Source organism: Callithrix jacchus, chromosome 19 (genome assembly GCF_049354715.1).
Source record: "Callithrix jacchus isolate 240 chromosome 19, calJac240_pri, whole genome shotgun sequence".
Taxonomy (NCBI): domain Eukaryota; kingdom Metazoa; phylum Chordata; class Mammalia; order Primates; family Cebidae; genus Callithrix; species Callithrix jacchus.
This window is the reverse complement of record NC_133520.1, coordinates 19,955,061-20,081,484: the sequence shown is the minus strand read 5'-3', so window position 1 is coordinate 20,081,484 and position 126,424 is coordinate 19,955,061. Positions and strand designations below refer to the sequence as shown.

The 126,424-nt window shown below is 41.4% G+C and overlaps 1 protein-coding gene, 1 long non-coding RNA gene and 1 pseudogene across 12 annotated transcripts; 1 reads left to right on the top strand and 2 right to left on the bottom strand.

Moving 5' to 3' along the window:
* Positions 1-23,534: 23,534 nt before the first annotated feature.
* Positions 23,535-23,676, bottom strand: LOC118149641 (U1 spliceosomal RNA; annotated as a pseudogene).
* A 5,083-nt stretch (positions 23,677-28,759) lies between these two features.
* Positions 28,760-33,692, bottom strand: LOC118149453 (uncharacterized). The gene is made up of 2 exons (XR_004736887.3): positions 31,927-33,692; positions 28,760-28,940 (listed from the first exon to the last, which is right to left on the bottom strand). It is a non-coding gene; the product is annotated as an uncharacterized LOC118149453 (long non-coding RNA).
* A 38,834-nt stretch (positions 33,693-72,526) lies between these two features.
* Positions 72,527-125,897, top strand: COG2 (component of oligomeric golgi complex 2). 11 transcript variants are annotated; one of them, XM_054248245.2, is made up of 19 exons: positions 72,527-72,698; positions 89,667-89,828; positions 90,944-91,009; positions 93,281-93,361; positions 94,959-95,062; positions 100,238-100,346; positions 100,921-101,100; positions 103,071-103,195; positions 105,802-105,924; positions 106,875-107,001; positions 111,121-111,260; positions 115,774-115,835; positions 117,273-117,424; positions 119,125-119,322; positions 120,257-120,329; positions 120,619-120,758; positions 121,682-121,821; positions 123,304-123,484; positions 125,238-125,897. In XM_054248245.2, the coding sequence occupies exons 1-19, from the start codon at positions 72,627-72,629 to the stop codon at positions 125,337-125,339; spliced, it is 2,337 nt and encodes a 778-aa protein (XP_054104220.1). In that variant the 5' UTR covers positions 72,527-72,626; the 3' UTR covers positions 125,340-125,897. The 11 variants fall into 11 exon arrangements, with proteins under 11 accessions (XP_054104220.1, XP_054104219.1, XP_078212789.1 ...); XM_054248244.2 differs by having other exon boundaries at positions 120,616-120,758; XM_078356663.1 differs by lacking the exon at positions 93,281-93,361.
* The last annotated feature ends 527 nt before the right edge of the window (positions 125,898-126,424 follow it).

The following is a 126,424-nucleotide window of genomic DNA, read 5'->3' as shown; positions in this document are numbered from 1 at the left end:
AAAAAAAGAGAAAGGAAAAGAAAATACAAAGTAAAGTAATAGTAATATGATAAAATCAGTTTATATAACAGTTTTGAGGCAATGAATCTAGGCTTAAAGGCAACCAGTTGAGTAATCAAATGACTACGGTTAATTAGATGAGACCTGTTGTAATGATGTGGCCTGTTTTATTATTTTGTGTACTTGAGTCTCAGTGTTCTCAGAGAATGTATTCAGGTACAGCATGTAATATTAGCAATAGCACAGACATTTTCTTGTTTAACCAATAGATACTGTAGAGTATTTCTATCATCTAGTATCTCATGCCGGGTTTGAATTAAAGCAGAATGAGCAATAGATTTATTGGGGATATTGTTAAAGTTACTCACTGGGTGGACTAAAATATTTTTTAGGTCAGATTCTGCCAAGTTACCCCCAGTAGTATCTGTGAAACTTTAATTACATGATTATCCTGCCAAGTGAAAGAGGTAGGTATAAATGAGAAAATAACTAAGAGGAGCTGCAGTCCCTTTATGGTGAGGGCTCTTGTTTTGTCATTTTGGGAAAAGCTGTCCACAGCATGAAGCCAGAACGCTATGTCCTGGATTGCAGCTGGAAAGTCTTTGGTTACGGGATCAGGTGGTCTGGTGAACTTTCGGTGTAGCCCATCCTTCAGACATGCAACTTGTCCCTTAAAATTTAATTTCACTTTATAAGGCTGCAGAAACAGAGAGGTTTCCATTTTTAGTAAATCCATGGGAAAAAAGTGAATTAGAAGAAATCTGAAGCATTCCGGATTTAGCCCGGTCTCTAGGTAGGGAATAAAAACTTGAAAATAATGCGCAGGACTAACAGGTGTATTATATACATTTTTGGAAACTTAATTTCTTTCTTTATAGTTTTTTTCCCCATTTTTGCCAAAGATAATCAGAGTGAGACAAATTTGTTTGTAAAATAAGTTTAGTTTCATTGATTTTTGTCTGATCATTTACATAAGTGCAACAAGGATAGTGATTGGTGCATAGAAATCTCAGATTTTAAAACCTCTTGAGGCTAGGAAGCCAATCCAAGGCAGACTTCAGATTTCACCTTAGTACTTATAAACAACTTAACAATGACCTCCCAGTCCAAACCGTGGTAATATAACTATAACTAATCTTTATAGTTGTAGCCTGTTATAAATACAGCATATCCTTGTTGAATTTATGCAAACAATTATGTTGTCATAACAAATACAAATACTCACGAATAGCTTCCAAATTTTGGAGCTACCAAGTAGGGGAAAAAAGTAAATACTCACCCTTTTGTTTATAAAAGTAGACTTGACCAAATTACTGCAAACTATAGAACAACTTAAGAGAAAAAGTTTCCTTAAGTTTGGAAAACAAAACACTTAAGCAGAAAACCAACAATGTTTCAAATAAAAGTTCCAGGAACATTTTATTTATTACTTATTTGATTTTATATAATTAGTTTTTGTTCTCTTTGATCTTGGTGAGTAGTTTTATGAACTATCAGTTTTATTAGAGTTCAGAAATATTTAGTCCATTGATATAAAAGTTATCAGGAACCTGATAACTAACCTCATTAGTTAGAGTCTTTTCCATGAAAAGCAATTTTGGACCATAGCTAATTATAAATGCTTTTAGAGAAAAATCAAAACAATAACTGTGGATGACAAAATCTTAGGTTAGTCATGGTAAAAATCTAATGTGAGGTCCCAATTGCCAAGGAAACTAGTTATGTCTATTGCATTCAGGATAACCAGAATCATGGCTGACAGTATCACATCAGGACCATCACCCATTTGTAAATTTCATGTAATCTTTGGAATACTCGCGTCAGCTTTTCATGTCCATCCTGCAGCCACTATTCTGAATGTTTTGCTCCCAGAAGATTTTCAGAAATGAACAGGGAGAAAAAAATGTAAAAAAAAGACAAATGATTTACAGACATGCAGAACCAAATCAAAATGAAATAAAAATAAGAGTTTTCACAAAACTTTTAAGCCAGGCACACAGATCAAAGGAATGTTAAACCAGGCCAGCAGACAAAAAAAATAAGTAAATTTACAAGAAAAGACATGACTCACAGACAGAATGTAAATTTTATAGAAACCAAAGTGCTCAAACTAGAAAGACACTCATATTTATATCAGAAAGGGCTTGCCAGAAAAGACTTCTATAGTCCCAAGAGAAATGCAAGATTTTAAAATTTAAGGTAGCTTTATAACCAAAACAGATATCAAATAAAGTCAAGAGAGCTCACCAAAAAGAGGAATCCAGGAATCTCAGAGAATCTGAGGAATCTGAGTCCAGGGCAGAAAAGGTGAGTCATGGAGGTAGAGAGCTCAAAAGGGCTCAGCACAGGCAGTTCACTCTATTTCAGGGGTTGCCAAGCTGTCCAAGGTGAACCAGCTTCAGTCTCACTTCTGACACCAAATTGTGTCAAAACCTAAATAACAGACACACAGAGAGTGACTCTGAAAAATAAAATATATTTGTTTGGGAGTAAGTATTACAATGGAAATATGACAGACATATTTCGGGAGATAAAAGAAGACAAGGGTTTTGAAAGAAAAAACTGCAGAGGATTATATAATTTACTTTGAAATAATTATTTTAGGCCATAAGGATCAATAACAAGGGTGATGCCAGTTCAAGGTTGGATAGGCAGTGCTAGGAAGATGTCCTTCAAGAAACACTTTTTATGTGTAAAGCTGTGGTGGCCTTTGTGCAAGGTTGTGGTTTTTGTAGAGTCTTTTGTGATAGTTATTACTATCAGGTATCTGTGTGAGAACCTGCTCTTCCTGGACTTCCCTGACTCTATTCCTGAGGGTTTTGATACAAGTGATTCCATTTTGATTCCGACAACTTTCACGATATGATTTTATTTATATGAAACATCCAGAGTAAGCACCCCTCTATATAGAAAAAGTAGACTTAGGCTGCCAGGAGCTGGGGAGAGGACCAAATGGGGAGTGAGTTGGATTGGGTATGGGATTTCTCTTGGGGATGAAGGAAATGTTTTGAGATTAGATAGTGACGATGGTTGTACAGCTTTGTAAATATACTAAACACCACTAAATTGGTTACTTTAAAATGATTGATTTTGTGATATATAAATTTTATCTCAGTGAAAAATAGATTCTATGCTACTTGGATTCACTGAATTATTCATCAAGCATTTATTAAACAACTATTATGTATCTAGAATAGTTTTGCCAAGATCAAGCACCTAGCAGGCACTCTAAAATATTTGTTGATTCATTGATTGGGTGGCCATGCTTAGCCCTGGGGATATAAAGAGATGATTGAGATGCAATTTATTAAGAAACCAAACCAACAAAATGGAGTATAAATCATAATATTCCATTTACATCAAATTCTATAAAATGAAAACAACTATAGTGACACAAAGCAGATCAGCAGTTGTCTTGGGATAGAACAGTCAGGGAGGGGTATGAGGGAGAGATTACAAAGAGGCACAGGAAACTTTTAAGAATATAGATATGTTCATTTATCTTGACTCTGATGGCTCCATGGGGATATGTGTGTGTATGTGTTTATGTCAAAATTTATCAAAATGTTCATTTAAAATACAGTTATTCCTCAATACCATGAAGGTTAGTACTAAGACCTCCTGTGGATACTAAAATCTGCAGATGCTTAAGTCTCCGTTATAAAATAGCTACAGTATTTGCATAGAATGTGCATGTACCTATGCACATATACCTGTGCACATATACCTATGCACATCCTTTGGTATACTTTAAATCATCTCTAGATTACTTCTAATAGTGAATGCAATGTTAACACAATATAAATAGTTGTTATATGTATTATTTTAAAATTTGTATTGTTATTTATTTAAAAATAGTTTTGATCCCTGGTTGGTTGAATCCAGGGATGCAAAGCCCAGAGGGCCAACCATACGTGCAGTTCATTGTATGTCAATTACACCTCCATAAAGCTGTAAAAAAAAAGATGTGACTTCTCCAGGAGTTTATAATATGAGATTAGTTTTTGTTCAAAACTAATAATATGGTATTAGTTTTTGAGTGACAGCTGTGCACTGTCCCCCTGCAACTCCCAAATCCCTACCAGACGGTTAATTGCCTCTACTCCAATATCCTAACTGCCGCCATCTCCCCTTGTGTTAATTTGCAAGGACTGCCATAACAAGGTACCACAAACTGGGTGGCTTAAAGAACAGAAATGTATTTTCTCACAGTTCTGGGTCTAGAAGTCCAAGATCAAGGTGTCTGCAGGCTTGGTTTCTCCTGAGGCCTTTCTCCTCGGCTTGCAGGTGGCCGTCTTCTCCCGTGTCCTCACATGGTCCTCCCTCTGACTGCATCTGTGTCTTCATCTCTTCTTGTAAGGACACCAGCTCTATCGGGTTAGGACCCACTCATACAACCTCATTTTTTTTTTTTTTTTGAGTCGGAGTTTCACTCTTGTTACCCAGGCTGGAGTGCAATGGCGCAATCTCGGCTCGCTGCAACCTCCGCCTCCTGGGTTCAGGCAATTCTCCTGCCTCAGCCTCCTGAGTAGCTGGGATTACAGGCACGCGCTACCATGCCCAGCTAATTTTTTGTATAGGCGGGTGGATCACGAGGTCAAGAGATCGAGACCATCCTGGTCAGCATGGTGAAACCCCGTCTCTACAACCTCATTTTAACTTAACTACCTCTTTAAAGACCCTGTGTCCAAATAGTCACAAGCTGAGGTCGGGGGATTAGGGTTTCAACATGTGAATTTTGGAAGACCTTCTCACACTCTAATCTTCCCATCCTTGCAACTCTTTCACAAGCCTTCTTTCTATAAAGCCTGTCCTTTGGCTTCATCAAGCTTTGATTCCCTCTTTACACACTGTGTTTCAGGGTGGGCAAGTGCTTCAGCCACTCCTCTTGGGTAAGTGGGCTCTCCAGGCCTGTTGTCCCTCTGCCTTGCCTGTCACCTCCATCACTCAACTCCAGGCAGCACTATTCCCTACAGTCCCTGTGAATTCAGCTGGGGAAAATAGAATCACTTCTTAAGTTACAGCTTAACAAACCTTTCATGTATGAATCTCATGCACAATGGCGAGACTTCCCCAAACACCACCATGCTGTCCCAGCCTCTGCTGCTCACCTGTCCACCTCCATTCAGTGGCTGACCTCTTTTATGGAGGACAAAGGTCATCAGGGCTGGAAACCCCCAGATTTCCACTCTCCTACAGTCTACAATGGGTCAGAAGACACTGTTAGTTCATCATTTTCTTCCTCATGTTCTGATAGTCCTGAACATCTACTAAGTGTCAACCCAGGATAGAGTCTTCGCCAAGGTAGCCTTTTCAGTTCTATCAATTACCTTGCAAGAGAAATGTGGCTACCTCCATTTCACAGATTAGAAAAGAAGCGAGGGCCAGTCACAGAATGTGTCCAAGGTTTTGTGGTTAATAACAAGTGGAGACAGGAGGAGGACACTGACATTTCTTCCACCATTCATTCATTCATTCATTCATTCATTCACATTCATTGTGGAATGGCTTCTTTGAATAAACCAGGCATTTTGAAGAGGCTGGTGGCCAAAAGTGAATAAAACACAGTCCCCACCTCAATCAGGTCTAGCTAGGGACAGACACACATCAAATAATCGTACTGCTGTGTGGACAGGGCTTCTGATGAGAAATTGAATCCTGTGGTAGGGACTCACAGTGCAATAAAGCACTGAACCGGTGCCAGTTTTAACTATTCGTCTCTGTGGACTTGGAGGGTAATGACCATCTATTTTTCTTTTTTTTAGTCATTAAAATTGAATGTGGTGTTAGGCATTCAATCAATGCTTATTGAATATTTGTGGGGGCAAGTGAATAACCTTGAGCTTACCTCTCTGCCTTACTGTCTTACACTCATTTTCATTCTCCCAGTATGTGAGGGAGAAATGAAGGATTACTCATTTTCTAAATAAGGTTTGTACAGGTGTCTCAAGATGTAACACGACATTGACTTCCCAATAAAGAAAATACAAAAATAAAAACTTAAAAGTGTTTAAAATTTTACAAAGAAAGCCTCCAGCTTTGCTTCAGAGTTGACAGAGGAAGACTGAAACAGATCCACTGTAAAGTCAGTCTCCTGTTACCATGGGTGGGTGCTCACATACAGGTTAATTCCTGTGACTGCACCCGAACAACGAACATGCCTGTGATGTCACTTCTAATAGGTCCTCTGTATCTTTCCAGCTTTGCAGACCGTGACAAAGAGGGATAAAACTCTTATTTCAGAACTATTGCTTCAGCTGGGTGTGGTGGCAAGAAACTACAATCCCAGCTGCTTGAGAGGCTGAGGTTGGAGGATCACTTGAGCCCTGAAGTTCAAGACCAGCTTGGGCAGAATAGAAAGACCTTGTATCTCAAAACAAACAAACAAAAACAGGAAAAAAAACCTGGCTACTTCATGCAACAATATGGCTGAAACTTGAAGTATGTTAAGCAAAAGAGGCTAGACACAGGATTACCTAGAGTATTATGATTCCCTTTCTATGAAGTTCAAAAATAGAGAAAACTTGTCTATGGTGATAGAAGTTAGGAAAGTGCACAGAAGCATTGACTGGAAGGGACATGAGGAAGCTTTCTGAGAAGATGGGAATGTTCCACATCTTGATCTGGGTGAGGGTACAGAGATGTTCTACGTAGGAGTAAAATCCATCCAGTTGTACATTTTATAGCATATAAATTATGCAAATAATAATAGTATGTATTATATATTGTATATAATGATGCAAATCATAGTCATAATATGCAGGACTAGGAACTGGACATTGTGAGACACTTAAACACACATGTGCTATATTCTTGGGTCAAATATACCAGAAACTTTGCATACTATGGCTCCCTGGCATATTTGCCACCTATATGAGTGTATTAAAGACTCTGAAACCTTATTTCAGAAATAAGGAAGTCTGTTAGACACACTATATCCCAAAGGCTTTTGAGCCTGAATTCTCTTTTCAGTGTACCTACCATGCTGCAGCGCATGAGTTGGAGAAGTGCTGGCATAGGGAAATCTTCACTTCGCAGTTGGAGAGATCCCCACAGCCTTTCGTCCTTTACAACTTAAAGCCCTGATTAGGAACATGCCTTTGAGGAGACTTGCATCCTCCTCACACAACAAGTAACTAACTCTGGAACGTAACACATGCTGGGACTGTGGATATACACATCCTTGCAGGTGGTGCACAAAGTCTCTAAAACAGAACTCTGCAAGAAGGAGGTCGCCATAAATACCAAGAGTGATTTTTCATGACGTGCTCTGGAATTGTGAACTCTTCTGGAGTCTGTGAGGGGCACCCGGAGTGAAGCCCTTTCTTTGTTCTACTAATGTTGAATGAGGAACGTCTTATTTTAGGATTGGTCTACTGATCAGGGTGTTACTCAGGGCCTCCTAGGCTCCCAGTTTCTAGAAAGAGCGTGATGTGACATTCAAAGTCTTTAACAACTGATATTTACGTCCCAAATAGAGGGAAGCTGACCAGCTCACCATACCAGTGTGCAGAACGTCACCTCTGCATAGTGCTAACCTGCAGCCCTAGTTAGAGGCTGAAAATGTGAAGCAATTTTAGATACCAAAAAGTCCTAATGCAGAGACTCCTACAACAGAAGCTGTTTGTGTGATTGACATTGTATCTCTAGAAGACTTTACCTGAAAGAGAAGATTTTTTAAAAATGGCAAACTCATAGTCACTTTTATTTGTAACTGAAAATTATCTCACTGCCAAGTGGAGTCTGACAATAATAACATGCATGACGGGAAAGTTTGGTGAAATGGGGAGTGGGGAAGAAGATATGGTGAAAATTGCTTTTTATTTTGTTTAACACCCATTTTGTTTTCTTAAAATATATTTAAAACATTCACAGGGAAATAATTGTCCTCTTTGCTCAGTTGCCTTTAAGAAGTTGCAAGTGAAAGCAGGTTAATAAAATGCTGAGGCCCATGATTAATAAATAAAACTTTCTCAATGCTAAAATAAGCATTATTTGGTGCTGGTGGTGGTGAGAGGGGGTTGGAGGGTATGCTGCGAGTGGAGGGGAGACAGTGAGCAGCCTAGTTTCACAGCAACTGCAAAGGTGGGGGATAAAATATCTTGCACACACCATCTGCAAGCTGTGTACAGCAAGTGCTGGAATGAACCCTGGGAGCAACCCACAGATTTCCGTATGCCTTGCGGCAGAGCCAGCCCAGTCTTGTAGTGACTACAGAGTGGGGGATAACATATCTAATCATGGCTGATTTGATTCCTCCTTCTCCTCCCCAATGCAGCCCAATTCCGCTGAGGCGACGGGCACAGAGGGAGACAGGATCTGGCGAGAGTTAACATGGAAGCTGGGGTTGGCCTTTCAGAAGCAGTGGGGAACCAGGATTCAAGGGTAAGGCAAAACAGAATTTTGCAAAGGATGACAATTATCAAAAGCACATTATCTCTTTCTGTGATAGTTGTTCCTCTCAAATATCTTGCACTGGCCATAGTCAGCATTCATGTTTGTGCAGTACAGGGTTAGCGCAGCAGGTTTGGGTTGTCCCAACCCTGCAGATTCCAAAGAAACTGGCCCTTGACTGCAGCCTGGGAGACAAGCTCCAAGGCCTGGAATATCCTGCCTGGGAACAGTGTCTTCGTATACCCAAGGCCTTGGCCCCTGCCGGATAGTATATGTTAACAATCCAATTTTTGGTGGGGCCCTCAGGCTATGCTCTACCAGTGTGACTTCCGGAAGGACTGGAGATTGAATAACTGAGATCAGTCACATGAGTGTTCCATGCCTACGTGGCCAATTGTCAATAAAAACCCTTAACACAAGGCTTGAGGGAGCTTCCCTGATTGGCGACGCTTCATGTATGTTGTGCTACATCATTGCTGAGAGAAGTAAGTGCTGTCATGCAGCTCCAGTGGGAGAGGACACCTGGAAGCTTCTGCCTGGTCTCTCCAGGACTTCTGTCCCATGCCTTTTCCCTTTGCTGATTTGAATATGCATTCTTCCACTGTAATAAACTGTAACCATGAGCATAACCAGAGTTTCGTGAGCCCTTCCGGTGAATCTTTGGGAGACTTTCTATCTGAGGGTGGTCTTTCTATGTAACCTAATGATGGTCTTGGGGCCTTCTGGCCACAATGCTGTTCTAGCCCCAAACTATACTGTCTCCTCCAGAAAGCCTTCAGCGATAAATGCATTGCCATACCTCCTCTTTCGTCAAATTCTATGTCTGCGTGCTGTTCTCTGACTTCTGAGAGCTCAATGATGAGCTTCTCCCAGGACAGGGTCAGCCTTCACTAAGCCACCAGAGTGGTTATGGCCACTTTTGGCCCCTATAGCCAAGAGGTGCTAAGACAAAACACATTTTTTTGTGATCTTACACCAAAACATAATATTGTGAAACCGGAGCACCCATGTCCCCAACATTTCCTCCCAGATTTGGGGGCAGATGGCTTCTACTTTGATTTTTTTTACTTATACTGAAGCTCTGCACACCCCCACCCAAGAAATGGCATGTAGTCCTAAGCAATGGCTGATGACTAAAGCCCAGACTGTGCTTTGACTTCTTCGCTCCCATCTTTCTCTAAAGCTGGGCCCTCTGTTCCATGATGGTGAGTCATATACATCCTGATCCCCGACCCCCAATTCAGGCTCTGACCTTGCCTGCTTCCTCAACTCTAGGTAACTGACATGGTTAAGACCAGTCTAGAGTCCTGCCTCTGAAACATATTGTTCCAGGGAAGGAACAGACCAAACCTCAGACAAGGTCTTTTCCAGCTCAGTGTTATTCCTACCTTGGCCTCTACCTGCCAAAGGGCAAGGTACATCGTCCTGTGTTTCTAGAGGAAGCAGGGAGTTGCTGGACCATGCTAGGAAGCAGACAAATGTCATATCTGCTCTGACACCATGCTGAACACTTTCTCAGTTATATCCAGCTGCCTCTGTATCTTCCCAAACTGCTCGCTCAAATCTCACTCATTTTTCAGGTCTCTGTTCATGTGTTATTTCTTTGGGGACACCTTTCCTATGTCATAGTCTAGGCAGGGGCCTTTGGACTACGGTTTGTAAAAACGTGGTCTTTTTTTTGGGCTGGGTTTGTGATTACTGGATCAATGTCTGTCCCCCTGGAGCCTGCAGCTTCAATGTGCACTGCATCTGTCTTTGCTCACCGCTGTATCCCACACCTAGCACAGTGCCAGGTCGGGTGCTCAAACATATTTCTTGAACTGAGTACGAAAGGTACAAAACACACCAGGACCATTTTGTATTTTGTAAAATCATTACAATGTCCCCTTCCATACACATATGCTCAATCTTCACCATCTTTTGCCCTTGTAATTTGGTCATCTGTTCACAACCTTAAAAAGAATTAGAGAAGCGATTTGTTGCCAAGGTAACCCTCATAATTGGAAAGAAAGGCAGCTCAGAGGGACACAGACGTGAAGGCCTGGGTGGATCAGTCACGCTCCTTCCGTCTGCCTCTTCCCGACAGTGAAAGGGAACAAAGGACTAATGGCGCAAAGCAGCATGAACATCCGCAACAGAGAGCAATCTTCTCTTTGCAAAAATGGACGAAGAAAATTCTGACATGTGCTACAACACAGATGAGCCTTGAAGACGTTACGCTAAGTGAAATACACCAGACACAAAAAGGCAAATATATACCACTTATTTGAGGGACCTAGAGGAGTCAAATGCATAGAGACGGCAAATAGAATGGTTGTTGCCCAGGGCTGGGCAAGGTGGGGACTGGAGAGGGAGTGTTTAATGGGTACAGTTCCAGTTTGGGAAGATGAAAAAGATCAGGAGATGAACAGTGCTGAGAGTCACACAACCACGCGAATGCCACCTAACTTAATGCCACTGAACTACATATGTATTGAAAACTGGCTAAAATGGAAAATTTTATGCTATATTGTTATGGTTTGGCTGTGCCCCCACTCAAATCTCATTCTGAATTGTAGTTCCCATAATCCCCACATGTTGTGGGAGGGCAGCTCTCCCATGCTGTTCTCATGATAGTGAGTTCTTATGATGTCTGATGGTTTTGTAAAGGGTTTTTCCCCCCTTACCCTGCATTTCTCTCCCTTGCCACCCTATGAGTAGGTGTCTTCTGTCATGATTGTAAGATTCCTGAGGCCTCCCCTGGTGTACAGAGCTGTGAGTCAATTAAACCTCTTTATAAATTTCCCAGTCTCAGGTATTTCTTCATAGCACTGTGAGAAAAGACTAATACATATGTATAATTAATACCATAAAACAAAATTTTCAAAAGCAGATGGAGAGATCATTCCAGCTAATCAGGAATTCAAAGGAAACAAATTGATGTTTTCCCTTTTAAACACCAAAATTGAAGAATATTAAACTTTATAAAGACACAATACGTCACATGGAAAATGGAGTACATGGAAAACAGAGCATCAGAGAAATAGTTAGGGAGTCTTCTTGTGACAAGGGGGAGGACACCTTGACCTGATTTAGCCACAGCTGGAGACTGAATATATTTCTATTTATTTTATCTTGTGTCATGGAAGTGTGAGGAAAAATTCTCTTCTTCTTTGGGAGCTTACATGTCAGTTTCATGCATGTCAACAGGTCTTATAGTGGAAAAACATCATCAGCAATTTGGAGAGTGACTTTCCAGATGGCAAGAGTAGGAGGCTGAATCTCCGCTAGGGTGTTGAGTACATGCAATGAACCAGCAGGCCTCTGGCTCTCCATTAATCCTCAAACACTCTGGAAGTGCATCCAAAGCCTGTCTCAAGAAGTAAAGAAACTGAGGTTAGGAGAGAAAAACAGAAACTGTCTGGGGAGGCTACATGGCTTCTAAGAGGCAGAGAGGAAACAGAAACACGTCCAATGTCAAGGAGGGTGGCTCCATCAGAAACGGAGGTGGTACACCCTAGTATACCTTTCCTCTTAGGCAGCAGAAGCCTGGTGTTACAGCTGTTACTACCACCATGTCGACACTACTTCCTCCTGCTGGAACAGAGACCAGCTGTAGGCACTCACTCTGTATAGGACGCTGGTCATTCCCCTGGTGGGTAATGTAGGATCTGTGTGACTTTGGAGATTTCCTGCGAGAGGGATTCAAATGCCAAGATGTCAATCAGAATATCCCAAGAAAACAAGAGCTCACTGGGAGAAGCTGGGAGAAAATCTCCTTAAACAAACATTTTTATGTGAAATGAAAGGTCTTGAGCTCAGATCAATGCCTCTCACCCTGCTACACCCGCTGTGCTCTGTCAAGCAATGCAGATTGTTAAGGTGTTTGAAGTGAGCTGATATTTGGAAAGGAAAATAAACATGGAAAATTGGAGAAGAGGATTTCCTCTTTCACACATAACCTACTTTAGATTGCCTCTGTGCCTGATGACGCCCATTCCAACAAGTGACACCCAATAATCTCTCATACTTAGAGCCAGATTGGCCATTGCTTCTGTAAGTTGCTCTAATACCTCAAAGAGCCACAATTTCTGATTAGAGGGCTTGTGGTATCAAAGCTCTGAAAGCTGTACATTTTCCACTATTACCGTCCAGAAACGTCTAAGCTAATGATGTTTTCACCCAAGCAGGAAAAAGGTGCTATTAACCCATGTGACCAGACCTGGGGGGAGAGGTTGTCAGAAGAAGTCAGGCAGACAACCCTATGCAGCAGAATGAAACTAGACCCCCTATCTATTACCATGCACAGAAATCAAATCAAAAGGGCATAAAGACTTTAAGACAAACTATAAAATTACTAAAAGAAAAGACTGGAGAAATATTCCAGGGCATTGTTCTGGGTAAAGATTTTTTTGTGTGTAAAACCTCAAAGGCACAGACAAGTAAAACAAAAATAGACAAATGGGATTACATCAAGCTAAAAAGCTTCTGCGCAGCAAAAGAAACGATCAACAAAGTGAAGAGACAACCCACAGGAGGGGAGAACATATTTGCAAACTATTCATATGACAAGAGATCAAAAATCAGAATATATAAGGAACTCAAACAACTTAATAGCAGTGTGTATGTGGGGTGTGTGTGTGTGTGTGTGTGTGTGTGTGCATGTGTGTGATTTTAAAATGGGCTAAAGATCTGAAGGGACATGTCTCAAAATGCCCAACAAATATATGAAAAATGCCTACCAAAACTGATCATCAGAGAAATGTAAATTAAAACCACAATGAGATATCTTCTTACTCCAGTTAAAATGGTCCTATCCAAGAGACAGGCAATGACAGATGCTGGTGAGGATGCAGAGAAAGGGGAACCCTCCTGTGCTGTTGGTGGGAATGTAAATTAGCACAGCCACTACAGAGAATGGTAAGGACGTTCCACAAAAAACTAAAAATAAAACTATCATTTTGTTCCCACACCAAGCTGAGGGTCGGGCTGCCATTTCTCATGGCCCGATAATGAGATGCAGATGAACTGGGGAGGAAGAGAGTTTTTATTTCTGTAACCAGTTACAGGGAGAAGGCCTGGAAATTATCGACAGACCAACTCAAAATTACAGAGTTTCCCAGAGCTTATACATCTTCTAAGCTATATGGCTATGTGTAAGTGTGCATTCATCCAAAGACATAAGTGATTAACTTATTTTCATCTGTAACAAAGGTCTGAGTCTTGCAGACTGTCCTCTGGAGCCTCAGTACATTTACTTAATCTAAATGGGTCCAGGTGCTGGGTGATTACTCTTTTCTTGTCTCCTGCTAAATCATGGAGGTTTGGGGAGTTCCTTCGGATCCCCAATAAACCTGTTTGTGGAGGCCTGAGAGTTTCTTCAGACCCCCAGTAAAACTTGTGTAATCATGCTGCAAGGTTCAGGAAAGACCTAGTCAAGACACTTGGTAGGCTTTTGTGACATTCCAGCCTTTGTATAAAGGCACTGGCTTTTTTTAGCTTTTAATATTTAACTTAACCACCCAGTCAGTACTGAAACAATTGTCATGAAGGCCTGCGTTCGTGAAACCTGGCCTGCCGCAATATAATCCAGCAATTCCACTACTGGATATGCAGCCAAAAGAAAGGAAATCAGAATATCAAAGAGACAGCTGCATTCTCACATTTACTGCAGCAGTGTTCACAATAGCCAAAATGTGAAATCGACCTAGGTGCCCATCAAGGGGCAAATGGATAAAGAATATGTGGTACATATACCCAGTGGAATACTCTTCAGTCATAAAATAATGAAATCCTGTCATTTGCAGCCACATGGATAGAACTGGAGGCCAACACATTAAATGAAGCCAAGCACAGAAACACAAACACTGCATGCTCTCACTTGTATGTGGGAGCTAAAAACGTGGATGTCCTAAAGATAGAGAGGACTTTGGTGGTTTCAAGAGGCCTGAAAGGGGAGGTAGGGTGATGAAGAGAAGTTGATTAACAGGCATAAAGATACAGCTAGAGAGAAAGAATAAGGTCTAGTGTCTGACAGATCAGTAGGGTGACTATAGTTAACGCTAATCTATGGTACGATTCAAAATACCTAGAAGAGAATAATTCAAGTGTTCCTAGCATAAAGAAAAGAAATGTTTAAGGTGATGGATATCTCAATTTGCCCAATTTAATCTTTACTAAACTTTATATGAATGTATAAAATTATGATATGTACCCTGAAAAGATGTGCATCTATTATGTATCAATTTTAAGTAGGTAACTTTCTGTAATGCAAAGCCGGCCTGCCCACCAGAGGCTGAAGAGGTGTGGTGGTGGCAGCTGCTGCAGCTCCTGCTGCCAGTGGCAGGAGCGAGCACAGAAAGAAGCTGGGAGAGGGGCCAGAGACCCACAGAGACATGCGGGTATGCTGCGTCAGCCTGTGTGGGTGCTCCAGTGGAGTGAGTCACCAGTGAAGGACTGAGATGAATCAGGAGCTAGGGGCCAAGTCTAGGGGACAAGGCACCAACATGTGGAGGCACAAGGGTCTGCAGGGCCTGGCAGCATGGCTGTGGTGAGGTGGGGTGATGTGGGCTCATGCACACCTGGAAAGGTCTTGTGTTCTAATAAAATCACAAAAGTAATCAATGTTCAGTCTCAAAAATTCAAACAAAGAAGAGGCATGAGAGCGAAACTAAAGATTTCCGCCCTTCCCTGCAAGCAGTTTCTCCTTCTCCCAGGGATAAACCATGAGCTATCTGCTGTCTACGCGTTTTTTTCTAGGAAATCTGTACACCTCATTCCCCCTAGTCAGATGTCACATGAAATATTACATTCCTTTTTTCCTGTGTCTTTTATTTTGATAGTGATAAAAATATATAACTTAAAATGTACTGTTTTTACCTTAAGCACATTGCTTAGTAGTGTTAAGTATAGATGCTCCTTGACTTACCATGGAGTTACTTCCTGATAAACCCACGGTAAGTTGAAAATATCATAAGTTAAAGATGCATTTAATATACCTCCACCAGTCATGTTGACTCACATCTGTAATCCCAGCACTTTGGGAGGCCGAGGAGGAAGGATCTCTTGAGCCCAGGAGTTCCAGACCAGCCTGGGCAACATAGCAAGACTCATATCTCTACAAAAAATTTAAAAATTAGCCAGGCATAGTGGCATGCACCTGTAGTCGTAGCTACTTGGAAGGCTAATGCAGGCGGATTGCTTGAGCCCAGGAGTTTGAGCCTGCAGTGAACTGTTATTGCACCACTGCACTCCAGCCTAGGGAACAGAGAAACCTACCTTGTTTCCATACACACACACACACACACACACACACACACACACACACACACACGTTAGATGTGTATCTATATATAGGTAGATAACACACACACATCTACACGCCCCTAATATACTGAACATCATAGCTTAGCCTCGCCTACCTTAAATGTGCTCAGAACACTTATATTAGCCTGTAGTTGGGCAAAATCATATCCAAAAAATGCTGGCAGCACCATACACCTCAGAGTACCAGTTATTTACCCTTGTGATTGAGTACCTGATGGGAGCTGTGGCTTGCTGTCGCTCTGTGGCATCATGAGAGAGTATAGCACTACACATGCTCACCCAGGATAAGATCAAATTCAAAATCTGAAGTAGGGTTTCTACTGAATATCACTTTTGCACCATCATGAAGTTGAAAAATCATAAGTCAGACCACTGTCAATTGGAGACTGTTCATTCACATTGTCTTGCCATCATCACTACCATCCCTCTCCATAACTGTTTCATCTTCCCAAAGTGAAACATTGTTAAACAGCAACTGCCCATTTCCCTGCCTCTGCCAGTTTCTGGAAAGAAACCACCAATATACTTTGTCTCTACGAATTTGTCTATTCCTCTATTTCACATAAATAGAATTATATGATATTTGTCCTTTAGTGACTGACTTATTTCACTCAACATATGTCCTTAAGGTTCATCCATGTTGTAGCATGTTTCAGAATTTCCTTCCTTTTTTCTTTTTTTTGAGATGGAGTTTTGCTCTGTCACCAGGCTGGAATGCAGCGGCACCATCTCGGCTCATAGCAACCTCTTCCTCCCAGGTTCCAGCAATTCTCCTGCCTCAGCCTCCTGAGTAGCTGGGATTACAGGTGCCTGCCACCAGGTCTGGCTAATTTTTGTATTTTTAGTAGAGATGGAGTTTCACCATGTTGGCCAGGCTGGTCTCAAACTTCTGACCTCAGGTGATCTGCCTGCCTCAGCCTCCCAAAGTGCTGGATTACAGGTGTCAGCCTCTGTGCCCGGCCAAGTCTTCTTCATTAATGAAAATTATAAAGAGAATGCCTCATGATGTTTTTACAAGGCTGAAATGAGATAATGTATATTAAAACTTTAGCATAACACTCAGCACATGGTGTTAAACCTGGAATGAATGACAACTGATTTTATTCAAAATATTGGCACAAACATATTTGTAGATAAATTTTTGTGCACATTATGATGTTTTTGTTCAGCTAGGACTACAGGCATATGCCACCATGCCCAGCTAATTTTGGTATTTTTAGTAGAGATGGGGTTCCACCATGTTGGCCAGGATGATCTCCATGTCTTGACCTCGTGATTCGCCCATCTCGGCCTCCCAAAGTGGTGGGATTATAGGCATGAGCCACTGCGCCCAGCCTTCCCTTCCTTTTAAGATAGAGTAACATTCCATTGTATGGTTTATTTTGGAAATGTGGGTTGCTTCTACCTTTTGGCTATTGCGAATAATGCTGCTCTGGGAACATGAGTATACAGACACCTGTCTGAGTCCCTGCTTTCAGTTCTTTTGGGCGTAGACTCAGTGGAACTGCTGGATCATATGGTAATTCTATCTTTAATTTTTTGAGCAACTGCCATACTGTTTTTCACAGCGGCTGCACAATTTTACATTCCCACAAAAAATGCACAAGGATTTCAATTTCTCTTCATGTCCTCATCAATATTCATGTTTTTTATAATAACCATTCTAATGACTGTGATGTGACATTTCATTGTGGTTTTAATTTGCATTTCTCTAATGATTAGTGAAGCCAGGCATCTTTTCATGTGACTTTTTGCTGTTTTCATATCTTCTTTGGAGATGTTATGTCTATTCAAGTCCTTTGCCCATTTCTTAATTGGGTTAGTTTTTTTGTTGTTGAGTTGTAGGAGTTCTTTATACATCCTAGCTATCAACCCCTTATCAGATATACGATTTGCGAATATTTTTTTCCCAATCCATGGGTTGCCTTTTCACTCTGTTGATTTTGTCTTGTGAGTTTTGTCTTGTGATGCAGAAAAGTCTTAAGTTTTGATGAAGTCTAACTTATCTGTATTTTCTTTTGTTACCTCCACTGTAACATACTCAAGAAAGCCTTGCCAAAGCCAGTGCCATGAAGTTTTTCCCATATGTTCTCTTCTAAGAGTTTAATAGTTTCTTGTCTTTTTTTTTTTTTTGAGATGGAGTTTCCCTGTTGTTACCCAGACTGGAGTGCAATGGCACGATCTCGGCTTGCCACAACCTCCGCCTCCTGGGTTCAAGCAATTCTCATGCCTCAGCCTCCCGAGTAGCTGGGACTATAGACGCACACCACCATGCCCAGCTAATTTTTGTATTTTTAGTAGAGACGGGGTTTCACCATGTTGCTCAGGATGATCTCGATCTCTTGACCTCGTGATCCACCCACCTCGGCCTCCCAAAGTTCTGGGATTATAGGCGTGAGCCACCGTGCCCGGCCACTCTTGTCTTACACTTCAATCTTTAATCCATCAAATTTATTTTTATATATGGTATAAAGTAAGGATCCAACTTCATTCTCTTGTATGTGGATATCCACTTTTCCTAGCACCGCCATTGAAAAGACTATCCTTTCCCCATTGCATGGTCTTAGCCCAGGATACTTTTAAAAAAGTCTAATTACATCTGAATCCAAGCCCCCATTCCCTTCTCTGGGGCTTCCCCAATCCCAGAGTGGCACAAAGATCCCTGAATATATACCAGCCACGGAGGTCATCCGTGTGTGCGCCCACAAGGTCCCTTCAGGTCAGGTGGCTTTGCTGATGCTGTGCCAAGTTTGAGGCAGGGGCATTGGCATCTTTGACAAGCGCAGGTACCTTGTTCTCTTGGGGCACATCAGATTTCACCCTCACCAAGGTTTGTCACTTCCTCAAGCAACGTGAAGTTTCCCTCTTGGTCTAAGCCTCTGCCTCCTGCTCTGTTTTAGTCATAATAAAATCTCTGGCTATCTCTTGCTACTCGTTCCCATAGGGCATTCTCCCTCTTCTCTGACTCTGAAGGCACACCCTAGTGTAATCTCTTCAGTGACTTGGAATTTTACAAGACACAGGAAGACCTACTGACTTCTAACAGCTTCTGTTTTCTGCCCTGTAAAACTCATGAAAGCAAGAAACTACTAAAGACCTTGAGGTGGGGGGTAAACAGAGAACAACGCACAAAATAATATAAACCACATGCACAAATATAACAGAATTACAAAGTAACCCCACCACACACAATATTCTCTAGCTTGCTTCTTTAACTAAAGAATATATCAGATAAAGCTTTTCTTCTCAGTTAAAATTACACCAATGTTATCTTTTTTAAAAAAAAAAAAGAATATAGCAGATATATTTCTTTGCCAGCATATTTGAATCGACATCTTTTTCAAACAACTAGGCAGCATTGTATTCCATAATTTATTTAGCTATCTCTCCTGATGGAGATTTTAATTTTTTCCATTAAAAAAGATGCTTCCCTCATACATGTGTTTTTTGTGCACATAAGCATATATTTCTGCAGGAGAGAAACTCAGAAGTGGAGTTACTGCATTATTGGGTTGTTGGCCGTATGCTCTTCATATTTAACAAAATATTGCCAACTCCTTAAAAATGCTGAACCAATTTCTACTTCCAGAATATCTGAGCAAATCAATTTTCACACATCCTTACCAATCCTGGTCATTTTCAGTCATTTTCTTTTTATTTACCCATCTTGTGGGTGAAAAATAACACTGTATTAATGTTTTCTTCAGCATTTTCCTAATTACTGGAGAGGTTGAGCATCTTCTGAAGTTTGTCAACAGCATCTACTTCATCTTTATGATTATCTTCTACTTTTAAAAGATCTTTTTCTCATTGATTCTAAAGAGAATGCAATTTTCTATTTTACAGAAGTTAAACTGTTGTCTTATATAAGTTACAATGTTAGATTACAGTCTGTAACTTATGTGTCAACTTTATTTATGGTTGAGATTCAGACTCAATTAGCAAAAGATGGAACCACAGCAGCAATAAATTTTCCAGAGCTCCCCCAGGTAAGTAACCAGCCAGGGTTGAGAATCACTAGCGCAGAAATGTAAAGAATAAAATACACAGGGACCAAGAACCAGGAAATGCTTTCTGATTTACAGAGCAGTCTTAAGTCATTGAGATATAAACAGAAGACCATTGTTATATAAGCCCTATGATTGCCCTAGTTTTCTTGTGCTTTCAGTTTCATGAAGGCCACACATTTTTTTTTTTTTTTTTTTTTTTTGACATGGAGTTTCGTTCTTGTTACCCAGGCTGGAGTGCAATGGCGCGATCTCGGCTCACTGCAACCTCTGCCTCCTGGGTTCAGGCAATTCTCCTGCCTCAGCCTCCTGAGTAGCTGGGACTACAGGCACGTGCCAGCATGCCAAGCTAATTTTTTGTATTTTTAGTAGAGATGGGGTTTCACCATGTTGACTAGGATTGTCTCGATCTCTTGACCTCGTGATCTACCCGCTTTGACCTCCCAAAGTGCTGGGATTACAGGCTTAAGCCACCGCACCTGGCAGGAAGGCCATACATTTCTTTCCAACCCAACCTGCCCCCATGGCTTCCCGTTGCCTTTACAGTTAAATCCAAACTTCTGATATGGCTCCTAAGGTCCTGCGTGATTCGGCCCTGCGGATTCAACTTCATTTTAAGTCCCTCCAACCCTTGCTCACTTGCATCCCTCACATCCTTCTGCTCTTTGACTGCACCAAGGCCTTTGAAGCTCAGGGGCTTTGGTCTTGCTGCTCCCTTCTGCCTTCCACCTCCACCGCTGCCTTTTGCACAATGAGCTCCCCATTCGCCCTCCTTCACAGCCCTTCAGAGATGTCTATGAAGATGCCCTCACACCCACCACTCACTCTCCACCTCTGCACCCATTATTAACATTTCCTTCAGAACACCTACTATGATTTGTCATCATGTAATGTATTTCCTTATGTTGCTTTTGGAAACAAGCATTCTCACTAATATGTCAACCCTGTGTTGTGGCCCATTGTGTTCACCATGACATTCGGATATCCCACTACCTGCAGGAGGTTTGATCGCTCTCTGTTAAATGGGCAAATCACAGCCTGGTCCCATTGTGGTTTCTTCCAACTCTGTTTCCTTCCCCCCACATAGAATACTGGGTAAGGGGACAAGGAAGATGCACCCCTAAGGTGTAACATGAACGGGTGCTGTTCTTCTCTGTGGTCTTCTGGGTCACTGAGTTATTGGCCAAGCTCCATGATCAGTGGGTGCCCAGGGACTCTGCCACTACTTAGAGTGTCTGGACCCCCATCTGTGATGCAGGGCTGCTAATTGCCAATCCCAGGAGAGGACTCTGACTCATGGAGAAAAGCAAAGATCATCATCCTGCCAACTAAGAGACTCAGGAGTCCATACACACTTGCCCACCACATCTCAGGTTACTGCCGAGGATCACGACACACCAATCACCAATGTGTCTGAGTCCACTGAGGCAGAACACACACACATGAGGTATGTGAAGAAGCCTCACCCATTTTGAGCCAGGTTCCCAAAGCTCCAGAAAGCTGCTCAGGGTAGATGGAATTTTGACTGCACAGGTGCCGCTTTGTGCCACAGCTGATGGGCCCCAGCAGGCATCCTGCCCTGTGTTATATCTCTCAGGGACTATGCGACTCAGGTGGCAAAGCATCGAGGGACATCCTGCTTTAAGGGAGAGAGGAACAAAGCCTGCGGTAGTGCCTCTCCAACTCAATACGCTACACTCCTTGGGAGGGATAGGAAAAAGTCTGAACTGTCCTGCTCCCTGTCTCAGGATATGTCATTCCCAGCACATCGTACAGCTATCCCTGTGGACTACAGGCAAGAAAAGGGAGAGAACTGGGTTGGTCCAAGGCCACTCAGAGAACTGTCCTGCACTGCCCACAGCTCTCAGCTAGGCCAGTACTCTTTCTGACTATTGCTCTTGATCTCTGCTCTGCAGCAGCAGGACTTCTCTGTCTCAGGCCCTTCTTCCAGCTCAAGATGTTTTTGAACTGAACTGGAGTCCACTTGCCCAGCACAACAAAGCCAAACACTGATATTGGGAGAGCAGTGAGAGAATATGAGGCATTTATTGCTGGGTGCCAAGCAAGGAGAATCAGGCAGCTCATGCTTAAGACCCAAACTTCGGCTGGGCGCGGTGGCTCACACCTATAATCCCAACACTTTGGGAGGCTGAGGCGGGTGGATCACGAGGTCAAGAGATTGAGACCATCCTGGTCAACAAGGTGAAACCCCATCTCATAAAAATACAAAAATTAGCTGGGCATGGTGGTGCGCGCCTGTAGTCCCAGCTACTCGGGAGGTTGAGGCATGAGAATTGCTTGAACCCAGGAGGCGGAGGTTGCAGCGAGCCAAGATCATGCCATTGCACTCCAGTCTGGGTAACAAAAGCGAAACTCCGTCTCAAAAAAAAAAAAAAAAAAAAAAGACCCAAACTCCCAGCTGGCTTACAGGTAAGAGTTTTTTAAAGGGGAGGAGGCTGAGGTGGCAGGCAATGTCATAAATCTATATATAGGTGTTACAGATTGGTATGACCTAAAAAGGTGGGACATCTCAAAGGAGGGTGGTGCTTACAGGTCATAGGTGGACTGAAAGACTTTTCTGATTTGTGATTAGTTCAGATTGTAGATGAATGTGGAAAGGAAAACAATGAGGCTATCAGAGGATAACATGGAAAGCAATTTCAAAACCCTGATTTGGCAAAGATTTCTTAGAACATCGTAAACATGAACCATAAAGGAAAAGACTGACAAACCATATCGCATTAAATTAGAACTTCTGTTCATCAAAAAAAGATGATGAAGAGAACGGAAAATATACAGAGAAGGAGAAAATATTTGTGACGCAACTTATAAAAAGATTGTATCCAGAATATATATATATATACACACATATATATATATATACACACACACACACACAAATATATATACTTAAAGTTCTGATATACCAAAAAGAGAAGCTCAAACACCCTAAAATAAAAACGAATAAAAGGCCTAAATAGGAACTTTACAATAGAAGACTTCCAAATAGTTAGCAGGCCTATCAAAATGTGCATAGTAATCAGAAAAATGCAAATTAAAATAGCAGTGAATTCCTACAGCAAACCCACCAAAATGGCTCAAATTAAGAAGACTGACACTACCAAGTGAAAAAGTGGAGGGCCGGGCGCGGTGGCTCAAGCCTGTAATCCCAGTACTTTTAGGAGGCCGAGGCGGGTGGATCACGAGGTCAAGAGATCGAGACCATCCTGGTCAACATGGTGAAACCCCGTCTCTACTAAAAATACAAAAAATTAGCTGGGCACGGTGGTGCTTGCCTGTAATCCCAGCTACTCAGGAGGCTGAGGCAAGAGAATTGCTTGAACCCAGGAGGCGGAGGTTGCGGTGAGCCGAGATCGCGCCATTGCACTCCAGCCTGGGTAACAAGGGCGAAACTCCGTCTCAAAAAAAAAAAAAAAAAAGATTTTCTCACCACTTTCTTAAGTCTAGACAATCAAAAAAATCAGTAAATCCAGCCCTTTTTATTAATAGCATTTGCAATTTCTATGATGTCAATATTCCTACTGTGGCCAATTTTAAGCTATCATGGTGACACGATTGTAAACAAGGTCAGGAAGAAACACACAATAGCACGTCATCATGTAATATTCCACGCAATTACAATAGGTAAAAACGTCCTCAAAAGCAGAGGTCATAGTAAAATGTAGTTCAAACAGAAAATAATCTGAGTATTTACCTGTGTTTTTTATTGTGATTTAATTATATATTTATAATTTAATTTTTCTAATAAGCATGTTTAACAAATAAATTTCTTTTTTTTTTTTAATTTTACTTTTTTTTTTTTAACACCAGGGGAAAGCGTGAATGCAGTCCCCCACTACCACAAACATTGGGGAAATCGCAGGGGTCAGCACATCCGGAATGCAATAGATAACCTCGCTCTGGGAAAACTACCTTTGTGATCATGGTATCTCCTCTGCCAGGTAATAGATAAATTTCAAAATTTCTGAAAACATAACAATCAACTCTTGTGAGCTGGTACAAAACATACTCCTGAACACATTGGACAAAACTTAAAAAATAACATTGAGTGAAATTAGCTAGATGTAGAAAAATACTGTATGAGTTCATTTATATAAAATCCTAACAGAAGTGAAGCTTAACTCTTATGTTACACATCAGGATAGTGGCCCAGCTAAGCCCCATCTAAATCAGCTGACCGCCAGGCACACAGGTGAGCGAGCCCAGGGTAGCAAAACCAATGGGCTGAGCCCAGCCTCGATCACTGACTGTCTTGCTAATTCACACATCTATGACAGTAAGTGATTGCTCTTTTAAGCCATTGAATTTTGGGCTGGTTTGTCATATGGCATTTTTCTGGCAATAGCTAGCTAACAGAGAAATTGTATGAAGGTTGGGGAGAAACGTGAGGAAAGGGTGGCCAGAAGGGGATGCACAGGAGACTCCTACGTGCTGCTAATGTTCTACTTTCTGACCTGTGTCTGTTACATGCACGTATTCCTCTTGTGATAATTCACTGAGCTATACTTAGGATTTGTACTCTTTTTTTTACTTGTGCTTTGCCTCAATAAAAAGATTTATTTAAAAAATACAATTGGCTGATTAATTCATGAAGAAGTGCTCAATTTCTCTAGTCATCAAAGATATTAAAACTGAAATATTTAAATACCATTTTCCACCTAACTGGTTGGCAGAGATTTTTAACTTTGTTACTCAGTGCTGAGAGATTGCAGGAAAATGAGCATTTTAGCAGATTGGTAGTGTGATAACACATTGGAGGGGTGATTACATATTAGTACAAACTTTTTGGAGTGTTATTTGGCAAATTCATAAAATACTTAGCAAAATATCTTTTGACTTGCAGTTGTACAGCTGGAAGTTCATACTAAGGAAATGATTATAATTATTTGCATAGATTTAGTTATTACTATGTTCATCACAACATGGCTTTTGATAGTGAAAATACAAAATATGAAATGTTATAAAATTGGGTTTGGTACATAAATAAGATATATTCCCATAAACACATCATTTTTATATGATGAAAAAAATGTGTAGTAAATTTCACAAAAAGCTGTTCGTGATCTGTTACTTAATGAAAAAGAAAGCAGTTCATTAAACAATGTGCTGTACACAATGGTATACCTTGGGCTTTGTAAAAATAGCTACATATTGTATAGGTATTAGAGATAGATGTCTGGGTATTATAGATAGATGGATGGTAGCCATGTAAGTAGGCAGGTAGGCGTGCAGGTAAGTAGGTAGGTGTGTGGATAAGTAGGTCAGTGGGCAGGTGAGTAGGAAGGTGAAAAACTATGAAAGTCTGGCAGGAGACACACCAAAGCATGAATCGTCTTTGTAACCGAATAGTGGAACCATCACTGATTTTCATTTTCTACTCCTATCTGTATTTCCTAATGTCTTCTCCCATATGTGTGCACTTCGTTTAATTAAAAGTTACAGAAACAAGCACCATCACCAACAAAAAAGACTCTAAACAGTTTTATATCAGGCCAAATTTTGCTGCCAAATGATTCATTAAAAAAAAAAAACCTTTTAGAGCTTTCTGGATATTGTAACTTCAGCTAATGGATAGTGAGCTATAAAATATTTGCATTGGAACTTAACTACTGATTTCCTCTAACAGATCAGGTGGCCTGTAGCATATGCCCACAAGGGCGTTGTTTTTATCATTTTTTCTTCAATCATTACTGCTATGCTCCACCAAGATTTCTGCTGACAGGTTTGTGGATATCCAGACATATTATAGACCCCAACCTTGCTGCCTAACTGTCTGCTTCTTCTGTATAGAACAAGCTTCTTCATCCCTGTGTTCCATTTTAAGCAATATCTTCTAAATCTATTTCCCATTCTAGCTTATAACTCAGATTCACTTTATTTACTCTGCATATTCTACACAATGGAGTATAAATGTCCAAGGTCATGTCTTATGCCTAGCTCCCTTCCTGACTGCATGCTCATATGAACACTGGATACCCCTACCCGTCTCCTTACCAGAACTGCTGTCTTCAATAATAATTGCGTTCATCTAGGTTTCTCCTTTCTTGCTCATATTTGCTTTAAATCTTTCTTAATCAGATTCACGATTTTAGGGAAATAACAATACAACTGTTATCAAAAGGGATATCAAATATTTATATCACATCATGGGGTTTGTTTTGTTTTGTTTTGTTTCAGAAAGAGTCTCACTATGTTGCCCAGGTTGGACTCAAACCCCTGGGCTCAAAGGATCCACCCATATCAGCCTCCCAAGCAGCTGGGACTTCAGGTGTGAGCCACTGTCTCCAGCTACTACCACTTGTTTTTTAAAGAAAAGAGCTTCCTCAGTACTCTCATATGGATTATAATTATTAATAAACTCATAAATTCAGACAATTTGGTTTTCAAATATCTGATTAAATAAAGGGAGTATACTGTTACAATTCCTGAATGTTAGAACTGGTACCAGAAAAGAAAGTGATAGTTTAATTGTCCACATCAAGGCACTGAGAGTGCCAGGATGAAAAAGGAGGTTCATGGATGAATGCTCATTCATTCTCCTTCAGACCGTAGCAAGGTTGCTGCAATTACCTTCCCTGGGCACAATTCTGCATAATGGTGTTTTCCATTACACAGTCAGTCTCCTGAATCATTTAAATATTGCAAAAAGTATACAATTTACCTATATAATAATGTTATTTATAGTATGCCTTTCATCCATGGATATGCAAGAGCTTTAAAACCTGCATTTAATACAGACTTACACATGCTTCCAATCTGACCCATGCAAGCAGGCTAATATTGCTGAGGTCATTGCATCTATAGATAAAAATGTGAGAGTATCTTCATACATTAATATATTCCATGTCTTCATATTCTTAATGTATGCCAGCCTGTCCTAAACTCTTTCCCAAGATCACACACCTTATTCTTTAAATAAATTTTAACCCACTTTTGATCTATTTGACATTCAAACCTTTGGAAGCAATGTCAGTATATGGCATTTCAAATTATTTTATGTGAGGACTTTTTTGTGAGCTGAAGACATGTGGATTAGGGAAAAAATACAAAAAGATTTAGGTGCGTTCTTAACATTTCTATGATTAAAAAGTCAGCCCTGAGATGGGAGGACCACTTGAACCCAGGAGTTTAAGGCTTCAGTAAGCTATGATTGCATCACTGCACTCTGCACTGGGCCATAAGCAAGACCCCATTTCTAAAAACAAAATAAAAATTTAAAAAGTCAGTCTTGTGTTAATGGGTATTTTTTTTTAGTTTTAACTTGGAAACCTCTTTAAGAAATTGACAACTCTGCCGGGCACGGTGGCTCATGCCTATAATCCCAGCACTTTGGGAGGCCGAGGCGGGTGGATCACGAGGTCAAGAGATCAAGACCATCCTGGTCAACATGGTAAAACGCCGTCTCTACTAAAAATACAAAAATTAGCTGGGCATGGTGGCACATGCCTGTAGTCACAGCTGCTCAGGAGGCTGAGGCAGGAAAATTGCTTGAACCCAGGAGGCGGAGGTTGCAGTGAGCCGAGATCACGCCATTGCACTCCAGCCTGGGTAACAAGAGCAAAACTCCGTCTCAAAAAAAAAAAGAAAGAAATTGACAACTTTTAGGCATGCTTGGTAGGCGTCATAAGTTTCAGTTGCAGCATCATAATCTTCAAAAGATCTGTCTGTGCTTTGAAGAAATAATAGTTACTCCATGTTACAGTTTAGAGGAAGATAGGTGGAGGTCATGGGTCGGGTGGACAGAGCCTAAGGGTTACCAACTGGTCAGGGGCTGCCCAGGTTTTAAAGTTTAAATTTTACGTGGACAACGTGTCATATACTAGAATGTAGAAAGCAGAGAATGGGAAGGTAACTGTACAAATAAACAGCTTAGCTACTAAAAGTGAACATTAAGTAAATTAAAACAAGTCGTTTTAAAGGTAATATCTATGGGTCAAATGAGAATTTAGGACAGTGCGGGAGAATCCCCACCATGATCATCATGATCCTTTCTCCATCTTTTAGTCTATCCTGGTGGAGCTTCAGTTTTATTGTGCTCTCCAGCAATAGTTCCAGAAATTTGCAGGAAGTCATCATAGAAATGGGATGGAATCTCTCCAAACTTCCCCAGTGTGACTTTGATTTTATCCTGTAGCCAATTTTATACATTCCTTTCTTTCCTCATTCCATCTACTCATCATAAGCTGCCCCTGATCTGCACTCCAGTTATCATCATGGGTGGCTAAACTTTATTGCATAATCGGTCCTGGCCATAAAACTAGAAGCACAGCCACACCTTCGGGATCAGAGCAATGCCAAAGTGAGCATTCTTGTGCAAATACCCTGTTGAACATGTGCAAGTGTGTGTAGAATGGGTTTCTTCAGCTCTACTTTCAACCAAGGGGTGATGATAAGTACTACCAAGAGGGTTACAATGGAGGACAGAAGATCTTGGTCCAAGATCCTGCTCTACTGCAGCAGCACTGAGCTGGCAGAGAGCAGCAGGCAAACACCTCCATCACGTTCTTATTAGGAGATGATGGAGAGGCACACGCCAGGAAGTGCGGCAAACCAAGGGAAAGCGAGCAGCTTCCCACACAGCAGCAACAAAATCACACTGCAGATGGTTGGATAGGCAGGCCTGCGTTAAAGATCCAGTTAACATTGAGCAGAGGCTGCCTTCCACCTGCAAATCAGAGAAAGGAAAGGAAACGAGCTTTGTTCTTACTGGCCTCATTGACCAGTGGCTCTCCCTTTTTTATCTCCAGAACTCATTTGTTGTCCAGACATCCTCCATCTGCCTCTAATTGAAGCCAAAGGTAGAAGCTTGGAAGACTGGCAGCTTAGGGACATAAGCAGCAGGGCTCTTGCCTGGATATGGTGCCAGAGACTTGCTGCCTGCTCTTTCCTTCTACCATCCTGCCCCCCTCCCTAAGGGCTCTACAACAGTAGGCTCTTGACAGGCTAAAGACGCCTTAGAACCATCCAACTCCATCCTAAACTGTAAGTGTATTAGTCAGGGTTCTCCAGAGAAACACCACCAGTAGAAGATATATAAAAAGAGATTTTTGTAACATACTGGATCATGCAATTATAGAGACCGAGAAGTTCCATGAGCTGCTGTCTGCAAGCTGGAGACCTAGGAAAGCCAGTCATGCCGTTTGAAGGCCTAAAATCCAGAGAACTGGTGACATAGATTCCATTTCAGTTCTAAAAGCCTGAGAACCAGGAGAGCTGAGGGCAGGAGAAAGTATATGTTCCAGCTCAAGCAGTCGGGCAGAATTAATTCAACCTGCTTCAATCTTTTTGTTCTATTGAGACTTTCAATGGTTTAGATGATGCCATCTGCTTTTCTCAGTTCATCAACTCAAATGCCAACCTCTTCCAGAAATAACGTTTAGACAGCTATCTGGGCATCCTATGGCTCAGTCAAATTGATGGATAAAATGAACCATCACAGTTGGTAGAACAAATAAAACTCCCAAGAGGGAGACAGGGGCAATCTTTAAGGACAGTGCTTCTCTGGAGCAAACTCTGTAGTAAGTTTGTTCAGTACAGGGAGGTTCTTGACTTGGTTGCACCAAAAAGCAGACCTTGAGTCAAGGATTCACAGGCTAGTGATATGTTACGGAAGTGCTGATGAATGAGTGGGGCAGCCAGAAAGGGGAGAGAAGTCAAGGGAGAGTGTACTTTTAGGCAAAAATCCCAGCTTTAGCTTGATGGTGCAGAGGAGAGGATTCACATGCAAGTGACATGTTACGGAAGTGCTGATGAATGAGTAGGGCAGCCAGAAAGGGAAGAGAAGTCAAGGGAGAGTGTACTTTTAGGCAAAATCCCAGCTTTAGCTTGATGGTGCAGAGGAGCTTTGAAATGCACATGCACCTCCAAGTATGTCCCAACTCAAAGGAAAGAGCTGGCTTTCATAACTTGTCCTACCTGTCAGCTGCTAAGGCCCACCCGAAAGGAGCCTAAATTCCCAGGCAATGCTGGCTGTTGGCTGGTGTGGGCAAAGTGGCTCAGGACTGTAGTCCCAAGAGAGCCACAGGTGTGGCCATCAGGAAAAAAAGCACACAGAAGTCAAAGGATGGCCACAGACACAGCCAGAATCCAAGGGAATCTAAGCAGGAGGTGGGAGGGAGCACCACCTTCAAGAAGCATATGATGTACACCAGGAACAAAAGAATCTATTCCACACACATATTTGCACATGTTCAAAAGGGTACATGCCCAAGAATGTTCATTTCAGCACTGTTTTTAAATAGGAAAAAAAATTGGAAATCACCTAAATATTCACTAATGGTGGGCCGAATAAATCAATTGCAACATACCCAGATTATATTATTCAATGAATACAAAAAAATAGGAGATTTGTATGCTCTTCAAGCTACATTATTAAATGAAAAAAAACCTCAAATTGCAGATTAATGATCTTACCATGCAAAATATTTTTTAAAATTTAAAAGTAGATGTGTAAATAAAATTTACACATATCCATGCACAAAAATGTCCAGAAAAAGTTCTAGAAAAGTATATTGCCGAAGTGAGGAAACAGTAGGGTTGCTGTGTCAAAGGGGTCTCGTAACATTTTATTCAATAGGTTTGATTATTGGAATATTTCCCAGTGGCTCATGCCTGTAATCTTGGCACTTTGGGAGGCTGAGGCAGGTGGATCAAAGCTCAGGAGTTCAAGACCAGCCTGGCCAAGATAGTGAAACCTCATATCTACTAAAAATACAAGAAAATTAGCTGGGTGTCTATTAGTGGTGGGTGCCTATAATCCCAGCTACTCGGGAGGCTGAGAATTGCTTGAACCCATGAAGCAGAGTTTGCAGTGAGCTGAGATTGCGCCGCTGCACTCCAGCCTGGGGACAGAGCGAGACTCTATCTGAATTTTTTTTTTTAAAAGAATATTTTCCAGTAACTGTGTGTTTATGTATTATTCATGTAGTTACAAACAAAATTGCCTTTGTAAATGCAGGTCTGACATTTCAAAATGTGGAGCTGTAACTGATCTGTGAACCACAGGAAAAAAATCAAAATTTCTCCTTTCTGTCTTTACCTTTTTGTTGCACAATGCCCTTGACAAAAAGTGGAGGTAATTTCCAAAGATACCCTGACCCCCAGGCATCAAGATGGGCCAAAGGACATAATAATTTTCTGTGTTCAGTTGACATTTTGTTATGCAACTAAATGGACTCATCTTTCAATTCTTTAAGTTTTAAAGGCCTTCCATAAACCTGTTTTAGCAGAAAACATCAAGCTTTGCAAGATGCATATTATATGACCCTCAAGGACGGAGCCTAGGACGCTGTTTCACATTTGGGGTCTTCTTGCCGCCTCTGGTCCACGTTTTCCTCTTGATGGAGGCTGACTCAGTGTTGGCTGGGAGGCTCCCAAAGACTCTTCAGGCACATCAGTACTTTGGTTCCTTAGAATGCTGGAATACTTACATAAATAAAGAGTTTACTTCTCAAATATATGTAAATCTTAGGTACTTTGATTTGGATGTAGCTTGACTTAGTTTAATGTATTCACCGGTTTTTAGGTCTTAAGATTTATATTGAGAAGACAGTGGCAAAGCACAGAGCATATAATAATTTTGAAACTGGCGACAAGGAAGGGTAATGAAGTGAAATAATAGAACCAAGTAAGAGAAACCACAAGATCAAAAAGAAGGGACGAACAGTAGGTAAGTAATTCTGAAGAAACTGAGAGAGGGCTCTCCCAGAGAGGAAGTTACTGTATTCTTTTTATTCCTTTCTACTGCCTCCTTTGCTGAAATGCTCCCACCTCCCAACTTAATAAAGAAATCCACAACCCTGTCTCATTCATAAGTAGCTATGACCCATCTCTCTCCTTTCATTCTCAATCAGCAGTTGTGGCGGGGCGCGGTGGCTCAAGCCTGTAATCCCAGCACTTTGGGAGGCCGAGGCAGGTGGATCACGAGGTCAAGAGATTGAGACCATCCTGGTCAACATGGTGAAACGCTGTCTCTACTAAAAATATAAAACATTAGCTGGGCATGGTGGCACGTGCCTGTAATCCCAGCTACTCTGGAGGCTGAGGCAGAAGAATTGCCTGAACCCAGGAGGCGGAGGTTGCGGTGAGCCGAGATTGTGCCATTGCACTCCAGCCCAGGTAACAAGAGCGAAACTCCAACTCAAAATTAAAAAAAAAAAAAAAAAAAAAAGCAGTTGTGAATGTTTCCCACGATCATCACCTTCACAGCTATTCAGCTCCTCCACTTGGCTCCACCCCACCTCACTTGCTAAGGTCATCAGTATCTTTACAGTTTCAGAATCAGATGGACATTTTTAAATCTCTTCTCACTTGAGAGGCAGTCTGGTGTCATGAAATGAACCTCAGCTTGCTTCTCTTTCGAGATTTGACTTGAATGTCACCTGTTTCAGCAAAGCACATGCTGACATGTCTTAGAAGAGTTGGGTACAGTTTTCTCTTTGTCTTTTTAGTACCTACACATACATTCCGTTTAGAACTTCTCTCATTGTCTTATCATGACTGACTTCTTGAGGGCAGAGACTGCACCCACGTTAATCCTGTCCCAGTGTCTGGCCAATATAAAGTATTCAGTAATAACTATTGAGTGAATGCATTAATGAGTGACTGAATGAATTAGTAAATGAATATTCATATGTAAGTCTGGAAAACAGAGACACAAAAGGTAATAATTCTTCAGAGAGCTAAGAAAGACATACCCATAATTTGAATTGAGAGCAAATAAAGGAGAATACAGAAAAAAAAGGACTTAAGAACCCCAAGTTTGGGTCTAAACACATAATGCTAGGAAATGAAATACAGAAAAACAATCCATCTGGATAACAATTAATGAGGTCAAACTTTTGAGCTAGGTTCAATAACAAAAAATTTTCCTTTAGCTTGTCTTCTTGTACAAGGTGCACGACTCCAGGTAACATCAGCTTGTAGTAAAATAGTTTAACTGCACTGAGCTGACACAGTCTGTGGCAATGACTACCAGACAGTAGGACAGGCAAAGGTCTTGGTTCCAGTGACTCAATATGTAAAGGAAAAATTCTGCCAGATTCCTTGAGTGCCAGGCAAGAGGCTGTTAGGCAATAACGCTGGGGAACCAATGTTTTAGGGCCAGTTTCAACAGAAACAACAAAATAAGTATTTGAAGGTGTCAGAACATATTTAAACTTGTATTTCAGACAGAAATATGTCTTGGCTATAAGGCCTTAGCAAGAGGCCCACATCTTCCTCTGGTTCTCACACACTTCCCCTAAGGACAGCGATGAAGAAGTCATTCTTGGAACAACGTCGACCATCCAGTGCCAATTAGGTCAGTGTCTTGGCAAGAGAGTAGACCCAGCTTGGGTCTGTGTCTGGCTTTGGTGTTGATGTGCCTATCACAGGTCTGCTCAAGTGAAAGCACCTAAGAACTCCACTGACTGTTTCTGGCTAGGCCTGTCCCAAAATTGGCAGAGAGCGCCAAAGCCTGAGGAAATGGTGCTGGTACGATATTAGCATTATGTTATATCAAGATTAGATATCAATGACCAGGTATGTGGCCTTTTTCCCCACTTTGCACCAGCAGATAAAGCCATGAAGAAACAGGGAAAAAGATTTATCGCCTCTTGGCCAGTTACAGTGGCTCACACCTGTAATCTTAGCTCCTGTAATCTTAGCCGAAGTGGGAGACTTGCTTGAGGCCAGGAGCTCGAGATAAGCTTGGGCAACATAGTGAGACTCTGTCTCTTAAAAAAAAAAAGGGTTTGACATCTCTTGCTCCTACGAAGAGTCTCACTGGAGACAGCCAAGTCCTATTGCTCCCATTCTAAATCTGCTCAGCCCCATGACTGTCTTACACAAGTTCTGGGCAGGCAGTACGGACCTGGACTTCAGACAGCCTGGGCACTTTGTGTGAGTTAATGATCTAACGCAACCAAACCTTAGTGTCCTCATCTGTGAAATGGAGACAGTATCAGGAAATACCTCACAGGGCCATTTAGGAGATCAGTCACAATAACAGATGTAAAGGGCTTAGTACTCTGCCTCTGCCTTAGAGTTAGTTATTAGTTTCGGTTGTGAGGACCACAAGATCGTCTGTCCAATCCATGCTTCCAATGGATTGGGAGAGGGGGTTTGTTTATGAGCAGTGTGATTCACTATACACCCATCTAAGCAACATTGACTCATGCATTTTGCAATTTTCCAACAGTTTTTCATCTACTATATTCGAGATGGAAACTGCCCCAGCCTCACACAGGCTGTCCATGCCCCTTGCTATGTTAAACTCCCATACATAAGCTCACTCACCCTCAGCTGCATTCCCCGTTATTCTTGAGCCTAATGTAGGGGCTGAAATAAAAAGGCTGGCTTAGCCACTATACCAGTTAGGGTCAATCAGAGAGGCAGAAGCACTAGGATATGTGTACACACATGTGTGTGTATTTATGTGTGTAAATATGGATCTGTTACATAGATTGCACATTGTACAATTGTGGGATGGGTTATGCAGTCTCTATAAAGCCTAAAAAACATTGCTATTATAAAACAATAGCTTTATGAGGCCATTAAAAATATATTTACCCTGCTGGGAGCGGTGGCTCACGCCTATAATCCCAGCACTTTGGGAGGCCGAGGCGGGTGGATCATGAGGTCAAGAGATCGAGACCATCCTGGTCAACATGGTGAAACGCCGTCTCTACTAAAAATACAAAAATTAGCTGGGCATGGTGGTGCACACCTGTAATCCCAGCTACTCGGGAGGCTGAGGCAGGAGAATTGCTTGAACCCAGGAGACGGAGGTTGTGATGAGCCGAGATCGCGCCATTGCACTCCAGTCTGGGTAACAAGAGCAATACTCCGTCTCAAAATAAATAAATAAATAAAAATATATTTACCCAATATTTTTACTTTCTTTCTTCTTTATTTCTTGCATCTCTAAATTCCTGTATAGTATCATCTTCCTCTTAAAGAACATCCCTTAGAATGCCCCTTAATTCTCTAAAGTGGAGAACAATTTTTGTGGTCTAAAAATATCTTAATTTAGCCTTCACCTTTTGAAAATAGGAAAAACAAGCTCCTTTCCTCTAAACTCATACCCAACACTTCCGTAACCAGGTATGTGGGGTTTATTTTCCCACACCAACCAGTTCTCCAGTTCTCTGGATATCAACTGAGTGTCCTATAATTCAATTGAATTCTGACACTATCTACCAGGAATTAGTGTCAGACCCCATAAGTTAAAAGTCCTACAAGACTACCTCCACTTCAGATGCCAATCAAAAGTCCAGGTGGTTGCCATCCATTCATCTGTGCTCTTGATCAACTGGCTATAAATTGGAGGTTCCCAAGACCCCCTCCTTACAGTCAATTATTTGCTAAATTGGCTCACAGAACTTAAAAAATATCTATGCTTGCCAGTTAATTTAATTAATTCATTTATTTATTTTCCAGATGGAGTCTCACTCTGTCACCAGGCTGGAGCACAGTGGCGCGATCTTGGCTCACTGCAGCCTCTGCCTCCCAGGTTCAAGTAATTCTCCTGCCTCAGCCTCTCAAGTAGTTGAGACTATGGGTGAGCGCCATCACACCCAGCTAATTTTCATATTTTTTTAGCAGAGACAGGGTTTCACTATGTTGGCTAGGATGGTCTCGATCTCTTGACCTCATGATCCACCCATCTTTGCCTCCCAAAGGAGGTATGAGCATGAGCCACTGCACTTGGCCTGTTTACCAGTTCATTATAAGGAATACAGATGAACAGCCAGATGACGAACTATATAGGGCAGGATCTGAAAGAGTTGGGGTGTGCCACCCTACTGACATATGGATGTAGTCATCAATCCAGAAGCTCTGTAATCCCTCTAGTTCAGGGATTTTTATGTAGACTTCATTACATAAGAATGATTGCTTATACACTCAAGCTCCAGGTCCTCTTCCCATCCCAAAGGATGAGGTGGGGGGTAGGACTGACAATTTCAAGCTCCTAATCATGGCTTGGTCTTCTGGTGACCAGCCCCCAACCAGGAGCCCACCAAGAGTCACCTCACTAGAACGAAAGATGCTTTTATCACGCAAGAAATTCCAAGGGATTAGGAATTCTGGGTCAGAAATTGGGGCCAAAGACCAAGTATCAGAGCAAATGTTCTAGCACCCCTATAACCGAGGAAATTACAAGAGATTTAGGAGCTCTCTTCCAAAAAACAGGGGAAAAGACTAAAATATATATTTATTATGAATCACAATATCATATTTTTAAAACACATTTTAGCCGGAGGGATGTGTGTGTGTGCAGTTTTCTCTTAGTACACACGAAAACACAACTGTGCTGTCATCCCACTTCTACTGTTGCTGTTGAGACCTACTGAACGTATTGTCGCTCCTTTGAAGGTACGCTCTCTTTTCTCTCTGATTCCTTTTAAGATCTCTTTGTGATTGTTATTCTGCAGTTCCATTATGTTAAGTACTTTTCAGACTTCCTGTATATGGATTTTTATCTTTTGAAAGTTTCTAAATATTTTTAGCCATTATCTTATCAAATATTATGTTTGTCTTACTCTTTCTTTTTTTTTTTTAAAGACAGGGTTTTACCATGTTGGTCAGGCTAGTCTTGAACTCCCGACCTCAGGTGATCCGCCTGCCTTGGCCTCCAAAGTGCTTGGATTACAGGCTCCAGCCATATTATTTCTTTTCTTTGCTTCTGAAACGTTTGTTACACCCATGCTAAACTTTATTATTCTACATTTCTTGCTTCATAACTTTGCTTTCATATGTTCCATGGCTTTCCCTTTCTACGAGATATTTTGTGTAAATCAAGAGCTATACTCCTATTCACCAATTATCTCTTTAGTCATGTCTAATATGAGTGGTGTTGAAGCAGGAGCGGCCACAAGAAACAGACCTCTCAGACACCGAACTAGGAAGGAAGAGGTGATTTATTAGGCCGGGAGCAAGGCGACATAGTTGTCTAATAACCAAGCTCGTCTAACAAAGAGAAGCTCTGCCTTTTTTTTTTTTTTTTTTTTTTGAGACAGAGTTTTGCTCTTGTTAGCCAGGCTGGAGTGCAATGGTGCGATCTCAGCTCACCGCAACCTCCGCCTCCCGGGTTCAGGCAATTCTCCTGCCTCAGCCTCCCGAGTAGCTGGAACTACAGGCAGGAGCCACCATGCCCAGCTAATTTTTTTGTATATTTAGTAGAGATGGGGTTTCACCTTGTTGACCAGGATGGTCTCGATCTCTTGACCTCGTGATCCACCCGCCTCGGCCTCCCAAAGTACTAGAATTATAGGTGTGAGCCACCGCCCCAGCCAACTCTGCCTTTATATAGACTTACAGCTCTAGATATTACATGTGAAAGGGTGTTGGGTTTACAACCTTAGAAATTACATGTGAAAGGGTCTTGGTCCATGGAGTAGGCATGGGGTGGGGGTTTGATCTTGCTTAAGTAAAAACAATGCCTTCTGGAAAGATTCCCTCATACTATGCCTGCTATCTATAGAAAGGCAATTAAGGAGGCGCTGGCTCAGCCAGCCTTTTCTTCTATTGAAATGCAGCGTGGAAGTCAAAGGGGAGGTGATCCTAGATGCTTGGGTCTCTTTCCTCAGTGTCAAACTCATTGATACAGATTTTTATTTCAATTATTACATTTGTTTCTAGACAGTCTACTTCATTCTCTTTCCAATCTCCTTATACATTAAAGTTTGTCTATTTTTTTAACATGAAAAGATGTTTAATTCTGTGTCTGATAATTCCAGTATCTAAGGTCTTTGCAGGTGAGTTTCCAGTGCTTGTTGTTTCTGCTTATTCACTTTATGGTAACTTATGTCCTTAAATGATTATTATATTTTTCTGTGAGCTACTTGTTTTCCTTGGAAATTTATTTGAGGAAATTCTTTGATGTCTGGAATTAAGGCAGATTCTTTCCTAAAGGTTTTATACTTACTTTTGCTAGATGCTTGAGAAACCGCTTGTCCAGTGTCCCTTGCAGCTAAATGTTCACCGAGTGTGTTGTTACTGTTGTTTCAACTAGATAGTTTGAATCTGTGCTACAAGTGAGACACAAACGACCCTGTTTTACAGGACCCAGCCGATAAGACAAGTTACAAAAAAAGAAGCTGGCCAAAACTCACCAAAACCAAAGTGGTGACAAAAGTGACCTCACAGCTCATGATACACTAGTGGTAATGTATTAGCATGCTAAGACACTCCCACCAATACCATGACAGTTTACAAATGCCAAGGCAATTCCCAGAAATTACCTGATGTGTTCTAAAAGGAAAAGAACCCTCAATTCTGGAAAATCCTCACCCGCCACGGAAAACTCATGAATAATCCACCCCAGCTTTATCAAGTCATCAACAAATAACCATAAAAATAGCCAACCAGCAGCCTATGAGGGTTGCTCTGCCTTGATACAGCCATGCTTTTATTCCTTTGCTTTCTTAATAAACTTGCTTTCACTTCACTTTGTCGGCTTGCTCTTGAATTCCTTCCTGTCTGGAGTAAAGGACTCATGGCTTCCTGGGCTGAGCCCCACTTTTGGCATTTGCCCTACCCCACAAAAGTGTTTAAGGTGTGGTCTATGGTTACATCTTTGCAGAGGTGGGTTTTCCCACCTCTGTTCTGCACCAGGGAGCTGAGCAATTTTCCTTGCTATTGTTTTAATTGTCAGGTCTCCATACGCAAGCCTGGAACCTGAAAGTCTGAAGTCCTGCTTGCCTTGGCCTATGTCTCCCACTCCCCCACCTGCATTCGCCATTGTCCCTAATCGCCCTGGTGGCAGAGCTTCCCAGGACAAGCCCCTCACCCAGCCCTGCCATCTTAACTGTTCTTATGATAATGTAAATACCTCTCACCCAACCCTGCCATCTTAACTGTTCTTATGACAATGTAAATACCTCTCACCCAACCCTGCCATTGTAACTGAATTTGTGGTCCTGTATACTCCCTTGCCCCTACCCCCCACCACTGTAACTGAACTTACTCTGCAACACCCCCGCCCCGCAAAAAACTACCCAAACCTATAAAACCAGCTCCTATCCTACTGCCTGTTGCTAATGCCCTTTTCGGCCTTAGCCCACCTGCACCCAGTTGAATAAACAGCCATGTGGCTCACACAAAGCCTGTTAGGAAGGTCTCTTCGTTCAAAGCGCACGTTTTTCAACATTAGCTAGATAGTTTGAATCTGTGCTGCAAGTGAGACAGGAATTCAGCAAGACTTGTTTTACAGGACCCTGCCTGGAAGGCTGGAGACCACTAGGTGGGCTCAATGCCTTATTGCAATGCTACAGTGTGGTAATGGGGAGAGGTAGCTATTTCTGGAATGAAAGCCAAACTCTGTACGATATTTAAAGAGGTTTATTCTGAGCCAAATATGAGTGACCTTGGCCTATAGCACAGCCTTAAAAAGTCCTGAGAACACATGCTCAAGGAGGTTGGGTTATAGCTTGGTTTCATACATTTTAGGTAGACGGAAGTTATAGGCAAAGACATAAATTAATACACGTAAGGTAAATATTGGTTTGACCCAGAAAGGTGGGACATGTCAAAGGGGGAACTCACGGGTCATAGGTGGATTCAACGATTCTCTGATTGGCAATTGGTTGAAAGAGCTAAGCTCTGCCTAAAGGATTGAAGTCAGCGGAAAGAAATGCTTGAGTTAAGATAGGAGGGTGATACAGGCCAAGGTTCTTGTTATGTAGATGAAGCCTCCAGGTAGCAGGCTTCAGAGAGAATAGATGGTAAATGTCACCTTTTGGATCTTAAAATGTGTCAGATCCTCAGTTAAATCTCTCTTTGATCAGGAAAAGACCTAGAAAGGGAAGGAGACTCTCTACAAAATGCAGATTTCCCTCACAAGAGAAAGCTTTGCAGGACCATTTCAAAATATGTCAAAGAAAAATGCTTTGGGGCAAAATACTTTCATTTTCTTTCTTTCTTTCTTTTTTCTTTATATAAAGACAGGGTTTCACCATGTTGGTCAGGCTGGTCTTGAATTCCCGACCTCAGGTGATACGCCCACCTTGGCCTCCAAAGTGCTTGGATTACAGGCGTGAGCCACCACGCCTGGCCTACTTTCATTTTCTTTAGGGCCTGTTGTCATGTGATGCTATACCAGAGTCACGTTGGAATTTGGTATCTTATTGCCACAAAAAGTCTGTTTTGTCTGTCTTTTGATCTCTATTTTAATGCTAATTCTGGTCAGTTGTGCCTAAACTCCAAAGGGAAGGGTATAAGCATCTGATCTCTCTTCCCATCATAGCCTGAAATAGTTTTTCATGTTTCTTTGGGATTCCCTTGTTCAAGAGTTGGGGGTTCATTCAGTCAGCTGAGGGGCTTAGAAATTTTTTTTGGTTTACAATATGTTTCCAGGCCAAGCCTACACTAAGGGTGGGGTTCTTCGGGGTACCATCTTTGAGGGACAGTCTCCCAGCATGTCCCATTTTGGCTGGGACATGCTTCGCCTCCTGTCTCTGGTGCTCCTGGAAGCAATGAAAGCTGAAGCTCAGAGTCACCCAGCTTGGCAAACGTGTGCAGGCTGAAAGCTGACTCTGCTTGCCCCTCAGTTCCCACTTGCCCTTAGATTTTACCCTGTGTATTTCTTGGTTTCTTGCCAGTTCATCAGTGCTTTTAAGAATCCTTAAGAGATTCTACCCATAAAAAAAAAAAAATCTGATTTTCAAACTTTTGAGTTATTTTCAGCAGAAAGGATGATTTGTGTAATTAGACTGCCATATTGCCAAAAGAGATCCCTGCAGAGCTTGTTTTTGTGAAACATAAAGAGAAGAAAATGATGTCTAATAAAATGCCCAGGTTGGTAAACAGTGCTCTGCTATTAATCTTGTGAACAGGTATTTCAATCATTTTATGTGAGTCAAGCTCAAAGTGACTTTTCCTTTCTTCTCAAGTAGCATGAAGTATTACAAGTCAACCTTGTGACTTTCTAAAAAAGAGATAAAAAGACATGTGAAGAAGGAAATGGATCACAGAAATAAAAGAAGGCTTCTTTCCCTTTGATTGGAATTATAACATTTCCAAGTGAAGGTGTGGAAGTCTATACTAGTGTTAGTACAGGAACAAGTATAGGAGTAAAAACAAATAATCATGAATAAATAACATGAATCCTTTGACACTCTTAATTGGCCTTATTTAAAAAAATAGGTAGTTTATCTGCTAACTTTTCCCTAAGTACAGACACAAAAAGGAAACTAAACAGGTCTTTTCTCTTTCACCCAGATATAACAATGATTTTTGTCTAGTGAAAGTGGTAGGCACCAGAACAAAGTTCTCTTAACATACCAAAAACTAAGCCAAAATGCCCGAGTGGGCATCTCCTTGCCAAACAACCATATGCTAAGTCACTCCCCCGTGGGTGGATGGCTCCCTTCAGAGACAGGTAGAGACTGAGCTTCTTTCCTTTGAGGAGAACAGGAGGTAAACAGGAGGTGCTGCCAATCTGGCCTAGGAGGCTGGAGACCACTAGGTGGGCTCAATGCCTTATTTGCAAAATTATAAATTGAATTTGATGACCGTGAGGGTTTCTCAGCTTATTAGATGAATCAACAATAGGAAGCTTTTGTTTCTTTTGTTCTTGCAGGTCCCAGGCTGGAATCTAAGCATCAGCTGTTCTGAAGCTCCTTGCACACACTGGGGAAAGCTGCCCTGTCTGTCCTTCCTCTGCAAGGTCTCTGCACACACCTTAGCCTCTCCCACAGTCCAGCACCCCTTTGGCCCTGTCCTCAGTGAGACAGAAGGGAAGGAAAAGTCATTTGGGAAAAATTCAGACTGCAGAAGTGGCTTGCCCGAAAAGTCACCACAACAGTCAAAAATAAAATAACCTGGGAAAAAAACTCAGGCTGCACCTGCAAACAGGGTCCAGCACAAAAGCTCTTTCTTCTTTGTACAATTAGCAAGCTCCCAGGAAAAAGTTTCCTCCCCTTTACAGGCATATACATGGTGGGAACTTGCACAGGGAGGTAGGGGCTTACCTAAAACAAACTCATAGTTACACAAACAAGAGAAGTAGCGCTTTGTGCTTGCCTAGAGACATACCCACAGCTGCGTAAGAGACGAGAGTTGCACAGACAGTTTTACTGATAAGAAAAGTTACTCAAACAGTTACAGGGAAGACAGCGGTTTTTTATAAAAAGCTTCTGAATTCAGCTATAACCCACCAACCACTCGGACTCACCTCTCTGCTGCAGAGTTTTCTTCTTTTGCTTATTAAACTTTGGCTCCAACTCTTTTGTACGTGTAGGACAAAGAAACTTGGGGAAACTGCTACATTAAGGCTGCTACATTAAGGTACGTTGGTGAGACTGCAGCATCAGCATGGTGGCACAGTATTAGCTCAGAGAGACTCCAGCCTCAAGGATATTTCTATAGAAGAAATTTTATGCGAGAGTGAGTGGCTATGGGAAGACGGTTTTCTAAATGAAGTCGGGTTTGGGAATGGATATGTTAGGCTCACCTTTGACCCTGAGTGAGGCAAGTGGCCAGAGGGATGAGAAAGAATGGATTCTCTAGGTCCAAACTATTAATAATATCCTCACATTGGAAACTGGCCATGGCTTTCACAGCTTCTCCCACTCAAATCTGTGTTACATGCCATGGACAATCTAAGCTTCCAAGCACTGTTATTACCACCTAACTCTCCTGCCCCAAATCAGTAGTGCCTGCCTTCTGCTTGTACAATAAAGTCAAAATATCTTAGCTTGGCTAACAGGATCCTCTGGGAGTGAGCACTAATAAATCTTCCCAAAGTCCTGGTGTTCTAGAAATTCCTGAATCCACACTTACCTTGAGCTTCCTATTTTGTACACGTATTTCCGCTTAATTCTTTCCATAAAATATAGTGGGGCTTTGTTCTGGAGCTGGCTTCTATTCAAGTAGGAAGAAGAGGAAATGTTTCAGGACAAAGGCAGACAGCTGTCTCTGCTATTAAGGCCCCTTTGATTTGGCTCAGTGCATTCCAATCTTGCTTCTGTAAACCATCCTCATTTGAAACCGTGTTATCCACCACCTGAGTCCCACTGTGATTGCCTGTTTCTAATCTCCCCACCTGATTCTGGGGCATTTCAAGGTCTAAGGGGCAGCAGGAGGATGCCTTTTTTCCACTTGAAAGTTTTTAGTTTATGAATCCACATGGTGCCTATGGATAACATCACTGCAGCATCTTTACTGCTTTGGCTTTTTGCCAGCACCAACACTGGCCTTTGCCATCCCCCTGAGTTCCTTCATTCTATTCTTGCATTTTTCTCACTGCTTTCTTGAGGTCTTTTTCTTCTCGTGGAAGCAGGCCATGTCTTGCAAGTCTATGTTTGGGCTCCTGATTCTTTGCATAATCCAAAAAATCATAAATCACCCCAAAGCCAGCTATCTTGCCACCAGCAAAATAAGTTCTGAATCCAAATACAAAGATGACATCCAGTGTGGTCTTGTATATTTTGACTGATTTTTCCAGAATTTTTGTCTTAGGTACTGTTGCCTTCCCGGTGTTAGGATATCCATGGCCACTTGTTTCCTTTGAAGTAGCTGGTTGGTCAGGAGTTTCCTGGTACAGATAATGTGTCATTCATGCTGGCAGGTGATCTGCAGGCAGCCAGGGAGGAAAACTCAGGAGGATGCTTTAAATCACATGAGTCTATCTGTTTATAAGCCCCAGATTGACACTCACCTAGTATGTATATGTATACATTATAAGTGGTATTCATTAATGCTATCTATTGTTGTACCAGCCCGAGCGTAGAAAGTCAACTCCAAGACAAAAATATGCCAAACTGCAGGGTCTTTATTGCCAAAGGCCATGGAGGACTCGCGTCTCTCCAACCCGTGGCCCCGAAAGGAGGGTGTCAAGACCTTTTATACCGGTAAAACCACCTCGGGAGTGAGGGTGAGGGGCAGGGGTGGGGGTGAGGGGCTTCAGACATTCTGAGGGCTAGTGGATTTTGTGAATCACTTCCTGGGCGGAGACGAGGGTGAGGGGCTCCGGACATTCCAGTGGATTCCTGGGCGAAGAGGAGGGTGAGGGGCTCCGGACACTCCGAGGGCCAGGGGACTTGACGTTCTGATTGTTACTTAAGTGGTTCACAAAAGTCAAGATTAGCATTTGCTTACACATTGTCTGGGTAGGGTGGAAGTTACAGTCCTTAATTATTTATTACAAGTCGCAGGGGCCAAAATGGCATGGGTTTGGACTGCTTGCCTGTCACATTTGAGTCACAGAGAGCAGTTTCAATAGAAAGCCGAGGTATGGTTGAGGTATGCAGTTTTATGGGGCTTTTCCCATGACACACTATGGCTATGTAATAAATTATCCCCAAACTAGCAGCTCAAAACAAGAAATATTTAAGTACTTATTATTTCACACAGGTTCTGAGAGTCCAACATCTGCAGGCAGCTTGGTCAGGTGGTTCTCTCAGGGCCTCTTATGAGGTTGCTATCACACTCTCAGCTTGGGCTGAAGTCACCCGAAGGCCGGACAATCCACTTCCAAGTTCACTTGTGTGATTACTGTCAGGTCTCCATTCTTTGCAGGGCCTCAGTTCCTCACCACAGGGGCCTCACTCTACAGGCTGCCAGGGTGTCCTCAAAAGCCAATGAGGAGACAGAGAGAATGAAGTGTCTTTTGACCTTGATCTTGGAAGTGGTACATCCTCACTTCTGCCATATCCTATTGGCCACACAAGGAAGAGGGATCATTGTGGTCATTTCTGGAGGCTGGCTGCCGCACTCAACCATGTTTTTACGCTTCCCCATATACATTCTAACATCTTTGAAGTTGGGCTGCATCTTATAATCAATGGTGTGTCATAGTTTAATTGGCAAAATTTCCAGTTAGTGGTGTAGAAAGTAATCATGTGTCTTATAATTGTGATATCTTATTCAGGGAAATATCCCATAGGCATGATATTGATGTGGCTTCCTGACTCCTGGCTGCCTGTCTCTACCACATTGCTCATGGCCCTGTCAACAGTCTAGTTGCTGTCCCACCATACAATACTCAGCTCCTTTTCTATGCCCTTTCCCACACCAGTCCTTCTGAGGTGTCTTCTTCATGATTTAAATGACCACATCAGGGCCTAAATCCTCCAGAAGCTTTCCCTGACCTCCCTAAAGCATCACAGTCTCACTATCCTCTGTAGTCCCATAGCAGTTGTTAATGAGTCCATCTATTTGGTACTTAATTTTGTACCTTGTAGTAATTGTTGAGATTTCATGTGTTCCTACTTCACACATACATATTGTATATATGCCCAGAGTGCATAATAAATGTTGCTGTACACATTTGGAGTCTTGTTTTATTTTTAAAGCAGAATTTTGGGACTCTAACAACAAACCTCTCTGGTCCTTGGGTGAAATTTTATAACTAATCTGATAGACAAAATGATACTCATCAGAAATGTACAACTATTCAAAAATGTCTAAGTCAAAGATGCAGAGGCTGAGCTAGACAACATCAGTTTCCAACAGTTCATCTACTTAGTCACTGTTTTGTTCTCTGTAACATCTAAGATCTGAGATTTCTTTGAACATGACTTTTGTGTACTCCATTGCACCATGGGGCGGGGAAAGAGGTGTCTGGTCTACTTTTGCTCACAAAAATAGAAATTTTGTCTGGGAACAGGGTTAGGAACAAAAGATCAGGACTTAACAAAACTCTAGTAAGTAGTTTAACTTATTGTTTTATAATATTTTTCAGGACTCATTTAAACAAGTTAATTGATTTCATCTACAGAAGGCAATTTAAAAGTTAAGGGAGACTCAGCAGAATACAGATTACGAAAGTAGAAAAAAGTTAAGGGAGGGTAAAATGTATGAACTTCAAATAAAACTAACTAGAAATCCAGCAGAGAGTATTGCTAAATTTGGGATTTTTTTCAGTTCCGTGGATCACTTATCATCTGCCTTCTCAGAAAACAAGCAGTTCAGGATTGTTGCTGGAAATGTATTGGTAAGGCCCAGCCCAGCTCTGCTCTGTCACTGTCTCAGAAGCACTTCTTTTTTTAATTTTTTTATTTTGGTGCTGTGACTCGGATTCGATCAGAAGCACTTCTATCACCAGATATATATAAGAAAAATGAATCATCACTTCTACCTCATATCATATCCAAAAATTATCTAGAAATTGGAATATATGCTTACACACAAAAGCTAAAATTAAACCTCTAAAAAAAGCATAGGGCAAAAATATTTATATATTTTGGATAGGCAAAGTGGGTTAGACAAGGTAGACGGTTTGCTGGGCACCACTTTTCAATTCAGAGAGGCAGGAAGTAAGTTGTTCCCTTTTGGTCTTGGGTCTAAGCTGTGCTAACCCTCCTAGCCCTAAATACCTGACACATTTAACCAAATTTGGTTGGTATCTATTTTCAGTATAGGTTAGAGCCCAGAAAAGGGGATGATCCATTGGCACCTCCCCTGACATCTAAGAGTGAATGGATCTAATGTTCTTTAGCTCTTCCAGACTTGGGAATAACTATCTCATAGATGACATTACAAGGGTGGACGAGATAGTGTCTGTAAAACACTCTGAGATCTCTAGAAGATATGATGTCTAAAATTCACAAGGGATCACTACAGGTAACTACTCTTCACAAGAATATGTTCTGACTTGTTTCTGAGAGCCTGTCTTTCGTATGTCTCAGGATGTCTGTTGCCTTACTCTGTTTTGTGCGGCTGTAACGGAATACCACAGAATGGGTAATTTATAATAAACAGAAATGTATTTCTCACAGTTCTAGAAACTGGGAAGTCCAAGATCAAGGTGCTGGTATCTGGCGAGGGTCTTCTTGCTACATCACGCCATGGTAGAAGGCAGAAGAACAAAGAGAGGGAGAGAGAGAAAGAGGCACACATTCATCCTTTTCAGGGTCAAATTCATCCTTTTCTAACAAGACTACTCCCATAATGCTGTGCTCTGAACATGCCCCTCAAAGTTCATGTGTGGGAAACTTAATTCCCAGTGCAACAGTGTTGAGAGTTGGGGTCTTTTAGAGGTTATTAAGTCATGAGGGCTCTGTACTCATGAGTGGATTAATGCTATTATTGAAGGAACAAATTAGTTATTGTGGGAGTAGGTTTCTGATAAAAGGCTGAGTTTGGCCCCCTTCCTTCTTTCTCTCACCCATGTGGTGACTTCTATCACATGCAGGAAGGCACTCACCAGATAATGGCACCCTGTTATTGGACTTACCAGCCTCTAGAAATGTGAGAAATAAATTTCTTTATAAATTACCACCTGTGGTAGTCTTTTATAGCAGCACAAAACAAGCTAAAATGTGTGATAATGAACCCACTCTTATAATAATGACATTAATCCATAAGGGCAAAGGTCTCATGGCCTAGTCACCTCTCATTAGACCCCAATACTGTTGCACTATGGATTAGGTTTCCAATATATGCTTTTTGGTGGGACATATTTAAACCATAGCATCTGTGTTTAAACTGGTGGGTGACTCGAGGAGCCAGCAGGTGAACACAATATACCCTGCCTATTCTATGCCCTCTGCCTTCCTCCCTGTTGTCTAGCTCCCCTTGAGCATCATGACAGGCAAATTTGCTCAAATAAGGCAAGTGAAGAACTCCTCTGTTAACTTGGTCCCGGAGTGTCTAATTCCTGAAACATTGAATAGTGACATGTCTTTGACTTAACAATATCACAGCCTCCATTCCTTGTACGCCATGGGAGGCACTAATCATATTCATTCGGGATCTAGTTGCAGAGTACATATCAAAGGAAGAGAATGGAAGTGAGGGAAAACAATTATGTTTCACAAATGAACTAAAACAATTATGTAGGCCCCCACTGAGTAGACAGCTTTGAGCTCTGCTTCAAACGGGTTTTGAAATAACCAACTGAGAAACTGTATTGCAATTGAGCTGGACAGCTATTTCAGAGAACTCTTTCACAGGATGAGTCAACCAACATCTCTGATCAGAGAAGTCTAAATGGTGCTCTGTTATTAAATCTCCTGTGAGTCTACAATGAGAAATTTTCTGTAATTTTTAGAAGTTCAATAATAGCCACATAAAGTCATTAAAATCCTGCCTCTGGTCATCTTCTGATAGTTATATTTGTTATGATTTTTGACTGCTCAGCATCTCCGGCCACTCTTCCTGTGTTGAGGAATCTCCCCTATTTTACCTCGCCTCCCCAAAGTAGGAACCAGAAATGCTCTTTCTCATACTAACTTGGCAACTTTTGGAAACCCACCTCTTCATCCTGGGCAAGACTTTCTATCATGTGGCTGAAAGGAAACATTATGAGATTTATATTTATTCCATGACCCATGTGTCATTTTGTAGGTCACCAAACATAGAGCAAGTGAGTGAATGGTCCATTTATTTGCAAGCTGGGGCTGATGCTTCTTACCTCTAAAACCCAAGACCTGTCATCGCTATCAAAGATTGGTACAGTTCAGCTTGGACCTGTGTCCTAGGCCAATCAAACACATCCACATGAGGCTTTGATGGCAAAGAAAAAACAGGTACCATGCAGACTTGTTTTTAAGAAGGATGGAGGCAGAGTATTGGAGCCTCACAGCAAGCATGACCACGGTTCTCTCCAGGCCCACCATTGAGGTGTCCCTGCAGTGTCTCTCTGGAAAGCCTTGTGGTGTAGCATGTCTAGCTCTGTTGGGGGCATAGCTCTAAAACCTGACTTTGACCCTCCTGTGCTCTTACATAAAGTTCTTTCCTGCTAGTTAGAATACTTAGTGATACACCATGCTTTTTAGAAGCTAAATAAGAGGAGAAAAACATGTGAGGGTTTTAGAAAGCTGTATAAGGTTGTACCAGTTGGCAGGGCACGGTGGCTCATGACTGTAATCCCAGCACCTTGGGAGGCCAAGGCAGGTGGATCACCTGAGGTCAGGAGTTCGAGATCAGTCTGGCCAACATGGTGAAACTCCGTCTCTACTAAAAATACAAAAAATTAGCCAGGCGTGGTGGCACATGCATGTAGTCCCAGCAACTTGGGAGGCTGAGGCAGGAGAATCGCTTGAACCCGGGAGATGGAGGTTGCAGTGAGCTGAGATTGCACCATTGCACTCCAGCCTAGAAGACAGAGAAAGACTCTGTCTCAAAAAAAAGAAAAAAGGTTGTACCAGTTGATGGTGGCAATGGCAGTACTCAGCTTTTAGAGATAAGAAGCAGTGGCCCAAGCTTGCAAATAATTAGACCACTCATTAGCTTGCTGAATGTTCATCAACCTACAAAGTAATACACAGGTCTCAGAATAAGTGTCATGGATGTTTCTTTTTAGACGCATGATAGGATGTATTGCCCAGGATGAAGAGGTGGATTCCTAAAAGTTGCCAAGACCACTCTTAGCACGGAACTCACTGAAATAATCCCTGTGCCCTGTACTCTGACATTGGACAATGGTCTTTTGGAAGGGCAGACAGACACTCAATTGGTGATCAGCCCCTGAAGACTGCAGAAGCCTTCAATTGAGTGTAAATACAACCTAGGATAGACAGTGCATGGAAGTGACAGACCTGTACTATGATTTAAGCCCTTCAGCTAACTGGGTCGCAGAATATAACCTCCTTCCATCTGCAAGGAGCCTAATATAGGGTGAAATGATTGTATAGGATTCCCCAGACAAATCCCTTACTATAATATAATTCTATAAATATTAGACTTTGAACAAACACATAGAGTGAGTCACCTTCAATTTGTCAAAACAGTTTCTAATATTTGGCCAAATATTACTAACTCCAGTTTGTGGGCATGTATTGATTTTTCTAAGTAGACATATGTTTGGCACCCTAATAGGCTTCCCTAAAATTAATTTTGAGATTCTGTGCCAGGTAGGCTCTCTTGGGTCAAAGAAAGTTTACCAATCTCAGGAGATCAGAGCCCAATGTAGAAAGACCTAGGGAAGCTGAGAAGAAGGTCTTCATGTTGGCTGCCACCCAGGCAGGCACTCAGACAGCTGGAGAGTTGTCTCTAGCCATGGGTTCTCTTGGAGTCATCCTCAGCAGCAGGCACCTGCCTGGCTCTCACGCTCAGTCATTGCTGTGATTCAGCTCCATTGTCCCTTCTTCCTCCACTCATGCCACTGTGAATTGCCTTACCTCCTGTCTTCAGAATTCCCTCTAGTTCATGGCTTCTGCTTACTTATAAGCACTTCTGCTTAGTCCCTTTTATTTGTGTCTTTCAGTTTCTGCTCCCACTCCTGACTGCTAATATCGAGAATAGCAGTTATCTTCAAATTCCTCATAAGAAGCTCCAATGACTTCATTTAGCCTCTCTGCACAGCAGACTCTATTAGGCAGAGCTCTCCAGCTGTCCTCCAGAATGCATACTCAAGCCCGGATAATATGGTAGACGTAGTGGTGTGCCTTGCTTCACCCAGCCAGTTCCCCTTTTGTGTTCTGTATTACTCCACAACTCACAAATGGATGCTTGTGCTGTACTTGTCACCTCCTTCTCATATATTAGGGCACAGAAAAAGAAATAGACAACTAGCTCGTGAACATTCTGAATCTGCAAGTAAAAGTTGTGCAGAGATTATCTTGGCAGATTGTATTTTCCAAAGATAATTGGACCAATATATCCCATCCTGCATTTTCTCCATAGAGTGGGAAGTTGACAATGTGGGTCCATGGTTTCTTGTTGAATCTAACAGTGGAAGGGAAGCCACCTATCTTCCAAGGCTGAGTCATAACAAGTGGTAAGCTTTCTACCTCTTTTCTTGGGGACTTTGCTCTTGGAATCCAGCCATGATGCTTGTGGAGGTGTTTCAGCTCAGCCCTCGCCAATGTCCTGGCTAAAAACCAGCACAAACCACCAGACGCACGAGTGAATGAGCATTCAGATGATGACTCCAGCCCTCAGCCTCCAAGCTGCCCCAGCTAAGGGTTAGTGGAGCAGAGACAAACTGTCTCCCACCAAGTTGAGCACAAATTTGCAGATTTATAAGAAAAACAAAAACAAAACAAAACCAACTCCATCTTAATCACGTAGGTTTGGGGTACTTTGTTACCCAGCACTAGATAACTAAAAGGATGTCTTACCATCTCTCCGGTGATTTTATCCCATCCACAGATCCCCCTCTTCCCTGTATCCTCACCATCATCGTCTCCACTGGCTCCTTAACCTCAGCCTTTAAATGTACTTTAGCAACTTCCAGCCTAAAGGAAGAAAAAATCTCTTTATCAAGTCAGATCCCTTCTTTCACTCTTACCCACTAGCTCTGTTCTTTCACATTCAAATTTACCATAATAATTACCTAGTCAATGCAGCTACGTTCAAACTCCTCTGATCTGCTCTACCACAAACAAGCATTTTCTCTCTGGCCAGTGAACTTCTACTTGCAAAACCAGCGGACAACAGTCAGTATCGTCCTCCTTGTCTAACACCACAAACCTCACTGTGGATGTCATCTGTTCGTTTGCTCCACTGCTACCAAAATGCCTTCCACTCTCTATGACGTACTGATGTACAACTCTTATGTACTAATGACTTGAGGCTGAAAACAGCTGGGAGGAAACACAGAAACGTAAACCAAAGAAAATGACTGAGGCAAGTCTCAATCAATTTAGAGGTTTATTTTGCCAAGGATGTGCCTAGGAAAAAGAAACAGAAATCACAGGAACATCTGTGATTCATGCTTTTTCCAAACAGGGTTTGAGGACTTCAATATTTCAAGGGAAAAGAGTGGGCAGCAGAAGCAAGAAAAAGAATAAAAGAGAGGCCAGGCGACGTGGCTCACACCTGTAATCCCAGCACTTTGGGAGGTCGAGGCGGGCGGATCACGAGGTCAAGAGATCGAGACCATCCTGGTCAACATGGTGAAACCTCGTCTCTACTAAAAATACAAAAAATATTAGCTGGGCACGGTGGCGCGTGCCTGTAATCCCAGCTATTCAGGAGGCTGAGGCAGGAGAATTGTCTGAACCCAGGAGGCGGAGGTTGCAGTGAGCCGAGATCGTGCCATTGCACTCCAGCCTGGGTAACAAGAGTGGAACTCCGTCTCAAAAAAAAAAAAGAATAAAAGAGAAGAAAGGTCACAAAAGGTGACAAGGGGTTTCTTTCGAGGCTCTACACATCCCTATCTTTCCTGTATCCCCACCATCATCCTCTCCACTGGCTCCTTAACCTCAACCTTTAAATGTACTTTAGCATCTTCCAGCCTAAAGGAGGAAAAAAAAAATCTCTTTTTTTTTCTCATTCTCTGGAGAGACCTGGAATCCATGCCCCTATGTGGTCCCTTTTCAAAGTGAATAGAGCTGACCTGTGTGACTAACAGGATACTGCAGAAGTGGTGGTGTGTGGCTTCTAAGAATAAGTCATAGCATGCATTGCAACTGCTGCCTTGGCTTCTGGGGAAGCCAGCTGCTGCATGGTTAGATCATTCTGCACCAAGGCCCCACGGAGAGCAAGCGAGGCCTCCACCAACAGCTGGCACCCGTGTGACAGTCACGAGAAAAAGCCACTCTGGAAGTGGATCCCATCACCCCAAACAAGTCTTCAGATGGCTGCCAGCTCAGCCAACATCCAACTGAGCTTCATGAAAAATCCCACACATGGTGATAAATAATTATGTGTATTGTTTTAGGCAACTGCATTTGGGGGTATTGATTATGCAGCAATAAACAATTAATACAAGAAGTTGTTTTTACAGTCAGAGGCGCCTGTGTTTGATTTCCACTAGTCACATGGCCACATGGCAACTTCCCCAAGCCTGAGTTTCCTCTTGAATAAATGACAGTACCCACTTCCTACTGTCGTTTCAAGGGTTACGTTAGATAATCTGTGTAGGACGCTAACCATGATGCCTGACACACAGAAAGCTTACTGCAAATGTTAGCTATTGTTATGGTTATTACTGCAGCTCTACCTATTCAAATTTTGATGTGGCTACCTAGACATGATTCTTATAAGAGCATTTGAACATAAAAGAAGTGATAGTAACGAAGGGACCCACTTGAATCCACCAAGATGGCATAAAGATTACTTGAAATTGAAGGCATTTGAAATACAGCAGATACAGAATGGAGTCTTAGTGAAGCTTCCCTTATCTGACTAAAGGCAGAGACTCAGGAGAATAATTCCATTTCCTGGGAAGCTTCCAGCCAGAAGGAGACTGACCATCAGAGAAAGTACATAAACAAGCCTTATCAATAACTGTCTACCTTCTGTTTGTTCCCTACAGGAACAAATCATCTATCTTTCTCCCACCCTCACCCTTACCCTTTCCCTTCCCTGGTTAACTGGTGTGTAAGCCGTACTCCCAGCTGTTCAGTGAGTTCATCAGTACTGAGACTCCCACAGGCAAAGGAATCAACTTTGTCTTTTATTTTGTTAATACGTCAATTGTCAGTTAATGTGCAGGCCCCTAGTATGTGGACCTGTTAATAGAGGAAAAGTTTTTCTTCCAACAGTAATATAGCACCTTCTAGGAAGGCCACAGGTATCAAAATAATCCCAAGGTCAGGAGTTAGAGATTAGCCTGGGCAGTATGGTGAAACCCCATCTCTACTAAAAATACAAAAATTAGCCAGGCTTGGTGGCGTGCGCCTGTAATCCCAGCTACTCAGGAGGCTGAGACAGGAGAATCACTTGAACCCAGGGGCAGGGGTGTGCTGGGGGAGGTCGGGGCGGGGGGGCAGAGGAGGTGGCGGGGCGGAATTTGCAGTGAGCCGAGATGGGGCCACTGCACTCCAGCCTGGGCAACAGAGCAAGACTCTGTCTCAAAAAAAAAAAAAAAGAAAGAAAGAAAAAAGAAAAGAAGTGGGGCCGGGCGCGGTGGCTCACACCTGTAATCCCAGCACTTTGGGAGGCCGAGGCGGTTGGATCACGAGGTCAAGAGATCGAGACCATCCTGGTCAATAAGGTGAAACCCCGTCTCTACTGAAAATGCAAAAAATTAGCTGGGCATGGTGGCGCATGCCTGTAATCCCAGCTACTCAGGAGGCTGAGGCAGGAGAATTGCCTGAACCCAGGAGGCGGAGGTTGCGGTGAGCCGAGATCGTGCCATTGCACTCCAGCCTGGGTAACAACAGCGAGACTCCGTCTCAAAAAAAAAAAAAAAAAAAGAAAAAGAAAAGAAGTAATAAAGGCATAGCAATATTACCTTGAATTTAGAGAACCTTAACCTTAGAATCCATTTCTGCAACTTCTGTCAGGGGCTGAGCAGTACTTTTAAGCCACTCTGAGACAAGAAATGTCACATTCATGCTTGAGCCAGTGAAAACTGGCTGCTGTTAACAAGGAGATCTTTTGGAAAAATTCTTCTGAGGCGGCCTATGCCTGCCGCCTACTCTCTTACCTTCTATAGCTGATTAGCCCCTCTGACTCCCAATTCTGTCTTTCTCCTGGATTTAAGATTTCTGGATGCCCCTAATTAATCTTTGCAAACAGTATATTTCACATTACCATTCTGTGGTACAAAACCAGGTAAAACTGTTCAAATCAAGAGGACTCTGATTCCCACAACAATTTTCAGGAGATTCGGTCTTTTCTTGCTTCATTATCCCCTCTAGATAGTCCTGAGATGTCCCTGCATGGCCTGTGCTGGTTCCTGACATCTGCTCCTGCCCTTCACCTGCTCCTGCTGGCCGGGAGGTAGTGAGAATCCAGCCAAGGCTGGCCTCTCCCACTGTGGTCACATAGCCCTCCTGGGGGAGTCTCTAGACCTCCAGCCCAGAGTGCCAGGGAACTCTAACTGGCCTCAAGATGGGCAGGCCCACAGTGCCATGCAAGAAGGGCCCAGTTGGCAGGGCAGCCATGCCTCTCCCCACAGGTACCCTCGCCCAGGGCTGGACGGCGCCCCGGGCACCTCAGGCAGGCTAACTGCACTACAATTCGGTCAGCATTGTAGAAGTGCTGAAAATCCCAGCGGCACACCTCACAGAGGAAAACACACCCTGTGCTTAATGGAACCCACCTTCTTCTTTTATTCCATTTTTTAGAAAACTGTGGGAAATATACATAATATAAACTTTGCCACTTGTTACAGTTTGAATGTCCTTTCCAAAACTCATGTTGAAATTTATCCTTAATGTGGAGTACTGAGGTGAGGCCTTTAAGATACGATTCAATCATGAGGCCTCTGCCCCGGATTAATCCATTTACAGATTAATGGATTAACATGTTATTGTACAATGCCCTGTGCCACCCGAGGATACCACAGAGAGTTCTCACCTGCAATAAGGCTCCCCTGACCCCTGACAACCACCATTCTACTTTCTGTTTCTATGCATTTGACTACTCTGGGAACTTCATATAAGTAGAATCACTCAGTCTTCATCTTTTTGTGCCTGGCTTATTTCACTTAATGTCCTCAAGATTAATCTATGTTGTAGCATGTGTTGGAATTTCCTTCCATTTTAAGGCTGGATAATCAACATGCCATTGTATAACTGGATCACGTTTTGTTTATCCATTCATCCAATACAGGGGTTAAGAAGAAACCACCTAGGCAGATAGTAAGGGCATGGGAATCCTCGGCAGGGCTTTTCTTTTTAATGAAAAGCAGCCCAAATCATTTTCTAACAAAGAGCAGCCTGTAAAGTCAAGCTGTAGACATAGACAAGCAAGTTGGGAGCTTGCAGGGGTGAATCCCGCCAGGAACTAAGGAATAGACATGTTCAAGAAGGCGGCTCCATTATCCCTTCTCTGCCAGCCAAGTGTACAGTAAGGAGCAGACAACATGGCGCCAGCCAAGGAGAATTTATTTGCATAATAAGATTAGGGTGGGGTGACCACTCTGATGTGGGATAGGACAATGTGGAACAGGCTATGAGGTCACGCCTTGTGAACCAATCTGTGAGGCTTAGGTAAATAAGACACCGCCTCCTCAAGCTGGACTATAAAATCCCGTGCATTTGCCGCCCGCCAGTTTTTTCCACTGGGAGACCCCTTTACCTTTACGGAGAGACCTGTTTCTCTTTTATAACCTCTGCTCCTAAACTCCTCCCATGTGTCTGTGTCCCAAATTTTCCTGGCAGGAGATGAGGAACCCCAGGTTATATACCCCAGACAACATGGCCATGTCACATCAATGGACACTTGAGTTGCTTCTACCTGGCTGTCGTGAATAGTGCTGCTTGGAACACTGGTGTAGCCTCTCTTCTTTTGAAGCGATTTTAGTGGCCCTCAATTGTCTCTCAAGCAAGTCTCTGACAAGCCCCAAAGCTGCTCTTAGCTGTCGACCACCTGGGCAGTCCACCCCTGAGTCTAGCTTTTGGGCCAAAGTTTCAGCTCTTTCTGACAAGAGCCTTTCTTTTTCTTTTTCTTTCTTTCTCTTTTTTGTTTTGTTTTGTTTGTTTGAGATGGAGCCTAGCTGTGTCACCCAGGCTGGAGTGCAATGGCATGATCTCGGCTCACTGCAACCTCCACCTCCTGGGTTCAAGCAATTCTCCTGGCTCAGCCTCCCAAGTAACTGGGACTACAGGCACATGTCACCATGCCTGGATAATTTTTTGTATTTTTAGTAGACACGAGGTTTCACTGTGTTAGCCAGGATGATCTCAATCTCCTGACCTCGTGATCCGCCCGCCTCGGTCTCCCAGTGCTATGTCTACAGACGCAGGCCACCAGCCTGGCCACAAGAGCCTTTCAATTCATGCACACACAGCACTTCCCTGAGACATGAGCCTGTGTTATAGAATGATGGGCAGAGCTCTTCTGTGTCAGCTGCCTCTAGCCCAGAAACAAATTCTCCTTGTGCAAGTCTCCTTGGGACCCTGCGGTGGATTTTCTCTCAGAGCCTTATCGCCCTTCTGTGGTTGTGGCCTTGATTATTACAGTCACTCTTTCACATTCTTATATTTTTAGCTACTTTCATGGGGGAAGACTATATACTGTCATCGTATAGGAAAAAGAAGGCTGGGCGCGGTGGCTCACGCCTACAATCCCAGCACTTTGGGAGGCTGAGGCGGGCGGATCACGAGGTCAAGAGATGGAGACCATCCTGGTCAACATGGTGAAACCCCGTCTCTACTAAAAATACAAAAAATTAGCTGGGCACGGTGGCACGCGCCTGTAGTCCCAGCTACTCGGGGGGCTGAGGCAGGAGAATTGCTTGAACCCAGGAGGCAGAGGTTGCGGTGAGCCGAGATTGCACCATTGCACTCCAGCCTGGGTAACAAGAGTGAAACTGCCTCAAAAAAAGGGGGGAAAAAAAAGGAAAAAGAAATGTGACTTCTCCATTTTTCTAGTCTATTCTTCCTCATAGACCCTCACCTTGTAGGAAAAGCGAGGGGTGGGTAAGTTTAAAGATCTCCGACTCTTCTAGTTTAAAGAGAGTCCTGCAGACAACTGAAATGCAGCTCCCTCTCAAGGCCAAGTTAAACCCTCTCATATGTAACCCAGTCCTTCCAGGTAAAGGCACCCTTTTTCCATTCGCCCTCCCCATCTCTGCCCCACAGTGGTGGGAGCTGGGTAGAAACCCCAGGGCAGAAGGGCCCTGGATCTGTGCTTCGTCCTCTGGCACTGTAGGTCTTTGTTGGCTTGTGGGTTGTCATGGAAAAGTATCTCACGGGCTCTGCTGCTTGAGCCTGGCTCTCGTTATAAAGTCCCAGTGTGCTGTGGCCTTATCACATTTCCATTCCTCTTGCTCTCACTGTCACTCATCACCAGGAGTGGGGGCCTCCTATGTCCTCTGCACACTGCAGGCAGCCATGGGAAGCCAGAAGCTCCGCTGCAAGCGCAGCCAGCCAGTCCTTCACCCCTACCTCCCAAAGCCTCCTGTACTCAAAGTCACAAAGCTTCTTGGCTCAACTTGGGAGGTGGAAAGAGGATTCTCTGTATGTGAAAGAAACTCTATTCTATAGTATTCTAGAGTCTATCAGGGCTGGCTCTTAAAAGGTTAAAAGAAAGAAATTTTTTCTAACTGTAGATTTAAAAGACTCAACAGTAAGACTCAAAGATCAATGACTATTTTGATTTCGGTGGTACCTGCTGTCTTTCCTGAGACTGATGGTTTGACAGTAGGAATGGAAGCCCACATGGGAATGTAATTTCATGCCAAATTGAAAATGTATTAACTTCATTTTTTAAAAAGATAATTTCATTACCCACAGTCAATCTTAAAGAGAACAAGAGGGTTTCTGCTAGCTTCCCTTTGGGGGACCCACTTCTGGTTCTGCAAATTTTCCCACTTACTTACTCCCAGCAAACCTCACCCGATTACGGATGGATCTGGGCCCAATCATGGAAAGAGGAGGGGGAGCTCAAGTTAAATGAAAATGTGTTATGGTCTCACTAACAATAATGGGTTGAATCTTGCTTAACTTTTTAGTTTCTTTTGAAGAAATTAAAATGGAAATTGATGTTTCCATCTTCAGAAACCAAAACTTGCCAGTACCCTGCAAATGGCCGATCCCAAATATGGGAAACTTACTAACTCCCTCTTTTGTCTCTCTGCCGTATGGACATCGTTTACATCTTTGACTCTGCATCCTGTGTCACAGATGAAGCGTGAGCCATTTCATGCGCTCCTGTTATTGACCTTTATTTATTTATTTATTTATTTATTTATTTATTTATTTATTTTTGAGACAGGGTCTCTCTCTGTTGCCAAAGCCGAAGTGCAGTCATGCGGTCACAGCTCACTGCTACCTCTACCTCCTGGGCTCAAGTGATCCTCTTACCTCAACTTTTGAGTAACTGGGACTACAGCTACACACACAAAAAATTAGCCTGGTTAATTTTTATATTCCTACTATTATTATTTTATGTAGAGATGGGGTTTCACCATGTTGCCCAGGCTGGCCTTGAACTCCTGGGCTCAAGCAATCCACCCGCTTAGGCCTCCCAAAGTGCTAGGATTACAGACATGAGCCACTGTGCCCAGCCTGACCTTTTACCACCTGGGAGGTATAGCAAGAACTCTGGAAACCAGAGTCCCTGAGTGAGTGAATTCCTTCTAGAATACCTGCAACTGTCCCCAAAGTCTTTTATTTATACCTGCTTTCCCTCAAGTGCCACTGTAGGTTCACAAATTGTAAGAAGTGTACCCTTGGGTTGGGGCCGTTAACCATGGGGAAGGTTGTATGTGCTGTGGGTGTGAGGAAGGGTATATGGAAAGTCTGTTTCTTCCACTCAATTTTGTGGTGAACCTAAAACTGCTCTAAAAAGTAGATTCTATTTTTTAAAATGGGGGAGAAAAATCCAAGATCCATTACATGTAAAACTGATAAAAGTATATTTCATTACTATAAATTTATAACTGAAAATTTATATTTACTTAATTTTTAGTGAATAAGAATCATAAAGTGATACAAAAAAAACATGGAATGAGGAGTTATATTTGACGATTAGAGAGTCAGCCTCCAAATTACACCTACGTTTTACCTTGTATTCATTTGTATTTTGTTCCTTGAGAAAATACTGATTGCAAAGGTAAATAATTACAAGTAAAAATTGATTCATATTTTGCCTTGAAGTCTCAGGGTATTCCTTAATTTAACTTGAAGAATAAGTGGCAGAAAATCTTCGCTTCAAAGTTGAATCACTAAGAATGTCTAACACATGCCTACATTCCTAAATGCAAACACAAACGTTTTATAAGGAGTACACAAATTTACACCATGTTGTATCATTTTACACCAAGATGAGTTGAGACTTGCCCATTTGAGCAAAGCTAGTGTGCATTTAACAACTTTGCCTAAGGTCTTGCAGATTGTACAGACCAAGGCATTTTTGACCAGGCAGCAAGGGGAGCCAAAAGCCATCCCATGCTCTTCCCCCAAGCCATGCACCTGGCACAGAGCTGCATCTGCCCAGAAGAAGGAGTTTCTTTTCCTAATTCACATGCAGGTGCCTTATAAAGACAATAAGGCACTATGTAGTCAGCAGTGAGAGGTAGAGTTGTGTATTCATGCATTTCAGTTTTATACGCATGAATATGCACAGGCATGAATTTCTTGAAAGAGCAGTTGAGAGTTTCAATTTAATTACATATTTAGAAGATCAAATATATGCACAATAATAACAAGAAAAATTTTATTCAGTAATCTGAACAAAGATAAATTAATCATGGCTGCATAATTAATGTGGTAGTATTCTTTAAAGTGTCAAAATTCAGAGTATAATACACCTAAGAGTATTCTTTGCATCATTTTAGAAGAAAGAAAATAAATATTTCAAAGGCTTTTAAGTGAAAACTAAATGTGTGTTCTTAAAAATTAGGAGAATAAAAATGAGGTCACATATCCATTAAGTCTAAATTAAATGGCTTAAATTTTTTGTTTGGTTGTCGTTGTTGTTGTTTTTACTAAAGACAGGGCTTGTCGCACAGGCTGGAGTGCAGGGTGCAGGGTGGTGATTATGGTTCACTGAGATCGTAACCTCCTGGGCTCAAGCAATCCTCCCACCTCAGCCTCCTAAGTAGCTGGGAATACAGGCACATGCCACCATGCCTGGCTGAGTTTCTAAAATTTTTAGTGTTGAGACAAGTCTTACTGTGTTGCCCAGGCTGGTCTCAAACTCCTGAGCTGAAGCATTCTTCCTGCCTCAGCCTTTCAAAGTGTTGAGGTTACAGGGGTGAGTGAGCCACCACTCCCAGCAAAATGGTTTCAAATTCTTACCTACTTCTCTAGAAGTAATTTGAAGGTCAAAAATTGCTGGGCTGTTGGCTAAGATATCCTTGCTGACACTGCTGCCATTGCAAGCACAGAAGTGTGCAAGGGGTATCATGGAATCATAAAGAAGAGATGCCTAAACCTGACTTAGAAGATGCTGAAAATAATGCAAGGAAAGGTTGTATTAACCCTGCTGTTTATTTTCTGTATTCTGATGCTTTTATATCTGGGGCCTTGTTGACCCTGAAAGGACTGTCTTTCCAGGACTATTTAATTCCTAGACACAGTAAATGATTTGCCATGGAGTGTGCCTTTCGTATGCAAAGAAGCCAATCCAGAGCCCACACCCTACAACCACCTTCTTATTGGGCTGTCATATGTAGGGCCACCATTATACCCTAATCGCCTTGTCCCAGTTGCGAGACAACTACAGATGACCTCTGTGTGGCAGAGCCTGCTGAAATTATTCTCACTAGACAATCCTAGAACTGCTTTCCTACTCACCCATTCTTCCTGCAAAACCACCACAAAAGCTCTCTCCCTGGGTCTCCTGATCAACTCTTGTGCTTCCCCATGTGGCCCTTTGTGATGTGGCATGCCCCCTCCTCTTGGGAACTGTGAGTAATAAATTGTCTTTTCAAGGATAATTATCTCCTAATCTTCTGGCTTCATTACACTTGAATAATAATAAAACCCACATGTTAAAACAAAGGCTTCCTGAAGGAAGTAATGTAGGAGATAAGGTCTAAAGAATGCGGAAGCATCGTCTTTGTATAATGAGGCAGCAAATGGTGTTTTAGGTGCAGAGAGCAGTATGTGCTGGAGATAAGAAAAAAAGGCAAAAGCCACCCAAGAATTCAAGTAGTTGACTGTGGCTGAAGCACAGAACACGAGGACAATGTTGGTTAAGGTGGAGTTGAAGAGGTTGGCAGGCACCAGATCTGGAAGGTCTCTATGTGCCATGTTTAATAAACTGCGGAAACCATTAGCTACTGTGTTGCTCTTGATTACTAGACTTTCTCATCTTTCTTCTTCTGCAGACAGCCTGCTACTGTCTGTGGGGAATTTCTCCCACATTTTATGTTGTTTGGTTGGGAACACCTGATTGGTCCACATTACTAAATTTGACCAATCAGAATCTTCCCTGGGATTGATATATAAATGATGTGAAAGATACTCTCTTCCACAGAAGCCACTGGCTTTGGTGGATATGATTCTGGAGGTGGCAGTGGCAGTCTTCCCTGACACTTGAAAAGATGATGACTGGCCGGGAGTGGTGGCTCACGCCTATAATCCCAGCACTTTGGGAGGCTGAGGCGGGTTGATGATGAGGTCAAAAGATCCAGACCATCCTGGTCAATGAGGTGAAACCCCGTCTCTACTAAAAATACAAAAATTAGCTGGGCATAGTGGTGCGTGCCTGTAGTCCCAGCTACTCGGGAGGCTGAGGCAGGAGAATTGCCTGAACCCAGAAGGAGGAGGTTGCGGTGAGCCGAGATGGCGCCATTGCACTCCAGTCTGGGTAACAAGAGCGAAACTTCGTCTCAAAAAAAAAAAAAAAAAAAAAAAAAAAGATGATGACTAAAGAAGAAAGCAGTCCAATGGAGACAAGCAGACGATAGTCACGGACAGTCAGCGAGAAAAAGAAAATATTCCACTGATTTTAAGTCCAAGTTGCTTGATTCTGAAATTCTAGTTTTTCTGCTCTTCTTGGAATACTATAAACTACCACAGAATCCTTTTCTATGTGAACACAAAAATTCCTTTTTTAAAGTTTTGCTTTGTATCTTTTTCCCCTTTTGTTCAATTCAGTTTGCTTTGGATTGTTGTCACTTGCAACTAATGGGTCTTAAAAAAAAATCCTTCACCAAGGAAATTGAGAGATATTGAGTAATTTTAAGTAGGAGGAGGATGTAATGGGATATATATTTTAGAATGATCATTTTGGAGTAGTATGGAGAACGAATTGGTGTGGAGAGAGAAGGGAAGGAGACATACGGCTGGAGGTGGGACGACAAATTGGAAAGCTTTTGCAGTAATTCTGGCAGAGTACGGTGAAGGCTCGAAGCAGAAGGGAAAGCTGGGCAGTTGGAAAAGATTCGATAGATATAGAGGCGGGATGGTTAATGAGGTTTTGGTAAAAATCTGAAATTGTTAGGCTTCTAATACACTTATTTTGGGATTTAACATTATCATTTTTAGAAAATTGTCTATAGTAGTGATGATACCATAATCTTTTTCGTGATTAAAGACTAAAATCTTAATCTGGCCTGGTCTGTAAATAATCAAATGGAGTTTAAGAGCAAGTAGCAGGGCACAGTGGCTCATTCCTGTAATCCCAGCATTTTGGGACGCCAGGGCGGGAGGATCACTTGAGGTCAGGAGTTTGAAACCAGCCTGCCCAACATGGTGAAATCTTGTCTCTACTAACAATGCAAAAATTAGCTGGGTGTGGTGGTGTGCACCTGTAATCCCAGCTACTTGGGGGGCTGAAGCAGGGAAATCGCCTGAACCTGGGAGGCAGAGGTTGCAGTGAGTCAAGATTGCACCATTGCACTTCATCCTGGGTGACAGGGCAAGACTTCATCTCAAAAAAAAAAAAAAAAAAAAAAAAAAAAACCCAGGAGCAATAAAAAGTGATTCAAGGGTCAAAGGGTGGGTGAAGGGGCGTGAGAGCATTCCTCTGACATTTTAAAAAGGTCCTTTGACTGCTGTGTGGAGAATGGATAGAAGGGAGGCAAAAGTACAAACAAGGAAACTAGTCATTGCTCAATATGTATAAAACAGCTGCTGTGTGCCAGGCACCATACTAGACCCCAGAGATTGAATAGTTAATGAGAGGGATACAGTTTTTGGCTCCATGGAGCTTCCATTTTAGTGGGGCAGTCAGACAATAAGCAGACAAATTATCTATCTATCTATCTATTTATCTATCTATCTATCTATCTATCTATGTAGCCTATTCAACCATCTACCTATATCTATCCATCTCTTTCATCTATCCATTTATATCTATCTATTTAATGTGTCATCATCTATCTGTCTGCCTACTTACCTATCTCTATCATCTGTTTCTCTATCTCTACCATCTACTCATCTATTCATCTACCTATCACTGTGTATCCATCTGTCTATCCATCTATCATTATCTGTTCATCTCTCTATCAACCTATCTTAGGAGTTGATAAGTATTAGGAAAAAAGGTAAAGCAGGGTATGGGGACATGGCAGGTGGAGGTTTACAGGAGCACCTGCACTTCATCCTGGGTGACAGGGCGAGACTTCATCTCAAAAAAAAAAAAAGATAAAAGAGGCTTCATCTCTTTTATTAGGGCTATGTCAGGGAAGTTTCTCTTATTTGAGCAAAGATCTTGAGGAAATAAAAGGGTGAGCAGCAGTAATATCTGCAGAAGAGCATTTCAAACAAAGTATACAGCAAACTGAACATGGGAGCGTGCCTACTGTGTTTGAAGAAAAGCACAGGGATCAATAGGGATGGCGCAAGAGAGGAAGTGAGGGCCTGATCATGTCAGTCTTCAAAGGCCTTTGTTAGAATTGATCCTTACCTCTGGGACCAATGAGTAGCCGTTCTATGATTTTGAATAGAGAAGACGTCTGCCTTGGCTTGGGTTTGAAAAGAATCCTCAGGCTGCTTTGTGTAGTGTAGACTCGCAGGAAGATGGGCAAGCCTAGAGGCAAGGAGACAGTTCGGAGGCTACTTGCATTCACCTAGATTAGGTTTCACAGCCTCAGCACCATTGACATTTGGGGCCAGATCATCTTTGTGGTGGAGGCTGCCCGGGTGTTGTGTGATGTTTGGCAGCACTCCTGGCCTCTGACCACTAGATGCCAGTAGTGACCCTTCCCCCAGTGGTTCCACCTCAGACTGCTCCAGACATTGCCAAAACCCATGAGAAGAGTGAGAACCACTTCCTCAGGTGAGAACCACTGATCTAGATGACATTGGCACAGACCGGAGCGGTAGACAGGCAGGTAGGGAGAAGAGGTCAGATTCTGTATGTGTTTCGAAGGCAAAACACACAGAATTTGTTGATGCCTTATATGTGGATCATGTGAACAAGATAAGCATTGGGAAGAGTTTTAGATTTTTGGCCTGAGGCACTGGAACAATAGAGCTGCTGTTTACCAAGATGAGAAAGACTATAGGACGAGCAAGTTTGAGAGGAAATCAGGAGTCTAGTTTTGGATGTGTTGAATTTGAGATGCCTGTTGAATCACATGGAGATGACAAGTAGGCAGTTGGATATACAAGTCAACAATTCAGGAATGAGGTCCAGGCTGGACACAGAAATGTGAGAGTCATTAGAATAGAGGTGTTATCGCCGGGTGCGGTGGCTCACGCCTATAATCCCAGCACTTTGGGAGGCCGAGGCAGGTGGATCACGAGGTCAAGAGATAAAGACCATCCTGGTCAACATGGTGAAACCTCGTCTCTACTAAAAATACAAAAATTAGCTGGGCATGGTGGTGTGTGCCTGTAGTCCCAGCTACTCGGGAGGCTGAGGCAGGAGAATTGCTTGAACCCAGGAGGCGGAGGTTGCGGTGAGCTGAGATCATGCCATTGCACTCCAGCCTGGGTAACAAGAGTGAAAGTTCGTCTCAAAAAAAAAAAAGAATAGAGGTGTTATTTAAAGCCGTGAGGCTGGGAGAGCTTGCCCATGCAGGGAGTAGAGACAGGGAATGTGTGTTAGCCAGCATTTTAAGATGGCCCTCTGATATCTGCCCTGTGTTATGTCCTTTGAAAGCAGATAGGACCTAGACTTGCTTCTAAATAGTAGAATATGTCAAGGTAAGGAGTTGTCCCTCCTACAAGTACACTGTGTTTCATTCATCTGTTCTTTTGCTGATTGGAGTGAGAGGCTCTCCTGCTGACTTTGAGGAAGCAAAGGGCTTTTTTCTTTTTTTTTTTTTGAGATGGAGTTTCACTCTTGTTACCCAGGCTGGAATACAATGGCGCGATCTCGGCTCACCGCAACCTCCGCCTCCTGAGTAGCTGGGATTACAGGCACGCGCCACTGTGCCAAGTTAATTTTTTGTATTTTTAGTAGAGATGGGGTTTCACCATGTTGACCAGGATGGTCTTGATCTCTTGACCTCGTGATGCACCCGCCTCGGCCTCCCAAGTGCTGGGATTACAGGCGGAAGCCACCACGCCTGGCAAAGGCTTCTTGTCAACCACTGTGGAGAGGTCTTGTGGCAGGGAACTGAGGAAGGCCTCTTGGAGCAGAGGGCAGACTCCAACAGATAGCCAGAAAGAGGCTAGGGCCCCCAGACATGTGGGTTCAAGGAAACAAATTCTGCCAAAAACCTGAATGAGTTTGGAAACAGATTCTTCCCCAGCTGAACCTGCAGATAACAACATAGCCCAGCCAACGCCTTCTTTTTCCCTTGAGGGAGACTCTGAGTTAAGCAGAAACAGGGCTGAGTTCTGGAGCACATTGGTGCTGAAAAGTTCAGGTCAGGACAAGCCAACAAAGACTGGCAGAAAACAAAGGCAGAGTCAGAAGCTAAGTGAAAAAAATGAAACATTTCAAGAAAAACAGAGGGACTACTGTGTCAATTGGGACTGACAGGTTGAGTAATCTGAGGTCTGATAATGACATATGGGATTTGGCAATGTGGTGACTATGAGGGACCTTGAAATGACCTTGAAAAACAGCTGCTTCCATAGAATAATGGGACTGAAAGCCTGATGGCAGTAACAGAGGTTAAAAAGGAAAAACACACGTCAGGATTTGGATTCATATGGGAGCAGTGATCAAGTCTGCATTCTGTTTTGGAGGTAACATCAATAGGACTTGCTGACAGATGAGAATAGGGGAAGGGAGAAGTCATCCCAAAGGTTGAGGCCCAGCTACTAGGTAGGAGGGGATGTCTTTACTAATATGTGAGAAAACCAGGAGAGGAACAGGTAGAGGAGGGAACTGGTTAAAGTTATGTTAAAAACCTGGCATCTATGATATATTCCCCTGGAGAAATTCCGTAGGCAGTTGGATATGAGACTGAGCTCAATAAACAGGTCAAGATTAGATATTTAACTTCAGAGCCTTCCGTTTACAGAAAGTACTTAAATCAACATATTGTCTGAATAACTGAGAACAGTGGTTCTGAAACTGAGAGATGAGGGTACATAGGAGGTGGCGATCTTGCTTCCAGGGCACATTGGGCAATGTCTGGAGGCATTTTTGATTGTCACGACTAAGGCAGGGAGTGCTACTGGCAACTAGCAGGTAGAGGGCAGGGATACTGCCAAATATCCTACAATACACAACAAAGAATAATATAGCCCAAAATGTCAGCTGTGCCAATGTTGAGAAATCCTGATTCAGAAATCACGTGGCTATGGAAGAAGACTCAGCATCAAGCTTTGGGGAATTTGAAAATGTGGAGATCAGGTAAGAATGGGTAACGCTTAAAGGAAATTTAGGATATAGATCCAGAATGGTAGGAAGAACACCTGTGTGACTGTGGTGAACTAAGGAAAGAACAGGAAATGAGAACCGGGAGACCCTGAGCACATGTTGCTAGGAGTGGACGTCTTTGCTCATGCCCCATCTGAGAGAATTTATGTACCATCTTGAGCATTTTTAAGTTGACACCTGAAATATTTCATCATAAGTTTATATTTTTAAAAATAAATTATAGGCTGAAAATGTTAAAAGTATTTTTAAAAGATAATATAGGGAAAGATTGGCTTGACTGGAATAAAACTTTCCTGATCCAATTTAACTTCTTAAAAACTCCTAGCTTTCAGTTATTTTGCTTTCTTAACCATACTGAATCTGAAAAACGTCTATTAAAATGCTGATTTGTGTTTCTACTCCCATTGTATCTGAACACTTTTGGTAGTACCTCAAAGCAATTTAGTTTAATTTAAAAGAATCAATGTCATTAATCCAAAGGGATTCTGCTTTTCTGATTTCAGAGCACGTTAACACTAACCCAAAGACTCTTTTTCTAATGATACCCTTCACTCTCAACAACAGCAAAGAAAGGAAGTCCTAGTGTTGAAGTCTTTGTTAAAAATTAAAGGAGACCATTTTTTGGGGCTGAGCTGCTGCACTAGGCCCCAGTGGATCAGACCAAACCAAACTGGAGTCACTCATACTAACTGCTGCTAATCAGACTGAAACTTTAAGGAAGCAGATAGATCCCCAAACGGACCGGTTTTTCCTGAAAACAGAAGATTCCGGTCTACCTGTGTCAGTATCATAAGGAAGTTTCCTCTGCTTTAATAGCTACAAAAAATCACCTAAAGTAATCTGATATTAACCAATCAGATTCTTTTTTTCTATTGTTCTGCTTCTTTGTTTCCACCTTACAAAACCCACTGTTCTGTAATTTCCCAGTGGGACCTCTTGTCCTATTTATTTATTGAGACTGAGTCTCACTCTGTCACCCGGGCTGGAGTGCAGTGGTGCAGTCTTGGCTCACTGCAACCTCCACCTCGCAGGTTCAAGCAATTCTCCTGCCTCAGCCTCCCAAGTAGCTGGGATTACAGGCACACACCACCACACCCAGCTAATTTTTGTATTTTAGTAAAAACAGAGTATCACCTGGTCTCAAACTCCTGACCTCAGGTGATCCACCCGCCTCGGCCTCCCAAAGTGCTGGGATTACAGGTGTCAACCACCACATTCAGCCCTTTTGTGTTTTGTAGGACGGAGATTGCCCCAATCCATGGCAAATAAATAAAAGAAAATTAGCCAGGCGCGGTGGCTCACGCCTGTAATCCCAGCACTTTGGGAGGCTGAGGTGGGTGGATCACGAGGTCAAGAGATCAAGACCATCATGGTCAACGTGGTGAAACCCCGTCTCTATTAAAAATACAGAAAATTAGCTGTGCACGGTGGCGCGTGCCTGTAATCCCAGCTACTCAGGAGGCTGAGGCAGGAGAATTGCCTGAACCCAGGAGGCGGAGGTTGCGGTGAGCCGAGATCTCGCCATTGCACTCCAGCCTGGGTAACAAGAGCGAAACTCCGTCTCAAAAAAAAAGGAAATTAGATGTATCACTAATCCGATGCATTCTTGGGCATATCAATTTTACTAAAGAGTGCATATGGAAATAGAGGATCTGGAAAGGGACTCTCTTTTTTTTTTTTGAGACTGAGTTTCGCTCTTGTTACCCAGGCTGGAGTGCAATGGCGAGATCTCGGCTCACCGCAACCTCCGCCTCCTGGGTTCAGGCAATTCTCCTGCCTCAGCCTCCTGAGTAGCTGGGATTACAGGCACGCGCCACCGTGCCCAGCTAATTTTTTGTATTTTTAGTAGAGACGGGGTTTCACCATGTTGACCAGGATGGTCTCGATCTCTTGACCTAGTGATCCACCCGCCTCGGCCTCCCAAAGTGCTAGGATTACAGGCATGAGCCACTGCGCCTGGCGGGACTCTCTTAAAATAATCTGTGACCAAGATTGTATAGAGTTTTCAGGTATCCCCAGGGGAATGGTAACCAAGTTGGGCAACCAGGGTATTAAAAACTGTATTTTACAAGTTATACTGTGGATGATGGCGGGGAAAGAAACTCAGAGGTTGCTGACATGAGTGATCCAGTAGCAAGGAGGCACTGAGCTACCTCCCAGAGTGGAGTCCTAGAAAGGGCCGGAGGGCATGAGTCCCATGCTTAAGGGTACTTAAGCATCAACCTTAAGTAAGTAAAAGGCTCTTTTTGGATTTTCGTGTTTTGTATGATTCCAGTGCACGTGTGTGCACATAGTAAATTTCTGATGCTTTTCTCTGTTAACCTGTCTCTTGTTATAGGAGTGTCAGCCTTGACCCTTTATGATGGCGAGGAAAGGGATTACCCCTTTTCTGTCTCTACACCCATTTGAGGTTTGTGGTTGAGTATTTTAAAGTGCAATCGGTTGGCTCAGTTCTGTGATTGATTTCTGGGTGTTTGGCTTATGCAGCTGGCATTTGGTGGAGTCATTTATCAATAAATAAAATGAGGGAGGATAAGCAGGCCTTTCGGGAAAGATAATGAATCAGCTTTTGAACATGCTGAGTTTGAGGCAACAGTGGGACTTCAAAGTGGACTGGTATTATACATGGATCTAGTGGAGCGGGGAAGAGAAGCACATGGTGAAGATGTGATAGGAGAACTGTGAGTATGTGTTCCGGAGCTGAAACCAAGGGCACAGCTGAGATGACTGCGGGAGAGGGTGTCATGGAAGAGAAAGGTTAGCAGACCCCGAGGAGCACTAACGTGAAAGAGTCATATACATTCATCATGCTTGAAGGTCGTGTCTCTCTAAGCAGATACTGAGCTCTTCAGGGTCAAAGGCTGGGTCTTGAGCTTCATTTATTCTTAGCCCCTGTCACAGTGCTGGCCACACAGAGGACAACTCTAAAACTCACTCTGATTTTATTTCTCTGTAGTTTCATTTATGAGAATCCTATCACAGTTTATGATTTAAAATGCTGCTAAGGGATACCTTTTAAAAAATCGTAACTTTCATACAAATATAAAAAGAATATGTGTAAAGATTTCAACCCAGTAATTAACAAGAGAACTAGTAAAATGTCATGACCACTTCCAGAGATAATCTAAAGACCAGACAGATATACAGCCAAGGATGTGCAAATGAACTTCCCTAATGGATGCAAAACTGGCTTTTTCCAAAGGAAATGGAGGCAGGAAGGGTCAATTGTACTTTCACAGCATAAAATTTCTGTGCATATTTAGGGACAAATGTTAATATTATTTGCATTGCTATCAGTTATCCACAACTTACAGAGTTGTAAAATAGCTTAAAGAAAGGCACAGGATACACCATAGAATCACATCTGGAATGGCATGCTAGACCGACTATTTTTCCTTTGAAAACAACTGTAATCTTGGTTTGTTTCAAAGTCACAATTTCCCCTATAGTAGTAAAAAGAAAAACATGTTATCCCTACTATTTCCGTGAGCAAAGTCTGTTACAAAATATACATGGAAGTATATTTGGGCATTACTATAACATTTACTAACTGATTAGGGAGATGAGACAGACTTGGGGACCCCCTAACAGAATCTCTTCTCGTTGGCATGGGAAATGTTCAGGAATCAAACCAAACCACCTCAAACCCATCCTGGAATGAAGCAGACTTATAAACAAAATACAGAGGATGTTGAAATAGCCCATTGGCTAACTGAGTTTTCCAAGTCAGAGAGCAGGTCCTGAAGGTGGTGACTGTCTCTCCTGTCCCTTCTGTGACATGTCTGCCCTCCTCTGGGAATGCAGGACCGTCTGTCCGTCCGTCCGTATCCTCAGCCTTCAGTTCAAGCACATGATCCATTTAAAAATGGAAATGCTCCTATCCTTCAGCAGTGAACAAGGGCGACTCTGGTTGCTGGTGGAAAACTCAGCTGCTTGAGTCCCACAGTTCAGGAGTGGATGAGCATGAGAACTTGGTGATGATGGCTGGAGAAAATGCTCCTATGATTTCCCGAGTATAATATTTCCCCTTGCAATTTTTGAATGTTCTATAGCAGACCTGCCAAAAATGTGAAGCCTATAAATAGGGAAGGGTGGGAAGAAAAAAATGGGAGCTGTCACAATGCCACTGAAAATAGGGAACTAAAAACTTTCCAGAGATGCAAAGCCAAAGGGGGAGTGATATTGACTGAGAAATGCAGAAGCAGGTGCATACTTTACAAAGAAATGCCAAGAAATGTCAGGTGTTTTTATTTTCTTCTTTCGATGTGTAAACTGAGGTATTAGGGAATACGAAATAATGTGGTGTTTGGAATTTGTTTTAAAATATATTCCAACACAAAAAGAAGGTCTTGATGTGGTGGGTGGGGAGTGGACAGAGGAGTCAGGTTGATGATGGTGGAAACGAGGTGCTAAGTACATGGGGTGGGTCCTTGCGCTCTCTAGACTTGTGCGTGTTTGAAAATTTTCGTAACAAGAGAAAACAAAAAACTAAACAGAAAATGAGGCGTTCATTTCTTCCAGCCAACAAACATAAGAGGGACTTAGGATGCACTTTTCCCAATCGCTCCTCTGGCAGAATATTTTTATTCTCCAGCTAGCTTCCAGCTCTCATCCTATTCATCTGTTCTCTAGACACTGGCAGGAAATAGGTTCTTCAACAGGGCCTGCTAGGGAGTAGATCGTTTTGGATTTTATGCCTCCATTTTTTTAAGTGACCAGTTTCCTATTCAGGATACTTGAAATACAAACTCTCATGGAAAGGTCTTGCCCTCTGCTGCCCGATTCCTTTTTATTGGCTATCATGGCATTAATGTCATCTCCAAAGAGAAAAATTGGGAGGAGAGGCCTTGATTCCTCAATAAAAGCAGGAAGGAAAGGTTTGCAGAATGAAGAGTGTGAAGTGAGGTTTGCGGTTTGAGTCGTCAGAACGTAAAGGAGAAAAGAAGAAATTTGAATCATTTGACACAGTATTTACAGCTAGCGAAAGGGACAAGAGGAGAAAAACGTCTCAGAATAAAATTGGGGTGGGTGGGGGAGGAGGAGGAGGAAGGCAGTCTGAGAAATTGGTTTGGTTGCACCAGTACCGGCCACAACACAAACATTTGTCCATTCCTGCTTGAAATTAAAAACGAATATGCATACACATGTATTTGTCTGCTGTGTTTAATCAGATAGCGAAGCATTCCTTTAAGAATCTTGAAGACCCAAAGTTGTGCTCAGAGGCTGCCCACCTGGAACGGAGCCCGAGGTTGAGCAGGAAGCTGCCCAGAGGACCCAAAGCTGCCTAGCTGACCACCTTTTTCCTTCTGAGTTCCCAGTAACCGAGCCCAGCAGAGGAGACGCTACACTTCTCTGTGGGTGCAGAGGCTAAGGGCGGAGTCTCCATAGAGGCGTCAGGGCCCACCAGGAGCAGTGACCTCGCATAGGGAGGTGAAGAATGCGACCACAGTGATATGTCCAATCTGGAAAACGGGCCTGAGAACCAAAGGGCCAACTTCCGGCCATGCATAACGAAGCGGAGCAATCTCCGGGGAGAAGGCACTGGAAAAGCGTTGCAGGCCAATTTTTCCCAGTAAGAGCGGTGGGGTGGGAGGGAAACCCAGGGCGACCCGCTCACTTTTGATCCACCCTTGCAGCTCAGCCACGCCTCCTCGGGAAGTGAGGGGCCGCGCAGGAACCCTCGCGAGGCTGCAGTGTCGCCCTCCGCCGCATGAGGGAAGCACGGCCTAACCTGAGCGGCGGCGGCGGTCCCCGCGCCCCTCTTGGCCAGAGCCAGGCGCAGGCTGGCTTGCGGTGCCTTCGCTCATTGGCTGCGGCGCGGGCGCTGCCATGTTGGCGGAAGCGGACCTCTTGTGCCGTGGAAACGCGGTGGCTGCGGCCGCCGCGTCAGTCTGCGCAGCCTCCTGCGTTTTCTCGCTTGGATCTTGGCACTGAGAGGCGGTGGCCGGCGGGATGGAGAAAAGTAGGATGAACCTACCCAAGGGGCCAGACACGCTCTGCTTCGACAAGGACGAGTTCATGAAGGTGCGCGCGTCCTCGGCTTCCCGGAACCGGGTCATGGGGGTGCCACTGCCCTGTGCCCTCTGGGGGCCCTCTCTTCTGGAGGCTGCTCCTGCTCGCGCACGCTCGGTGTCAGGTCCTCGGCAGAGACCTCGCTGCACTTCATGATGAGTCTTTTGGCCTCAGGTTTGGCAGGTGCAGCCTGGAGAAAACACTTCTGTAAAATCGTGCATGTTACATGGAAAGGCCTGAAAGTTCTGGGCAAGTGGTTTTGAGCTGAATGTCAAAGCGCCTGTTAGCCGGTCCTGTTACCATGCAGTGCAGTCAGATTGCCAGTCCCCTTGTCAGAAAGAAGCTTGCTTACTAGGGCCTTGGAGCTCATTAATTGTGTGTTGAATCAGTCTCCGAGCCCACGTGCTTTCCTAGGGACTCGGGTAGAAAAAAAGAACGTAATCTAAAGTTTTGCCTAACATTCAGCTAAAGCTTCTGGAATGGGATATTTAGAAGCTTGGAACGTTCTTACTGACTATTGCAGTACAACAAAGCAAACCATTCCTCTTTTAAGAAGTTGCTCTACTACTTTTCACATGATGCACATGAGGAAGTTGGTAGTTGTAGGTCATAAACTTGAAATATAAACTGAAAACACTTCGCTGATGATAAAGGTTGATTAGGCGCAGCCTTGAAAATGGCCAGGCTTTGAGTCAGAGCTAGGAGGAGCTTTGCCAACCTATTTGGTTTGTCCCTCTGGGACTGCACCTTAAGCATTCAAAAAATGTTTTTATTTAGTTTCCTAAGGACTAGGATTTTTGACACCATTTAGTATTTGGTTTCAGTGTTAACAATCTAAAAGTTTTTAGCTTGTTAGTAGATACCTACAATTTTGAGCAAGTGAGTTGAAATCTCTTACTCTGCCTTCTTGGTGATTTACAATGTTTTCTATTTTTCTAGATTAATTAACCTATTTCTTTAGGATAATATTTGCATTCAGATTACATCTCCAAAGCTCTATTTTTTAAAAAAGTATATATGTATTTTCTCCAGTGTGACCATATCATTTTTAGTGTGTAGGGCTTATCTATACCCAGAAATAGCGTACCTTGTTCTTGTACAGTGAAATTCCTGCTAAACCACTGTACTAAAGGATGTCTGAAAGAATGTACAGAACCAACTCACTGATCCACAGTCCCTTTGTTTTGCCCACTGGCTAAGAGCTACCATGAAATGAGGGTGGAAAGAAACAACTAAGGATAGATGCTGGGGAGAGGTTCTCTGGAAGAGGAAAGGCCACACAGATCAGGGGCCTTGTGGACTTCAAGAATCTGGGAATACAGAATACTCTCAACTTGCCCATCTCTTGACATCTTCAGGCTTCCTTCAGGCTCAACACCAGCATCTTCTCTGATTCACTAGCCCCACCACCTTTCCCACTCTGAGTTGACAGAATGCCTTTGGTAAATGCAGCTTCAGGAAGTGAAATCACAGAAATATAAGTTCTAAAATAGAACTTAGAGTGCCAGCTGAGGAGGTGGCTGGAATGCCAGCAGTTGCATATGCCTTGGCTCTGTGAATAAGCCGTCCATTTTGTAGAGCTTATAAATGTGACAACTTACATAGAAGCAAATACATAGAACAGCTGTTCTGTGTAAAATACTGTTGATTTTTTAGGTGGAGTTTGAAGATAAAGGTTATTTGCAATTTGTATTTCCTTAGACATATATGAATATATATAAGTTATATTTCCATGGCAGAAAGGATGGGTGGAGCACTTGCTGTCCAGGGTATATTTCTATGTTTGTGTCTCATTCAACACATTTTGTAATTGGATAGACTTTGTGCATGTGAGAAGGTGACATTTGCATTAGGAGATTTGAGATTGTTTGAAATCCAGTCAGTTGATAGGAAACTGTGATTAGGTTGCCAAAGATCATGAGGGCATGCTAGTGCAGTGGTAGCAGTTGTTCAGTCAGTGGACTTTCCATGATCCCCTGCTATGCGCCAGGCAGCAGTCTAGACATGAAGGTACAAGGATAAATAAGATACGGTTTTTGGCGCTCTAGCCTGGTGATAGGAAGGGCATGTGTGCCGAGAAATGGCACTTAGTCCAAAGTGGCTAGCATATGGAAGGATGGCCAGGAGCGAGACTGGGAAGGTAGAAAGACAGTTGAATGGGGTTGCAAGTTGCAATGGGCCTTGTATACTATACTGACGAATTTGCAGTTGATTCAGTATTCGTTGTGGAGTATAGTCAGGCTTAAAGCAGGAAATGACATGATCATATCTGTTGCTATTGGAGCTGACTGGCGGCAGGAGGCTACTTAAAAGTTATTTCATTGGGAGGCCGAGGCGAGGATCATGAGGTCAAGAGATTGAGACCATCCTGGCCAACATGGTGAAACCTCATCTCTACTAAAAATACAAAAATTAGCTGGGCGTGGTGGTACGTGCCTGTAGTCCCAGCTACTTGGGAGGCTGAGGTAGGAGAATTGCTTGAACCTGGGAGGCGGAGGTTGCAGTGAGCTGAGGTCACGCCACCGCACTCCAGCCTGGCACCTGGTGACGGAGTGAGACTCTGTCTCAAAAAAAAAAAAAAAAAGTGATTTCAGTGGTTTTTATGAGATCTAAGAAATACAGGAGGGGATAGTTTGTGAAAAATATTATATAAGTGATCAAAAAGCAGGAGTGGCAGATGAACGAATCACTCGAAGCATCGAAGGTGGTGGTGGCATGATACTGTTGACTTCATCAGCTTAAAGAAAGTATACGCCCCAAAAATACATATATACTTTTTTAAAAAATAGAGCAACATAGTGAGAACACATTTCTACAAAATATTAAAATATTAGCCGCGGTGGCAGATACCTGTAGTCCCAGGTACTTGGGAGGCTGAGATAGGAGAATTACCTGAGCCTGTGGAGGTCAAGGCTGCAGTGAGCTGGGATTGCAGCACTGCACTCCAGCTTGGGGAACAGAGCGAGACCCTGCCAAAAAAAAAAAAAAGTAAAAAGATACAAATACCTTTAGAGAGGGTTGAAAATCAGTAGATGAATTGGGATGTAAGATACTGGGAGTAGGAGAGAGGTGATAGGCTAACAGGGATAACTTAAATGCACTTACCTGGGTGTGCTGTGGAAATCACATCCTTCTGTCTCATGTATGACTTCATCAGTTTTATAGAAAAAATTGTGGCCATCAAGTAGCAGCTCTTTCATCTTGCTGATAACAGCCTCATTCTTGCATTTGTATCTGTTTTCACTCCCATTTTTAATGTGCTGTGTAGGGCAGCGGTCCCCAACCTTTTCGGCACTTTTAGAAGACAGTTTTTCCAGAGACTAGGATGATTTAGGGATGATTCAAGAACATTACATTTATTGTGCACTTTATTTCTATTGTTACTACATTATAATACATAATGAAATAATTATGCAACTCACTGTAATGTAGAATCAGTGGGAGCCCTGAGCTTGATTTCCTGCAGCTAGACAGTCCCATCTGGGGTTGATGAGAGAGACAGTGACAGTTCATCCAGCATTAAATTCTCATAAGGAGTGCCTAACCTAGATCCCTCGAATGTGCAGTTCACAATAGGGTCCATGCTGCTGTGAGAATCTAGTGCCACCACTGACCTGACCAGAAGTGGAGCTCAGATGGAATGCAAGAGATACAGAGTGGCTATAAATGTAGGCTGCACTCCTGCTGTGCTACCTGGTTCCTGACAGGTAGTTGCAGACCCCGGTGTAGGGGGCTTTCCTTCCTCCAGAGGTCTGCCTCCCATGCTTGGATCTGGTGCCTTCTCCCTCCTCAGGATCCTATTCCCACCCTCTCCACACTCCTTCCCACTGGCATACAGACGCACTCATTTCAGTTTCTTCTACCGGACCCTCCAACCTCCAGTTAAAGCCCGTCACTCTTCCATCTCAGCCAAATGCTCAAGGGTTGTCAGTACTTTCTCTCCCTTCACTCTTAGCCTCACTTCATTCTGGCTTCTGGCCCCATCATTCCACTAAAGACTTCTCACCAAAGTTAACTAGATGAGTTGATGCACTAGATCTTTTCTGCCTCCTCCCTAACCTCAGTAGACCAAGTGCTGCCTTCATTTGCTTTCTGAAACCCAGTGCTATCTGGCTTTCTTTTGACCTCTCTGGTCTACTTCTCTCTTTTGCATAATCATTCTCCTCCTCATAGCCATTAAATGTGGGTTATGAACTCAGCTACGTGTCTGTTCCTTTTCACAGGCTTTACACCTCTCCCAGGTGACCCACTTCATGGAGTTTCAATGACTACTTGTAAAGGTGAAATGTTCATACTTCTGGCCCAGATATCTTCTGATCTGCAATCCCATGTGTGCAACTCCTTGATCTCTCTTCTTGGCTATCTCTGTGGTACCTCAAACTCAGCATACTTAAAACTACATTTGTGGCGGGGGGGGGGAATGAAAAAACCAAGCTCTTCTCAAACCTCACTCTCTTCTAGTATTACCTAATTTAGGTTATCCCTCCATCCAATTGTGAGTCAGAAAACCAGGGGTCGTCCTTGGTAACACCTCTCTTCTTCACTTCCTCAAATCCAGTCTGTTACTCAGCCCTAGGATTTCACTTCCCAGACATCTCTGAAATTTGTCTACTTCTGTCCATCTCCTCTTTTCCCACTTTCTGAGTCATCGTTATCTCTGGCCATTATAATCTGGTGACTTCTTACCATAGTCCCCTGGCATCCATTCTTTCCTTCTAGTCCATTTTCTACATCACAAGCAGGGTGGCCTTTTCAAAATGCATCTCGGTGCTTGCATGTAACAGGTGCTTGTATGTAATCAGACTGCCACCTGTGTATACTATGAAAACATGAGAAAGCATTTTCCAGAACATTTGGAAGTATTCCCAAGCAGCTCATTGCATTGATGGACAGTTTCTACTGATTAGCAGCTATCTTGGTTATCAGATTGAAAAAGCGTAGCATATGTAGAGTTGGGTACTATCTGTGGTTTCAGGCATTGACCAGGGGTCTTGGAATGTATCTCCCTCGAATAAGGGGACCCCTTACTGTAGTTCTGAGGCTCCTCTGTATTCTAAGTGCATGAATAGGGAATATTGAAACAGGAAGTGTGTCCAAGAGAATAATGCCTTGCTGATTGAATAACAGTGACCTGGACATGCGGGCCCCAGTTTCAGCTCTGCTAACCACTCACGTGTGATTTTTGTAAATTACTGGCCTCTGTGGGCTTCGTTTCCTCATTTGTGTTAAGGGGTGACACTTGCCTCAGTACTCTCTGCAGTGTCTCTGGCTTTTGACATTTTATGTTTCTGCGAATAAAGAAACTTACAGCTGCCCCTCAGTATCCGCAGAGGATTGATTCCAGGACACCCCTCACCCCTTCATAGATAGCAAAATCTGCAAATGCTCAAGACCCTCTTGTAAATGGTGTAGTTGCATATAAATGTTAGTTGCATATAACCTACTTACATCCTCTGGAGTATTTTAATCACCTTTAGATTACGTGTAATACCTAATACAGTATAAATAGTTGTTATGCATATTTTTATTTATTACTTTTTGTTGTTGTAATTTTTAATTTTTTTTTAAAGAATCTTTTCAATTCATGGCTGGTTGAATTAGAGGATGTGGAATGCTCAGATACAGAGGGACAACTTTAGTAGATTCTTCTGGTTTGCAGATAAGGAAACTCAGGTCCAGAGGTGTTATGACTTCCCCCACAGTCACATAGCTAACTGGGGCAACCCAACTCCCAAGCTCCAGTACTGGAAAAATCATCACGTCACGCTTTTCTTTCTAGATGGTAGGAACTTCGGGATGAGTGATTTTGAATATTATCAAGAACAGCCCAAAAGATGTCACACAGTCCCTATGCTAAAGCAGTGCATTTTATCAGTAGCGACAAGATTGAGGGCCAGCACTTATTTAAAACAAATTGTAACTCTTGGCCTGTAGACAAAAAGCAGAGTTAAGTGTGAAGGCAGCACAGCCCAGTGTTGCCGAGTGCCTGGCACGGCATGAGCCATCCTCATTTCACAGCAGCTAAAATGCTGACCTTACAGGTTCACGGTTTCATTTTCAGTCTTCATGAAAAGCTTGAATTCTCTTTGGCTTCTGTTTGCAACAGAAATAAATAATATATTTGAGACTGATTGTCACTAAATTTTCTGATTACTCAAATGTGGAGTGATTTCCTAATGTGAAATACTTTTTTTGATGGTATGAGATCGGTACCATTGGATATACACAGTTTATTCCACTGGCCTTTGGTAAAAAGAAGTTCTTTGGTATGCCAAAAAAATTTTTTTGTTTTGAGCAGTTCTGGCTTTTGATTTTCCAAGTCACTTCTTGCAATATTATAAAATGTATTACTTGAATAAAATATTGAACTCGTGGTCCCTTGAGTTTTTATTACTTGGGATATTTCTTTGTTCAAAGTTAGATAACATGATGTAAATAAATATTTGTTGTTTAACTAGTCATATACACTTAACATCATATTTCTTTGAAGATTTACAAAACAAATGAATCACAAACTGGGGCTTGGGCTTCCTCAGGTGATCCTGATACACCCACAGAGGTGAGCGCTTCAGAATGAGATCATTCTGCTTAAGAGCTCGAGAAATTAAGTTGAGAAAGTAAGCTAAAAGACCACATAGATTATCATTAGTGTTAAATTGGGGTAAAAAGGAGAGCAAAAGAGAAGAAATCAGCTGGGACAGAACACAGATATTTGTTAAATGGAAGTAACAGGATGTAGGTTTTCTTTGCCTTCTCATAAATATGTCAAACACAGGTACAATATTGAACAGAGAATTTAGACATAAAACTGATTAATCCATTTAAACATAATAAGTTCTTTAGAACTTAAGTGCTACTATTAGTAAAACTTCTAAGATCATCTGTCCATAGATGCTGGAAAGCATTTTAGCATACATTTTGAATTTCTCAAGCTTCAGTAATTTAGTAACCAAATAAAGGTTTAGAATGAGCTTTGGGAGACATGGGTTCTAGACTAACTGGGTCATGTGTGTCAATGGGGCCACCCTGCACTGGGGACAGCACTAGGTTTGAGGGCAGGGCAGGACGAAAGAGGTCCAGGGACGTTTTTGCCCATGGCTTGCTGTTGTGAGGTAGGGTGCCCTTCTTACGGTCTTTCCCATGGCTGATGCCTTCGTGACGTTCAGATCTCAGCTCAGATATCACTATAAGGGTCTTTTACCTCCTTTTCATCACTCACTTTCATAGGGTTCCATTTTATTTCCGTTGTAGCACTTACCACTCTTCATGATGTTTATTCGCTTACATGTTTATTTTTTCTCATTTCTGCAGTTGAATATATGCCCATTGAGAACAGGGATGTTGTCTTTGCTCTTCATTTCTGTGACCCCTGTACTTACAGCAGTGCCTGAGTTCCACTGTGAATATTTATTTATTGGGTATCTCATTGTGGTTTTATTTTTGTTACTTATTTTATTTTAGATACAGGAGGCACCTGTGCAGGTTCATTACCTGGTTATAGTGTGTAATGGTTATAGTGTGTGTCTAGTGTACTAATCACCCAGAAAGTGTTGTACCCAATACGTAATTTTTCAGCCCTCATCTTCCTCCAGTGTGTCCCCTTTTGAGTCCCTGGTGTCTATTAATTTCATCTTTATGTGCACCTGTACCCATCATTTATGTCCCACTTATAAGAGAGAAGATGTGATATTTGACTTCCTTAGTTCATTTGGGATAATGGCCTCCAGCTCCATCCATGTTGCTGCAAAAGATATGATTTCACCTTTTTATGGCTGCATAGTATTCTGTGGAATATATGTACCACGTTTTCTTTATGCAGTCCTCCACTGATAGACACTTAGGTTGATTCCATTCAGGTATCTTTTTTTATATAATGATTTCCTTTGGGTGGTTATTCCCTAGTAGGATTACTAGGTCAAATGGTATTTCTATTTTTAGTTCTTTGAGAAATCTCCATACTGTTTTCCATAGCACTCGTACTAATTTACATTCTCACCAACAGTGTGTAAGCATTCCTTTTTCTCACATCCATAGTGTTGTTTTTTGACTGTTTAATAAAAGCTGTTCTGATTGGTGTTAGTCGGTATCTCATTGTGGTTTTAATTTGCATTTCTCTGCTGATTAGTTATGTTGGACACTTTTTCATGTTTGGTGGCTGCTTGTATGTCTTTTGAGAAATGTCTGTTCATGTCCTTTGCCTACTTTTTAATGGAGTTACTTGATTTTTTTCTTGTTGATTTAAGTTCCTTGTAGACTCTGGATATTAGTCTTTTGCTGGATGTGTAATTTCCAAATGTTTTGTCCCATTTTGCAGATTGCCTGTTTACTCTGCTGTTTGCTTTGCAGAGGTTTTTCGTTTAACGGTCTCCTTTGTCTATTTCTGTTTTTGTTGCATCTGCTTTGAGGTCTTAGTCATAAATCCTTTGCCTAGAATGTCCAGAAGAATTTTTCCTACGTTTTATTCCAGAATTTTTATAGTTTCAGGTCTCACATTTAAGTTTTTAATCTGTCTGGACTTAATTTTTGTATATGGTGAGAAATAGGGGTCCAGTTTTATTTTTCTGCACGTAGTGAATATTTACTGTTTATCTAATATGCAGGGGCATTTATTATCTGTTGTCCCTTTGTCTTAAATAATGGTTTGAAACACACATAGAAGAGCTCATACTAATCTTTTATGACTTTCAACCTATAGTTTATTTAATGTACAGTTTAGCATATAATATTTTGTACTGGAATTTATCTCAGTGAGACTGAGCATGTTTTGGGGGCAAAGATCATGTCTTCAGCTTGGTGTTCCCTCTTAGAATCACCGCCCGTCATTATGAATACAGAATGATGATGTCTGGGGGATTTGGGTCCTGTCATGGCTACAGTAGCAGGTGATATGATAATTTTCTATATTTGGGGAACATTTTCCTTTTTGACATTCAGCATGAGGCAGCTTAGAGAATTTTGCTCTTCTGTTAAAAGTTCTGTGAATTTTCTCCATTTTAAGGATATTGATATTTGGGTCTCAAGTGAGCTTTAACTGATTACTTCCCCAGTTCTCGTGTGTTAGTCATTGTTTGCCATCCTTGTGTGTAGCTAGTTATTAAAGCAGCTAAACTTTTAAACTTTATTTGGTTTTAAATTTGACTGTCACTGCTATTCTATTTAATGGTTCTTAAGTTTCCTGCAGCTGGTTTGTTTTGCTGTCTTATTATCCTGTATTTGATTTGTTAGTCAACTTCTAGTCTTTTGGGGCATTTGTACTTTACCTGGTTTAAAGTCAGAAATATCGGCCAGGCTCGGTGGCTCACGCCTATAATCCCAGCACTTTGGGAGGCCGAGGCAAGTGGATCACGAGGTCAAGAGATCGAGACCATCCTGGTCAACATGGTGAAACCCCATCTCTACTAAAAATAGAAAAATTAGCTGGGCATGGTGGCACGTGCCTGTAGTCCCCGCTACTCAGGAGGCTGAGGCAGGAGAATTGCTTGAACCCAGCAGGTGGAGGTTGTGGTGAGCCGAGATCGAGATTGTACCACTGCACTCCAGCCTGGGTAACAAGAGTAAAACTTCGTCTTAAAAAAAAAAAGTCAGAAATATCTCTGAGTATAAAGAGAGATGATTTTTCTTTTAATTTCTGGACTTACAGAGCACAATTCCTGACTTCTTCCAGCTTTCATTCATAGGCATGTATTTTAACAAGAAAAAAGTCTACTTTAAAAAAATTGCCTTTTAACTAAAATAGCTTATTTTAAAAAGTGAGTACTGTTCCATTCAGGAAAAGAAAGTTTGTCTTCCTTAATGTTTTATAATTAATAGACTATTTTTTGGAGCAGTTTTAATTTTATAGAAAAATTGAGCAGAAAGCACAGAGGTCCCATCTATCCCCTCCCTTCGCATGTCACAGTTTCTCCTATTAACATCTTGCAATAGTATAGTACCTTTGTGTCATGTATCCACTATTACATACAGAACAGTTTCACTGCTTTACACATCCCCCATGCTCTGCCTGTCCATTCTTCCCACTCTCCTGGCACCCTCAGCATCCTCCCATCCCTAACCCTAGGCACCTACTCATCTCTTTAGTCTCCATAATTTTGCCATTTCCAGAATATCTTAAATGTAGTTGGAATCATATAGTATATATACCTTTTCAGATGGGCTTCTTTCACTTGGAAATATACATTTAAGATTCCTCCATGTCTTTGTGGATTGATATAGCTCATTTCTTTTTATTGCTGAATAATGTTTCATGTATGGATATACCACAGTTTGTTCATCTATTTACCTACTGAAAGAAATCATATTTGCTTCCAAGTTTTGGCAGTTAGAATAAGGCTGCTATCACCATTCACTTAAATAAGGAGCACAGTTGGTAAGACTCTGTTTAGTTTTGTGTGGAACTGCCAAGCTGTCTTCCAAAGTCACTTCCATTTTGCATTCTTTCCAGGAATGAATGAGAGTTCCTACTGCTCCACAGCCCTAGCAGCGTTTGATATTGTCAATGTTTTGGATTTTAGCCATTCTGTTCACTGGTGTCTTGTTTTAATTTGCTGTTCCCTAATGATATCTTTTCAGATCTTTTGCCTATTTTAAAATTAGGTTGTTTGATTTCATAGTGCTTGCCCACCCCAGCTCTATTTAGGTATGATTGTCAAATAAAAATTGTATGACAAATAAAAGTTATATGCAATGTGATGATTTGATAATGTGTATACATTGTGAAATGATTACCATAATCAAGCCTCTTTTGGTAGTGAGAACACTTAAGATCTACTCTCTTAGCAACTTTCAAGAATGCAGTATATTATTAACTATAGTCATCATGCTATACATTAGAACTCCAGAATTTATTTATCTTATAACTGGAAGTTTATATCTTTTGACCAGTATCTCTCCATTACTCCCAACCTCAATCCCCATTCTCCAGCCCCTAGTAACCATCTTTCTACTTTTTGTTTCAATGAGTTTGACTTATTCATTCATTCATCCATTCATCCATTCATTTATTTATTTTTTGGAGACAGTCTTTGATCTGTTGCCTAGGCGGGAGTGCAGTGGCACCATCTCAGCTTACTGCAACCTCTGCTTCCTGGGCTCAAGCAATTCTCATGCCTCAGCCTCCCAAGAAGCTGGGACTACAGGTGCATGCTACCACACCCGACTAATTTTTTATTTTTAGTGGAGACCGGGTTTTATCATGTTGGCCAGGCTATTCTTGAACTCCTGGCCTCAAGTGAACCACCCACCTTGGCCTTTTAAAGTGCTGGAATTACAGGCATGAGCCACATGCCCAGCCAGAGTTTGACTTTAGATTCTAGGAGGACACTCTGTATTAGTGAGTGTCTAATTTTGTGCTGCTAAAACAGAATACTCGGTACTGGATAATTTATAAACAATAGAAGTTTATATGGCTCTCAGTTTTAGAGGTTGGAAAGTGCAAGATCAAGAGGCCACATCTGGGCCGGGCACGGTGGCTCACGCCTGTAATCCCAGCACTTTGGGAGGCCGAGGCCGGTGGATCACGAGGTCAGGAGATGGAGACCATCCTGGTCAACATGGTGAAACCCCATCTCTACTAAAAATACAAAAATTAGCTGGGCATGGTGGCGCGTGCCTGTAATCCCAGCTACTCAGGAGACTGAGGCAAGAGAATTGCCTGAACCCAGGAGGCGGAGGTTGCGGTGAGCCGAGATCGTGCCATTGCATTCCAGCCTGGGTAACAAGAGCGAAACTCTGTCTCAAAAATAAAAAAGAGGCCACATCTGGTGAAGCCTTTCTTGCTGTGTCATAATGGGGTGTAGGGCATCATGGGCAGGGGTTGGATGGGAGGAGCATGTAAGAGCAAGAGAGGGCTGAACTCACTTTTATAACCCTCTTTCAAAAATGAATCCACTCCCATGATAACAGCAGGATACATTAATGAGGACAAAGCCCTCATGACCTAATCACTTCTTAAAGGTCTCCCTTCTACTCTTGTATTGGGGGTTAAGTTTTCCACACATGAATTTGGGAGACATTTTCAAACCATACTAGTGAGATGCTATAAGATTTGTATGTCTATGTCTGGCCTATTTCACTTTGCATAAATAGCCTCCAAGTTCATCTGTGTTGTTGCAAATGGTAGGATTTCCTTCTTTTTAAAGGTTAAATAAGATCCTATTGTATAGACACACAACATTTTCTTTATCCGTTTATCTGCTGATGAATACTTAGGTTGTTTCCATGTCTTGGCTATTGCAAATAATGCTGCAGTGAACATGAGAGTGCAGATACCTGTTGAGATAGTGGTTTTATTTCATTTGGATATATACCCACTTGTGGAACTGCTGGGTCATATGGCAGTTTTACTTTTACTTTTTTGAGAAACCTCCATATTATTTTCCGTAATGGTTGTGTGTTTTCTTGTTATTTTAAATAGTTCTTTGTGCGTTTAGGATTCATCTCCTTTATCAGGTATGTTTTTTGTGATTATTTTCTCCCAGCCTATGGCTTATCTTTTTATTCTCTTAACAGTGCCTTTCACAGGGCAGAGACACTTAATTTTAATGAAGTCTAACATAACAATGTTTTCTTTCATAGATTGTGTTTTAGTGTTGTATCTGCAAAGTCTTTGCCAAATTTGAGGTCACCTAGATTTTCTCCTATGTTATCTTCTAGGTGCTTTAGTTTTATGTTTTAAAGTTAGGTCTGATCCATTTGAGTTAATTTGTGTGATAGTTCTGTGTCTCTCTCTCTATTTTTTACATGTGGATGTCCAATTGTTCAGCACAGTTTTTTGAAAACTGTCTTTTCTTCAGTGTATTGCCTTTGCTCTTTTGTCAAAGATTAGCTTATCATATTTGTATAGGTCTGTTTCTGAACTGTCTGTTCTTTTCCATTGATCCTATCTGTCTTTTTTTTTTTCGCCAATCAGTTTGAGCTTATGAGGTTGCTCCGGTTAGCCTTGAACTGATGACCTCGCCTTCGTGAGCGCCACGACCTCCGGCGGGAGCCACTTTGGGCCCCCTGTCTGTTTTTTCACCAGTACCACTCTGTCTTAATTGCTGTAGCCTTAACAATAAGGTCTTAAGATTCAGTAATATCAGTCCTCTAAATTTGCTTTTCTTCTTCAATATTGTGTTGTATATTGTGTGTCTTTTGCCTTTCCAAATAACCTTAGGATCAGTTTGTTGGTATCTACAAAGTAACTTCCTGGGATTTTGACTGAAATTGCAGTGACTCTGTAAGTCAAGTTGGGAAGAATTGACACTTTAACAATATTGAGTCTTCCTATCCATGAACATGAAATAGCTCTCCATTTTTTAAGATCTTGTATTATTAGAGTTTTGTAGTTTTCTTCAAATAGATGTTGTAAATATTTATTTGTACCTAAATGTTTTATTTTTTGTGTTCGAATGTAAATGGTAATGAGCTTTTATTTCAGTTTCACTTGTTCATTACTGGTCTATAGAAAAGCAGTTAACTTTTGTATATTAGCCTTGTATCCTGCAATCTTACTATAATCACTTATTTTAAGAAATTTTTTGGTGATTCTTTGGGATTTTCTACACTATCATGCCATCTGAGAACAAACACAGTTTTCTGTTTTTCTTTTTTTTTTTTTGAGACGGAGTTTCGCTCTTGTTACCCAGGCTGGAGTGCAATGGCGCGATCTCGGCTCACCGCAACCTCCGCCTCCTGGGTTCAGGCAATTCTCCTGCCTCAGCCTCCTGAGTAGCTGGGATTACAGGTACACGCCACTGTGTCCAGCTAATTTTTTGTATTTTTAGTAGAGACGGGGTTTCACCATGTTGACCAGGATGGTCTCGATCTCTTGACCTCGTGATCTACCTGCCCCAGCCTCCCAAAGTGCTGGGATTACAGGTGTGAGCCACCATGCCCTGCCCAAGTTTTCTTTTTTTCTTTCCAATCAGTATACCTTCTTAATATCTTTTTCTTATTTTATTAGCTTAGATTTCCAGTAAAATGTTAAATAGGAGCAGTGAGAGGGACATCCTTTCCTTTTCCATCATTTTAGGGGGAAAGCATCTAGTTTTTCATTAATATAATGTTAGTAGTGGGGTTTTTTTGTTGATGTTCCCTAATGACTAATTATATTGATCATTTTTTCATGTGCTTTTTGCCCATTTGTATATCTTTGGAGAAATGTCTATTCAAATCCTTTGTCCATTTTAAAATTGGGTTATTTATTAAACCCTTGTCAGATATGTGATTTCCAAATATTTTCTCCCATTCTGTGGGTTGTGTTTTCACTTTCTTAATAGTGTCTGTTGATGCATGGACATTTTTAAGTTAAATTTATCTGTTGTTTCTTTGATTGCTTATGCTTTTGGTGTCATATCCAAAAACTATTGCATAATCTAAACTCACGCAAATTTTCACCTATTTCCTTCTAAGAGTTTTATTGTTTATATTTAAGTCTTTGAGCTGTTTTGAGTTAATTTTTTTTTGTATATGATATGAGGTTAGTGTTCAAATTTTATGCAAATTTTCACCTATTTCCTTTTAAGAGTTTTATCATTTTAGGTTTTATATTTAAACCTTTGAGCCATTTTGAGTTAAATATTTTTGTATATGACATGAGGTTAGTATTTAAATTTATTCTTTTGCATTTGGATATCCGCTTGTCCCCGCAGTCTTTCTTAATCCACTGAAAGCTCCCGGCACCCTTTTCAAAAGTCATTTGGCCATAAAGATACTGATTTTAAGTTATTCCAAAATGCTTAATCTAAAATATAAAGTAAAAATATTTATGGCAAATGAAATAAGTGTCTACTGTTATGAGTTTTGGGTTGTTTGTTGTCACGGCAAATGCTGCCTGATACAAAAACTTAGTTCTTATGCTATGTAACATGTTTTTTTTAGACAACTGTAGAATACTTCGTCTGACAACAGCAAAATACACTCTCAATCTCACATGGAACATTCACGTAGCGTAAGAAATAAGTTTTTTAGAATATCTGCATCAGGTAGCTTTTGATATAGAAGAAATACATAAGTGACAAGAGCAAGTAAGTGGTAAGTAGCGAGTTGAGTACTCATATTACCAGTAGCATTTGCTCATTGGAGCTGGATTATACAGTTTAGAATGGCTTCATGAAGTTCAGATCTGGACAGGCGTCAAAGAATATTTAGCTGAGGCAAGTAAAGTGATCTAGCCTAAAGCCATACGACTGGTTAGTATCAAGGCTGTGATTATAAGCCAACTCCTGCCTCCGTGTTCTTTCTGTGATGTGCCATGTAACTGTGAGTGTAAGGTGGTGTCTGAAGTAGTCTCAAGAAGCAAGATGTCCCGGCTGATTCTGGCCCCAGATAAAGAAAAAGATGGTTTTTCAGTAAGTGGCTGTGAAATTATGGATTGGAAAGAAGTCCTCTTATCTGACACTATCAGGGCAGGTATTTGGTTAACTAAAAACATAAATAAGTACTCTGAAGGAATGATGCATACAGACCTTAATATTTTCTTTTCTTCTTCTTTTTTTTTTTTTGACATGGACTTTCACTCTTGTTGCCCAGGCTGGAGTGCAGTGGCATGATCTTGGCTCACTGCAACCTCCGCCTTCCGATTTCCCAGCAATTCTGCTGCCTCAGTCTCCTGAGTAGCTGGGATTACAGGCACCTTCCTCCACACCCAGCTAATTTTTGTGTTTTTAGTAGAGATGGGGTTTCAGGCTGGTCTCTATCTACTGACCTCATTATCCATCTGCCTTGGCTTCCCAAAGTGCTGGGATTACAGGCGTCAGCCACCGCACCCAGCCCTTAGTATTTTATTTTAAAACATATATGTGTATATTTATTCTCTATTGATGTAGTACCAAGCTCTTTCATCTGAAAATTAATCTGTTGATTAAGTTTCTATATTTAGCATTCAGTTTTTGTTTCTTTCTGTTGAATGAGGACCTGAAGGCATTTCCAAAGAATCTAGGTATCGATACCTTCTGGACTTGTATTATCCTCCTGCTCTCTGCCCTCCCAGGTTCATGTAATTGCACCCATATCTAATTCAAGAAACATTTTCTTAGTAGTTTGCCTGTATGAAATCTTTTCCAGAGCATCTGTCTGCCTTAGTTCTCATAAAAACAGTTATTTTTTCCCACTCATATGCCATTGGTTCATACAATATTTAATAAAATTATGTAATCATGGTAATAAGTTCAAGTGGCTTTAACAAGTTTGGGAATCATCTGATTCTCGGTGATCAAAGAGCATAATGGATAAAAGTCAAAGTCACAGGTGAAGTTGACAGTAACTTGCTAGCCATAAGCATATCAGCCTACTAGGGGCATCAGAATGCTATTCAGGGGAAGCAGAGATCATAGCTAATCATCTGAGACCAATACCTGGAAATTGGTTAAGCAAGCTGCTGCACATCTTGTTCAGTGTAATACATCCATGTGAAACGTGGATGCAAATTTATATGGATTATAAAAGACATCCAAGTTGTATTGTTACATGGGAAAAAGCAGTTTACATAACAGCATGAATATTAAGATTTTGTGTGTGCATGTGACACATAGGAAAACATCTGGAAGGATGTGAATCACAGTGTTAAGTAGAGACAAAAATTAATAGTGCTTATCTCTACAGCATGACAATTTGGTTGTCTTTTTTTTTTTTTTAACTCTGATGGAGATTTTTAATACAATTCTTTGTCGTTTGAAAGTTTTACATTGGACATTTGTTACTTTAAAATTAAGGGGAAACATTGTTTCTATTTTGAGAAGAACCTGATTGAATTGTGTTGTTTTGAAAAAGAGGTTCACTTTTAGAATTTTAGGCAGCAGGAGAGACCACGCTTCTTGGCACCTTTATAAAGTGAACAAGCACCTTCATACTGTCATGTATAAGCCAAGTTGCTTTCTTCCTGCAGCAACATGGCCTTGTAAATGATGGGAATGGACTTTCTTATTCTTTCTTCCATTTCATTTTTATATGTCACTGTGATATCATTGCCATAATTTTTTCTTCTCTGGTTTTATTTTTCAGGAAGATTTCGATGTCGATCATTTTGTGTCTGACTGTAGGAAGCGGGTCCAGCTGGAAGAACTGAGAGATGATCTGGAGCTCTACTATAAACTTCTTAAAACAGCCATGGTCGAACTCATCAACAAGGATTATGCAGATTTTGTCAACCTTTCAACAAACTTGGTAAACTTTAAATCCACGGTCCCTGCATTTATGCACATACCATTTCTTTCTCAATCATACTTATTCTTAAAAGTGTTGTGTGTTTTTAGAAACCTTTTAGTTGATGTTCCCTGCAGAAATTTGAAGAGATCACTAATCTCCGCAATAAAATAACCAAACTTTATTGATATACAGTTTTGCTTTTTTACTCATTTAAAACTATTCTAAATTGAATATTTTTTGAATTTGTTATTATTAGTGAAAAGCAAGGGCTAGTAATAGCAAGTGGTTGTTTTCATTAGCTACTAATTACCATGAAATCTCTCTGGTTTAGACCAATTTGCAAGAGCAAATATCATCTGTTCTTAAGGAAACATTTAATTTACTGTCAGATACATATGCTAGCCAGAGCTAGATTGAAAGAGCATTGGCCAGTATTGCTCTTTAAGAGGCTTGGTTTTGTAAAATGTAAGAATAGTTTGTCATGAGCATATCAGTGGTTTATAAACGTAGGTTAGAAGTGCTTATGTTTTAGTACTCTCAAAGTTTGCCTTTTGGTCATCCTGTTCCTAATTTATTTTACTTTTTAAACTCTGTCCAAAGAAGTACAGAAAGTAGTCATTTCCATGGAAATTTTAAGAAGCATTAAAATTAGTGAGTCATATTTGCATTTAGGTGGTGTACATCTGAAATAAATGTAGTAGGATTAGAAACCTAGAAAATTACATTTCCATTCTATTTCATTTGGATTTTTCTCAAGGACAGATACAGTCCTTCAGACTTCACATCAGCTGGTCAAATATTGTGAATTACAGAGAGATAGCTTTTTACCTCCAGTTAACATTTCTCAAATTAATTAAAATATTTTACTCAGAGGCAAATTGTGCCTAAGGAGGCTTTTATTTATCATGACTTCTCTTATTTTTATAGTTTTCATGTACATCAAAGGTTTTTTTACATTCTGTCAACAATGTTTATTATAAACTAACATTTGTTATTACTTAGCAATATATGGTTGTTCATTTTATTGTACAGGAAGAATAATATAAGTCTAACAGTGCTTTGATCATTAAATAGATACTTAGCTAGTACTCCTGATTGTGAAGTGTGTGTGTCAACATGATTTCTGCCTTTAGGTTGGCATGGACAAAGCCCTCAACCAACTTTCTGTGCCTTTGGGACAATTACGAGAAGAGGTTCTGGTAAGTTTCCCAAATAACAGTAAACAGTTTACCATAAGGTGTGATTTGCTTGTTTGGTCCTCCAAAAAAGAATTCCTTTAATTTGTTAGGTTGTTATTTTTGTGTTTTGAATGTTTAGTAATTATCATACCCTCAGAAAAGTTGTAAATCATTCTTTTTTTTTTGGCATGTGATACTATGACCAAAAAATTTATGTTTGATTTGAAGATGACAGATTCTTAGAGTAGATAGCTTTAAAATGTAGGAGGAGGAGAAGGCTATTTGAAAACTCAACTTACTACTGTCAGCTCACTCATATGTAGGTAGTCACCAATTTAGGAATAGCTTCTATTTTAAAAATGTGTAGTTTTACAAATATTTCCCTAAATAATATTTTATATATTGTTAGGTTCCTAGACTAATCCGCAGAAGTGCTTTAAACCCTAATATAACTGAAGGATAATATAAAATTAGTGTAATAACTAATAGACATTGTATTTTATTTTAATGTTTCTATGAGATAACATCTGCTGTGAGCTGGGACTCGCCATATCTAACCCAGTGGAGACAGGGACTCCATCTGGATGAACAGTAGAGGGGGGCATTTTGGCATCATTTTCAACAGAAAAGTGTGCTACCCTGCACTATCCCTGCTGGTCCACCCTGCAGTCTATGTCAGGTGCCCTGACTTCCATGCTCTCTTAGCACTGATGAGCTGTCATAAACTTGGCTCATTGCACTGTTATTACCTGTATATGTCACCACTAGATCATGGGCAGCTTGTATAGCCTTATGCACTTAGCCCCTAAGACAGTCTCAGGCACATAGTAGGCTCACAGTAGGTGACATAAGTAAACATTCAATGTATATGTAGTGCTAAAAAAAAATGCAGAATAATAGAAATGTCAGTGTTTAGAAGTCCATAAGAATACAGGCAAGGAATAATTCTTAAAAAAGAAGTCTTGAGTTGCGCCTTGAACTAGCAAGTATTTTCAGATGTTTAGATCTTGTTTGATTTTTAAAAAAGCTTTTAAAGTACTTCTTCTTGGCATGGAAGGAAAACTGTCTTTGTGGTTCACTGTTGGAGTCCATGCTCTGAGTGGCTCTTGCATGGCTCTTGGGTGGCTTTCCTGTCTTCTCAGTGTACCTCTTCCTACTCCCAGCCTTGGAGATAGGCTGTTTTCCAAGCATCCATCCTCAGCCTTCTCCTCTCCTGTCTTCTCCTCTCTAAATTCTCTCCCATGGAAGTGGATTCATTCTTCCAACCTCTGCTCTGGCATTAATGACTGCTCTGTCACCTGCAGGCTCTAGTCTTTACTTTGCCACCTGCCAGCACTATATGCTCTCCCTCTTCCCACAACTTTCTCTAGAACCACCTTTTTCCTGATTGGTTTACCTATAGACCTGTTCTTCCTTTTTGATCTCTAACTCATGAGGCTACTTTATGAGATTCTGCAATTATTGAGAAATGAGACTATTTTTATCTTGTTCGCCGTTGCGTCCTCATTGGCTTCCACAATAGCTGACATTTAATAGGTATTTCATAACATTTGTGGAATGAATGAATTCACTTTTCTATAGAATTTTTGTTTCTCCAGTTTATTCTGGTTTTTCCTTTACCTTCATTTTGGCCCTGATTTCTAATTAATTCATTAGCTTCTGGACATGTTTCTCCACTTATGAACTTGCCCTTTTCCTTGCCTCCTCTTCTTGACTTCTTGATTCTGAATTTTCCCAAAACAAATTTTTCATGATATATTAATACTTAAAATGTGTAAAATCTAGTCGAAAGATCTTGTCACGGCCCTCTCGAATTAACCCCTCCTGTTTTATTTCTACTTTTGTCCATGTTGAAGCCTGCAGTACCCCCAGATGTATTCCTTACTGGTCCTGAAATGCGTCATAACTGTTCTGTCTTTCTGCCTTGTCTTCTGATAATATTCTCTCTGTGCTTGTCATTATCCACAAATTTTTAGAATCTACCTCAAGTCTCATCTCCTCCACCAGACACCCTTATGCTTTGACTCAGGTTTCATTACCCTGATCTCCTGTGATGCTCATTGTATGTAGATTGATTTTCTTTTAGCAGCCAACCCAGCACGACCTTAGCTTTATATGTCATTTTTCCCCTAAATCATGAGACACAAACAGAAATTGTGTTTAATATTTTATAATTTGTCAATATCTGCATAATACTGGCCTGTAGGTATTAAGTCCTGTGGAATTTAATTAAATGTGTAAATTTAGTAATGGTACAAAACAGTCTCTGCAGTACTTTTTTTTCTTTTAAAGAGCCTTAGATCATCTGTCAGTGAAGGAATTCGGGCAGTTGATGAACGAATGTGTAAACAAGAGGACATTAGGAAAAAAAAGGTATACTCAAATATTTATAATAGTCAAGCATTGACTCACTGTACCTTGTAGTAACAAGCACTTTTAGGCATATGTTCCATTTACTCTTCTTAGTACTTTTGAAGAGAGAGGAGCATGATGTCTCTCTTTTATACACAAGTGTTTTTAAAATTTATTTATTAGATGTATTTATGTATTTATTTTTCTTTTGATAACTTTGGTACCCAAGCACACTTTTTTAAATCTCGAGGGAGAGAAGCCTGTTTTATTTATTTTTATTTTTTATTTTTTGAGAAGACTATTTTAGAGATCTTCTGTTTGATTCTCCCTTAGATCCCTTCTCAGCTTTTGTCCAAAGATTCAGGACTGTAGTTCATTGTTAGAAAAGATTGTCCACTTCATGAGAGAGGGGAGTTTTGCCTGTTTTATTCACCTATGTCCCCAGTGTGTAGAAGAATATCTTGATTCATAAATGATGCTTTGTAACTGTTTATTTAATGAATGACTTTTGTTGTTGTTGTTATTTTAACAATGAGTTTTTATAATGTTCCTCAAACTCCTTGATAATATCTGCCTTGTATAATAAATGTCTTTAATGAATTGGCACTTAAGTTTATCGGTATATCATGCACATGTAAATGAAGAGGACAAATATGATCAAAAACTAAAATGTGAAAAAAGGATCTTAAGAAAATAAATGTACCAAAATAAAAGTTTATTTAAGATGGGGAAGAGGCCAGGTGTGGTGGCTCACCCCTGTAATCTCAGCACTTTGAGAGGCTGAGGCGGGCAGATCGCTTGAGCTCAGAACTTTAATTCCAGCCTGGGCAACATAGCAAAACCCTGTCTTTACAAGAAATTAAAAAAAAAAAATTAGCCAGATATGGTGGTCTGCACCTGTAGTCCCAGCTACTAGGGAGACTGAGGTGGGAGGATTACTTGAGCCTAGGAGGTTGAGGCTACAGTGAGCCAAGATAACAGCACTGCACTCCAGCCTGGGTGATAGAGTGAGACCCTGTCTCAAAAAAGATGGGGAAAAGAAAAAGGGAATAAAGATAAAATATAAGAAACCAGCCAGGCACAGTGGCTCATGCTTGTAATCCCAGCACTTTGGGAGGCCGAGACAGGCAGATCATGAGGCCAGGAGTTCGAGACCAGCCTGGCCAATATGGTGAAACCGCATCTCTACTAAATTCAAAAATTAGCCGGGTGTTGCACATCTGTAATCCCAGCTACTTAGGAGGCCGAGGCAAAAGAATTGCTTGAACCCGGGAGGCAGAGATTGCAGTGAGCCGAGATCATGCCACTGCACTCCAGCCTGGGTGACAGAACGAGACTCCGTCTCAAAATAAAAAAAAAAGAATATAAGAAACAAAAAGAGCTAGGTTTTTTTAAATTCTAAAATTGTGATAGAATATTAAAATATGTTTGTTCTAAAAAGCCAAAAGATTTGCATTCTTTGGAATTTAGTGTTATGTAGAAATATTAAAAATGTAGAATGCTGTAAGTAATTTTACGTTGACTTTTGGCTTTGTACTTTCCTGTGCGTAGGATGATAAAATAAGACAATTAAAATTAAACATGACAAGAACTCTTTTTCCTTAATTTTTATTTCTAGATGTGTGTGTTGAGGCTTATACAAGTTATTCGGTCAGTTGAGAAAATTGAAAAAATCTTAAACTCTCAAAGTTCTAAAGAAACATCTGCACTAGAAGCAAGCAGGTAAGTATTTTTTACTAAATAACTCATAAATTAATACTTTACACCCAGGGGAAAATTTGTTTTTAGTTAGAACTCATTTCTGATAAAAAAGAAAATCCCAGTCTATGGCTTAGTATTTTTAAATGTAGCTCAAGCAAAAAGCAGAGAACGTGAAATGGTAAAGCTTACATATGTTATTATATATAACTTGATGGTCAGAGGCCACTGTTCAACACCACACCTTTCAGGGAGTCAGAGAATGTGTGCTTTCTTTGGAAGATTTTTATTTTTGAAATTGCCTTACCCGTGGACTAGTAAAATCCCTATTGGTCTTCAAGGTGTGGAATAGCGGTCGTCTTAGATTACTTAGACAGGCCCAGAGTATTCCAGTTGTTGTATCTTGAGGTTCAAAAGGCATGAGTGTTACATAATTAACAAATAGTACAGCACACGTTTCATTGAAATTTATTAATGGCAAATATGAAATAAGCAAAAGATGACTATTTCCTTTGTTATACTGTAATGTCTTATTACCTTCCTACACTGAATTTAAAATCAGCCAGGTAGTTGAGTGACTCAGAAAGTGAATTGAATGGGTCACTATGAACACCAACAGCAAGCCCCCTGTTACAGTGGAAAGAGCATGGGCTTATGTTGCATGTACCAGCTGATTAGCCTGAGTCAGGTTACTTCACTTTATGTCTTGGTGTTGTCATCTCTCATATAAGGCAAATAGGAACTTCACTTGCAGGATTGGTAGCTATAGAGTAGACCCTCATTCATGTCTAGTTTGGGCCTAACACAAGCATCTCTGAAAGTCATGTTGATCACCATCATGTCTTTACTTGACTAATATGGGATAAGCTACAGGAAAACCAACCAGGAGCAAATGGAATATACCTGCAGTTCAAAGTCCTCATCATACTATCCAGAAAAGTTGGATTTCTTAATTTTAGAAATCAGAAGTTTAGATTTGAAGAGATAATATGCTTCGTATCTCTCATTTTATAGATGAGGAGATGAGGCATCCCAAAAGGAAACCATTCTCGTGTCCTAGGTCTCTACTTTCTTTCCTGATCAAGATGTATAAATAAGTGGTCAGTCCCCTGCCATCTTTGTTTCTTCAGCCTCTGGTTCTTGTGCTTCTGTCCCTTCTGTTCCTTTTCATCTGCGCTCATCAGAGTCCCCATCAGTATCTGTTCTGAGAGCCCAGTGGAGCTCTATTTGACTAACTGCTCTGTTCTGTTTTCCACTCAACAGCATTGACAGCCCCTCCCTACTGTGTCCTCACTCAGCATCTGTGATACCTGCTCCCTGTTTTCTTTTCCTCCTTCCCCATTCCTATTCTGTTCTTTAATGGACTCCACTGCACTCTTTCATGCCAGCTTTCTCCAGGGCACTGTTTTTGGTACTGTGCTCTTGATCAGCACTTTCTAGATAACCTCATCCAACCCCATGGTTTTAATGGCCTCTTGGATGCTGATCTCTTTATCTGCAAACTTCTGTAGTCCTCAGACCCATCAGTCTGATGACTGTGAGGAGTCTGGTGGACGTCCTGCAGGCACCTCACATTCATCATGTTGAAAACTGAGCTCTCATCTTCTTTCCCTGCCTCTCTCTACCAGCAAAAACATTTTATTCTTCTCTTTCATTCCTTGTCTTAGGAAAGGGTGCCTTCATTTCCTTCGGTAACCAGGCTAGACATCTTGGGGGAGTCATTTTCTCCTTTTCTTTCCTTCATCTCCTTTCATTCGCTAGGCAAGCCCTGGAAAGTCACTGCTGTAATGTCTCTGAGATTTGAGAGATGTCTGCCTCCCCCTCTGGGTTCTCCCATTGTCTCATTTCAGGGATGGCGTCCTGACTGCCCTCTCATTTTCTCTAGGACAATTAAATCTGTAGCTGCCAAATGGATCTTTCATATTTGTCTAATCACATCTTACTATTTGTGTTGAAAAATGCCGCTTTGAATTAAGGGACCTTCCAAACAGGCTTTGTGTGAGCAACATGGCTGTTTATTCACCTGGGTGCAGATGGGCTAAGGCCAAAAAGGGCATTAGCAAAGGTCAGTGGGATTGGAGTTGGTTTTATAGGTTTGGGTAGTTTTTTGGGGGGTGGGGGTGTTGCAGAGTAAGTTCAGTTACAGTGGTTGGGGAGTAGGGACAAGGAGTATACATGACCACAAGTTCAGTTACAATGGCAGGTTTGGGTGAGAGGTATTTACATTGTCATAAGAACAGTTAAGATGGCAGGGTTGGGTGAGAGGTATTTACATTGTCATAAGAACAGTTAAGATGGCAGGATTGGGTGAGAGGTATTTACATTGTCATAAGAACAGTTAAGATGGCAGGGTTGAGTGAGAGGTATTTACATTATTATAAGAAGAGTGAAGCCTGGAGTGGTGGCTCCCGCCTGTAATCCCAGCACTTTGGGAGGCCGAGGTGGGTGGATCACGAGGTCAAGAGATCAAGACCGTCCTGGTCAACATGGTGAAACCCCGTCTCAAAAATACAAAAAATTATTTGGGCATGGTGGCACGTGCCTGTAATTCCAGCTACTCAGGAGGCTGAGGCAGGAGAATTGCCTGAACCCAGGAGGCAGAGATTGCAGTGAGCCGAGATCGCGCCATTGCACTCCAGCCTGGGTAACTAGAGCGAAACTCCGTCTCAAAAAAAAAAAGAGAAAGAGTTAAGATGGCAGGGTTGGGTGAGGGGCTTGTCTGGGGAAGCTCCGCTGGGCGATCAGGGACAATGGCGAACACAGGCAGCGGGTGGGAGACATCAGCCAAGGCTTCAGACTTTCAGGCTACAGGCTTGCATATGGAGACCTGACAATTTGATTGGGAAACAATGGTTTCTCAGTGTTTTTAGCATAAATCTTAAATGCCCAAGCTGCTCCTTGGCCACTCTGTATTCTTCACTAAAGTATTCAGAACTATTTGTGGTTTTGTGGTTCCCTGACTGCCCGTAAATCAGTGATTTATGCTTCCTTTTATTATGTATGGCCATTTGTTGTAGTAAAAGCCCTTCCTTTAACTTCTACCTCCCTTTCACCTGCCTGATTTCTTTTATTCCATCCAGATCTAGCTCAAAACATGCTTAAAGTATGGAAAGGTTCAAGACATTGTGCTAAGTGGGAAAACAGGTCATAAAACTATATGGATTTGTTTTGTAAAATTTATTCTTCTCTCTTGTGTGGGATACTGTTGATCCCTCTTGCTTTCTTTAAAACCGTCTCACTCAGTTCTGTGAGAGAAAGTACAAACAAGATACCACAAGAGTTCCCTTCCATAAAACTCGATTACAAGACCACCTCTTTTAGGAAGTCTTCCCTGACCTTTCAGAGTTAGACGGTCCATCTTCCTGCATGCATCAGGCCTCCAGGGCGTCCACCAGACAACATGGTTGAGGCTGGAACTGCTGATTGACTTGCATGCCTTCTCCATCAGTCTGTAAGGCTCCACATCATCACACCCACAGTGTCTGGAACTAGTAGGTACCTAAGAAAAGATGCCAAACATCACCCACTAGTGGGGAATGGGCTTCTGATTACCTCAGCGATTTCTATTTTAGACATACTATTATATGATTGTATTCTGTTCTATTCAGTATGTCATTAAAACAGGAACAGCCTCAAGAAACAAACATCTGGGAAAGAAGGGGTGATTTGTTCAGCCAGGAGCAAGGCAGCATAGTTGCCTAACAGCCAAGATCGAGTTCACAAAGAAAGTCCCTGCCCTTTTAAAGGCTTACAACTCTAGAAATTACATGTGAATGGGTCCTGGGCTCACAACTCTGGAAATTACATGTGAAAAGGTCTTGGTCCATGGAGTAGGTATGGTGTATGTGGCTTAGGTAGGGGTTTGATCTTGTTTAAGTAAAAACAAAGCCTTCTGGAAAGATTCCTCCATACCATGCCTGTGATCTATAGGAGGACGATTAAGGTGGTGCCCAGTCTGCCAGCCTTTACTCCTCCCGTTGAAATGCAAGGGGGAGGTGGTCTTAGATGCTTAGGTCTCCTTCCTCATATATTCAGTATAATAGACACTGTACTCTTCCTTGCTCTGAATCATCTTTGAGGAGCTTTTCTTACATTCAGATCTAAAATTTGAGCTGTAGAGAAGGTAGAACTAGGGGATTATTACTGAATAGTAGATATACCGTGCTTATTAAGCCAAGAAACATTTAGATGATTTATAAATAATTAATTTGCACGAGATTATTCAGGAAAGAGTTAGGGATGTTCAAGACAGAGTTAACCTTTTTGGTTGGTCACACTGGGCCGTTCGCACTCCTCTAAACTAGTTTGGGTGCTACAAATACAGAACTGGGTAGACCACTGTTGGTCTCAGTGCAGCATTTTATATGTCCTTATGATGTGGACATTTTCCCTCACTAACTGGTGTCATCATCAGGTAGAGGATGCCTCAGCATACCCAGCTTATGCCTCTGTACTTCTCTGCTATTTTACTTCGTTTTGAGTGATATTGACACTTTATAATATATTTGGGGGGGAGTGCATTTATTATATTTTTTGGCAGATATGTAAAGAATGTCCTCTCACTAGGACCCAGAGCATATAGGTTGGCTGCTCTTGCTGTTTGGCAAATGTAATTTTAAAGTAAGCTATTACTATTTAGATTTAAAATAAGGCATTTTGAGATATTTATTGCTGCTGGAGGATAAGTTTCATTTATTGAGGAGGCAAAAATGTTTGGTATTTTAGAAATATTTTAGAAAGGAGAATGAGGCAGGCAGAGAAATAGAAAGGATCCAGCTATAAGAAATGGGATGGAAAGAGAAGTAGGTAGAGGGGCAAGAGGGAAAAAGAAGCGAGGTTAAAGCTGAAGAAGAAGGTCATGAATGGGCGAGCTTGGAGTCAGTGGCAGAAACACATAATTGCATGCACCCAGGCTTAGCCAATCCTGCTGCTGTTTGGTCCCTGTGGGTCAAGGCCAGGCAGCATCAGTAGCTTGTATTCAACAGATTCCCCAGTGCTCTCAGAACATGCTGTGCATATGGCTCCTGGGGAGCATTGATTGATGGCAGAAAAGACACTTTAGCTTTCACCTTGTAACAAGGTGGCTGTGTAAAACACTGACAAAAGTCAAAACAGTGGATGAGAAAGCAGTCATGTGATGGGTTCTCTTGGAAATACAGACTGTAGGGATTAAATTTCTATAATTGTTTTCTCTACTAGCCCACTTTTGACTGGACAGATTTTGGAGAGAATTGCTACAGAATTTAACCAGTTACAATTTCATGCCGTTCAAAGCAAAGGCATGCCTCTTTTGGACAAAGTAAGACCGGTAAGTGTTGTTTTGGATTTCCACAGTTTGGTGTTTAGGAACTTGCAAAATAATTTTCATTTAACCTGGAAATATTGTTAATCTATAGGATTTCGAAGCGAGCCTTGAATTCTTTTTTTTCAATTTTTGATTTTTTGGGCTCCAGCTTCCTAAGTGTCACACATTATTACGTAGATTTTGTGTAAAGACTCAGTCACATTCTCCAGATTGTAAGAGTAAAGTTAATTCCGAATTTCATGGAATTGGATGTATTACATGATGTGGACAATTAATTTATCCAAAGCCCTTAACTGGATTTTGAATCCATGATGTTTCCTAAAGATTGACTGTAGCTTAAGAGGAAGATAACTTTTTCTCATTCTGTAATTCTGTCTAAATTCTTCTCTGATGAAGCAGAGATGTACTTATAAAGACATTGGGGTAGGGAATTTATTGTTATTCTCCAGGAAAAGTTATTATTTTGATTTTAAATATGTCACCATCTATTGGTGTGAGAGGCTTGTTATGTATCTATTTGCAGCTTCAGAAATTGTTCCAACTAGAGCCGTTTTTACTTACTTACCTTTTCTTGCAGCGCATAGCTGGCATTACAGCCATGTTACAGCAGTCACTGGAAGGTCTCCTATTAGAAGGCCTTCAGACTTCTGACGTCGATATCATACGGCACTGCTTACGGACTTATGCCACGATTGACAAGACTCGGGATGCGGAGGCCTTGGTTGGCCAAGTACTAGTGAAACCATACATAGACGAGGTCTGTGAACTTCCCTCAACTAACATTCATGAGCATCTGCTCTGTCTTTGACTCTTTACTGGGTGTGAGAAAGATAAGAAGATAGAGCAGAAATCTTTTGGGAAAGATTCTCAGTTCCTATAGTATCAGCTGTAAGGAAGGCTTGGTCTCTGTGGGTTACAGTTGGGAAGTAATGTTCCAATGCCAGGAATTGGGCATGCCCTCTTAGGTGTCCTGGCTATGCTGTGGTTCAGGCTTCAAGGGCGACATTCTCACCTAGGGAGAAGGTGTGCATCCACGTGTTTTTAGGTCAATTTTATGGGAGGTGATTGATTCTCAGTAGTTGTTAAAAGAATGTTTTCCAAACACTGGTCTTGTGGGTGGACTAAGGCAGATAAGCGGTGACAACACTGCAGTGTAGGAGGAAGGCGCTGAGAGTGCTGGGGTAGACAGTGGTACCCTCAAGTCTGTAGGAAATACATGACATTTGGCCCACGCCTCGAAAAATACAGAGGAGTCTGCTGGAGTGGGAGTGTGAAAGGAAGAATATTCAAAGATCAAGGGCTTTTATAGCAAATTAGCCGAGTAATACCGTATTTCTAGAACGCGACTATGCAGTATCCTTCACCTATTAGGAATATAGTTAAAATATAGGAATTAAGTATATCCTGCATCTGAGCAGCCAGAGTATAGATTGTGCCATCTAAATTTGCTGATATTTAACAGTTTATGAGATATAGAAATAGTAGCGTTATCGAGTTCAAACCGACAGAAGCCACTGAGTCCATCCTCAGTGTTTGGGGACTTTCCTCCAGTGTCCTGTCAGTGTGAATGTTCTGACTGTTAGTAAATACAAACACTATACTCACGTGATTTCAGGGAGAAAGTTTTTTATTTTTTTATAGCAGAAAGTTGAGAATCCCAATTATAAAAATGAAATTTAGAGACTAATTTTAATAATTATTTTGACCTTGTTAAGATTACTAAAAATAAATGATCTTTCATTTCTCTCCGTTTATATCCTGTTATATCCCATAGCTGTCTCTACGGGGGTGAAAAAATTATGTACATTATTTCTTTGTCAATAAGTGAAAATCTGTGTGTGTGTGTGGTTCTGGGGGACAGAGTCTCGCTTTATTGCCCAGGCTATAGTGCAGTGGCGCGATCATGGCTCACTGGTAGCCTCAACCTCCTGGGCTCAGTTCTCCCACCTCAGCCTCCCAGGTAGCTGGAACTACAGGTACACACCACCATGCCTAGCTAATTTATTTTTTTGTATTTTCTGTAGAGACAAGGTTTTGCCATGTTGTCCAGGCTGATCTTGAACTCTTCAACTCAAGTGATCTGCCCACCTTGGTCTCCCAAAGGGCTGGGATTACAGGCATGAGCCACCACACCCAACAAGTGAAAATATTTTAGTCACTAATGTATTTCTTTTTCACTGAACTGAATCTAGTGTGATAAAGAAATATTTGAAGTTTCGGTGGCATCTTAAGTAGCCACATTGTATTTTATTTAAACTCATCTTGTCATATTATTTTTGACTCTCAATTTTATCACAAAAATAAAATAATAAACTAATGTATTTTCTTCTGTCTTTCTCTGCCTCAAACCTTTCGCTAATCTGAATGATGGTAGAAGAAAAGGCCAGGATGAAGACAGTGAAGAGTTGTAGTGGAGAATTGTGTGCTCTGCTTTAAATCTTTTTTTAAAAGGTGTTATTTTGCTTTCAGACTCACGGGGAAGCAGATCAGTGTGCATGGTTTATCAGCCCATGTCTCACCGACAGTCATAACTGTGCAGCCTAATCTGAGGAACTAGTTTTGAATGTGACCTGTTATTTACTGTTTAGAAAATATGTCACAGGGAGGAGGGTGAGCATGAGGAATCACATTTGTAAGGTTTATTGTTTTTTCTGAAATATATAGTTTGCACTTCCCTTTTAAATGTTTTTTTTTTTTTTTTTTTTTAAATGATATTCCTTTTAATAGGTGATTATAGAGCAGTTTGTTGAATCTCATCCCAATGGCCTTCAGGTCATGTATAATAAACTTCTGGAGTTTGTGCCTCACCATTGCCGCCTTCTTCGAGAAGTTACAGGCGGAGCCATCTCCAGGTAATTTAAACGGCCCCATGTGGACCTTCCTTTCAGTGACCACACCTGTTAACTGCAGGTGGACAACTTATATGAACTGAATCCATTATGAATCTTGTGATTTCATTGTCTCTACCTTCGATACTGTGAGGCAGGTTCCATCAGCCTCATTTCACAGATGTAGAAACAGAGATGCAGCTGAGACTAAAGACTGCATCTCCAAATCCAAAGCCTGTTCTTTCCTCTTCTCTGCATTTTTTCCAAAATTTAGTTTGAAGTCAAAATGGCTTTCCTTCTGTGATTCTAATGTGTCATAATCTGTCTATAAATATCAATTCAATTCAATTCAACAAGTTTTATACTAATTGTGAAATCATCTTCATTTTCCTCCTTTTGTTCAGTTTCTATGACTTCCTGATTCTCTTTCATCAATATCCCATTACTTTTCACCATTGCTATTGCCCCAGTCTAGGCCTTGTCATCTGCTGTCCAGAATCATAGAATCTCCCACCCTGTCTCCTTGCTTCCAGTCCTCCCTCTCTAGTCTTCTGACAGTCACATTTACCCAGAAATCTGAGATTCATAGATTTCTTCATAAATCTTCAGTGGCTTCTCAGTGTGCATGGAGGAAGATCCAGGCTTTTCTAAGCAGGGCATGAGGCCCTTTCTGATCTGGTCTGGTAGCTGTCCACTGTAGAACTCTCTCTGCCATGGAATGTTCCCTCCATAGCCCTGGATGCTCCAGCTACACAGTGCTGGCTGCCTCTCCCCAGCTCCCCTGTACTCACATGCTTCTGCGTTTTTCTTCTGCTTGCTGTTCTTCCTGTGTCCTTTGTCTTCCTGTCAAACTGCCTCTCCACATGAAGCTCCAGGTCAGATACCGCTTCCTTCAAGAGGCCAATTTTGGTTGGGCGTGTTGACTCACACCTGTGATCCCAGCACTTTGGGAGGCTAATTCAGGTGAATTGCTTGAGACCAGGAGTTCAAGATCAGCCTGGGCAACACGATAAAACCCCGTCTTAAAAAAAAAAAAAAAAAACCATTATCGATCCTAATGCTCAGCATTCATCACGTCCTCTGGATTGTAGATGTGTTGCTCTTGCTTCTGCTGAGTGCTGATTGCCATCTTGCATTGTGATCAATCTTGCATTGCTCATACCTTCCCCTGCCTCTTAACAGGGTGGTTTAGAGCTAGCAACTGCCCAGTTAGTGTTTGCAGAATGAAAGAGTTAACCATTTTTAATGATTGAAAGGTAAATAAGGTCACTGTTTTTATGGAGCAAGCAATATACCTGGCCATGAGTTTTTGTTCTTTGCAGAAATACGGGGTGATTAATATGCTGCTTGGCCTTTGCAGTATCCTCTCTATTTCCTCTGCACCACTTAAGATGAAGCCTAGTTTTGCTACTTTTGTTTATAATCATAAGGATTTAGTTGGATTTGGGGATAAGAATGTAGTAGAAATCATGAGATAAAGTGAAAGAAGCCATAGATAGGAAACAACCAGCCATTAGATTTGACAGGACCAGTCTGGGTCCAGCTTCAAAGCTTTAGGGGATCTTTTCCATAGTTTTCAGTGTGGGAGAATTCGTGTAGAAGGCTCAGATATTTGAAAAATCTGAACTGTGCTTTGCAAGGTCATCATCATCTGCTGCTAGCCCATCACTGTATTGTGGGAGGTTTTGCGTATCCATTTCTTTCCCTTGCTCAGCTCCTGGCTTTAGATTTCCAGAAGTTTGGTGCTTCCCTGGACACTTTTTTCTTTTATCGTGTATCACCCTTCATGAACTTATAATCAGCAACACCAGCAACATTTGTATTTATTCTCCAGAGTATACAGATGAGCTTTTCTAATCAGTCATCTGTGTCAACTGTTAATCTTGCAGGTTTTATTTACATTTCTCTTTGGGGGCTTTAATTAGACATTAACTTTGGGAATGAGGAAACGTTGTCATTTAATAGTGGTTATATTATGTATATCTGTAGTTTAAAGTCCTCAATTTTGTGCTTGCTTTCTCTAGATACCTTAACAGAGTCAGCTCTTACTATTATTTGAAAGTGTATAATCTGATGTATGGAACTGGATATATGGGAAGCAGGCATCTTCTTTCCCCTCCCTCATCCTCCTCCACCCTCACCAGTAATTTCTTATCAATACTTACGTGAAACTGTCATAACTTTATTTGCTAGCTCTTCCTGGACAGTGAAGTAGAACTTCCTTTATAACTTATCTGTCTTGATAATTTTTGTTAAGCAGGAAAATTATGAAACTTAAAAAAAGTTTATTTTGATAACTTACTGGAATGTTAAGTCCCACCTTGATATGGCAACTTAGTTACAAAACTCCCAGTTTTGCTAAAATAAGAACATTTATTAAATTGTTTACCATTTTTAAAAATTACCTTCAAATAGAGCATAATACACAATACAAAACAAGGTGGGCAGATAGTGAAATGGTTTTTGCCTAGAAGATATGATTATGGGTCTTTAAGTTTGTGAGAGACTTAAGGAATCTCCCTTACTTATTAGCTAATTTATTTAACCATTTCTAACATAGGGCTTTTACTGTATGTTAGGTGCTATCCTAAGTACTTTACAAATATTAATTCTTTTTTTTTTTTTTTGAGACGGAGTTTTGCTCTTGTTACCCAGGCTGGAGTGCAATGGCGTGATCTCGACTCACTGCAACCTCCACCTCCTGGGTTCAAGCAATTCTCCTGCCTCAGCCTCCCGAGTAGCTTGGACTACAGGTATGCACCACTGTGCCCAGATAATTTTTGTATTTTTAGTAGAGATGGGGTTTCACCATGTTGACCAGGATGGTCTTGATCTCTTGACCTCGTGATCCACTTGCTTCAGCCTCCCAAAGTGCTGGGATTACAGGCGTGAGCCACCACGCCTGGCTCAAATATTAATTCTTATAGTGACTTGGTGAAGTTGGTACGATTATCATCACCATTTAAAGATGAAGAAAGCAAAGCACAGAGAAGTTAAATGATTTGTCCAGGCTTCAATATTTGAATCATGTACACTGGCTCCAGAGCGCATACTTTTCTCTCAATGCTGCCTGTCATCTATATTTGGGAATTTGGAATTTAAAATCTGGTGCTAAAAAAAAGACAAAATAAGACAGGCACACACAAAAGAACATTGTTCTGTTATCAGAGTAAAAAATAATAATTTTTTTGTCAAGATTTGTGATAAGATTTCACATTTGATAGTCATGGAATTTTAAAACTGAAAGCAATCTTAGAGATAGCTTAGTAAGTACAAAGCTGTTAGTAATTTATAAATTACCATAATTTACAATGCTGTGTGGTTTAGTGGTGTTCAGCAACGTGTAGGTTATTTTTCCTGTGGTATTAGACTACTGTACTTTTTTTTCCAAAATAGGAGTATAAAGGTGGTAGCCTATTTTCGAGGGAAAAGTGTACCAAAGTGATTTTATGTGGTTTGCCTGGCCTTGACACTAGGTGGACGAGTCAGGATCCAAGAGATTTGACAGGTTTGAGGTGAGACTGACATTAAGGAGTGAAATAGAAACTTGAGTCTAGAAACAAACTAAATTACAAATATAGTTTTTAATAAAGTTGAAATAAGTTTTAGACTGTGGGTCTTTTGGCAGAAGCAACACAGTGGAAATTTGCTCTTTGTAAATAGATTATGGTATATTTTATTGAAGTGTGCTCTTATTTTACAGTGAAAAAGGCAATACTGTTCCTGGATATGACTTTTTAGTGAATTCTGTCTGGCCACAAATCGTACAAGGATTAGAAGAAAAGTTGCCCTCACTTTTTAATCCTGGGAATCCCGACGCATTTCATGAGGTATCTTCCCCATCGTCTTTATTCTTGAAGATGTTAACTGGAGACTTTAGAAATATCATGTTGTCTTCTACTTAGTCTTGGTTCTATGGTTTATTAAAAATAAAAATTTGAGTTGCTAAGTGAACATTTACCTTAAAACACACACATTGTTTTATCTAAGATATGACCTATGATACTTTTAGGAATAAGAATATTTTCATTTTATAAAGTATAATTAAGTCTAGATACAAGTGTGAGTAGAAATGTACATTGTAGCCAGGCACGGTGGCTCACGCCTGTAATCCCAGCACTTTGGGAGGCCGAGGCGAGTGGATCACGAGGTCAAGAGATCGAGACCATCCTGGTCAACATGGTGAAACCCCGTCTCTACTGAAAATACAAAAAAAATTAGCTGGGCGTGGTGGTGCATGCCTGTAATCCCAGCTACTCGGGAGGCTGAAGCAGGAGAATTGCCTGAACCCAGGAGGCGGAGGTTGCAGTGAGCCGAGATCGCGCCATTGCACTCCAACCTGGGTAACGAGCAAAACTCCGTCTCAAAAAAAAAGAAATGTACATTGTTTTCTAACTTTCTTAAAAACATCCCGAGGACCATTAAAAACCAGTGTTTTTGCACTTTCCTGTGAAAACTTAAGTGTGTACATCTCTGCTGTATAATTCTGAATGAAAACAAAAAGTATTCATTGGATTTTTTCAAGCAGCAAGTACAAAGGAATTGGTTGGATTATAAAAGATGCTATATAAGTGTCCTTTATAATTTAAAAAGTTAGAAAGCCCTAATATTTCCTTTTTACATTAATTTTAATTTTATTATTACTGTTACTATTTTTGAAACAGGGTCTTACTCTGTCACTCAGGGTGAAATGCAGTGACATAGTTACAACTCACTGCAATCTTCAACCCCTCGACTCAAGCAGTCCTCTGCCTCAGGCTCCTTCCTGAGTAGCTGGGATGTCAGGTGCACACCACCATGCCTGGTCAATTTTCTTTTCTTTTTTTTCTTTTTTTTTTTTTTGTGGAGACGGGTCTCACTGTGTTGCCCAGGCTAGTGTTGAACTCCTGGCCTCATGCAGTGCGTCCCCATCGGCCTCCCAAAGTGCTAGGATTTCAGGTGAGCCACCATGTCCAGCCCTATTTCCCCCCTTTTTTTTTTTCCTTAAAAAAGAAATCCTTATTTAAAAGATTACATGGTTAGGATTTCAAAAGGAAATGTCTAAGTTTGTTTCTATTGTATCACTTTAAAGGCAGTTTGTAGTGTTGTGGGTTAGAATGGAGACAGATGGCCTGAATTCCCATCCCAGCTGTCCTGTTTACTGAGTGCCCAGCCTCTTGGTACTTTTCTTTCTTCTCTTTCCCTGGCTTTTGGTTTCTTACGCAGTGAGATAATCTTTGTCGTTTAATTCGGTACATTACCAAATTAACAAAGATTGTTAATTGTCAATGCATTGGGCTTTTATTTTGGACTTTCTGTTTGCCCCTGTGTTCTTCCCTTACTTCCTTCCTCTCATCTTTTCTTCCTCCTTTTATCACCTTCTTTGTATTTTAGACTTCTGGGGATTTGTTTTCCGTCTTTTTTGCATTTTGTCGCCTCTACTAATTTAGAAGTTGTGTCCTTTATTTCTGTATATATTGAGTAACCTTAGTGGTTACTTAACGGAATCTGAAGTTGCTTGATGTTCTTGAGCCTTCTTGATAACACGAGGAACTTAGAGCGCATTAACGCCAACCACCCCTTCTCATAGTATCTGTTTTTGTTTCCTGGCTCATACTTCTATTTTTTTTTTTTTTAATTTTAAAAACTGGGCATTTTTATTGTTTTATATGGTCACCATCCTCTCAGAATTACCCTGCGTGTTTATTGCTTCCTGTTCCTTTTTGAATGTCAGCTCATCCTTCTTGGAACATTTTCCTTCTTCCTGAAATTCATGTTAGAAGACTTTAGTAAGGCTCTGTTGATAATAATTTTTTTTTATAATTTCTCAGTTTGTGTTTGTCTGAAAATAACTGTATTACTTCTGTTTGAAAGGTCGATTTGCTTTCTATTTCATATTAATAGAATTCTCAGCACTTTGAGTATTGTCTTTTGAGTTGTATTTTTAAATTAGCTATTAATTTAATTGTAAATCCTTTGTAGTTAATACCTTTTTTCTCTGGCTTCTTTTAAGATCTTCTCTGTGACTTGGGTGTGCTAAGTTCTGTTGTGATATGTACAGTAGAACTTCTTTTTTATTATCCTTAGGATTTGATGGGCTTTCTGAATCTGAGAATTGGTGTCTTTCATCTATTCTGGAACATTTTTATTCATTATTTCTTTAGCTGTGTTCTTCTTTCATTCCTCTGTCATCTCCATCTAGATCTCTTGTTTAGACTGGCTCACCCTATACTCTGTATTTGCTGCCTTCTCAGTAATTTCACAGTCTGTCTTCTACGTCACTAATTCCTTCCTTGGTTGTGTCTAAACTCTTTTTCACCTGTACATTGAGTTTCCAGTTAGTTATCATGCTTTTTTATTTCTAGAAGTTATATTTGTTTCTTGTCTAGTTTCCCTGGTGAATTTGCTTATTAATTTTTTAAGTGTAGAGAGGCACAAGATGAACATAAAGAGCCTGGGGCCCAGCAAGTTTCACACAGATAAGACAGCACACTGGGAGGTTTACCATCTCAGAAATGCAGCTTACCTGTTCTCTTGGCTGATTGTGCCATGTTATAGTGCATTGAATAACAGGATTGTGCTGTTTTCAATAAATTTAATAGCAACAACATTTGTAATTTTAAAAAGTAGGGCTTTTAAAATAAGATAGCATAAGGAGAGTGAAACAATGGCTTTCAGCACTAGCAAATGTAAAGATGCTCTGTAATTTGCTGTGTGCCTTAGAGACGCATATTGACCATGTTTAACTCAGGAAATGTTTTAACTCAGAAATGAACATTTCTGATAGAACTTTACTTTAGAATTTTAGGCTAATACTTAACGTTTGTGAGTATAGTTTCCAGCAGATATGTATCCATTTATTTCCAGAAATACTTTCAGCTTTAAGCCTTAATATAACATGTTTCCTGTGAAGAAAGAAATATCTTTGTATTTTTTTTTTTAGCATCCATTACATGCAGAGGTATAGTTTTGTCCCAAAAGGGGAAGAATAATCCCTATTTTTGGCTCAGCTCCACACACTTAGACCACCCTCTGGGAAAGCATAAGTTTGCCCAAAACCATTTGAAAGAAGTTTAAAGCCTGTAGTTTTTACTACTACGAAATCCTAAGCATAGACTTTAGCATATTTACATTAATGGTTTGGTGACCCCGGATTGAACCCCTTTTAATTGAGAAGAACATAAAAAATTCAACAGTGTTCTCCTTAGAGCCCAGGGACTTGAGGAATGAAGTACCCATGAAAACAATGTGCAGCCACAGTTTTGCTCAACTGACTGACCAGCATTCCGTTTCCTCTACCTCCTAGCTTGTCTTTTGAGCGGGTTCTCTGTGAGCCTCAACAGAAGCAGCAGCATCATTTATAAAATGGGGGATGATGATGATGATGATAGTAGTTACTTTGTAGAGTAGCTTTGTGGATTAAATGAAATAATACAGTTCTAAGCACGGTGTGTTGATGATAAGTGCTAAGGGGTTAGCTGCCACTCTTAATGGTGTTGGTACATCTCCCTGTCAGTTTTTATACTGTCTTACTTATAAAAATGATGTGAATACTCACATGGTTTGATTCTTTCTCTTCTCTCTCTTTCTTCAAAATGTTCTTCTCTTTTTTCTCCTTTGTGAGGCAGTGATGAATTACGTCATTTAATCTGCTATCCTAATTCCAGTGAACTGGGGTAGGGGGCCCTAGAACATGAGCACTACCATTTAAAGAGCACTGGACATAGAGTGCCTGAGTCTCAGATGCGGTTTGCCATGGAAGGCACGGAAGACATATCACAGAACCACCCTGGGCATTTATGCATCTTTAAATGGGAACATTGGAAGGAAGATCTCGTAGGGTCCCTGTTAACTCTAGAAACTGATTCTTATGTGTTGACCTTGTTTATCTTGAATACAGTTTTCAGTACATGCTCCCTGTTCTAGTTACTTTGCTGATAATGAAAATTCCCCATTTGTTTTTATTTTAGAAATATACCATAAGTATGGATTTTGTCAGAAGATTTGAACGGCAATGTGGATCACAGGCCAGTGTAAAAAGATTAAGAGCACATCCTGCCTATCATAGCTTCAATAATAAGTGGAACTTGCCTGTTTATTTTCAAATAAGGTTGGTTATTTATTCTGGCCCCCCTCCACCCTTCCAAAACAGAATTTGAATGCCATTTAAGCATGTTGCCCCAGTTAGTGGCTCCTTTTCTCTGAGCATCATAATAGACTTTGGGAGACAAAATTGAAAGTGGAGAAAGACATATAAGAAGTATTATGGTTGCCAAAGTTTGGCTTGCATGACAAAAAGATAAGTTTTATTTTTTGGTAATTGGAAAGCTCAGAACACAAGAGTTGGAATGAGCTGACTCCAAGCCCAGCCTCATTCCCACCCACTGTGTCCTCATTCATTGTGAAAAGAGAAAGTAGGCGTTATATGGCAGCTCTTTTTTCCCATTTTCCCTGTTTGATCATCTGCCTCCAATAATGAACCTATTCCACATCTGTTGTTGCTCATCTGAGATACTTTTGCCCCTAGAGGGAATGGGGAGAAGCAGAGCTTTAAGTGTTCTTTGCAGCTGGTTCTATCTATTAGTTTATAAGAAGCCTAGTCATTATTTCGGCCTTCCTTATAATCTTTGTGACATTTTGTGCTCTCTGTTATGGAAAATTGTGACGTTTTCCTTCCAGGTTTCATGATATCACCTATGTCAGTAAGCCATTCTATAAAATACTTGGAAAAATTTAGGATAAAACCTTAACATATACTGCATCGGAAAAACAGATGATAATAGCCATTTTTGCAGAATCTCTTGAATGAGGTCATGGTACATTCTTCCATAGAATGGCATTAAATAGCACACTTTACTTGAAATGCTCTTTGAAGAATCATAGGCTCTTTTGTTTAAATTGCTGAATGCTTTCATTCATTATGAAGCAGTCCTTTCCCCTAGAGTTCTGAGGAATAATTACAGAGAGAGAAATCAGGAATTAGGTACCCTGATGATAATTGCTTGAGATGATTGAGAATGTATGTAATCATCTTCTCATAATGAAATCACTGTTTTCAGAATAAAGTAGTAAGGTGCCTTTTCACTTACAGTGCTGTGTTTTATGCTAACTTTTCCAAGGTTGCATCTTCACGTAGATTGTCTCTCAGCAGGAAATCATGGATTTGTTCATCTAAGACATTAATGGAATGCACTGGAAATAGTTGTTATATGATAATCAAGATCAAGCCAGGGCAAGAAGGCTTTTTGATTTGTGAGCAGGATTCAAAATAGGAAAGCCTCATTTTACAAAATGATACTATGGTGGAGAAATAATGTTTACATTTCCCCATCTTTCTGTAGTCCAGGTTTGGAGTTAGATTGCTTGAGTTATCTGATGTTGTCACCTCACAAACAGACTCCTCTGCTTTCTGCCTCCAAGCTGTTTCCTGATCCTTTTCCTCAGACCCTGGGACCCATGCACTGCCACCTCACTCTTCCATCCCACCACTGCACCTCTGGGAGCCTTCCTGGGCTGTTACAGCCCATGCTCTTGGCTCTGCCAGGCTGGGCCCGTTGGTGATGGCACAGCTTGGCTTCAGCTGCATCTTCCTTCGTTCCAGTTTCTCTCAAACCTGGTAATTGAGCCTTAAACCATATTGAAACGCAGTCAGTTCCCTGAAAGTCTTTTTTACCTTCAGCAGATTTCAGCCTTAAGCCATCGAAGGAGTTGCTTAGCCTTTCTTTTCAACTCTTTTATTTAAAATTTATGAAATTAAAAAAATACATATTTGAGTTATGAAGTATAGAACTTGTTTTTAGTAGCTTTGTTTTTCCATCTAAAAAGTAAATTCCGCTAAGACTTTGTAGAACTTTCCTGTTCATTTTTATCAGGTGTTGGGTTGTTTGCTCTGAAGAATGACAAAAAGTTCCGCAGACGTGGTTAGGGTCAGAGTTGCATTGTCATCAGATTCATTTCAAGGTCATTTGAAGTAAACATAAAGAGAGTGGGGTGGTGATAGTTGGACATTTTTCCAAGAAGAAATATTAATATTCTACTCTTAGTAACAGTTTTCAGCTTCTGGATCTGACTATATTTCCACATTCCAATCGTCTTCAGGAGAAAAGGCCATCATCACCACCATTCTTGTGAACACGTTTTGTATCCTCTCACTGTTCCTGTGACCCCCACTGTGTCTACATTTCATTTGCTTCCTACGGGCATATTGGAAAGTAGATGAGGACTTGGTTTCTCATAGGAAGAAATTAAATGCAGATGTGACCAAATAGCCTCAAATTATGAATCAGTAGCTACCTGGAAACTACAGGTGTTAGCCCTTTAAATGCCAAAGGCTAAGTTTTAGTTTGCTGTTCTTTTTAAAATAGAAGTCTTTCTAGTACATTCACGTGTTCACATGTATATACTGTGTGTATTACGTCATATATGCTGAACACAATCAGTCTTAGGATGTGGAATCTACATAGCAGTATTAAAGTGCAGGTAGCCCTCTCCTTTCTTCTCCCTGTTCTCCTTTCAGATATGTGTATCCACAAGAGACGGGTGCACTTATACTTTCTCCGATACTTCAGAGAAAAATATAATAGGCATCGCTATTATTATCACCATTGTTATTTTTATTTAAGTATTGTAGACCTGTGATGTTCATGGAGGAGTATGTCTAGAGACCTTCCCCAGGCCCATATTTAGGAATTTAGAAATGTTTATGTTTGGGGTTGCTTTTCTTACATGGATACTGTTAAGAGTAGAATGACATTCCTGTGCACATGAAAACCACAGCATGGATTTTCAGATGTCAGCAGAGCATTCCCTTTCACTTTTGGCCATTTTCCAAGAAGAAATAGGATCTGTTGCTTCATTCCCGGAAGTTACGGCACAGCAGAGCTGTGTGAGGGGTTGTCCCGTGGCTGGGAGCACACCTAGACCAAGTGACTCAGGTGGTTGTAATCACGCATTGTTGCACCCGCTCACAAATAGGCAGAACTTCTATGTAAAGTGCAGGCTCTGCTGCATTTTTTGGGTCCTTTTTCATTTGTATGCTTTTTAGAGTTATTGTAAATCTGCATATAACTTTGTGTTCCATGTCTTTGCCTAATGCTAAATTATACCTATTTTTCCTTATTGCTTTAAAGCATCAAGCTTTCTACAATAATACTGCATACTAGTCCGTTGAATATTCCGCAGATTCCATAACCATGTTCTTTCTTTTGCCCATTTAGGTTGCTTCCAGTTTTTCCCTGATAGAAATGGTGCTGTGCTAGCTATCAGGCCTTTTCTGTATCAGGGCTAACTTCCTCTATGTTGTTTAGATTTTGAAAAAAGGAGGTACTGGGAGTCTGAGGTGCTGGTTTGCTCTCCCAGGTGCAGAGCAGCCCCTTCTCCCATGTTCTGTGCTCAGTGTCACTGCTTCCTCTGACTGCTGTTCCTGGGCTAGTTCCCAGTGCTCTCTTATCCCCCTTTTCCATCTGTCACTTATTCCTTCTGTGTCTCTCAACTGCTGCTTGAAAAGACTAGCCTTTTGTAAGCATCACTGGGCAATTAGAGAGTTACTTTCCTTCCATGGGGCAGACGAGACAGCTACTAGAAATCAGCCAGCTATAATGGTCCAGGATAGCCTTAGTGCCTTCATGGCTCAGCTGTGTTGGGTAGGGCTGCTGATTTGTCTCAAGCTGTTCTTTTTACTCTTTAGACAATTGCCGTTAGCTCAGTCTCTGAACCGCTTTTTAAAAGCACATTGTGTACTACAAAAAATAATTTAATATCCGTTGGATAAATTGATATTGCACATGCATCAGAATTGTATTATTAGCAAGGCAATTAGCAGGTGACAAAAGAGTGTGTTAGTACAGAGAGGTATGAAATTGGAAGAGTTATATAGTTAAAAAACAATGCCTGCAGAAGCAGTTAGCTTAAAAAAAACTATATAACACATTTGCCTTTCACAAAGTCATAAAAACATGTCCATACCCATTGTTAGAACAGAGGTCTGTGTCAGGATGAGCTGAAGTGCCAGGTGAGCTGGCTGTCATCAGGGAAAACAGAACACACATCTAGGAAGTGCTGGTACAGACACTGAGCAGTAGTACCCGAAGGGCAAGTACCACGGACAGACGTGAGAGAGGGTCTGCAGATTAGAAGAGCACCAGCAGCAGTTCTAGTTTTAACTGGCTACTTCCCAATACCTTTCTCAAGCTGCCAACACAGGTACAGAATGCAGCTTTCTTAGCTTGGGGCCATTTACCTTGTTGTGATGGTGTTAAGATGGATGAGTTGGAGTAACCCAAGTTTTATGGCCTTGAGGTGATTAGAGGATCATAACCAGGTGCTACTCACCAGTAACAACTTCTTGTTGGAGACTTAACTGGCAGTTTGTTTAATTTGAGAAACATGAGGTGAATTATGATTCAGACCAGCTGCAAATAACAGAGGACCCTTATGTAACAGTGGCTTAGTCACGATTTCTTGTTCAGTTTAAAAAAAAAAGGCTGGGAAAATAGGCATTCTGTGGCTGGACTTACCAGCGAGCAAGAGAGGAATTTGTGTTACTTAGGAAAAATGGAGAATGGGTAGGGAAAGGCATCTGTCAGAGTCATAAACATTAATGTGTGTTCTTGTTTTTATCTCAGATTTAGAGAAATAGCTGGATCCTTAGAAGCAGCACTTACAGATGTCCTGGAAGATGCCCCAGGTAACTCTTTTAAAGTGATAAATGGCATGGTATCCTGAATGAGTTAATTCAGCTCTCCAAGTCAGCTAGATTGTAATACTCTGAGTATACTTTTATAATTTTATGTCTTAGAGTAAGTTGGACCTTAAAATTCTACTTTTTTTTTTTTTTTTGAGATGGAGTTTTACTCTGTTGCCCAGGCTGGAGTGCAATGGCATGATTTTGGCCTACTGCAGCCTCCGCCTCCCATGTTCAAACAATTATCCTGCCTCAGCCTCCCAAGTAGCTGGGATTACAGGCGCACACCATCACACCTGGCTAATTTTTGTATTTTTGGTAGAGACAAGGTTTCACTATGTTGGCCAGGCTGGTCTCAAACTCCTGACCTCAAATGATTCACCTACCTTAGCTTCCCAAAGTGCTGGGAGTACAGGCATGAGCCACCATGCCCAGCCTGACTTCTTTTTTTAATAAGATAAAAAGAAACCAAATAGTTTTGGTGTATAGAGTTTCTTGCTTTATAGAGATGAAAAAGGAGTAAGAATATAGAAAAGAGACCTCATTTTCATTCCTGAATATAACGTGTCCAGGGATATGGCCCCTTGGTGTGCTTATGTGATCAGCTGGGTTTTTTTTAGCAAATTGGCTATGATCTGCCTACTTCCCAGGCTGAGGACTGTTCTGCATGGTAGAGTGTCAGGGTGCTCCTGCTTCTCACATTCTAGTCTGTGAGTCACTCTAGACTCACAGCTGGAGCATGTGTCCTGGGCCTCCTGGGCTCTGGCCACCTATTGTGGGATGCTGGGCAGATAACAGTTGTAGGTTTGTGGACTTACCAGTACATGTTAGCATACCCTGACAGCCTCATTAATTTCTGTGTTATGTATTCATTCCTAGAGACCATTGAAATACTGTGTGCTTATATCTAGGTTCCTCGACTTAAATTTCCACTCTTTTATGCAGCTAAATCTGCTGTCATTTTGAATCAAGTTTAGCCTCAGAGTTAGTTTTCATCTGTCTTTTCCAAAAATGGTCATATATAGTTAACTAATTCTATAGAAATAAGAAGAATGTTGAGATAGAGGAAGACTCTTGTGAAACAGGACAAATTTGAAACTGAAGTTTAAACCTTTGTTGATTGTGACTCCAGCCCATGCTTGTTGATTTGGTATAAAGTGCCTATTAAACATTACTTCTGAATGCTATATATCTTTGATATTTATCCAAACACCTGGGAGACAGTGTCATGTAAAATGCGTGGCATGAAGGATGTGGTAGGGAACGTGGATCGTGGCCACTCCTCATCCCTGTGCCTCCAACAGCTTTGTTGACCACATGGTTTTCTTCAGAAGGCCGCTTTCTTTACCTTTGAATCATACATCAAAAATCTCACATTAGATTATAGCCTAAAATTGCCTGAAATTCTTTAAATATATGTTCATGTTGTTTTTTCTGTAGCCGAAAGTCCATATTGCCTTTTGGCTTCTCACAGAACATGGAGCAGCCTTAGGAGGTGTTGGTCAGATGAGATGTTCTTGCCATTGTTGGTGCATCGCCTGTGGAGACTCACTCTGCAGATTCTGGCACGATACTCTGTGTTTGTCAATGAGGTAAGGGCTGGCTGTGGAGCTCATCCGTAGTCAATACTGATAAAAACTAAAGATATGTTAGGCTACCTCCTTGAGTAAGATTTTTTTTGCTGCCATGTTGTCATGAGAGGTTAATTTAGAGGACGACAATAGTCTGACTTCCCAAGATTGTCTCCAGCTCTGTTTCTGTGTTTCATTTTCACTCCTGTAAGCATTGCATTTAGGGTTGTCTATTATCACGGACTTGTTTTGTTGAAAAGCACCACTCTGGTAAGTCCATTTTTTTCCTTCTCAAAACCAGAATCTTTGAACTGCCTCCAAATTTTAAAAAAAAGATGTTATTTTAATGATGATTATGATGCTTAGAAATAAAAATATATGCATTTTAATACTTAATATTTGGAAGTTTACAAAATGATATTGTCATCAAGATAACAAGGTATTGCAATTAAGTCATCTTTTCTTTTTCGAACATCCTTTTCCCAATGTGTTAAATATCCACATGCCCCGATGACTTATTAATACTCTACAAAAAGCCAGAAATTCTTGATCCACAAGAGCGTTGGTGCAGCCCAGTGCTGAGCACCAGCCCACAGGTCCTTGCTAGGGCCTTGGAGTGCAGTGCTGCCCTGCCTCTGGGGACAGCGTGAGTGACAGACACTCAGGTAAACCAGTCATCTCAGTGTGAGGAGTATGCAGAGGAGATGCGTTCTAAAAGGTAAAAAAGATAACATGGAGGAAACAACACACTATGAATAAAAGCTTTGTTATTTGGAGTAGGAAAGGAACCCAGTCCTCCTCTTGCAGTGTATTTTAATGGAATGAGCATCAGCGTTGGAGTCAATGTCAAACATTGGCTCTTCAGCTTTTTAATTCTGTGGACTTGGAGAAATTAAGCTGAGTCTTCATCTGGAGAATGGGAAAACAGCTTCTGTATGTCGCTGTTGTGAGGACTGATTTGGACTAAAGTGCCTGTCAGTTAATGGGAGTCCAGTGAAATCTAGTCTGTCTTTCCCTTTTGCCTTCCCTCTGCTCAGAAGGGTCTTAGTAGACCACCCTGGGCTGCCAGCTGTTCCTGAAGACCACTGTGTGATTTCCCTGACAGATTGGGGATAGTACGATTATTCACTTAGGTTAAGCACGTGTTCTTGCTAGCCAGGAATTTTCTGTTTATCTCTCATTGATTGCTTTGCCCTGAATGTACATTATCCCAATTCTATCCCATCCTTTTCTTGATGCTAGCATACTTCTCTTTGATTTTTCCCTTATAAACAATGTTATACAAAGAATATTTTGTATTTTATGTTTGCAGGTTTGGATTTTGATATTTTACCCTTATTAATTATAATTACAAATTTATTACGGTATGTTATTTACCTAATTTATTTTTTTTTAAACCCGTGATGTCCCCAAAGTTAATTTTATTGTGGTTTAGGCACTTTATTTTTTTACATTGTTATTTTTTTTTCTGTCACCAGACATTAAACAAGTTCCAGAAGGTAAATATACACAGGGCCATGGTTTGTCCTTGTTTCTCTATCAGTGCTTCACTCCCTCCTGTAGAGATACAATATGATGTACTTTTATTAGTCACTTCTTACTAACTGGTATGTCGACAGCTAGCATTTAATGATGCGTTGTTGACGCACACACATGTAATATACAAATGCTCATGTATCTTGCTAGTGTAAAGGTAGTTAATCAATGAATTTCTTTTTCAGCTTTCACTCAAGCCCATTTCTAATGAAAGTCTCAAAGAGATCAAAAAACCTTTGGTAACTGGTAGCAAAGAACCTACCATTACCCCAGGAAACACTGAAGACCAAGGAAGTGGTCAGTCAGAAACAAAGCCTATGGTTTGCATTTCCCGCACTCAGCTCGTGTGTGTGGTTGCAGACCTGGACAAGCTTCAGGAGCAGGTAAGCCTGTGTCCCAGAAGAATTCCAGGTGCTTGGTTTAATGTTTTCACAGAAGGTAGTATGTGTAAAAGGCAAACACCATTTGGACTTACGGGGCTTAAATTGTGGGGCCCATAGGTACCCCAAGAGAGAACCACTCACGTCCCTTTCTAGGTGTCTTTCCAGCTGGCCTGGACAGATCATGTCTATATGGGGTTTCTAAGAGTGTGCATGTCTCCTCCTTGTGTGGCGTGCGTTCTGTTATTGTATTCACCTCCACCTGCTTCCTTTTCGGTAGTGATGTGACAAGCTTGAGCAGCCATGCTCCCCTCCCCCCCACTTTTTTTTTCTATTAGCTCACCTTTTATTCTGCTCAAGCAATCTTCAGTGGGCTGCATTTTAGTTATTTTACATTCATTTATCTGATATTTTCTGTTGATGTTTAATCGTCAGCTATACTTTGAAAGTACTAAAATATTAAAACTTCTTCCTCTATTTTCTTTGTATAGATCCATATTTTTTTCTTTTAACATTAACTCGATGGGCTGAATCTAGTGGTTAAGTCCCCTGATACCCAGTTTTGCTTTCCTCAAGTTTAGATATTTTGTGGTGCTTGAATAAATACTGTTTTGAATTTTAAAAGTTGTTTTCAATAGGAATATGGTCTTTAGTGTGAGCTATTTTTGTATTATGGAGAGCAATAGAGTAGAAAATGCTTTTGCTTATTCTCTGTGCCTGTTAGCAGCCATTAAACCGTGTGATTTTCCATGTTGTTGAAATCTTTTTATAGTGAAAGCATTAAAACTCTTTCTTTCCTTTGATGAAAATTATTGAAAGTCCTATTTTAGGTTCACCACTCATTAGCAAATTCTAGAGTTTGTAGATGCAAATAGAATTGCCTCTTTCTTTGATTTATAATAAGTAACTGAATATATAAAGTGCATATTTATTTCAGCTTCCAGAACTCTTGGAAATAATCAAGCCAAAACTTGAAATGATTGGCTTTAAGAATTTTTCTTCCATCTCAGGTAAAAAATGAATCTTGACTAAGCAAATCTTTAAATGAGAAATGATTTAAAATAAAATTTCAGAGACTGTAGGGTATATTTAAATTAACATTTTCCTCTGTAGTTGGAAATCCTTGGTTGTTTCTCTGTTCTGTTCTGATTATAACTTCCCTAAATAAGGTGTTTTGTTTAATTCATTTGATCTGATTTATTATAGTACACACTGTAAACGCTGTGACAGTATTTTAAATGAAGTTCACGTCTGGGCCTGAGCAGGATGGTTAAATCCAATCTTTAATCTCAACAGCAGCCCTGGAGGACTCCCAGAGCTCTCTGTCAGCCTGTGTGCCCTCCTTGAGTAGCAAGATCATCCAGGATTTAAGTGACTCTTGCTTCAGTTTCCTAAAAAGCGCCCTGGAGGTTCCCAGGCTTTACCGAAGAACCAATAAGGTCAGCGGCCATTCATGGGGGAGAATTTTGAGGTGGGGATGTATATATTAGGAAAGCTAAAGAGGAAGGGAGGAAGCGTTGGATTCCAAGGTTGCCTGAGGCAGACTGAGCTCATCCCATTCCGAGAATGGTGTTGATGAAGAAAGAAAGGTTCTCCAGAGGTGCTCAGGGGCTCTGGGCCACACACTGAACGTTAGACCTTTCCCATCCTGTCCTAAAAGTGTTTGCGGAAGTGGGAGAGAGAGACCTATTTATATTGCCAAATACGTTATTTTTCTTTAGTAGTCTACCAACTCTCCCTTTCTATTCAATAGGCTATTACAGTAATATATTTATTAAGAGTTTGTGTTATGGGTTAGACACTATGCTAGACACTTTACATAGTCTTATCTTCCTACACAGTGGGTGCTAGTATTGTCATTTGCAGATGAAGAAACCAGAGCTGAGAAAGATTACATTACTGACCCTGGATCCTTGCTTCTCCAATGTGTTCTGGCGATCAGGGAGCTTGCTACAAAAGCGCAATCCCAGAACTCAACCCTTCTACCCACTGCCCCCCAACAGAATTAGAACCTGATTTTACGAGATTGTCAGGTGGCCGTTGTAGACATGAAACTATGGGAAGCAGAGCCCTCGTCTCAATGCACTGAGCTGTGGGTAGCTACACCAGCCAGCACCTGAAGCCAGCCTGGCTCCAGATGTCACCTTCTTGTGCTGGTTCTTCTTACTCCATCGTGTTCTGCAGGCAGCTTTCTGTGGACCCCAGTTACTTTTGGGAGGGATGGAAATTGACCGTGTCTCAAAACTAGAACATTAATAGTATCCTTTTGGACTTGAGGTCTTGAAACTTACTCTGTTTCTTTTGTTTTTTTTTTTTTTTTTTTTTCCCTGTGCCTCTTGATCTTCTACCAACATCATTCCAGGAGGTCCCAACCACAGCTTCCTCCTATGTGGATAGTGCTCTGAAGCCCTTATTCCAGCTTCAGAGTGGACACAAGGATAAGCTCAAACCAGCAATAATTCAGCAGTGGTTAGAAGGCGCCCTCAGTGAGAGCACTCATAAGTAAGTAAATTAAAAGTAGACCTTGTGGGTCTCGCTTAGAAGAGTCTGCGGCAGAAACCCCCAAGGCCTTCGAGCACTGCATGTACATAAGGCAGTGGGACTGGATGAGTCAGTGTGGTCCCGCTGCAGTTGGCTCCCTCCCTCCCACACACGCTGGCCGCGCATACAGTGCCCCAGAGTCTCCCAGCCCTGCCTATGTTCCCTGCAGGTGCTGATCTCCCAAGTCCAGCCACATTCTTCTTGGAGGCCCTTTCTTTGCTCAGGCCCTGTCAGTCCCAAATGTCTCTAATCATACCAGATAATCAAAGGACTTAGGTTGGTGAAACCCTTGTAATCAAAGAAGAGAAAACATACATTTAAAAGTTTAATTACACCTGACAAGGAATCAATTCCTAAAACCTTTAAAATGCTTAAGTGTCTTTTTCTAATGAAACCTACTTTTCCCAAATCAAAAAGTATGTTACTCAATTTTGTTATTGATTTTGTTTATTAATTATTTGCAGCATTTTATTTCATTTATTTTACTTAAGATTTAAGCTGGCCAGGCGCTGTGGCTCATGCCTGTAATCCCAGCACTTGGGGAGGCCAAGTCGGGTGGATCACGAGGTCAGGAGGTCGAGACCAGCCTGGCCAATATGGTCAGGTGAAACTCTGTGTCTACTAAAAATACAAAAATTAACAGGGCATGATGGTGCACACCTGTAGTCCCAGCTCTTCAGGAGGCCAAGGCAGAAGAACACTTGAACCTCAGAGACGGAGGTTACAGTGAGCTGAGATCGTGCCACTGCACACCAGCCTGGGCAACAGAGCGAGACTCCATCTCAAAACAAAACAAAACAAAAAAACTTTAAGCAGCCATTTGTGGGTCAATTTAGAACATAACAATGAGGTATAATACAGTGTTTGTGGGCAGATGTATTTCAGATGTCAAGTAGCCAGCTTGTAAACAAAGCTTTGAAATATAACTCATTTATAATTTGAAAATTATATTGAGAGTATTTTGAAGGCAATGAACTTTATTTAAAATTCTGAAATACTTTTATACCCCAAAAGATGAACTGTTCCTAGAACTGATTGGAAATGAACTTGTTACTTGATCTGGGACATGAGGTACAGATGTCCTCCCTCGATATATGAAAGGCAAAATTGGTCTATGGTTTTCTCCATGTTCAGGATTAAAATTTTAAACAAAATTCATACACATATACATTTCTTAAATTCTGAGGGAATGCCATGTTAGACACTTAAGACTGTAATATACACATACACACACACACACACATACACACATATATATACATATCTATATATACATATACATCTATTATATAATGATCTTAAGAAACTTAAATACTTACCATGGCTGAATTTTCATTGGAAATGAATTTTTATTTTAAAAATCTTTTTTTGGTCCACAACAAACTCTATTTGGTGTTACACACCAATGCCTCTTTTCACCAGTAAACATGTCTTGTGCTCAAGGTACTATGAAACCGTATCAGATGTACTGAACTCTGTGAAGAAAATGGAAGAGAGCCTGAAAAGGCTGAAACAAGCCAGAAAGACCACTCCCGCCAACCCCGTTGGTCCCAGTGGCGGCATGAGCGATGATGACAAAATCAGGCTGCAGCTGGCCCTGGATGTTGAATACTTAGGAGAGCAGGTAACCATCAGCCGCTGCAATTCCAGCGAGCCTGACACCGAATTCTGGAGCCTGGCAGTTACGTGGTGGCTCACGTGAGCCCAGAGAAGCCGTTGCGATGGCTACGGCTCAGCTTCCCCAGTTTTAAGAGTAATAGGAGACAGGGCTTCCAAATGACCTTGCCCCTAGGCAATATGAGAAGGAAAAACTAGAAGAAAATGGCGAGTTCCCTTTGTGAAGTCCAGTGACTTGCTCTCTGGTGCTGTTGCATCTGCTCCGTTCCCCAGGGCTTGTGCTCACAGAGCTCATTATGCTGGGACTTTTTGGTCCAGTGCCTGAAACCTAATTGGTGCTAACCCCAGGCTTTTTAAATATTTGCTGGTTTAACTTAAAATAACTGAAAGCATCATCCCTCTATGATGCATGAGAAATCCTTTGAGCACAACTTCTCTGCTTCCCTGCTTGGCTTTTATTGGTTTCCTATAAAACACAGATTTTGGAGTCATGGCTGAACATTAATGAGGATATTATCACTTAAGAGGTGATATGGATAATGCGCAATGAATGTCTTTTCGTTTTCACTGAGGTGAAATCCTCACAGCATCATAAAACCTCTAGATGTTCAGAAACTGGCCTTCTCAACAGTTAAGGTTTCCTACATAGTAGTAGGTCCTCAAGGGAGGCCTTTCCAGAGGGGGAAAAAAGGGAAATCAAAGTTTCCGTAAGAGGACACTTGGTAGTGATTTGGAGAACTGAGACAATGTTAATAGAAAAAGCAAAAAAGAAAAGCAATCAAACAAGACACTCGATTTTCAAAAAAAAAAAAAAAAGAAAAGAAAAGAAAAAACAAGACACTTGATTTTCTAGCTCGCTAAGGAATTTCTTTTATACATGCTCATCACTGAAAATTCAACTTCTTTCTGCTTTCAGATGAATTTAGAGATGCATCCTGGCAAAAGTCAGCTGCCATGTTTATTTGGCAAAAAAACCTGAAAACTTTTTACAAGCCAGAGAGTATGTTAAGAAACATGAACAGCCAACGAGCAAAAGAAAGGGCAGGAAGGAGGGAGAGTGGGATAGGGAAATAAGAGGAAAGAGAAGGGAAAGAAAAGGTGCTCCCGCAGTCCCCAGGACAAACCACAAAATGCCGAGAGACTTGGTGTGTGTCTTTCCGGATCTTCCTGTGTGTGTGTGGGGTGTGTGGGTGTGTGTGGGTGTGGGGTGAATGTGTTTGTATATATGGATGTATATGTCTGTGGGGGTGTGTGCTGTTATTGTTGTTTTTAAACAAAAGTGGGAACACAGTGTGCCATGTCTTTGTGACCAAAATAATCCATGGTAGTTGCTGTGCCAGACAAAGTGTTTTCAACTCATCGGATTCTAAAAGGTTTTTGTGCTGTGTTAAGAAACTAAGAGCAGGCCAGCAGTACTTTCTTGAAAATTCTTTACTTAAAAAATAGTGCACTTTTAAATTTCTTCCAGTGTGGATTTGATTTTCTAGAATTTTTGTTAGGCCCACAAAAGAGGCTCTGATCCTGTCTGATTTGATGGATTGAGATAAATTAACATACTGGCTTCTTAGAATGCTAAGTGTTTGACCCCAAAACCTCACATTTTACAAGTTTGCTCTAGAGGAAAAATATCCTGCAAGTCTTCAGGGAACTGTCTTCTGGTTTAGTGGAGGATAGAGATTCTCTGTTTTTTATAAGGATCTTTTTTTCCTCACATTCAGCTTAAATTGAAGTAACCTAATTCATTCTCATGGCCTTTGCAGATACAAAAGTTGGGACTGCAAACAAGCGACATAAAAAGCTTCCCAGCTCTCACAGGGCTTGTTGCTGCTGCCAAGGACCAGGCAACAGCGGAGCAGCCTTAAGCATCTTGGAAGATCTGAGGTTAGATTCTCAAGCAAGAGGAGAGTTGGGCCTCGAGGCTGAAGGGGAGAAAGTGACTCTGTTCTCTCAGCAACCGTCCGTATAGAAGAAGAGCGTCCAGCAACATGCCCATGCATCTTCTCTCAGCGTATTTGGGTCTTCCTTTGCCCAAAAAGAACACAAAAGCCTTTTTCCATTGTATGGAAGATAGTTTTTAAGACATTTGAATCTTTCTACTATAGTTTACAGAACAAATTATTTTATTTTTATTGTAAATCTTAGCGTGGAAGAGCTGATTTCTAAAATATGATTGCAGTAAATATATATGTATGAATATAGAGCCGTCTCCCTGAGCCTGCAGTGGAGTGATGTTCTGTGCAGAAGCGCCCTTCTCTGAAATGAAGAGAACTCCTGGGCTTTGTAGAGCGGCCGAGGGAGGCCGTCCTCCACTCCCACTCAGTGTGAGAGCAGTGCTTCTGATCCTGCTGTCACCCGAACCTCTGTCAGGAGCCAGAACCAGGAGGAAAGATCTACTTCCTAAATAAAAGAAGTGTCTCCCATGAGTGTGTGCTCCTTTTCTTTGGGAATTCCCCACCAGGGGACCAACCACTCCTCGTCCCTCGTGCACTGTAATGACACACGTTCCCTTCCAGGCGATGCTCATCTTAGCACCGATGGGAAGGGTCCTGACCAGCACCGACTCTACATGCGTGGGAGTTCCTTTCCTTGGAGGGGTAGGACAGGCACCTTCCTTAGGAGTCAGCAGGCTCTGCCCTTCCTGGCAAGCTTGGAGGGAAGGCAGACTGCCCTGAGAAGACCTGGGAGCCCCGGGGAGAGGCACTCCAAGAGTTGGTTGGTTTAATTCACATCGCTAGCATGGAGCACTGTGCAGCCCCCGCCTGACTGTGGCTTCAGCCCTCCCAGCCTGATGAGGACCTGAAAGCAGCTGTGTTGAGTCCTTAGCCTTGCGTTCCTGTGCATCTCAGTCCCTTTGTTCAAAGGTCAGCCCTAGGGAGAGGAAGGAAAAGAAGTAAACAGTAGGGAATGAGAGCAGGTCCTGCAGGCATGAGTTTTTTAGCACAGACCA

Coding starts and splice junctions, on each gene's coding strand:
- COG2 (XM_054248244.2), top strand. CDS start 72,627: ATGGAGAAAAGTAGGATGAACCTACCCAAGGGGCCAGACACGCTCTGC. Junction 101,101..103,070: donor TGAAACCATACATAGACGAG/GTCTGTGAACTT, acceptor TCCTTTTAATAG/GTGATTATAGAGCAGTTTGT. Junction 115,836..117,272: donor TGTCCTGGAAGATGCCCCAG/GTAACTCTTTTA, acceptor TTTTTTCTGTAG/CCGAAAGTCCATATTGCCTT.